At 38.9% G+C, this 125,926-nt stretch overlaps 3 protein-coding genes across 8 annotated transcripts; 2 read left to right on the forward strand and 1 right to left on the reverse strand.

Annotated features, from left to right (window-relative positions):
• Positions 1-15,629: 15,629 nt before the first annotated feature.
• On the forward strand, positions 15,630-73,553 carry MAP3K1 (mitogen-activated protein kinase kinase kinase 1). 2 transcript variants are annotated; one of them, XM_084225597.1, is made up of 20 exons: positions 15,630-16,126; positions 50,122-50,272; positions 52,313-52,519; positions 54,273-54,473; positions 55,200-55,316; positions 55,868-56,016; positions 58,269-58,390; positions 59,098-59,179; positions 59,304-59,481; positions 59,909-60,199; positions 60,635-60,756; positions 61,727-61,818; positions 62,030-62,219; positions 62,530-63,796; positions 64,687-64,839; positions 66,076-66,238; positions 67,606-67,737; positions 68,753-68,895; positions 69,377-69,508; positions 70,917-73,553. In XM_084225597.1, exons 1-20 carry the CDS (start codon positions 15,651-15,653, stop codon positions 71,064-71,066), a joined length of 4,518 nt encoding a protein of 1,505 aa, XP_084081723.1. In that variant the 5' UTR covers positions 15,630-15,650; the 3' UTR covers positions 71,067-73,553. The 2 variants fall into 2 exon arrangements, with proteins under 2 accessions (XP_084081723.1, XP_084081722.1); XM_084225596.1 differs by lacking the exon at positions 15,630-16,126 and adding an exon at positions 16,326-16,363.
• Positions 73,554-76,619: 3,066 nt separating this feature from the next.
• SETD9 (SET domain containing 9) lies at positions 76,620-84,266 on the forward strand. Of its 3 annotated transcripts, none has more exons than XM_084224833.1 (6): positions 76,620-76,733; positions 77,486-77,850; positions 79,506-79,629; positions 80,584-80,699; positions 81,826-81,931; positions 84,128-84,266. In XM_084224833.1, the coding sequence occupies exons 1-6, from the start codon at positions 76,648-76,650 to the stop codon at positions 84,213-84,215; spliced, it is 885 nt and encodes a 294-aa protein (XP_084080959.1). In that variant the 5' UTR covers positions 76,620-76,647; the 3' UTR covers positions 84,216-84,266. The 3 variants fall into 3 exon arrangements, with proteins under 3 accessions (XP_084080959.1, XP_084080961.1, XP_084080960.1); XM_084224835.1 differs by having other exon boundaries at positions 77,486-77,671; positions 79,570-79,629; XM_084224834.1 differs by lacking the exon at positions 84,128-84,266 and adding an exon at positions 83,669-83,987.
• Positions 84,267-90,344: 6,078 nt separating this feature from the next.
• On the reverse strand, positions 90,345-113,283 carry MIER3 (MIER family member 3). Of its 3 annotated transcripts, none has more exons than XM_084224654.1 (13): positions 113,087-113,283; positions 112,405-112,429; positions 110,152-110,297; positions 108,143-108,277; positions 106,608-106,728; positions 104,320-104,405; positions 104,056-104,128; positions 101,775-101,926; positions 101,251-101,332; positions 96,526-96,617; positions 94,596-94,723; positions 94,263-94,408; positions 90,345-94,181 (listed from the first exon to the last, which is right to left on the reverse strand). In XM_084224654.1, exons 1-13 carry the CDS (start codon positions 113,093-113,095, stop codon positions 93,727-93,729), a joined length of 1,650 nt encoding a protein of 549 aa, XP_084080780.1. In that variant the 5' UTR covers positions 113,096-113,283; the 3' UTR covers positions 90,345-93,726. The 3 variants fall into 3 exon arrangements, with proteins under 3 accessions (XP_084080780.1, XP_084080779.1, XP_084080781.1); XM_084224653.1 differs by having other exon boundaries at positions 96,526-96,620; XM_084224655.1 differs by lacking the exons at positions 112,405-112,429; positions 113,087-113,283 and adding an exon at positions 109,897-109,998 and having other exon boundaries at positions 96,526-96,620; positions 110,152-110,178.
• Positions 113,284-125,926: the final 12,643 nt, after the last annotated feature.

The following is a 125,926-nucleotide window of genomic DNA, read 5'->3' on the forward strand; positions in this document are numbered from 1 at the left end:
CAGCGCTGTATCCGTGTGATCATGATTCATCTCCTCTGTCTTTCTCAGCTGCTCATTCCTTGCCAAATTTCACTGCTGGGTGCTTTGTAGTGTATAAAGATTTGAAATCAGTATGAAGTTGGCAACAATTTGAGAAATAAGTTAAAAGAGCCCAATGCATTATTTATTTTTAAAGTCCTGGACAGTTTTCTTTCTCAAGTTAGTAGCATAAATCACATCTCTTGGGTCTTGGGCTAGGCCTCTTTCAGTAGATGTTTCACAACATCTGTTTCACAATGCTGAGGGAACAGACAAACCAGTCTGCTTTGGCAACAGGCACTGCTATCCATTATATTTCTTTTAAAATATCGCTGTAAAATTAGGCAGGAGGGGTTGCTGCAAAAAGAAATTTTAATATCATTGCCTTAAGTTAGAGATGAGATAAATGCTTATCTCTGGTTATAATTGCAAGAACTTTATATGGGGTGTAATTGATACATCTTGATGAAACTTCAAGCGTCTCAAGCTTCTTCTCCGCAAGTACATGGGATTGCTTGTGGGAGGCAGATGGGATAGCTGAGGTGATGAACCTGGGTTCAGGTCCCTGGGACAGGTCATTAAGTCAAAGTCCCAGGGAAGGGGAGGTGCTGCTGGAAAGCAGATATTCCCTGGCTGCTGTTACTGGCTAGCCAAGGTGCTGCCTTTGTCTCTTGGCTTCCCAGTGCAAATGAAAGCATGTCATGCTTTGCTGCTGCGTGGGTGTCATAGGGCTGCAGTGGGACATGCTTGTAACTAATCTTTACATTTACAACAATGCAATATGACAAGGACCTGTCCATCCTCTGCAGTGAGCTTTTCTGGCCCTTAGAATCCTCCTGCTGCTACAGACAGACAATTTGCTGTTACTCCAAAGCACACAGATATGGTGATTCCTTGGTCTGAAGACAATAAACTGGATCATTTCCTCATTCTTCTTATTTACAGAAGGAAATATTGGAAGTCACAAATATGAATGGGCTGACAGTCATCTGTATTGCCTTCTTCAGGGTCTTTGATGTTGCAGTGTCAGAAAACTTTGTTGTTTTGTGCATTGTGTCTTGAAATCAGGAACACTTTGATCTGCATTTAAGTGCATGCGCTCATGGCCTTTATTTACATGGTTCAGGTATTGGGGAACGACACCTCTAATCATAAGAGCAGTACTGCTGGTGTTTTAAAATTCTGCACATATGGTTGCGAAACTGCCTTATAAAGTGCAAGCAGACTCTCTGTTTCTTACCTTCATTAACTGGTTTTGTGGCTGGGTAGAAGGAGGCTAAGCAGTAGTTGGACAGAAATGATGGTCATGTCTCAGGGTCCCACAGCTGTGTTGTAGGGCAGACGGGGCTGTGTCCAGCCCTCTTGTCAGTCTGTGTTCAGAGGGAAGGGACCTCTTTTATTAACATGCTCCATGCCAGCAAATCCCACTCTCAGTTGTTTTCAAAACCTGCCCATCAGAATTTCCCTACTGTGGCAGCTACAACCAGCCATGGAAGACAGTCCCTCCCTAGAACACATATCACAGTGGGGTGAGTAAAAGTATGCAGAGCTGTAGGAAAATCTCAGGTCCTCCAAGGCTCATCCCACCAGCTTTTCTCCTGAGATCTGATGGGACTTGGCTGTGCCAGGATCTCCCACAGCTGCCATCCTTCCTGTGGATGTGCCATGGGCACCAGTGAGGTTTGCACTGGGAAGAGTGACTGCAGAGGGTGAAGGTGGCTGTGGGCACTGACAGCGTGCTGGCAGGAGGGGACATCACCAGGGCAGGGACCACAGGGCACTCTGAGACCAAGCTACCGGGCTCAGAGGTTTGGTGATGCCTTGAACAGATCTGCTTCCAATGGAGAGTCATGTTTAATGGTAATCCAGCAGGGACAAGGAGACAGCCCAGATCAGAGTGCAGGGCTTGAGTGCGGCACCACCTGTGATCCAGAAGGCTAGAAACAGAGAATATACACATTCTCCAACTCCAGTGTTTGGAGGTTTATCTCCCAAAATGTTCTAATTTTCAGGTGGTGAAAAAAAATTGCTGTTTATAAAAACCCACAAACTGAAGTTAAAGAAATTAATTAGGAACTTGTTAATTTAATTTAAATAATTTAATTTAATGAGGCAAGGAAAGGGTTTTCTTCATACAGCGACTGTAAGAAATGTAAAAAGTGAACAGGTAGAAATCCATGGCCTATTACTACGCATTTTTATTTGCAGCAAGTTTATCCATACGTGTATCTTAATTTCCTGTACTGTATAATATATACAGTACATTACATTTAAATATACATTGGCACAAAGCCTGCATATAGTTTTACCCTTCTGTAAGTATTTTAATATATATTTCAGAATTTTCAACAAAAATGAGACTGTTGAATTGAAACTTCATTTAATTTATTACATATAATTTTCCTTCTTTATCAAGTCGTGTCAGATGCATGAGCTGACAGTTTGACAGCTGTTCTTCATTTGATGGTCCTTTCAGCAGTTACATAAAAGGATAACATATGATTTGTGTGATAACAGAATTCAGCAGGAGTCCTGACTTAGAATATGCCTAATATGTATCTGTTGCTCTGTAAATAATTTTATTTTTCAGCACAAGTAAAAAAACTAGTGAAAAATCCCCCTAGAACTTTAAATATGACTTCTTATAGTTTTGTTACTTTTCTATATCTGAAGTGATGATTTCTAGAGTTGTAAAATGACCACAGTAAATTTGTGTTCAAGAACTCTAATGTACTCATGTTTATATAGTCTGCTTCTAATTTTGTCTTGATGTACACATATTTCTCATAGCAAGATACTGTTCTGTGAATGAGCTTAGCAGGAGGCACTGAATAAATACCACTCACTTCCACTCCAAGCAAAATAACTTTGATGGCTTCAATAAATGCCCACCCTAATTCTGCTTTAGTGTTACTTCAACAACTAGTCATCATCAACTGTTCTGGGAAAACACAGCAGTATAAAAGATTATTCATAGTTATACAGCAATGCATAGAGATGTGAAACCAAATATATTTTAGATATCCCCAAAGAAAGGTCTTAAACATAAGCACTTCATTGTTTTAGAAATGTAATACTTCTACCCAAAGTTTACCACTGTGGTAAGAACAAAAACTATATGCCAAATGCTGTTTGAGATGTAATCACATTTTTACGTACAACTTGTTCCCTTCACTTCTTCTGCCTTGTTCTAATTAGTAGTAATGCTAATTAAACTGTTTAATATATGAAAATTATAGTTTCATGTTGGCTATATACACAGCATATAGCATGGATGTTTGTGCTTCTCTTGGTTTGCCTCTTTCCCTGAACAAAATATGTATCTGTCTCCGCAGTTCTAATTAGGAATTGATTATAAAATGAAACTGTGGTACCTTTCCCATGATCACATCCTTCTTGCAAGTTAGTAGCCTTTAGAAGTCCAGGCTAAAAAGTTTGAGAAAGGAAAGGATTACAGATTTCAATGACCATGCTGATCTGGAATTTGAAGGAAAAATACCAAATCTGAAAAAGGGCTAAGTATCATTTGTAACAGGAACTCAGTAGTTTCTTGTTCATCTGGGTCAACGACAATAAAATGCTTCTGTACACAAGACATAACTAATATAAAAACCCAATTAATCCCTCATCTACCATAACAGAGAGACTGTACCATAGAAAATCAAGTGTTTCCATTTTTCTGAAATGAAGACCTTTCCCAACTCAGTAATCCTGCAAGACCTTATCCATTCTCATGATGGCAGGTTGGGGATTTTTTTTAGGTACTACAGGCCTATTTAAATGCAAGATCTCTTGCATTCACATCAGGACTGTTGAGGAGTTGTTTGGAAGGACTCCCCTGAAAATATGCAGTTCAACCTTCTGCTCTACGCAAGCCTTTTGCCAGCACTAAATCAGGTCAGCTGTGGGGCTGCTTAACTCAGCCTTGGAAACCTCCAAAGATGAAGGCATGACTACCTCTAAAGGTCCAGTGGTAGAAGAAGAACATTTAATGTAAAAATATCCACCAGCAGACCAGCACCTGATAGGCCAGAGTTAGGACAGCCTTACTGATACTATAAGCTCCACTTATCTCCGCATTCTGAAGATAGATGGAAAGTGAGGTGGTGTTTCAGTACAAACATGTTTATTCCTTCTTGCCCCTTGTTAAAGCAGTTGTATCTTCACATGTTTGCTGATTTATATCCTAATATAGCACTGTATTTTGACCCTTAGATGGTTTACTTGTATCTGAATATAGCTTTGGAATGAATTATCTGTGGACTGACTGATGGAGGAAGAGATGCTCCAGATATTTTAGAGGTGCTTCCAATATTTTTCACATGGCAAACCCTAAAAGATGAGCTGATATTGTATTTTAAATATAAAACAATACCCCATCACTTTACAGTACACCCAATAAGACCTATTATTTCAGGGTTTTTTTAAAGTTTAATGTGACTACCATGAAATCACTGGTATATCATTAAAATGTTAGCAGAAATTGGATCCTCGAAGCACATTCATGTCAGAAAAACTTGGAAACCCCATGTGGTTTTGTGGCTGAAACACTGAACTGGGCAGACAGAGGTTTTTATTCCCAGCTTTCTACTTGCACAGAGTAAGCAAATAATTTCATATGTTCTTGATCTGCAAAACAGAACAAATGGCAGTAACCTACTTTACAAAGTGCTTTGAGATCTATTAATGAAAAAAACTAATTGAAAGATTCGCTGATACTAAATAAAAGGTCTTATCTCTGGAAATTACTCAAGACGGCTTCAAATCTTCGTACAAGCAGATTACTCTGATTGAAATATGTTCCTTAAGAAACTGATTCAGTTAAATCATTGCAACTTCTGTGGTACAAACAAGACCAAAGAAAAAGCCCAAAGCAATAAGTACAGGGGAGCGGGAATGCCTTTGTAGGTCAAGCAGTAAAATTTTCTGAAGCAAGGGTGAAATTTTCTGAAGCAAGCACTTCAGTCTCAATCAGTTCTCATTAGCTTTCACCTCTTCCTGTTTTAGCTTCCGATCACACTGTACAAACGAATGTGCAAATAACAGCAAACAAAGTCCAGCCTTTTTACCTGAAGCTAAACCACACATTACTGTGTGTGCAAAATAAAATATATTTTAAACTTTCAGTAGATTGCACAGGCATGGAAGAAAATTAAAAAGAACTAAGGAACAACCTCTGCCAGATATGAACTACTTGGTGTATTTTAAAGTAAAGATGATTCATTTTGGCAGCAGTTCAAAACCTGGCAGTGGGTACAGGGGGAGACTTAGCCTGAAGGATAGATCATGTTGTCACTGTCATCCTTCCTCATAGTTTTGTCTGGAACAGCTTAAGAGCCTTTTCAGCAAAGCATGCTGAATCAACTTATTCTTGGCCAGCTCAGTTTGCTTTTTGCTGACCCCAGTGCAGGCAAAGAGGAGGGTGTGACCAGTGCAGCCTCTTTATTCTGCAGACTTCCTAGCCCCTTGTCATAGTTTCTGCTACCCAGAACTAGTTAAAATTGAACAGGATTCATTGCCCAAGATGTCTTGTGATAGGAGTTGTAGCTTTTGTGCATGTTCTTTAAGTGCAGAGGAGCTGTGTTATTCGCTATAATGCCACCAACAACCCCCCATGTCTGACTCATATTGTGTAAAAAATTATTAGAGCTTAAAAATATTCGTGTGGGTTTTTTTTCTGTAAATGGAAGACAGAATAAGTACCTTGGAATGTAATGATCTAGATGAATTAATTCAATCCCAGATTACTTTCTATTAATTTGTGGGGTAAGTACATGTGTTTGCAGTGAAGAGAATTAAATATTCTGCTTTACATGAGATGATAGGCATTCCTGAAAGAGCACTTTGATGCTTGAATCTAAGAGAAACAGCATCTTAAATGTAGTCAATGACATTTACACTAACAAAGACTGAACACAAGATCTCTCTCTCCAAAACATTACTTGTTTGGGCAAATAGAAAGGCTAAGATATGACACGGAAGTTCTTTTATAATTTCATAAGGAAATGGGCCTATGCCTAGTGTCCAGAACAGATGGTCTCATCTGATACCATTTCCAGCTTAGGCCATGATTTTTCTGAGTGATAGCATTTTTCTGAGTGACTTCATTTGTTCATCCTTTAGGTTACACAAATACAGCATGGATATTCAATTACACTGTGAAAAGTGTAGAACCACCTAAACAGTTCACCTAACAACAAATACTGCATTTAAGGAGATCTTCATATCACTATTAACATACCACACACCTTTCAGAGACATGCAGAATTTTGATTTAGTAGAAGTACTTTTTAAGAGGTTCTTATGAAACTGAATTTCTCATAGGGATAACATAATTATCAGAATCATTAAAGCTTGGCTTTGGGAAAGAGAGGATACAGATGTTGCCATCACTGGGCCTAGGGACTAGGAGTGCAGGGAGCAGGAATGGCAGCAGAATCCTTCCCCCATCCCTGGAGTTTAACCATCAGGGCCATGACTGGTGCTCTGCAAAAGGTTAGCTAAGATTGCGAAGAGGAGGTAGACAGATTTTGCCTCTCTAATTCTTGAGCCTCGGTATATCCTCTTCTGGACCAATGAATGCCAAAATACTCACAAAATCGTATGGTAAGCTTAGGCTTACTCGAAACATTTTCATTCATACTTTCCCATCTTCTGCAACAAGACTAGAATGCGAGACATCAGTGGAATTCAGACCTCTGACCTTCTGAATATTCACAACGAACATGCTTTGAAAGCATCATACACTTCAATCTCAGGACAGCTTTTGTTGTCTTTGGTGTGGTACAATTACTAAAATAAGATGGTTGGAATGCCTTTCCATGTACCAAAACAAACACCTTCACATGGTTCTGTAACATGCATCTGCACCAAATATACTATGGTTGTGGTTTTAAACAAATTGTTTGACATGTTTACAAAGCTAGTCTAAGTTTCAGATATGAATCATTGTTATTCCAAAAAGTAACAGTTTATCTCATGCTTTGTTGAGAGCAGGAGACATAGAAATATTTTCTCTTTATAGATATGACTTTGCCTTTCTTGACATCATCAGAATGCATTTGAATTTAACTTATCTACTTTCAATAGTTAAAAAGAGGGAAGGATGGAGAAGTCAGGAATTTATCATACCTACCTCTTTAACATGTTGTCATTAGTGATAGTTTTAGAATTAAAAGTAAGAAACAAAGACAACACCAAGAAAAAAAGATTACATATAAAGAATTTTGTATTTATCGACTGATTAACATACATGTTCACATGAGTTAGAGAAGTACTACTGTTTCATCTTATATGTAAAGAAGTTGTTTTACACCATTTCTATTAGGGGAAAATCTGCATCTGAAAAATAGGATTTTTTAAACTTTCTGCAGGCTTTTCCCGTTGGCCATATTCTTCTTTCACAACTTTCTCTGGTGATACTTTTCAGATGCTCTTCAGCTTTCTGCAAACACTGGACTACTTAATATGGTAAAAAGATGAGCTGAGTTGTTCTTCGATACCTAAACACTCATGGTGTAGTGTATATACTACCCCAAATCCTTCAAAATCAGAAAGAGCAGCTTCTGGTGGACATGTATAGTGTTCCACAGAACCATATATCATATCAGACCATCGTGTTGAAACTGAAGATTCCCACAATGCAAATCTGAGTTTTAAGAATCTGGGGTGATTTTTAGAAATTTGGAAAAGAAAGGGACTCTAGCCAGGGAAAAAAAAAAAAGCTATGTACTGCTTAAAGATGCAGCAAATGGCAATCTCCTTTACTAAAACTTAGTTGGCAGGATAAGAGAATAAAGGATTGACCTGGAACTAGAAGGGTGCTTTCATATACAGAGAGAAAAGTACCTTTTCTTAAAGTTTAATGAATTTACATCTGCAGATTAATGGGTATCAAAAGCTAGGCTTTCCTCATATTTAAAATGCTATTTTGTTGCTGAAATAATGTACAAGTGTTTCTACTGAAGTAAATCCAAGTAAATCTGAGTTCTTTATGGAAAAGAAGGAATATATGTTGTCACAATTCATAGTAAACATAGGGAGTTAGAATATACAAAGAAAGAAATTTGAGAAAAACTCAGATAGATCTGGGTTTAGGAAGTCAAAAATACTTTATTTAGTATCGACAGTCTACATTTTATTTTCTCACTCCATATTTCATATATACATGAGCATTTTCACTAGAGGCTGAAAGAAGTTATTAGAAAGTGGCTGCAGTAGTTCTTACTATAGACTGAAAGGTATGTTGCCACCCTGTGAAGGATCCTTTGTTCTGGTTAAACAGAGCAAACAAATAGTTATAATCTCAAGACTTCCATGACTAATATGGAAATGTGTTAATACACATTCTTATCTTGGATAGAATTTAAAGGGGAGACTGTTCATGCAGCTTATAATTAAGGTGTTAGAAACCACCTAAAGAAATGAATATAATGAAATTGGTGAATATTGTAAGCAAAATCCCCTTCCAAGTCTTGTGGGTAGAGGAATGAAACTAAATGCAGCATCTCAGTACTGTTCCTTTGTTAATGAAATTCAAGAGAAAATTGTGACTTTTTTTTTTAAACTGATCTGACTTGCACTGCTAGTGTTGTGCACAGAAAACTTGATTAAGGCACCGTCCTTGAAAAGCAGTTACACAACTAACTGGAAGTGGCTTGCATGGATAATACCTTCAACTGTAAGTCGTCAGTTATGCTCTGGAGACTTGCAAACCTTTATTCAAAACCTGAAAACTTTTGGCTTGAACCACAAAGAACAAGGAAGATAGGCAATCAGTCAAAATAAATTGTGTATCCTACCTTGGCAAGCATTAGAGTAATGACCCCTCCCAAATCCACACAAAATATTCTGTCAAGGTCATTCCTTGCTTCTCAAAACCTTTCCTAGTACAAACACATAGAGCATTTGAAGTCAGCTCAGCTTTGTACGCTGATAATATTTTTAGGTTACATCAGTGAGATGAAATGATCAAAATGAAAATTGCAAAGCCACAAAATCTAATCCAAATCCACTAAAGCAGCAGCATATACATGTAATGCATATATTTATATGTATTTGCATGTATTTATATTACATGAAAAATAACTTTACAAACGTCAAACACCACCAACTGCAACAGCAATTTTCTGTGATTTCAGTACCTAACAAAAGGATGATAAACATGCAGAAAATAAAGGATTTTTCTATTCATGATTTATTGATAGGATTAGTATCCAGACAACATAAAAATTACAAATTAATTTGGTGTAGCAAAGGAAGCTATGATGTAGAACAGCTAGAGCTCTATAAATGACAAACCTCAGGAACAGCAATCTAATTCAACAGGTATGCCTACATTGTGGAATAGATAGAATATTTTTTAAAAATATCATATCAGTAAAGTAGAACTCAAGAAGGGTCAGAAATTTGTTTTGCAAAACTATATTTTATTTCTTTATATTTCTTTTGGAGCCAGCTTTTCATTAATTACAAAGATAAGATGATTGATTTTAATACCAATCAGATACCAGAAGTGAAATGTTACTTCCCTCAGAAATCTCCAGTGCAATTTTCTCTTTTGAGAAATCACATGGGAGACTTTTTTATGACTCCTGGACTCCTACTTATTTATGCACAGAAGACGTTGAAGGAACACCGTGTTCAAAACTCTTTGTCACTAGGAAGGCAAATGCCTACTTCTGATGTCCAGATCATATGGTTTCTAAAGATGTTTAGTTTAGATGATAGCTTTGGACACCAGGATTAAATGGCTTTGCAAACATTGTTCTCAGGGACTGTGACTGGCACACAAGCAATAAAGTAGTATTGTGCCAACTACATTGCTGGAGGGAATAACAGAGATTTAAAAGCCTTATTAAAAAGCCATGCAGCCTTTTCTAAAGAGGTGGTGATGGTAAAGATCTGACTGTTCGGACATAAAGGATCCCAGAACTATTTTTAAGATCTGTGGATTCCCTGCCACTGTTACAGCTAATAGCTGTTTGATTCACTTCTACCATGGTGCCAGAAAACTGGCAGGCTTGGCATAAAGGGATCATATGATGAGCTAGGCACGGATGTTGCTGCTGAGTTTTATTTCCTCCAACAGCTGTAAGGTCCTTGGCAGATCCACCTGCTGGATTTAGGAAGAGGAACAGCACTGCCATCAGTGCTAGCCATCAGGAATGGAAGCATACAGACATTATGACTGGTGGGCCAGGGTGGAATGAACAGAAATGAAAAGGAGGGAGAGAATGTGTCAGGCTGGATGCCATTACTGCACCCAGAAATGATTATTCAGATATGCACCGGCTCTGGAGAAAGCAAGCAGGGTTCTCTGTGGAGAGTGTTCCTGCCAGTTCCTTGTCCATCCAGCAATAACTCAGGGAGGCAGTTGTCCAGAGGTCTCTGTAAAATTGTGTCACTCTTGTCTGCTCTTCTTTTACAGGATGCTCAAAAGGATTGTGTGGTATGTGCTGGATATACCAATCACACAAGACTGTCGTTTTACAGCCCGCAGCCATGCTGAGATATACCAACAAGGCTTTTAATGTTTGCTGGTGGTCGAATGTTTATGCTGTTTTCAAGTTACTGTCCTCTAATAACTGCAGCTGGCACTGTGTGATTCTGCTTCTGGCAGAGCAAGGGTGATGAGCAGCAGGCAGAGGAAAAGAATAACTGTAGGGTCTTCTTCAGTGGGAGTGGGAAAGTGGTCCTTCTTCCAACCTGTTGGGACAAAAATAAAAGTGAAGTTCTTGCATCTGTTTCTTGGTAATTTGAAAATCTGTAGCTTCCAGGAACAAAGCTGCCACAATTTATCAAAACCTGTGCTTCTATTTGTGTCTCTGACTCATAGAACAGAAGGAATAACACACACCTAGGCTAAAAGAGATTTAACAGTGTTAGCAGCAGGGTGAAGAAAAATTGAGCGGTCACTGTTTTTCTGAGCCTGAAATGGTAGAGTTGCTTTTCCCCCAGAAAGAGAACAGATAGTGGTGTTTACAAAAGATGGAATTGTTGATCCAGGTGAGAACTATGCTGTCAATTTACTAGTCTGGAAGAATATAAGAAAAAGAGCTTATGGCTGCAATAATTTTGGTAGATATTCATAAGTCATGTATGAGAAGAGGTTTAACAGGTTTTGCTCAGTTCATTAATACATTTCTTTTGAGCAAGAATTCATCTTGAAACTCATAATATATCCCTCAGCCTTGTGTCATGCCTCAGGTAGGTATATTTGTTACACATTTGTAGCTGGGAAAAATTAACCATGAAAGGATCATGACTTATTCAAGGCCAGAAAAATCCTCTGAAGTACAGCCAAGAAGAATATCCAAGTTAGACATCAAGCTATCAATATTCCAAAGACTATCTGAGGTCAAAAACTGAACTGATTTCAGTAGTTAGTGCAAGATGTACAAACTAGTGATTAAAAAAAAATCAAGGCAGCAGATACACTGTACAAGGGCTACCCTCTAGCTTGCTGATTGCTCTGTTGCCTGTTTGTCTTTCATACTTAAACTGCAAACCCTGTGGAAAGAGATCACCTTTTTGCTTTGGATCATATGGTACGTAGACCAAAAGGTCCACCAGCTCATGAGTAGATGCTACACAAAAAAAAAAAAAAAAAAAAAAAAAAAAAAAAAAAAAAAAAAAAGGAAGTGTAAGGAATGTGACTAGACAATGCAGGAGTGTTGTAAGTGGCATCATCACCACTATTTCTTAAAAAGATTCGGGGAACTGTTATTACATGCTTTGGCAGAACAAGGGGATTTAAGTACAGCCCTTTCCTTATAATGTGTGTCTGAAACCTAGGTCAAAACATCACCCTCAGTTTCATGGATCCAAAAAACATTTTCAACAAAAGTTCAGTACCATGTGGACTGAAATGTGAGGGGGAAAAAAAAATCTTTAAATGTGTTTTCCATTAAAATAATAATGAAAAGCATAAGCAAAACATTAAGGAAAAAAATTAATAAATACCAGTAGACTAGGCATTCCCAGAGCGTGAGCAAAACCTCTATAATTTTCTGTAACAGATTCCAGTTTTACCTGAAATTCTCTCTCACTCTCTGAAGTGGTAAAGAATCCTGATTTTCTAAGGGAAAATTCTTCTGAAAGGTACACCTGTTACGCTATAAAGTAAGAATGGTGCATCAGCAAGATGGCAAAGCATTTCTACAGAAAACAGTAATGTCATTAGATTTTCAGTAGGACCTAGGAAAGCAACATGAAGAGGTCCTCAGATGGGTACTCATTTAGTTGCTTGACTTTTCCATTACATTTCAGAGGAGTAAACAGGAAAGGATTTTGGCTTAGGAGCAGGTTTGTTTTCCCTTTCTCACAATGGAAAGAATGAATAGAAGATTGAGGTGGGGATAAGTCTTTCCACACAGACTAACAAGACATGGAGAATCCAGTTTGTATACAGTATTAAAGCACTTTTTGCATGTTTAGTCAAGACCAGAAACTATGGACCGTGTTATCTCTCATATTTATTCTGTTTGTGCATGATGATGCCTAGGTTATGTATTCAGGGGCACAGCAGATTCCTATCTCTAGCATGTTGAAAATTGTTGATTATTCATTACACTGTTACAAGTTTTGTGCAACAAGGAAACTCCTTGGCTTGCAAAATCTTAGTGTGTTCCCAAACAGAAGTTTCTTTGTGTACAACGGTAGATGTTCCAAATATTGCACGATGCTAATTTGAGGCCAAAGGCCTCTGTTTCATAACAAACCCTGGGTGCCGTTACTTGTGACTAAAAACTGCTAAAAGTCTCAGGTTACCTTCTAGAGCTGTGTTTTAGACAGACTGAGAAATAATCTGTGCAAGAGGTAACTGAGAACTTTCAGAGCCCTTCAGTAAGTTTTGTACTTTTTTAAAATCAGGTCAACTCGTTTATTTAAGGGCAAAAAAATTTTTAAGAGCAAATGAGAAAACACAGATGTCAATCAGCATGTTCAATTCCTGATTTCAAAGTGGTAGAGCCTTTATACTGTGCATAAATCTGTGTTGCATGCCAGCAGTGCACTATGTAATGCTCCAGAGTGAGGAATGGAGGGTGGGTTTTATTATCCACTGTGCTTCCTTCTCTGGTCAAGGCACTGTGGAGAAACACACATTTGAAAAAAAGTAAGATGAATATAAGGAGTATAGGCAGAATGTAATTTATTAGAATTGAAATTCAGCCAGTAATGAAAGGATAAACAACCATTATAAGGCATGCCATGCATTTTTAAATGACAGAGTAGTAAGGGTTTTCCACTTTGCCTCTTATCCAAAAGTAATGCAAAACCTTGACAGCACTAGCCTTACTCAAAAGGCAAAGTAATGCCTTAACAGAACCTGTCTCCTTTTAGCTATTTCTAACAGTGGTGCCTCCCACTGTCCCTGTATTTTATATTCTGCCCTGTTCTTAGCTGCTTTCCAGAAAACATTTCACTTCAGTGTACATGCACATTCCTCAGTACTCCACTGCCACACTGACATTTTCCTTGAATTTCCTGTTCCTTCTCCTTTGTTGGACTCTTTACACCCTGAGCTGTCCCCTAGAACTGTCATACACATTGTATACAGCCTTACCTCCTAGATTTACTTTTATTGAAGATATGCTTCTTCTTTTCTGCATTCTATTCCAACCAATCGCTATTCAAAGGGATATTCCTCTTCCATTTGATGAGCATTTATAAAATATCTAAAGTCATCTTCTTGTTCTGTTTAGATGTCTTTAAAAGCATAGGGGTTTGTGTGGTTATTTTCTTTCTTTTTTCTGTAAATGTGATTTTATGGCAGAGAGGAATATTTGAAAAGACATAATAGCACACTGATTTGCATGGAACTAATTTCATGCTGTGTCTACAAAGTGGATACTTTGTTATCTTATTCCCATTAGTAACAGTCTCCCTTTCTCAATGTGTTTTGGTCTAGGAATCTTCCAGAAAACTCTCTAATTTACAGCAGAGGCTTTAAGTGTCAAATGCTACCTTTATGAAATTCAGAATCAATTTATATCTCTGAGCTGTACATTAGCAGAGAACATTAGATGAACTGCTTATCCCAAAGAAACCACACTTGCAAGATGACAATGAATGGAACTGACCTTGCATTCATTGTCACCTCTCACTGCACCACCCTTCACTGAAAAACTTGCACAAGGACAGTTGTAGTGTGGCATCTTGGCAGATCACCTAAATCATTCACTCAATGTGACCTCAAGGCCTTACCTACTGATATTATTCTATATGCAAGTATATAGAGTACAAAGAGTGTCTTCAGACTTTTGTCTAGAGGGAAAAACCTCTTCCTATCTCATCATATCCTCCAGTAATGATCCTACATTCAGGTCAGCCTCTGATCATATACGTAGGGCAAGAAAGAATCTGCTTCTTCTCACTCAACTAGAGCTTCAGATCAAATCACTGATCCCAGCAAAATGACCATACTAATAACCATTACTTAGTTAATGTTACACTTGGATGTTACACCAAACTCTGAGAAATAAGCCTGAAATATTCAGCTTAAGTGCTTTGAACTGTGTGACTTCTACTTTATCTAAGAATCACACCATCCTGAAAACAACCTTGCATTGCATAGCCATGTTCAGTTTTCCTTTTCTCATCTCAGATCAAAAAGCAAAACCACCCCAATGTGGTGGAGCGAAAATCCCGACAAGTAGAAAATTTACTTGAACCTCCCCAGGTTCGGTCATGTGATGTCTCCTGCCTTTCTTCTCTCTCAGGAAACAGCCGCAGCGGTAGGTGTGCGTGGCAGGGTATAACTTCATCTACACGTGCATTCCTGCGCACACATGGAGACGGGTGCGCTCCGGGACATTAATGCTTCTCCGTCGTTTGCAGACACGGAGAAGTACCTGAGGATGGGGGGAGCGGCGCCGGCCAACTGAGGGCAGCGCGGAGAAGGACGCGCGGAGGCTACGAGCGAGGATGTGCATTTAATTGCCTACTGACCCCAGAGAGGGATGACCAGGTGAGCTGGGGCACGTTGGAGAGGCGATTCCTCGGCTGCACGCACCGAGGCACCGCGGGCGCTCCGCTCCTCCCGGCCCCTCGCCGGCTGCCAGGGAAATGCTGGGGAGAGGAGAGGCTCAGATTACGGGGGTGCGACCGGGAGCGCTCCGAGATCCGGGAAAGGCTTCTCCGCGCCTCGCACGGGGGAGCTCAGCCCGGCCGGCCGGCCGTACCCCGCCCCGGGCCACCGGAGCCTCCGCCGCTCTCCCGCACGTGGGGAGGGCCGCGTGGGGGCGGGGCCGCCCTCCCCGCTTGGCGCCTCCACCGCCTCCCGGGCTCGGCTCGGCCGCTCGGACGGACCCCGTCGGGCTCCGGCTCGGGCCGCAGCCCCCGCCCCAGCCCCGCGGAGCAGGAGTAGCAGCAGGAACAGGAGCAGGAGCAGGAGCGGCAGCGGCGGCACTCTCGGCTCCCGCCCCGCCCCGACACCTGCGCGGGGGCGGGCGGGGCGCGGCCCCGCGGCACCTACGGGCGCGGCCCCGCCCCCGGCGCCCGCCACCGCCAATCCGCGCCCGCCGTCCGCCCCCGCCCTACGCCGTTTGCGCAGGCGGCGCCGTTTGCGCAGCGCGCTGTCCGCCGGCGGCCCCCGGTGCTCGGGAGCCCGATGTGACCCGACAGAGAAAATGGCGGCGGCGGCGGGGGATCGCGCCTCGTCATCGGGATTATCCTCGGGCGGCGGCGCGGAGGCGGCCGCCGCCGCCGCCTGCGGGAGTCTGAAAGGCAGCGCGGTGGCGGGGAGCGTCGCCGGGAGCGGCGGGGGGCTCTTGCGGGAGGCGGGCGGCGGCAGCCGCGAACAGCGCTCTGACTGGAGACGGAAGCAGCTGCGCAAAGTGCGGAGCGTGGAGCTGGACCGGCTGCCGGAGGCGCCCCTCTTCCTCGCCGCCGCCCCGGCCGCCTCCTCCTCTTCCTCCTCCTCCTCGCCGGAGCCCCCCGAGACGCTGCTGCTCCACTACCTGCCCGGGCCGCCGCGCTCCAGCCCCGCCAGCCCGGCTGCCTCCCCCAGCCGCTGCGCCGAGCTCCTGGAGCCGCTGCCGGCGGGGAGCCCGGCGGGGACGGACCCCGCCGCGGAGCGGAGGATGGAGCCGTCCCCCGCCGCGAGGTGAGGGGCGCCTGCGGCTGGAGGGGCGGGCAAGGGTCGGTCCCGGCGGGCGCTGCGTGACAGCGGCGGCGTCGGGGCTGTTCCCGCGGACGGGGCTTGGGGCGGGCTCCGCCGCCCCGTTCCCCCCTGGCCGCGGGCCGGTAGCGGATGCGGGGGCGGCGGGAGCAGCCGTGGAGCGCAGCGCTGGGGCGCGGCGGGCAGAGCTCGCCCGCCGCCCGCCTTCCCCCGGGGCACCTGGTACGGGGCTGAGGGAGGGGCACGGCCGGGCCGGGCCGGGCTGCCCCGCCGGCCGCAGCTGTCAGCGGTGCGGGGCTGCGCGGGAGCCGAGCCGCGGAGCGGAGCCGCGGGAGGCGGCCCGCCTGGCTGCGGGGTGCGTTTGTGCTTGACTTCTGCTGGAGTCCCGAAAGGCTTTGAAGTGTGAGCTCGGGGCGGTGGCGGGGCCGGGGCCGGATGTGTCAGCAGCCATTGGGGCTCGGGGCGAGCGAGCGCGGTGCTGCCCGCGGGGCCGGGGTCGGGGCCGGGGCCGGGCGGCGGCTGAGCGCCTGCCTTGCGGGCTGCCCGCGCTGCCCGAGTACTTTGCTGCAAAACTGAGTAATCGACTTCATTATATTTTTATTTTCCCCTTCCCCCCTCCCCCCGACTTCTCCGAAGTCAGATTCTAGTCTGCAGCTTCGCGATAATGCAGAACTGATTTCTTTTAGTAAGAAGAGGAAAGACTTTGAAGTATAAATATCCTTACTGTTTTTTTAGGAGAAAGTAATTTTGTCGTGGCTTAGTCTAGGTGATAAGTTTCAGTGGTTGTATTCAGCTCCTGGTGTTTACAGCCTGTGTTTGCCTTCTGTACGTATTAATTGATAAGTCCATTTTTTTGTGATCTTCCACTATTTTGCCTGTTTCACATGTGTGCAAGTATTCAGGTTGAAGGTGAACTTGCAGCCGCGGTGAAGCAGTTTAATACTTTAGAACACGTTTCACTTTACCATGTACTCGCTGGGTCTTACTAGTGTGCTTGTGTGTAGGCACTGCAGTATGACCAGGTAACTTTGATGTAAAGACGACAATTTCACCTGGATCTCTTGTAAGGTTTTATCTGGTGTGGACTGTGTAGTTTAAGAACTTAGTATTAACACCCAGGGAGCTATTTTAATGATGCCTTATAGTTTGGCTAGTCATTTAAACCTCATAAAAATATAATTCCTGTTTGGACATACGGCTTGTGTGTTCTTTTTAGTTGTGTCTTATGTCAGTCAAACCTCAGGAGTATTTTCCAAAGGTTGAATTACCACAGGAGTACTGTAATAAGAACTGTTTTCTAGACCAATGTCCTGTTTATATGTATTCTCAGCAATTCAGATGGATTTTGGCCTGTTCCTAGGGCAGTGTAAAAATACTTGTTATGGAGTGCAGATAAGAAATGGCTCTGTACTTATAGAAGGATTAGTGAGAAACTGTAAATGTTTTCGGGAAGGGTAATGATGTACAAATTTTAGTGAGTGCCTTGTCTTTTTATAAACTCTTAGCACCATCTTTGTTTGTATAAAATCATGATATTATAATGTGCTGTATCAAGTTTCATGGCTTTCAAGAAAAAAAATAATATCAGAATATGTTTGAAGAGGTTGAGTCTCATGGTGAGAGCAAGTGTGAGTCAGGCTCGACTTTAGAGGTGCAGGAAGGTCAGTGTATGTCGCATCAGTGAAATGCTGCGTCCATCCATACTAGTTGGTCTCAGAGCAGCAATGACAAAGCAGCTGTGAATTTTTTTTCCTTTTCACACGGACAATTTTGCTTACTTTTAGGTACCTGCATTTGGCCAAATCAGTGTGGTGTGTATATAAGTTGAAATACTTGTAAGCGCTTTGTGCTATTTGACTAGGAATGTTAACAAGTCTTAGGAAATACTGAATACCAAAAGCTTTTCTCTTCAGTGTTTCAGTGAGTCTGCTTTGAGTTTATAGTTTATTATAAGGGCAGTTGAAAATACACGACAACTTTCACAATTATTGTCCTTCAGAAATACTCATAAATGCTCATTTATGGATAGAGTATCTCAGTAATTCTGTGCGCTGTATTACTAATAAACCGATTATTAGACCAAGTAATACTTTATCAAGCTGTTTAAAAAATTAAACATCTATCTGCCCTCATTTTAATATTGACTTGTTTCAGCTGGAGGAGAGAGGTTAATTTATATGTGAATAATAGTAATACACATTAAATTTGCCTGGGCAGCTGTTGCCCAGATAGTTATTAAGAGACAAACTTAAAGGCATAATTTAAAGAATGCTTTCTAGAGAGGCTTTGAATGCAGTTAGTTGTACTTTCCTATAAGGATCTAGTATTCGTTAGAAGATATTATGCTTGCTCCAAAGTCCCCCTATCAGGCTCTTTGGTATTACAGTTACTTCCTTTTAAATAGATTCTCTGTTTCTGTTTATGCTGGAAGACCTTCTTGAGCCTCAAAATGAACCTGAGAAGGGAAACTGCTCTTGAATTATAGATGTAAATATTACCTTTTTCCTTCAAGCTCTCAAGCATTTTGCATGTCAGGCAGTAGAGTGAATATTTTCACTAAAAGCAGTAAAGGGTGTAAGCTATCTTATATCGCTGTAAGAGAAGAAGGGAGCTGTTTTCTTAGGAATTGCAACTTCAACATCATAAAGCACTTCATATCTCTTATCCCATAAATATTTTTTACTGTCAGTATATTGTTTTTGTTTATAACAAGATCCAAATAGTGAATTCATGGATAACTGTAGTGTGATTTCTTGTTGCATGAGGGAAATCTGTGGAGGTAAAGTGCATGCACTTCCTTCTCTGTAAGCTTAACAATATGCTTTTAAAACATACAGACCTTAAGGTGATGTTTGTGTCAGAAATTGGTGTAGATGCGCTATTACTTCCTCAAGAACAGCATTAGTTTATATAGCTGTAATCATGTTTTTATAAAAATGATAGGAAATAAATGGTGCAGTTCATCTGTGTGCTGTAACCACATACTTTGTGACTTCCATGAAAATTAGGTGCTTGAGAAGGCATGTGCTAGATCATTCAGCTGCAAGGCAACTCTTGTAGATGTTTTTACTGTATTTTTCTGCAGTTGCCGTCTGACACATGCTAGAGACACCAAAGTCACACAGTAAAACTGAAGTTTTGTCTATGTGTACAAGTCTACTAGTAAAAGCTCATCAGTTTCAGCCCTTTTTATCAATGTGCAGCACCTTTGATGACTTTCAAAGGAGGACATGAATGCTTTTAAAAGAGCACTAGGAGTTGTAGTGAGAACAGGAGAGCATCTACAGTGACCGCACAGCATGGCCAAGGATTTTTTGTCACTGAAATGTGAACTTTCTCTGTTCCTGTCAGAATGTAGCTAAGGTAAAAAAAAATATAGCTTATTATTGATCTTGGCTATTCCCAGATAAGGTGAAATACAATTCTGTATTTTATCCAAGTCTCTAATGCTTGATGTTTATAACTATCTGTGTATATAAGCTACCAGATTTTCTGCTTCCAGTTTGAGTGGATACTGTGGTGAGAGAAGATTGCCTTTCTACCTCTTCTGTGTTCTGCGGCTTGGGAGTACTTTTGGAAGAGGGTCACCCTCTACCATGTCTGATTTTTATCACTCTTAGTTATTGCAAGTGGTAGGGTTCTGCTTAAATGGTCTGATCTGGTATGGCAGTTTCTTTGTTCCTGTGCAAAGTAAATAGATTGTAACTAACTAATCTGGAGCTTTCTGTCTCATTGGATTTAGTGATACTAAAGGTTCAGTCTCTACTGTCACTCAGTGGAGTCTAAGTACTGCTCAGTGCAATACCTGTGTGTAGATGTGTGCAGTCGTATCTTACCCAAAGGCTGAACATGCAGAGCACAAGATTTGAAGGCCCGTTTTTCCTTCTGTATGATGGATTTGAACTTCACAAGACCTTTTAGTGTACTAATGCTTTCAGAAGTAATGGTGCAGCTGTGCAGAGATTTATGCTGCTGCAGGGAGGCAGCATAAATGAGGCAGGAGTAGAAACAAGCATCTGTGGGTGGAATGACTATGGGAATGCCTCTGTTGGTTTTCACTGGCTTCCACTATTGGTGAAACTTGGCTTAAGCTTGTTTAAAATACAAATTATATGTTGCCATGTAGCTGTTTTTTAAACAAACTTGTAAAGCTAGTTTTCAGCAGAAGTGGTGATAAGAGGACAGATCTGGTTTGAGTTCTGAGTTTCTAAGGCTAATCTGAGTGTTCTTAGAGTATTCTCTGCAGAGACCCGAGGGTCATGTTAATTTACTTTTTATCTGCTGTGTGCTCACTTAAAGCTCTAGAATTACAGTTCATTCTTTTTCTTAAGGTAGAGTGGACAGAAAGCCTTTTAAAGGGCTTCATTACTTGTCTCTGTATGACTGGGAGAACATGGTTAAGTGGGGAGTTGCTTTCTGTTGCTACCCTCCCTTTTTATCTTTACCCGGAGGCTGAGTGTATTGCCTGCAGGGTTGCTTCCGCTTTCTAGTCTCACACTGCACAAATAGAACTGGAGTGTTCTGGTTGGTGCTGAAGTGTCTTGACTATTTTTTCCTGTATGTTTGGAGTTTTGAGGGGATTTTGGTTTGGTTTGTTTTTGGTGGGGGGAGGGGTTGTGGGTTTTTTTGATTGGGTTTTTTTGGTCTGTTTCTTGGATCGTTGGTTTTGGGTTTTTTGTTTTTGTTGAGTTTTGGGGGTTTGTTTGCTTTATTTTATTGCAGTTGTTTGTTTGTTGGTGTGCTTTTAGAAGATCAGTTGTGTTGAATCTTGGCTGTAAAATGTCCTGAAAACACAGCAGCTCTATTTACTTGCTACCTAAGAGCAATTTGAAATTGGAAATTTTTTTACCTTCTGTCTGGAAATGGATGAAATAGTTTTCAAATTTTTGGTATAAAAGGTGATAGATACATCACTCCCTCTCTTTTTTGGCTTATTAATGTCCAGTTGTTTTGATAGTGTTCAGCATGTGATGATTAAAGATTTTAAGATGTTTGTAGAAAGTTGTTTTTTTTTTTCTTTAAACTTAAAGTGTCATGGAGTATTCCTATTTGTGAGGTTAAACTGTAATTCAAGACAGTCTACCTCCATATATTTCATTTGTGTCCCTGAAGTGTAAACTATTCAAATCATTCACGGAAATATAGCATAATATTGTCTGTTCTCACCTTTCTTGTCCTAGTGTTCTAACTGGTAGTTAAATGACTGCTAATGTGATTATTATGCTGTCCAACTTCAGTTCTTTCCTAATATTTCTCATCCTGCTTTTGGTACTGCAGCTCCTTGTAACTTACCCAAGGTCACTGTGGAAGGTAGAAATAAAGTGCTGGGAAGTGAGTTGCATCTGCTTGACCTCACTGACATCTGGCCACATCTGACATCTTGTTTTCTGAGCTCTTCCTCATCCTCTTCCTGAGCCTCCAGTCATCTTGCTTTTGAGCAAACTGAAATGAGTTCTTACTCAGCTGTGAGCAGTGATGATCAGGTATTTTTGGGAGCTGGCAGTTCACCCTCAAAGGTGTGCATATATGTGTTTCACTTCAGTAGCTATTTCTCTGAAACACCATCTTAGAGCCTGATTATTTTTGAGTATATAACCATCATGTTTCTATCTCCAGGACTGTTCCTTTTGGTTGCTGAAAGAGCTTGGTCTAAATATTTAATATGCTGAAGGAAAAAAAAAAACCCTAATCCTAATTTGTCATAACAAATTGAAAACACAAATTAACACTTTTGGGGGGGGGGGGGTTTAATACAAATTGTTTGTATTACTTCCCATTCGACTGCAAATAAAATGTCTGCACAATATCATTTTAGTAATTCTTAGTATTCTTTTAAATGGAAGCTTCTAAGCTCAGTGGATGGTATTTTGCCTTCAGATAATATGTAAGTGCTCTGTATTTGGAGATGTAAACAAAAATGTAAGTATCTGTCAAAGGTGTGGTGAAGCTTGCAGTGACATCCACTTTGCAGTTCATGTACAGTTTTTTGAGCTTGTCAGATTAAGACACTCTAGCAGGCTAGTGTTTGTTTACTACCGTGGCTAAGACAATATTGTCATTGCTTTGAATTATGACTGCACTTTTAATTTCTGGTTGCTGCATATACAGTTTGAAAATTCTTGTGTAGTCAGTGACAGTATCTCTGTTTATCTTTTTCTTTTTGTTTATTTTTTGGTTTCTTCTCTGTGGGTTTAGATAGCAGAGTTGCAAGGTCTGATATTAATAGTCTTTTCAATCTTTTTTTCTCTGATTGCGGGTTTTAACTTTAGCATTAGATCTATAATTAGGGTCTTAAATCTTTCCATAAGTAAAGATCTGAGATGTTTGTTATTTCACTAGAGGAAATGCTTCTACAGAACTCTAGGCCGCAGGTTTACAGATGTCTTTGCTTAATGTAAGAAATTATTGCAGTTTTGATTAGCATGGAAGCTTGCTGAGACAGTGTTAATGCATTCTTAAAAACTTGGGAAGGATCTTTCATATTAAGGACCTGTTTTGCATATGGTTTTGTTAGGTTCTTCATATAAATAAAACATAAGGAGTGGCTTCTGTATTTGGGTAAAGTTCTTTCACAGTTCATACTTGAAATGGAAAAGTGAAGAGTTGGTTTTTAATTATGTGGAGCTGGATGGAGTTATTCTTAAAACTGTACTAATATACATAAGTTTATTTTTAAAAAGATAATTCAGTAACCCCTCCATATAGATCCACAAAATGGCTTCTCCTGTAAGGATAGAATTAACATTGATTTTTGGGGTTTTTAACTGTAAATTCTGCATTGATTTGTAATAACAGCTTATTACAGTAGGTCTCCTGATCTCTGCAGGCAAATCAAATGTCCCAGCCAGTAGAAAGTGCGAGGGCTTTGGGGTTTCTATTAGGTTTTCCATGGTGTGGAAACCATTTCTATAATGCCCACTTAATGCAGCCAAGCTTTTCAGTATCTGCCTGCTGGGGATGGTTCCTGGTTTCTGGCAGGGTCGCAGTAACCAGGATCATTTGCTTTCTCTTTGAACCTCCAAGGTTAGGGCTAGGACTGGTGGCCTCATACATTCTGCTCCACACAGCCTTGTTTACACACTTCCTTAAAAACCTTCCTAAAATTAACTAAAAATTAGAGTTTGTTCCCTGGAGAAGAATATACTCTGAGTTGCAACTGCTTATTTCTTGCCCTTCCCAGAGACTCTTGGGAGGAAGAGCAGAGGTATCTGGAAAAGAGATCTTAAGGACATGCAGATTGTTGTGCATTTGCTTTAAGCCAGTAGCACAAGAGGAGGGAGAAGAAGCTTCCCACTTCACCTCCCCTCCAGCCTTGTGCACAAGAAAGTATAAAATGAGACACCTGAAGCCATGCAGAGCTCTGGCAGAGAGCAATGTAGGTAGCCTTCAGTGTTGTCATTTTAGAAATGCCTTATGCCAAACCAATATGGAGAAGTTGGATCTGCTTGGCTTTTCTCACTGTGAAGATTACCGTGCAGACTGAGTGCCCTTTTTTGTGGTGAGAGGGCACATAATAAAATAACAAATATTTGCAATTAAACTAAGATGTCTTTTGTCTTTTCAAAGTTATAAGGTGTTTTCATGTAAGGATGTGTTCAGCATTGTAAACCAGCATATCTGATACACTCGGCAAGCTGAGTAAGGAAAGGTGTGGATTGGCAAAGTGCTCAACCTGGGAGATTTCTGCCTGCTCATTGCATTTGGATTATGCTGCAGGCCAGCATCCTCTGTTCAATGTGGTTACTGTTGTCACTCATTTCTGCTATATTTCTGGCAACAAAGGATTCAATTCTGAAAAAGAACACTTTTTTTCTTGTATAGGTACTTCAAAGTCCACTGGGTCCAAGTTGACTCTCTTAGGAATGGAAAATATAGGAAAAGGGCTTAGAAAGTACCAGAGTATAATATAAAAAAATGTCAAGTGTTCCCTGTACCTGAGAAATGCTCATTATTTTTGCCAAAAAGAATTTCTTAGTCTAAGGGGGTTTTTATTTCCACAAAAGGAGAGAAGTCAGGATTTGCAGATTCCTAGACTGTCCTGCAAATTCTGTCTCTTTTCTACAGTGGAAGAAGGACTTCCCTTTCTGAAGAAAAAAAAAAATTGTTGGAAAGGTTTGATCTGAACATTGCCCATTGACATGTCCTTGAAAAAGGTCTTGATGACATATCATTCAAATGTTTACTGTCTGTTCCAAATAAAACAGTGACAGTATGTTGCTCTTTGGGACACAGTTTACTAATAACATTACGGACCTTTGTGAAAAGTGCCATTTCTCAGAAAAAACAGTGTCTTTAACCAAGCTGAGTATGGTGGTAAACTAATGAAACTATGAACTACGGTAAACTATGGTAGCAAACTAAAGAAACTGCTTACTGTTCATCTTTCTAAACTCACTTGAAGTACAGTAACACTTGATCTTGAAATTCTTATTTATATTGAAAACTCTGAAGTATAGATTAGCTCTTTTATGAAAAGTTAAGTGTATGTATGGTAAGCAGAACAGTGCTACTGTAGTGTAAGATTTGTCTTTTAAGCATATGGTTAAGTTCCAGCACGTTCAGGTACAGCAGTAAACCGTCTTGTCCCGGTAAATGTGCTGAAGTATTTAATTCTCCCTGGTGTTTCAGCAGTAAATTAGTATGCTCTACTGTTAGCTTGTTCTGACCTGCTCTGAGTTGCATGTTTGTGGCAGTGTTTTACAGTTCTGCTGCTGCTAGCGATGATGCCCAGCAAAGCCAAGTGGAGAAGGAGAGTTGCTTTGACACTTTGAAATCAGCTACATATGAACTGCATTCCTTTATTTTAAAATTGACTGCAAATGAGAATAGAGGTCCAGTGCCAGGGCAAGCCACTTGTAGACCCTGGGAATCAAGACTGCAGGGGAGAGAGAGCACAGCCAGAACTTTTAGATTTTTGGCTTCCTTTCAGCCTACCGGGTAGACTGTTGAGGAACTAGCAAGGGGAACTAGTAGGAAATCTGCCAGTTTCTATCATGTAGACAGTGTTCCATAGGAGCTTCATTAAAATAGGTCTTTCACTTTTTCTTATTTGACAAATAATTTTTTGAAAGTATTTCTTCCCAGGAAGCAGCTTAGCTGTATGCATTAGTACTTCAGCTGTATTTAACGTACTTGCATGTGCATAAGTAGTTGAGACCTAAATAGCTAGGACTTAGACAAAAACTCAGATTTTAATCTTATGAATGAGCCTCTAGGAAAAACCTTAAACAGTGGTGGAGCCTTATAAGGCTTTATTGTTATTCTTTGTGTGCAACTGTTCACTTCATGTGAGTCTACCATATTTATAATATTGGTACCTTAGCCTGAAATAAAGCAGTTTATCACTAAGTATGTGACTAACTAGTGTGGGTTTTGTTCAAAACATAAATTCCTCTTCAGAGGAAAATCAGCGTCTGAATTTACCATTATGCCCACCTTGGAGTTACATGTGACTCTGTCAGGGTTCTGAGTGAGCTTTCTCTGCTTATCAGCTTTGTGTAGCAGCTGGCAGCAGGATGAAACGACCATATCTGTTGTATTCTAAGTTCTCTACACCTTGTGGCACACAGCTACATAAAACTTTTTCTAGGACATGTAAAGTTAGCAAGCTGGGGTTTTTTTCTAGGACTTGTAAAGTTGGCAAGTTAGTGCCTCTGATGCTTCAGGCATTATATGCCTCTGTAGAACTTTGGGGGAGAAAAGAAGGATGCAGCATCTGGTTATGTAGTATGTGCTACAAACTGCAAGACTTCCTGGCTGTAACAGAACGTCTACATAGAAGTGTGTGTTTTAATTAATTACCACACTTAAGTTGCTTTTGCCTAGGCTATGCTGATAGTTTTTGATGCATACTGATTTGTTTAATATCTGAAACTCATGGGTTTGTCGTGATTAAAACCTGGACTGAAAGGATACAATGGTTCAAGTGGTCAAAAGTAAGACAGTGATTGTTTCTTTAATGTACCTAGGACCTGTAGCTATGAATAGTTATATTTACAGAGCTGTAAGATTTTGAAAAAATACTCAATTTGTTTCATCCAGCTTATTGGGAAATAGTTCAGGTCTCTTCCGTTAATGTTTGTGAGGGGAAAGACTACTGAACAAATTTATCTTCTCTGGTTAACATTGGTACAAAAGCTGTATTAAGTTTTTCTGATCATAGAGCCAAAAGTGCTAAAGCTCTCATTTGCACAACTAGTAAGCAGGCAAACTGGATTAGAACAAGGCCAAAACCAGATGCAGGACTGATTTATACTACAGCAGCATTTTCAGAAATGTGACATGTCATCTGTGCAGAAGAGCTCAACTGGTTATACTACTTAAGACCAACTGTGTTCTGTCTCCCCTCTGTGGGGAGAATACAGCTTGTGTTACGAGAGCAGATGCCTTAGGAAGGACAGGCTCTCTTTTTCATTAAGTATTGTCGGTTAATCTCTGGTTGAGAAGACACCATTGCCTCCAAATCTCAAAATATTTGTGGGTCAGAGATGGTGACAAATAAATTTCTGATTTGGTAGAGGTACAGAACAGGTATATATGGATTTTGTGCTGTTAACATTTTTTAAACTACTGGATTTTGCTTGAAACCATGAATAATTATGCAGTCAAAGTTTTTTGGTGTAGTTATTATCGGGCAAGGTTTTGGCATGTTTTTTACTGTCAGTCTGTCCTATCTTTCCCCATGTTTCTTTATAACCATTTTGGGGGAGGAGTTCTTGTTCTTTTTCTCCCATTAAGTTCATTTTAGAGAACCAACATTTCTCTTTATCTTCTGGAGGGCCAATGTATGCTTCATTGCATTTCTGAATCTCATTGTGAAAAGATCTGCATTTTGATACTTAAAAGGAAATAGGAAATGAGACAATATGGGTCTAGCACTGTTACTCCCTTTCCATGTTCAAATAAATGGCATGTTTTTATAACTGGGAGGGGATGAAGCTGGCTTTCACAAGGGAAATGGTTAGTTCTTACCATGGTGACTTTTGATAAAGATTTCTTGGGCTACTGTATACTTATTTGCACTTGCTAAAATAATTTATGACAGGATTTAAAATTCTTAACCCTTTCTGTGTAATTCCATTGGTCTTTCAGTCGTTGTGAGTGCACAGCCAAGGAGTAAGAATTGAGAAATCTGCTCTTCCATATTCATACAGCAGCTTGTTTATAATTTTGTGTAGGTGCATGACTAGCTAGCTAATGCTTAACTCAGACATACTAAGCAAGTATGGGAAGTCTGTCTTCTGAAAATGGTGACCTTCCCTGCAGAGAGTGTTCAGAGTGATAGTTTGTGTTACATATCTGAGTGTTCCTGAGGCTGACTGTGCAAATGCCTTTTGGCTTTCCAGGACAGGATTCCGTGACAGTGTGTTCTCTGCTGGTTCTGGGCTGTAGTCAGCCTTGTTCAAAACATTTCAAAGGCATGTTTTCTTTCTGATGTCTGCATGGGCTTGGGGCTCTGTCACCCTTTGCTTGTCCCAGGTTGCCTGACATTTTAATGTAGCAATTAATTCAATGGGTGACATGAGTCTTCAGCTTCTAGTTCACAGTCAGGTCACTCCAGTACCTAGTAAAAGATTAACTTGTTGAGAAAAGTATTTCCATAAACAGTCCATTAGTAAGTCACAAGGTCACGACTCGTTTCACATGCAGACTTTCCCCCAGCTATAGTTACACCAGTGTGTCCTGGAAACTAGTTTTTATTTCTGGACTTTTATATATTGTTGTGGCTTCATAATGATTTGAAAAGCACTTGCACACCTCCTTAAAGAAGTGAGACTGGGAAGGCCAGTGACTGTCCCATATTTGAGACGCTGCTGCTCACATACAAGTTTTCATGGTAAGAAACAAAATTACTGTGACATCTTTAGTGATCACAAATGTTTGCCTAATCTTTGAATATTTTAAATTAAAATTTAATAAGATATCTGCGTGTTATAGTAAATGCTGTTTTGTTCCCTTTTGCTTAGGCATTTGTCTTGTAAAGGTTTTTCAGAATAGTATTCTTTTGGCTGTAAAATAAGCATATTGCAAATGTGTTTCAGTGGTGGTGGTTAAACTTTTAAGATGTCTGATCATGCGTTGATTATGCGCGAGTCCTTTTAAACTCTGAATATGTGAATATGCCATCACACTTGGGCACCTTCTAGTTGCAAGAGGTATAGACATCTTTCCCCCACTTTTTTTTTCCTTTAAAGGAAAAAAAACTTACATGGTGTAGAAAAGTAAATAAAATTAAATGGGATTATGAAGTTGGAATAATCAGACAAATTCTGAGATAGAATTATTACTGTGTCATGTTGTTTCAACTGAAGCTGAAAGTCCTTTTAGAGAAGTCATAGCGCAGTGGGGAAATTGCAAGGGGAACTCAACTCATAAAGCTGCCATGATGCTCAGACTTCTTGGTAATCTCTTTTAGTTTGTTACTGCTTTACCATTTCATGTGCTGAATCAATGCTGATGAGTTTCTTGGTAGCACCTCAGGAAATTCAGGTTTAGTTGCTGTTACTGATTTCCTTTGAGTGAAAGGTACTTCTTCTACAACAAGTGCCATAGTTTACCCTTTCTTAAGTTGGTTCAGTGAAATCTTGGACTTTTATTTCCCATATTTTTATGACTTTCATTACTATCACTTCAAGTCCTAGTTTGTGTTTCCTATGTTTAAAAATGTTGCTTTAAAAAACAACACTATGGCTTAGGCTATACTGATTTTTTTGTATGGACTCTGATATTAAATTCTCCAACATATTATGGAAATATGGACAACACAAAACTGAGATTTCACGTATGATTGAGCAAAAAACACCCATGAAACTTGAAGGAAAACTTTATTAAGGCAGATGGGACAATCTCATCTTTCCAAATAAGAATTAATGTTCTTGAATATAATTAGCTCTCCATTTCTCTTTCACTTAATTTAGAATAAAGTCAGTTATGGCTGCTAGCAAATGCATGAAGTCACTTTAAAATCTGTAGATTGGTCAAATGAGTCTAATATGAAGAGTGAGGAATTTGCTTCAGAAGGAATTAAATAATAAAGCACTAGGATAAATACTCTTTTGAACTGTGCAATTTAGATTTTTACTTTCTGAAGATCCTTTAACATAATTGTGGTTATAAAGAATTACAGAAATCAGTTCTGGATGAGTTTGGCTTCATCAAATCAAAAACGGATTAAATGAGCTGCGCCTCACCTGTGTCTTAAGTACTTGCTGGTACTTGAAAAAAGGCTCAGAAACCATACCAAAACTTCAAACTAGCAAATTCCTCTTGTTTTGTGGGTTTTTTTCTTGTGTTTTTTTTTTTTTTTTTTATATCCAGTTGGATTCTTGTTCATTGTAGTCTGATTTTTACTGTGAACTTGTTTCCAAAGTAACTGTCATATCCCTTATTCAGTGATTTGGTTTTGGTTTGTTTTGTTGTTTTTTTTTTGGTTTTGGTTTTTTTTTTAAATACTGTCGTTTTAAACACTTTGTCTTGTATTGCTGTTTTCTAGGTTGATACACTTTTGTCTAAATGTTCATACAGAGGATAAACCTAATTTTAGTCGCTCAAATTTTTTAAAAATAATTTTTATTTTTTAGTTACATTTTTAATAGTTCTGAATTTCTCATGTTGGTAGTTGATTTATCTGTTCTCTGGAAAGAAATGCCTCTTCTATTCTTTTTTGTTTACTCTGCCATCTTTAACTAGAATTGCTTATGCTAAAAGTAAAGGTTGGTTTTGAATACAGCTGAAATACAGATTTAGTTACTTAAATGTGAAGCCTAAATTTGGAAATGGCCTTGGGACCTTGACATTTTTTATAAAATGAAACTGCTCCTTGGATGCTTTGATATGAATTGGAAAGCTATTTTAATGTGGAGGCAAGGAAGGGAAGGGAACAATACAGGAAAATAGTCGCTAGTAGTCTTACCCCTTTTTCAGAAATGTAGTGCCCTTTTTTTTCAAAGCTGACAGTGGGAACAAAGCACCAGAAGAGTGCATTTATCAGCCAGTTATTTCTCCAAGTGATGTGGGTTATTCTGACTTGTTAAGGAATGAGTACACATTATTAAATGTTATTTACATAATTACTTTGAAGTTGGAAGTAGTTAAGAATCTTCCAAGAATAATGCAAAAAATTTCCTTTTCTCAAAATACATATCTTGCTTGAGGTGCTTTTGTTTAAAGTCTGTGATGAGAACTGGCTTTCATCCACCAATTTGAGCCAATAAGTTTCGGTGGTTTACTTTTTTCTTTTTTTTAATGGACCAGGATTTGTTGTTGCGTGAAGAATTTATGACATGGTTTTTAAACAGAAATAGAAAATTCAGTCAATGTTAGTTTAACCTTCCCTTAGAACCCTGAAATAAAATGAAGTGGAAAAGCTCTGGAAACCAGATTAAAACACCCTTGAAAGCACAGAATTCACTTACTGCCTTTCTAATTTTAGAGCATTGTGCTAGTCAAATCTATACGAGATTTCATGAGAAATGGGTAATAAATTGAAGTAAAAACTCTATGATATCCATTAGTTTCAGAAATTCCTGTTAAAACTACAATGCAGAAAGAGTATCTCAGTGAATTAAGTGCTGTGAAGTTGTTAGGCTTGGAACTTTTACGTTAGTTCTGAAGTGAAATGACAACACTTGCAAACCATCAATCTGCTGGACTTTTTGTAAGACAAGATGGTTTCTTAGATGGCCTAGAAGCTTGTAGTCTGTGTGGTAAAGATTTGTCTGCCAGCAGGATGTGAAAAGGAAAAGAGTCAGGGCTTGGCTTTACTGAAATTCTGTACCTCTTCAGCATTATCATTTTTGGCCTCTTCTTCTGTGTTTGCCTTTGTTGGTGTTTCAGGTGTTTTCCATTTGTTTTTCTTCACTGCACTAAACAGTAGAGAGAAAAGGAGGGACAAAATATTTCTGTAGTTAGGTTCTGTACTAGATTTTGGGAGGTGGGCTTGTGATTCTGGCTTGTTACCCGAAAGCTCAGACACTTTTACTATGCTAGTTTAATTAAAGTTGTTCTTGTAGGTGCAAAATTGTATAGATAACATTTGAGCATAAGATTTAAATTAAGTGCATATTCTTTCCTAATTACACCTGTGTTTCAGTTTAAAACTTAATTAAATTTTCTGAGTGCTCTTTAATAATGTCTATTAGCAAGGAGGGTCTGGGAAGTACACTTAAATCCCAACATTAATACCAGAATAGCTCCAATATATTTTGATCTTATGACAACTTAACAATGTTTCAAACTAGAAGTTGTGCTTTTAATGATCAAATGAAGCAGTGAGAAGGTATATATTATAATATCACAATTTACTTAAAAATGTAGTAAATAATTGGTGAATATGTGGACTGAGAAAAAAATTCAGACAAAGATAATATTTTCTTCTCCACCCCCCCCCCCCCCTCACCTCCCAGACATTAGTGGCACTTGTGCATTTGTATTTTAAATTAGATATAGACATTTTTGCTTATTTTTCTCATACATGTGTATTTTGCTGCCCTTCATAAGGGAAAAAAAATATGGGTATGTTGATTGAATAAAATTACATTAAAAAGTTCAGATAATTTGTTTCCCACATTGATCATAATTTTTTTGACAGCACTTCCATTCATGGGCTAGATTTCATAATCTTTTTTCTTCTTAGTAAGAACATTGCTTTTAAATTAATGCTGTTACATAAATGCAAACCCCTCTCTTTGCTTATTGGGTCCTGGACTGAGAAGAGAGCATGATATGCTGTGCAGTGGATGAAAGATATCCATCGGATGTGGATAAGTAGCTTACTTTCTAATGTATCAAGAAACAAGAAAGAAGTAACATCTCTTAAATTAGATCTTGTTTTCTTTTCTATACCACTTTTAACTAAATGTATTACATGTTAATGACACAAGTTTTCCTTTGCTGTGAAGATAATAACTGTATAGGATCAATATTTGCATTTTGTGAACTGGAAAACGACTTTCCCAAAAAAAAAAAGGCAGATCTAAGGGGTGTTTTTTCTCCTAGATGAATCCTTAAAATTACTGGTATAAAGGTTTTCTGAGATGAATTGCAGGTAACAAGTACCTTTCACTATTTTTAGCTTACCTCATGCAGCAGAATCTTTAGCAGATGGTGTAGTTTGCTTTTGACTTTATGCAAAGTCAAGAGGTAACACAGAGAACAGTCCCAGTGAGTGTTGTTCTGCAGTGCAAGAAAACAAAGTACTCATCTCCAGTGGAACACTTCCTGTTGCATTCTTAACAGCTCTGTTGTAGTAAATTGTTTGTTACTTAAACGAGCCATCTAAGGAGAAGCTGAACTGTGACATCGGATAGTAAAATTCAGTTCTGTGCTGATCATACCTTTCACGTTTATTTAATTATGATGTACTTCAATTGGCATACTGTGCTTTTTTGGAACAATTCAGCACAAAAGTCATGTAAGACGAAGTCACACACACATTTCCCTCTTCTAGTTTTTGAAACAAACTGCTCTGGTTTTACTTAGTCTGGCCATTTTAGTTTTTTCAATGTAGTAATCAAATTGCTTCGTAAAACATGCTCAGATATTCTAACAGTGCTTGAAATTAACTTCTGTTTTTCAGATATCTGCCTGTCAATAACTGTTTTTCATAGAATTTTTTGCAAGCTGTAATGCAAGAAGAGACAAGGGCCTTTTTTAGTCAGATAAGAGAAACCGAAAGCATGCAGCTGACTTCGGCAAAATACTTTTTTGTTCCCTTGCTTTGCAAGAGAAGGAGTCCTTATGAAGCTTTCTTGAACTTTAATTAGTAATTTTCTTTGTCTTAATGCTGTCTCTGTTATGATAAATACCACTCCAATGTGTGTATTGAATTTTCTGTTTGAGAGATTATGAGAGTGCATCTTTCTTGATCAGTGTCTGGTCATGGTCTCACTAGGCTTTGGGAAGAGACTGCCTTTTCATTAGATTCCCTCAGAAATCTGAGGTAGTTTTTTTGGTTTTGTTTATCTTAAATTCTGCTGCCAGCTTCCCTTCATAGCTGAGGTTACATTTCCAGTATGATAATAAAACACTAGCACCATCTGAGTACAGTAATCTGTTCCTGTCTGCTTGTTAAAATGCTGAAAAAGTGACAGTTGTTTTGATAGTTTTGTGAAGCAGGAAATTACAGACTTCTTACTCTTTGTCAGAGACTTCAATGCCTACAGCAGGAAGAGCTACTGAGATTCCAAGGAACATGTTCCAGGACACAAAATGTTTCTGTTTTAACTTTACTGTTTGGGAGGAAACTAACTGGAAACTTGTTTTGTTTTTTTGGTGGGGGTTTTCATTTGGGTTTTGTTTTGGTTTTTTTTGTTGGTGGTGGTGGCTTTGTTGGTTTTGTCTTGTTTTGGGTTTTTGTTGTTGTTTTTAGTTATTTTAATCATCTTCTGATTTTTTCTTGTGTAATTTAGAAATCATTTTTTAACATGCCATAGTGCATATGGACCTTATTTTTAAGATTTTTTTGCTAGTATAGTTGCCTAAGGGAAAACCTTCATAAAGTGGAACTTGCCTTTCTTCTCCTCTTCTGAGTTGTATATACGTGATAACACTGACAGGTGTGTGTGTTGAATGTCTGATGGCACAGACAGCTTTCTTTGGAATTTTAACATAAACTGTAGTTCTACAGTTTCTCCTTTTTCCGTCCCCAAAAGGTCAAGTAGGTCACTTGGGTTTTTCTCTCTGCCAGTTTAATTTGAGTGGGACTTACTCATTGAATAATTCATTGGATAATTCTTAGTGTAGTTTAAATTCAGTAGCATATAATAGCATTTCTGGTTTAACATTTTCTGAACATTGAAACAGTGGAATTTCTTGTATGTTTCTTGTCTAATAATGCTGATAGTATGGCATGAAGTCCAAGACATGGAATATCTTCTGCCTAGAGAAGTCAAAGACCTTTTCAAGATAAACTTAGTGAAAAATAAGGAAAGCAAAGCCTGTTCCCGTGGATGACTGAGTTTTCTCAATACCTCAGAAGGATACCTGAGCTGTTTCCTCTCTTCTGACTTGCTGGCAGGAGCAGTTTTGATGGTTATAACTCTTTTAATACTTGCATGAGGGTTTTAGAAGAAGCAGGAAGCTCAAGGCATGTGTGTGTCTTTATTGTAATTTTCTTAAGTTACTGTATTCCCCAGCCTACAGTCTTTCTGGTTTATAACAGTGGGGGTTTGTTCCCTGACCTACATTTGTACACAGAGGTGGCATATATAGTCAAATAAACAATGGGCATTTACCTCTAGTGTGTATCTTAATGATTTTCTGTACTGCAGTTATTTTCAACATGAGGAGTTTTTTTTAGTTTTGTGGTGTGGTGAGTGAACCCAATTTTTATTTTTTCTCGGAGGTCAGCTCAGTGTCTTTTAAACCACTTGGGTCATTTCACATGGCATGCCTTCAGTTTCTAGAGTGCAGTCTACATATAAACCAACAGATGAAAGAAAGAGCAGATAAAAAATACAATCAGACAAATTCATGTGGAGCTATCCACCTCTCATTCATTGCTGAAGCCACGTATTGGCTGGTGAAAGTGGGGAAGAACCTAGTGGGAGGAGTTGCTCAGAGTTTGTAGTGTGGTTTTATCACAGCACGCACAGATAGCTGCAGTTTGACAGAGGATGCTGGGCTGGATGGACTTGCAGCTTGGCCTTACAAAGATGCTTCTGTGGGGAGATCCCGTGGAGTGACAGACGGTGCAGCTGGGAGCCTTGTGAATGCACAAGGTCTGCAGTTCTCTGTAAGCTCTATTCTGATGCTTAGTCATACTGACATGTTTCCTTTCTGTCCTGGAAATGTACTATTTTCTTCCTACAATAAATAAGAAACAAAGGAAGTTGTTACTTTTGGGGGTAACTTCTTGAATAGAAAAAGGAAAAAATGGTGGTATGACTTGCTTTCAATGTTAAGCTTTGTAATACATTTAGTCTCATGGCTGAAGGTCATAACTCATGCTATCTTGCTGGGTTGAGGAGAACGAATTTCAGCTTTTGAGGCCTGTTGTTTCTGCTCTGGCAGCTTTATTTTAGTAATAAGACTTTCTTCATGCTACAGAACTGTAGTCTTTAATATGGTAATTCTTATTTCTGCATGTGACGGATTTTCTCCACTGGAATAAATTTGTCTTACAATGCATGTGTACTGTAAAAGAAGTTTGTTTGTCACAAGTGTCATCCTGTTTTGTTTTCCTGGGAAATTATTGGAACACCACATGAATTAGGTTGGGGATCAAATCCAGACCAACAGTTTTCCATTTTCTCATCTCCATCTTAAAGTTTCAAAATGTGTGGTGGTATTTTGGGGTTTGGTTCTGAAGTCATATCAAAATCAGTAGAGATAAATAGAAATTAATAAATTAGGTAGGGAGTAGCAACTCCTTAAACTGGCCTTATGTCTGCAGAGATGGTACATGGAACTGTTTCAACAGGTTACTTGCCCAAGTTAGGATAGCTTCTGGCCCCTTCTTCTTTGGATTGGCATAAATGGCTGTTTTTCAGAGCCTGGGTATTACCTAAAGTGTTTCTAGGCTCGTTACCACTCTAGTTCTAATGTTAGTACTTGATCTAAGAGTACTCTAGCGGCAAATTCAAGATTCTACTTGCATATAAATGTTTTAGGTACTCCATTTGATTATTATTTTTTTAAAACTTGGTATGTTTTTTAATGTTTTAAATCATGTTATTCTATAAATCTTAGATGTTTGTGTCTGAGGTTGAGGTCCATGACCAAATTCACAAAGTACACTATACCCAGCACCTTAGTTTTTCTTTAATAGATACAGAGAGGCAGAGAGGGACATAAGAAGAAATGAAATTTGGGTATGCTCCTTAAGTAGGTTTCCTTTAAGATGAATTCTCTGAAAAACCATTTTAACTTTTTTGCTTTTCATTCCTCAAATTTTTGAAAGCTGCTTGGTAAAGAAATAAAAAAGTTGCAATTTTTACTTTTTCTGTGTTGTCGGCTGGAATAAACTCTCAGTAGCCTCTTAGAACCTTCAATTTACACATGTTCTATGTGACATTCAGTTTGATAAAATCCCCTGAGACTCATTTCAGTTTTTTTAAAAGACTTAATTATAATGCTAAAAATACCTTAATAGCTCTGTCACATTCTGCTTGTAAATAGGAAAGTCTTAGAACTTTGTTGCAGCTTGCTGGAAGCTACTTTATCTGGCAGAAAAATGTAGTACTTCTGATTTTTTTTTTTTTTTTTTTGTGATCTAGTTAAATTCTGGCCTGTAGGGTAGATTTTGTGTTGAATTTTGCCTTTATTGTATGAGCACATTATTAAGTTGAAATATTCAGAAGAAAACTGTCAGCTGTACTAGTTTTTGAGACAACATTGGCATTCCTACTTAGTTGATTTTGTGTTTTCAAATGAGCTAACTAGGGAAAATGTTGCATTTTTCTAATGCATGACAGATTTTAGAGGATTAATTATACAGGGTTTTTTCTTAATAGCCTTTCAATATTTCATATTATATTTAATTTTAGGAAAATTAATTTTAAAAATTGACCTCATGAAGTAGTTATTTTGAGGTGAACTGCATAGAAAACAAAGCTTTCAATTGCAGCTTCAGTTTGAAATCTTACTTTAGCTTTATATGTCAAGTCTAAGTGTGCCCTGCCCTGAGAAGGGAGCACAGCATTCTTCATGAGTCTAGATTCTCATCGCACAGCTGTAATGACATTTTCTCACAAGCACCTGCACTGCGTTTCAGTGTGGCACTCGGCAGTGGCATGGCCTCAAGTCTGTGGTTTGTGTGTTCCATCCAATGCTGAATTTTGTGTCACACTGGTTGCAGTGGCAGTGCTAGGTGGTAAATTAAAAACCAGGAGGTGCTCTAGGAGATGAGGGCTGCAATTGTGCTATATCCCTCTAGAGCAGGTAGATGTGTCCATAAACAAGACCACATTTTCTGACCTTTTGTTGTTAAAGTGTTAATTGTGAATTAATTATAAGGAAACTATCTGAAATCCAACTTTGCTGGGGGGTAGCATTAAAGCTTGGTACATAGGAAGATCCAGGTAATGGGTAAAACATATTTGTGCATTAAAGAAGTACTCATGTTAAAGCTTGTAGGCAGGAATATATATTATATTCTTGGAGCAGCATACAAAGTTCTTTCATCTTGCTTTACAACTTAAAAGAACGATGAAAACACTGTCCTGTATGTAGATCTTTGTGTAGCAGACTTTCTGCTTAACATGTTGATTTTTAAAATGCTTTATATGTTGGTGGCAAAAAAACAGAATATGAAATACTTTTGTTCGTGATCCTTTCATAAAAGAGGGATATTTATACCAGGGATTGACAAAGCACACATGCTTTTCCCATACAGCTTTAACTTGTCCTTAACAACCACCACCACCGCCCCCCCCCCCGAAAAAACAAACTACAAAATCCCCAAAATATTCCAAGTACAGTACATGTGAAACTGAAAATCAAAGGTCTGATACTTTTTTACAAAAACAAAAGCATCCTGGGACAATTTGAATAAAGCATGTGCTATTCACAACTGAAGTTTTTTTTCAACTATTTTAAGTAAATTACAGAAATGTTTTCATTTCCATTGCTGCCTGAATCATACTTATTAATTCCTAATAAAGTCTGTTGTTAATAAGTTGGTGGAATAAAACCAAAGACTTGTAATTTGACTTTTTCTTATTTTAGATTGCTTATTTCAAATTGGTGGTAGACTGGGCATATTGATTTTTTTTTTTTTAGGGAGACATGCTGAGAACTGTGGAAAAATCGTAGTTGGGATAATGAAGTACTTTCAGTTGAGGGTGTTTTTGGGAGTTGACTTCTGAGCTAAAGGTGTGAAGGGCCAAATATAAAGGAATAAAATGCAGCCACATCAATTATACTAGTAGTCTCCAAATCTGCACAGTCAGGGAAGACATCTTAAAAAAAAAAAAAGGAAAAAAGGTGGAAGTTGACATATGACTTGATTAGTTTCTATTGTAGAACAGGTACTTCTGTATCATGAACCTGCATATTTCTCCAGGATTAATAGCTTAGTTAACAAAGCTGAAATAAGAAAGGCAGGCCTTTTCTGTACAAAGGTACAGTTTTGAAATAGTCTGCAAATTAAGACATTTGAAAACTGTGCTGTAAAATTACTTTAGAAGGCTTTCTTAACAAGCCCAAATTTACTCACTTGAAATTTTAATTTCAGTATGACCTTACATCTTATGTGTAATAGTGAAATGTCATCTTCCAGACAGATGTTTGTTCATACAAGTTTCTCAAATATGTTTCATGAGAAGTTTGAGAAAACTCTGGAACTTTTTTGTTTGTATGTGTGGTAAGTGATGTTTCAAGCAATCAAAAAATTTGTAATTATTTTAATTTTGGCATATTGGAGAAAGCTTGCTTTTATGAATACCTTAATTCTTATTAGTAGAGTTATTGTTATAAAAGCTTTAGTACATTTAGCTTTTCTGGTTACACAGAAGCACAACTTCCATGTCACTGTAAAGTTCAGGTAAGCCTTAGTGTGTCATGAGAGCCTAAACACATGTTTATATCAAAATTTTAAGTTAATTCCTTTGGGTGTGGAGACAGTAGTGAAGCAAAGGAATTTTGTCATTACATTGCATGAATATTTAGACATTGTGAACCTCATGTGGGAGCATCCCAGAATTCTTCATATATTCAGAATATTTATGAAAGGATTTTGGGTTTATAATTTTCAAAAAGGATTCAAAAAGGAAGCTTAATATTAATGTACAAATTTCAGACAACTGCTCCATCAGTTCAATTCATTTAGATGGGGTAGAGGTCAAACACAACTGTGGACAGGAGATTGATGTTTGAGGGTTGCATTGATGAGCTTACATGAGTAGTCCACAAAAGCCTGTGTATTGCAGAACAAGCACAATGTTTGTCTTTTGGGCTATGAGGGAGAGCAGTCTAAAAATCTGAAAATACACTTGTGTGTTAATGGTTTTTTTTTTTCCTTTAAAGCCATGGACTTCACAGTGCTGCTATCTCAGCTGAAGCAGTGCTTGAGGGTACTGCACAAATGGTTACTAACTGCTTCTTGTCTATAAACTTCCAGAGTACTTTACTATGGATGAATTTCATGGCAATTGTTAATCAAATTTTTCTTGGTTGCTGGCTCATGGCTTGAAGTCTTTTCTTGCAGCTCTTCTTTGACTTTATTGTTGAAAAGTTTGGATGGGCACAGACTTGCTGCCAGCTACCTGAAAGATGATCTGAGTAGTTGTTGGTTTTAAGTGACTAAAGAAAAATAAGTCTTAAATGGTAACTGATATCTTAACTGGTCAATAATGTAAAGAAAATCATAACTTTTGTGTTGAATTCTTGCAGTCAATTTCTGATGAAGCAAGAAGTTTAATGGGCAGATAGTTATAAAGAAAGATCGGCCATCATGCACTTTTTGAAGTACTAATTACTGCATTTATGATGACTGCCAGTATTAAATATTTAGATTAAATCCCAGGTAAAGCTAAACTTAAAATTAAAATGCATAATTTTAATTCTGCTTCTTAAGTTCTTTTTTTAAGCATAAATAGGTGAGGGAAAGATATTTATAATTGGAAACATGTTTCCTCTGCCTGAAGTATACATATATCTGTATATTCCTGTGCTCCAAGTAATTATATATTATTTCCACTGAAAATACCTTTGGTGCTTGTCTTATAAACCAGTGCAGTAGTTTTCTCAATGCAAAAGTAAATGAGCTCTTTTGTAATCATACTTTTTTGTAGCTTCAGCAATGTGAGGCTTCTCCATCAAAGGCAAAGATTATTTCTTCTTATGTGCCTGTGGGTTAGGATAAATGAAGAAGCTTTTTTAAAGTTACTTCTATGTAATACCAATCCATGGTAATCAAGCAAGCAGTGAGTGCTGCTAGGACTTTTTAGTATTTTTGAAGTAAGTATTTTAGAGATTTTTTCAGTTCAATCATTTAACTTTTTATAGTTGTTTGAACTCCTTTGTATGCCCATGAGACTTGTGTTCCATGATTGCCTGTGTTTATTCCTGTTTACATGTTTCACATTTTTTGCAACTTTTTTCCCTCCTTCTCTGATTCTTCTGGATGAATAAAAAGAAAAGGTAAATTTAGCTGCTCTTGATTCATCAATAATGTATGAAAGTTTAAGTTATTATTGTAACTCCTTCCCAGCCAAACCCCATGATCCCAAGTTACCTTTGGGAGGAGATCTCAGAATGCAGTAATGAGCAGTACTCACTCTTACTCAGTTGTGGTGCTGATAGAGGACGTTAAAATATTAACTATTCAGTTCTGGAAGGCCTTCCTTCATTCCTCTTCAAAAGTGTTTTTAACAGCAGTGAGAGATTGTTCAGCATTCTGCCAACTGTACGTACAGGTGACATGATCATTACTCATGTTACTTAGTGTTTGTTACTCATTTTAAAATGTTACTATTTATGTTCAATATATTTTGCAGTCTCAAAGTCCTGTATGAGGTTAGAGACAGGTTTGTTCCAACTACCTTGTAACTACATTGTAGTTCCAGCTACACCTACACTGTAGTTCAAACTGCACTGTAAGTACAAACCAGAATGTTTGGATAAAGCAGTAGTGGGAGATGAGTAAAAATATCAGTGTAGATTTGGGGTTGTTCTGCAGTATGATTTATTTTTTCTAGTAGGTCATATATTGTAATCTTTTTGTACCTTGTGCATAGAGTGGCTTTCAGTGTGCAAACTTGTGGTGTAATCAGTAAAGTGATGGTATTTTAAGAATTTCTGCTAAAAAATCACTCCACACAGTCCTGGAAGAAAGATAATATTTCTTAAAGCTTGCAAGCATGGGAATACTAAAAAGCACTTGAGTCAAAAATTGCCAAAATAAATGCAAGAAATTATGAGTAGCCAAAGCATTTTTTGGTGGACAGCTGAAAGGCAAAAGTGAAGATGCCATCCGCAGCTTCCTCCACAACATTTTGAATTCACATTTAGTGAAGGCCATCTGATGACATTCTGCATGAAGTGCAATTTGCCTCCCCTCCCCCCTGCATCTCCGCTTATTACTTTTTCTGTAATTAATGAAGCCATAGGTTTAGAGAACTCAGGATGGTGGTCAGAGTGGGATGCAGAAAGTCAGTGTGTAGAGCTGTATGTTCTGAGCACTGGTTTTTGTAAGCAGAGGGATGACAGTTCTTGGTAGCCCACAAAACCTTCAGGATGGGAATAGTCTGCTGGCAGTCAGTGTGCTAACTGATATCTGAACATAATTAAGGTATCTTTATTCACCACTAGGGTCTCTTTAAGACTTAGTACTTCATGTTAAATACTTCATGAACCTGGTCTTAGAAGGATCACATATATGTCACTAGAAAAAAATTAGTTTTGCTGGTTTCATTTTTTAAGAATGTTTCACACATAGGAAAACTGTTACCAGCTGACCTAATAGCTCTTACTCTTACATCATCCCTCAGATACTGTATAAAGCTTCATACTGCTTCTAATTCCTCTTGTAGGGTTTTCTTGATGAAATCAGACTATTCCTTTTCATATGCTAGCATGTTTTGCATAAGTGCAGTGTCTGTCTATATAATCAGATTCTGATGCATCTTTCTAGATCAATGTAATGTTATTTTTCTCTTTTTATGGAGGGGTGCCCATGTTTTATGATACTGTTATTAGCAGTCGCTTGTGCACACTAGAAGGTATTGTGCCTAGGAGCCTGGGATTAAATGGTTAATCTGAAAACTTGAATGCAAAGGCTTTCTGATCAAATGTGATTTGTATGGAACAGTGTTTTTCCTCAAGTCACTGCTGACAAGCTGGAATTCTCATAAAGTAATGTTTCTCTTGTGTTATGCTTTCGCACTGCTACATGAATGAGTCTGCAGTTTGTAAGTCAGTTTTTAACCAAATACTGAAGATACCCATTTCCTTTACCCAGACCTATATCATACAGAAATGAGCTCATTACATTTTTACTCTGACAGTATGTAATTTCTAGTTAGTATCAAGATTTAGATTTCTTAAAGTATTCCTTAGGAATTGTTATAAATTAAAACTTAAATACATTGTTATAAGTAAGATGGAAAGCAGCAAAGTTCTAAAATAAAATCTCAGGAACTCACTGAAGATGATAAAAAAACAATGATATATTTTTAAGGCGTGTACTTGCTGTCCTGTATTGACTTTCTTGTTTTGTTATAGAGCCCTGATTTGTCATTATGAAAAAATATTTTTATTGCTTGCTAACTGCATTGATTTTTTAAAAAATTTTAAAAATTGTCTCGCTAAACATTCTCTTCCTTATCTGTTAAGATTCCTGTACTTATTTTCTTTTTATTCCACAGATTTTAAAGAAGACAAAACAGGAATTTCTGAGGTTGTATCATTTTTAGCCATGTGCTCACAGAAGTTTTGAATACCTTTTCGTCTTTTTTTTTGTCATGGTAGCTTGTTGTTTTAAAAAGATAAACATTTGCAATAGTAGCTGCTGTTGTTAAAGTGGGTGTAGTTACTGTATGGTTGGCCTGTGGTTAGGTTAGCTGACAGATACAACCAAAAGGTCTCCTTGTTCCAAAGGAGACAGCCCTGTTCAGCACAGAGCACTCTGTGCCTTCAAAGCCATGGCGTGTGTGAGCATTAAGGATCTGCAGAACCTAAATCTGGATCTTCATGGTTCCCCTGTGGCTCACTGCTGATAGACAATAACGCTCTTAAATATGCATCTACCATAAGTGGTTCAGGGTTTTATATCTTTTTCACTCAGCAGTTACTCAGAATAGGCTTGCAAGGAATTTTCATGGTATTTCTGCATCATAGGAAAGCTTCTTGTGACAGTCAAAAATCTCTGTGGAAACATTTAGCCCACTTTGGCCTTTGAGCAAAATTCAGTGTATATATGAATCTTGAGAGCACTAGGCCTTTTTGAATGGGTCTGACTGTCAGTGAGCAAGACATCTCTCTTTAGCAAGTTCAGTGCCTGTTTAGTATTGCTTGCTCTTTTTATATCATGATATCATACTAATGATATAAATTCCCAGTGCCACTTGGATTGATAAATATATAGACAAGAAATATGAAAAGAGGAAAAAAAATAAAGCTTGAACTTTAAAAAATGAACACCAAATAACAGAATGTAAATTAAAAAAAAACTAATTGGGATGCTTAGAATACTAGGGGCCTGCTTCATGACTTCTGATTGCCACTTCAGTATAACTTATTGATAACAATGATAATTGGTTGTCATTGTCAGCAGTGTATGCTAAGAAACAAATGTGACACTAGTGAGAAATAATGATTATCACGAAAGCATGTCAGTCCGATCATTCTTCAGAAAAGAGCAGGAGGAGTCCTGTTAAATTTCTTTCTGCATCCCTGGTCCCCTTCTGTGAAGCCAGACTAACCAGTCATTAAGACCTAAAATTTGTAGAGGATGTTATGTTTGTTTTCTATAAATTTTATATATATTTTTTTTCATTTGCTTCTTTCATTGTTTATTTTTATGATCATATTTTGCTGAGAGAAGTTTCCAGCAGTAATCTGTGAACATTTGGTATCTGCTGAAAATTCTGCCATTTTGAACAGTGCCAAGACATTCTAAATTTTTTCTTATTCATAACTATTACAAAAATAATTTAATAGTTTGTAGCTTTTAAATTCTATGTAGCTTATCCTGTCCAAGTTACTTCTCTGTATCTTATTTCCACCATTCTCATTGAAGGTGGAGAATGTAGTGTGCAGCTTTATCTGCTTAGCCCTAGTATCTTAAGCTGATTCAAAGCATAATTTTTTTGTATGAAATATCTGATGTTCTCTACTGGTGACAGGGGAGTAAAATTGGCTAAGAAACTCTTAATCCCATGCATAATGTGTGGAGATGCTTTACTCTTCTCTGACAGTCACCTAATACAATAAGAAATTTTGTCTTTAAAAAATAGGACAGACACTTGAAGCAGTAGGATATGTACCTGACATATTGACATATAAACATAATTTCCAGTGAGAACTTTAAGGACTTGTATTTTGGGTTTTACCCTACCTTTGATTGTATTTCCAGTCAGAACTTTAAGGACTTGTATTTTGGGTTTTACCCTACCTTTGATTGTCATCTTACCCTTAATGGCTTCTGACTTCCGCATCAGTGAGAGCTGTATGTACTCTGATCTGATCCTTTCTATGTGTTGACCAATCACATTTCAACTAGTACTCCTAATTTGAGCTAGGACAGCCTTGATGAATCTGGGGCGAAAGATCAGTTCGGTGCCTAAGAGAACAAACTTCATTCTAGAAGTGAAGAATTTGATTCTATTGAAAAGTGAGTTGACTTACATGATATGTAACAAGTAAAAACTTGTTCTTACACATATGTAAGAGCTAGAGGACAGCTCTGGTGGGCTAGCCTGGGGGAAAGAATCTCTAACACATATGCCTGAGATCCTACAACCTGGTGCCGATGAACTAGTCATATAGCTGTCAGTGAGCACTCCTATTCAGTCTTTGTAATGACTTCACTGCTGGTTTTAAAGTAAGAACTAGTGCTAAGTTGCACCACAGTGGGGACAGGGCTTGTATATTCTCTTCAGCTGGCATAACATGAACTGGGCATACTGGGTTCTACTCTCTGCTGGGATGCTGAAGTTTGTCATACAGTACTAAGTATATGAACCTTTATAGTCTCATTTTGGTATATTAAGGAAAATTAATAATTCATCATTAATTCATAATTAATTAAAATAATTAAACTACACTATTATTACCACCTTTGGGTCTCTTGTATCAATATAAATTATCTACCTCCTGGAAGTCCTAGAAATTCTGTTTGATAATGGCATAAACTTAAGGGTTTTAGAGATAAAGCGCCAACTTCTCTCTCTAAAGCATTTGGTATGGAAGTGTAGAGTCCGAGAGATCATGTAATGTTACTGCTGTTTTGAAAACACCTGTGTAAACACCCTCATCAATCTGGACTGTGACTGGCTGACTAAATAATGACAGAAAGAATTAGAGAGCCCTAGGACACTGGTGTGAGATGCCTGATAGCTTTTTTAAGAAATACACAGGAGGGGAGCCCATTTCATTAGCTTCATAGCAAATATTTGTTGCAGAGGCTGTTGTTTCTTGTTTTGTAGGAGGACTCATTTTCTGTGGCTACTGAGTAATGTATCTCAAAGGATTAGCTAGGTGATTTCAGAGCAAGTAATAAAACAAATGTTTTGCCTGGGTGAATTTTACTTCATAGGAGCTAGAAAACCTGTGCAGAAAGTCTACTTCTGTATGTTTTGACATCCATCTTTGTAGTTTTGAGCCTTCATCACTGAGGCTCAGAGGAAGGATGATCCTTCCTGACCAGGGCCTGTGAGGTTCCTCTGAAGGGGATGGCTCAGTCCTTCAGTTAGAGCTTTGATTGTGAATATTGTCCTGTTAGCAGTGAAATACTCTTTGACAATTGCACCTTTTGACATACTAGCCTTCGAGGGAGTACTCTGAAGAGAATAATGCAACTAAATTTCACACTTCTATAACATCCAGTAAAGTCTCTGTAACTATTTTAGGAAGCCAAGTACCTTTGTCTCTGGAAGTAGTACATTCAGTTCTATTGTTAAGTGGCAGTTGCTGCCATTTATTACCAGGTTGAGAAGGTTCCCTGTGAAGTTTTGAAGTTTTTCATAGTATGTGCCATACCTTTTGTATTGTTAGAATGGACACATATGGTTAGGTGTTGTCAGCAGTAGCAAATCATCAGGAGAAGGAACAGGAGACTTTTCAGGAGGTCAGACCATGGCTTGTCCATCTTGCTCTGTTTTTTATTTACTAATCTTGATTTCATTAGAAGTACTTAATGGCAAAAGAGAAACTGTGAGCAGTGCCGGAACTGTGGCAAGTTACCTAACATACCAGTAGCTGACCTCCTCAGTTCAGGGAATAGCTAACTCTTTTGTCGCTGTTCTTCACATTGAGCACTGCTCCTATGTGCCATGCTTCCTGGCAGCCTGGCCAACTAGCCTGGTCTTCTAGGGACCTGTTGAGGCTTGGATTGCATTTAGCTGGTTCTTGCTTAAGATCATCAAAGTGAGATCTTTATCTCCCATCTAAGGTTGCTTCCAGTCTTGATTGTTATAATAGGTAGCATTTTATTGGACAGATTATAAAAAGTCTGCTGTATTTGTTCTTCCTCAGCTGGTGCTCTTCCATCAAACCTGTTACTAACTCCTTTGATTGTTCTGACATAGCTGTTTTCTGACCACTTCTTTTCATAATGTTTCTTCTGGTTCCCCATGGTTTGACCACTGTTCATATCAAAGTTACTTTTGTTAAATTGCTTCAGACATATGTTTAAAAGAAAAAAAACAAGTCAGCAGCTAATAATTTATCTCCTTGTTATGACTGGATACTTGCGGATGTAGCAAATAGAACTTCCTTTCCCTTTCTTGGTGAATTGACTCCTATTTCAGAGCTTGCGTTTTTCCTGTCTTCCTGCTGCTAATAAAATGTGGTCCAGTCTGGCCATTGGATAAAGCTTTTTTACCCATATAAGACAGCAGAGAAGCCAAGACATCTAGTTGTTGAGAAGTAGAATGAAATGTACAATTGGCAAATGAACTGGAGCTACAGTTGAGCTTTCATATGCCATTATATACTTTTGTAAGAAAAATACTTGCAGAGAATTAGTATTGAATTCACTAAGCTCTTAGAAGTTTGCTTATGTGCTTTACTATAGTTCACTAAAATAGCATGTGTAATCCATGCCTCAGTATAAAATACTGAGTCATTGATCCATAGAAAATAAGTTGTTAATGATCTAGCTACTCGATTGCTGTTTGCAGGTCTTCAAAATTAAGACACAGAAAGTGAAATGAAGGACATTTTACTTTCTCAGGTGCATAAGATGTTGCAATGATTATTTCCATGCAGTGTGTTAATTTTACTGTATTGAGTTTTGTAGTTCATAAAACAAGTAATCCAAAGTTAATAATTGAATTATTCAAGTGTAGATCAGTGATTTTATGCTTTAAACTGTTCATCACACTGTTGCTTAGTACTCTAGAACTCAGTTTAGACCCATTTCTTTGAGACTTCTTAACTTTTAATACAGGAGCTGGTGTCTGTTAGTTTGAACATAACAATGCAAAGAATTCAGAAGATACTTGGAGTTGGGGGAGGGAGGCAAAGTTAAAAGGTTAAAATTTATCAGAAAAAAAGTGCCGTTTTTTCCCTCTGACTCATGAGAAGCTGAAACATTTAAGAGCAAAATCCTTGCTTCCTAATGAAGCACAGGGGTAGGCTGTTGAGAGATGTAAGGCTCTCCTGGTTGAAGCATGTTCTCTGAGGTTTGTTTTTAGTTTGCTCATTAGCTTTGCAGTGTGATTCAAATAAAACACCACCTGAGAATCACTTAAGTATGTGGCTATCACAAAAGGTGCTGCTCTGTGAAGATCAGAATACTCTGTACACTGCAGGATGAAGTCCTTGGTGGAATATGCTCTGGATTTCTTGTTTTTATTTTGTGCTGAGGTACAGTGATCTGATACTGGCAATCTAGACATTGCTGTGTAGAAAAACATCAGCTTGCCTGGAATAGATGAGGGAGTTTGCTTAAGATGGAAAAAACAAAACGAACAAAAAAACCAAATCCTAAACCGTGCAAATTCATGGTCACAAGTGAGGGTATCTTGCAGTGTGTAGGAGTTTGGTGCAGTCACAGGAAAAATATTTTTTCCACAGACCCAGCAGGTATGAATATTCTAATGAATATCTTAGCCAAGGCTTGATTTAAAATATAAAATATGAAGTTGTTTCCATCACTTAAGAAGTTGTGCTCTATAAGTAAAAAGAAATATATATGGATATACATACAACTTAAATTCTGCATGAGATAACTGATCTACTAAGCAAAAGCTTTCAGACACAGTTGGTCTTGCCCACCTGCGTGTAGAGAAAGCACAAGAGTTCTTTGTGCAGAAAAGAGTAGATCGGTTTAGCTGTCACATGAGAGGAAGATAGCTGCTTCTGCTTTTTAGAGAACAAGCAGAGATTGTAAAGCCTCTACTGTTGTATTACATTGTTCATGAATTCAAGTCCAAGGGCCTCTAAAAGACTTTTTTTGTATCAATTGGGAGAAGTTAATCATGGTTATATGAACAAATGAAATACTGTGTCGTTCTTTCACTGCTGGTGTGGTGTTTTCTGTCTAGTATATTAAGTATTCATGCAACTGAGATGGTTCATGCCATGAAGTAACTAATAGAAAAAATAATGATTTTTTAAATTTGTGCCTTTATTACTTCAGAGCTGTGTTCTTATCAAATACTTTTTGTCCTTGAACAGATTTTTTTGATTGAGAAAAAAATGCAAAATTGACTCTTTTTACACAGTGGTTTCTTCTGCATTTGAAATTTTCAGGAACGTTTTTCACTTGGACTCTATCTACTGCTATAATAACTTTGTTTTTCATTAGTTATCACTACTTTCGTCTCTGTATCTAGAAGGCAGTGTTATGGAATTCACTTGCATTACTTTTAAAATTAAGCATGAATGCTTAACGTCTGAAAAAATATTCATTCTTAGGTGGATTGTGTTTCTACTTACAAATATTTTTAAGTCCTTAATCACTAGAATCGCACGGTTCCGCATATCTAAAATCATTTATTAACAGTATATTTAGAAGTTAGCTCGAAAGAGAATATATTTTCTTTGCAGTGTCCATCTGCTTATTACGTTTCAGCACTGAACAGGAAGTATTATTTCCTGCCTCAGAATCCTTTATTTCCTTTGTCTCTACAATGAGAGAAGAAAAAAAATAACAGTACTCTCCTTCTGACCTGCAAAAAATTCTCATTTTCTTTAAAGCACATTAATTGTGATAAATGACCCCAGTAATACAATGCTGCTGAAGATAGGAATTGTAGTTTTAACATCATTTTATTGCAATGAATATTGCAGGGAATATATTTTTAGGTCATCATACAATACATAAATGCAGTTGTGACTGCATAGTTAAATGTTTTAGAAGCTGAGATTGTATGGAAGAAAGCAGTCCTTGTAGCTAAATTATTATATACTCTCCCTTTAAAGTTTTGATTTTATTTTTTGGAATAAAATCTCATTCTGACAGTTGGCTTAATCAAGCTTGCTTATTTTGAAAGAGCACTGGCTTCAAGAAGATGGGTGGGGATCATGTGCTGCTGCTGAAGAATGTGGTTTGCTTGGTGATTTAGCTGATAGCTCAACAGAATCAGGAAATCTTCCAGACTGTTCATATTTGTTTTTCAGTGTCTGACAGTATTTCTTTCCTTTTTGTTGTTGCCAGCAATCACAAGGAACTACTTTGCTGTAGGTGAAAAAGTACAAGCCCAGATGGATTAAATTTTCATTTTACAGATATGAACTTGCTGTGAATTTTTGCTCTTACTGTAGCTGATTTAAGAGATCTTGAGTCACCTGGAAAGAACTCACAAGGCCACTAGCCTTAATTTTGTGACTTCTGTGTCTAGTTGAAATACAGTTTAGGCCAAGTTGGATGGGGCAGCCTGCTCTAGTGGGAGGTATCCCTGCCCACAATGAGAGTTCTTCCAACCCAGGCCATATTATTATGCTCTGATACTTACTGTGTATTAATCTTGTAAATGATTTTTAAATGGAGAAAGGAATGTCTGAACCATTGCAACATTTGTGAAACCTTTGATGAATGGCATGACATAGAGGGTAATTTTTGTATTGATTTTGTATTTGCCAAGATCTTAGTTTTTACTGGGTGTTCAGTGCTGCAACAGTGCATATATTTTAAAGAAATATCACTCTAAAGTATTCTGCTCTAGTATCACTCTAAGGTATTCTGCTTCAAATGGCAGAATAAGAGATTAGGTGTAACTCTTAAAAGGCTTCTTGTAGTCTGGTGGAAATAATGTTTTAGCATCTGCATTATAAGGAGAGGGAGAATAGGATGGCACAAAGTTTAAGAATGCTGTGACATTATACTTCAGCTGAAATTAATTGTGTTTATGACTTTTTTTTCTTTGCTGTAGTCGTGACATGGAGAATAAAGAAACCCTTAGGGGGTTGCAGAAGATGGATGACCGCCCAGAAGAGCGCATGATCAGGGAGAAACTCAAGGCAACATGTATGCCAGCCTGGAAGCATGAATGGCTGGAAAGAAGAAGCAGAAGAGGCCCTGTGGTAGGTGGCACTGATGGAAGGACAGTATCTGTAACAGCTATTACAAATAAAAATCACTTAATTTTCTTTCTATTAGAAACCTCTTTTTCTTAACAACTTCTCTACTCTTATTTATGGTGCCCCTGTCGGTTTCCTACGCGGTGTTTAACAGGACAGCGTGGCTGGCTGAGTGCAATGTCCCGCGGTTGTTGCTGTTTGTTTTTAAGCCAAGGCGCTATCGCAGTGCAGCACTGTGAGCGTCCCACACGGCTGCGGCATTGCTGCCCTCCAGCGACCGAGGGAGCACCGCTCGCCGGCTGAAAACCTGCTAAAACCAGGAGCAAACCCAAACTCGACCGCTCCTTCAGCCAGCTCTCAGCTCTAATGAAGTTTGCATGACAGTGTTCTGTTAGCCTTTTGGATACTGCTTTGGCATAAATGGTTTGGAAGTGCTTTTAAGAAACATAGGTAGATCAAACCTGAAATACTTTTAAAGTAGTTCCAATTCTATTCAATATAATGCTGGTTAATTAATAGCCATTACTTACCTATGAACATAATTGCAATTGATTGATATGACTCCCATGTACCACTAATGTAAAGTTAAGATCATCTTAAGATGCAGTAGGCAAGTTTTTGGGGACAGCTTTTCTGGAACAGAGATAAGAAGGTTCTGTTGTGAGAAATAATGTTGAAAATACTTTAAAGTATTTTAAGTATTTTCAACATTAGTGCACCAAACCCCATTACCTCAAAGGGTCCAATAACAGAATTTTAACTTTAAAAATTGAAATGTTTTTAGGTTACTGAGTAGCTTGAAATTATTTCCATGCTCAGCCCACTTCCCTTGAGGTTTGTGGGTGTGTTAATACAACATTTGGTGGTTTAGATTCTCAGTTACTATAATTTGACACTTTCGATGTTTTCAAGCACAGGAAGTTTGTCCATAGGTACGTGAATTTGCATTTTGATCTTCCAGGCAAGGAGAGGCACTACTGCTTCAATATTACTGCATTAGTTGATAGGAGGGGGAAAAGGGTTTTCACTGCTCTTTATGTTTCTTTTTTATCCTGTTCACTTTCTTAACTGGGCACTGAGTGTAGATATCTCTTACTACCCTGACAAGGGAAAGCCCCTTTCAGTTCTTGTCTTAAAAAGATCTCTGGAACTTTCTAGGAGACATCTGCTCTGTTTATCTGAGTTGTTGCTTGGAACTTCCTTCCAGTATTGAGTCAAGCCTCTGAGACATTGAGAAATGAAGAACTAAAACTGAATCTTCCCAATGTGACTGTTTTTAATTCAATTCCCAGGGACGTTACTCTTATGCATTGTGTGGGTCTGACTGGCAGAAACCTGAAAGTTGTCTTGAAATATTACAATTCTCAGTGTCAAAATTTAGTATTGATGCAACAAAGCACTATTGCGTATGTGCTCCCTTTGCTTGAGCCCCCCCTCTATGCACATTGCGCAGCACCATGCATAGTGGGTAGCTCAAATACCAGATGTGGTGTAGCTGTTTTGCTCATATGGCAGACAAAAAACCTGGGTGTGGTTTTTTACAAAGAACAGGACACCTAATTTTGCTGGATTACCTCTATGTTTGAAGTCTTTGTTTTGCAAAAGCATTGTGTTAAAGAAATAGTAGCCCTAGTATTTTTCAGCTGGTAGCATGTGAAATGCATGGATCCAGTATTTTAGCTCTTAATAAGCACAATACCTGTAGAGAAGAAAATTATTTTGGCTTCTACTATCCAGATGGGGAAACAGCTGTTTTTTGAGGTATCATGAGTGATAGTTACAGGAATACTTTGAGAACCAAATCAGTTGCTGCCACAACTAACATAAGCTGCACAAACAGACCGGAAGAAAGGTTCTTGCTTTTGTGTTGCATATAGATCATTAAGCTAATTCCTCTCAAATGTTAGTAGTAGTATAGCCTAAGAAGTATTTGGATATCTGTATAACAGCTTAATTACAACAAAAGAATTACTGATTAATTTGCTTTGCTTTAATATGAAATTACCAATTAATAATTTTAACATGTGGTTTAATTCCTTCAAGGTGGTGAAACCTATCCCTGGAAAAGTAGATGGATCAGAAATGAACAAACTCTGTCTAGATCCTCAAGCTGAAGGACATAACACTGCTTCTTCACCTACGCAAAAAGGAAGACGTAGTCCTTCTCCTAGCAGTTCCTCTTCATCATCTGCTAGGACAGTTAAATCTGAGTCACCAGGTGTTAGAAGAAAAAGGGTATCTCCAGTGCCTGTAAGTTGCAAGCTGTGATGTAATTTTCAATTTGGCTATTTTCTACAATCTTTTGCTTATAGGGGTTGTTGGTCCTCATTCTGTAGAGCAAGATGCTGATATAAAGAGGTTATTACAGGATATCACTTGAGTGACATATATATCTCATATAGTATTTCTCATGTGTTTTCTTTTTCCTTCAGTCCTGCTTTCATTTGTTATTGCTAGGAAATAAATATAGGTAGTCAATCATGAATACATGATTGAGCATGTTTTCTTAGCTTGATTAGCATGAAGAAGTGCTGGTAGTTTTTTTGTTGGTGGGGTTGTGGGGTTTTTTTTGTTGTTGTTGTCATTTTGTTTGGTTTGGGTTTTTTGGTTTGTTGGTGGGTTTTTTTTTCCTTGTCTTTTTTTTTTCTTTTATAATAACTGTAGTCAGTTTCTCCTGCCTGTCAGTTCTCTGGGCAAGTATATTCCATTAAGGATGGGACTGTGGATGAGATGAAAATTCCTATAGAAAAGTCTTGCTGGTATGTTCTAGTAATCCTCTATTTCAGAACTTACCTTTATGTACAGATTAGGAAAGACTTATTTATGTACTTTTTTAGAAGTCTACAGTTGCTATCACTGCATTCTAGAGAACACCTAGAATAGAATGTTTTAAGCAAGAGTAACTGGCTTAATTAAAGAAAATCAAGAGTATATTTTGAGCAATAATATCTAACCTCTAGCTTGTTGTAAAAAGGCTCAACAGTTAAATTCACGGTAAAATTCACAGTGCAGTTAGAGGATAAATAAGATCTAATCGTTGTTCTAAACAAGTGTTTCCAGTATCAATTGAAATATGTACTGCCATTCTTCTGAACTAGAGATAAGTATCAGAAGTTACAGGGCAGCAGCACTGGTCCTTTCCTCTTGACAAGAGAAATTGAACGGTTAAAAAAAAGAAAACAACCATTTTTACTTGGTTGGGGTTTCTGTTTTATATTAACTTTTCACATTCAAAACATTTAAAATCCAGTTTATATTTTACTTATATGATGGACAGTGAATTCATTTTTACTTTCATCCTAACATGAAATTCAATGCATCCAAATAAAAGAAGATGATCTGAAACAGGATGGAACCATTACTGCATCTCATAATGTTAGAAATGTGAAGAACTTAAATAAAGACAATCTACCCAAAATGTTTGGGCCATTGACTATTTGCTTATGGGGAAACAATATTAAAAAAAAACCCGAAGCATCCTCATCCAAAAGTTGCTTACATGGTGGAAAAGGGAGCAATCTGTATCTTTTTTTTTTCTTTTCTTTGGAAATTTCTTAAACTTTTGATCTTTTTTGAACTTATATTCCCTTTTTTAAAATGTAGTTATAGCATTTTTTCATTTATGAAATATATTAGTGTTACAGCTATATAGAATAATCTCCTTTATTGAGTAATAAGTCCCTGATTATCTTCAGATTGAATTACAATTGATAATTCAGTAGTAATATGGTAAGGCAACCTATGACAACATGAAAATAAGAAGCAATTTGAAAGATTCCTTTTGTGTCCCAATGTCAGACAAGTTTCAGCTGCAGAATTTCAGTTTTCTTCTGCCCTTGGCTACCAGACATGGGAGAAAATTAATCCTTTAAAATCATATAGTTGAAGAGATTGTAGTACTTCCAGGTTTTGGAGACTCTTATTCTGTAAATAAGTAAATAAACCATACCTATTTAAACATCTTTCTGTCCTTTGAATGCTCATGACGGAGGCACTTGTGTAGTTTCAGAGCGGACGGATAACACCGCCTCGACGAGCCCCATCTCCAGATGGCTTCTCTCCATACAGCCCTGAGGAGACAAATCGCCGTGTCAACAAAGTGATGCGAGCCAGGCTGTACTTGCTGCAGCAGATAGGACCCAACTCTTTCTTAATTGGAGGCGACAGCCCTGATAATAAATACAGAGTGTTTATTGGGCCTCAGGTAGGGAACATTTTTGTCTTGTCTATAGCTTTTATCAATTCATAGTTAACCTCAGAAAACTCCACAGTTCAAAGCCAGATGAGTTCAATTGATAATCACTGTTCTATAAAGTAATGTTTAAAAGTTGTAATCTGTACTCATGTAATATCAAAATCAGTTTGTAATTTGTAAATTACATTTGTCTACAGTTTCTGTTTTTTAAAAGAAAAAAATGACTCATTCCTAGAAGTGACTCTGAATTATATGTCTTACATATTCTTGGCTAAACTTTGATCAGTTAATTCCTCTGTTCATGGAATGTGTATAAATGACAAACACATAATTCCCTTAATAGTGTGATAATTTCATTCGTACCCATAATGAGATCCTTTTCTTAGGCTTTCTTGGTACAGGTTGGTTGAACAGAAGCATGTCATTTTAGTTTGATTGATGTCATCTTGTGACATCATACTTCCAGTATGAAGCATAAAAATAGCTTCAGTTGATAAAAAAAGGGGACGAAGAGAGAAAAGAAACTGAAAACCGGTGTCTTAATTTTATGCATTAATGTATACATTTTTTAATAATATTTTAAGAATTCTCTGTTTTTATAAGGCAATGCAAGAGAACATTTATGCCTATATATGAAATACTTATTTTTGTTGAGGGGTGGATATGTCCTATGATACACTTAAATATGGAAAATTATCAAGTCAGTAGAACCTTAGGATGCACTTTTCTTTGCAGACTTGTAGCTGTGGCCGTGGGACGTTTTGTATTCATCTGCTGTTTGTTATGCTGAGGGTCTTTCAGCTTGAACCCTCAGACCCAATGCTCTGGAGAAAGACGCTGAAGAACTTTGAGGTAATCAATTTCTGATAGATGCAATGATGATCTAGAATACACTCCATTATGTCTTTAGGACACTATCTGAAACATGCTGACAACTGTTAGATTTCAAAGCAACAAGAATATATGCTTATAATTACATCTTTAATTCAGTCCCAGGAGTTCTCTAAGTGGAAAAAATTACCTGCAAATATAAGACATAACTGCATAAATAGTAGAGAGCTGTTTGATGAGTAGTTCAACTCATGGGATTTTCTATTAAGATTTATATATCTGTCTCACTGACTTGCTAAAAGGAAGAAAAATAAGGGTATTCTGACGTAATTGTGTGTATACTTTAAGCTGTTATTTATTTTCAATAAGCAGATAAGTTTTTGGCGTAAAATGTTTCTTGTGATCTTTTTAGTAATAAGACTTCTGAAATTGCTGCTGCGACTGCTAATGCATTATTGTGAAGGTGAATAGATTTTTCCTGTTAGCAGTAGTTTACACTTCGGTAATATGACTTTTAATTACAAGATATTCATAGCATAAATAAGACTGTTGCTATCTTTTTCTGATGTTAGGTTGAGAGTTTGTTCCAGAAATATCACAGTAGGCGTAGCTCGAGGATCAAAGCTCCATCTCGTAACACCATCCAGAAGTTTGTCTCACGCATGTCAAATTCTCATACATTGTCATCATCTAGTACTTCTACATCTAGTTCAGAAAACAGGTTAGTATTTTTTAAAGGAATTACAAGCTATATTCTGTAGTTTCAGAATCACCTACATTCTTTTTGTTCAAAGCTGCTTTCATTTCAAGCCACGTTAAGTCTCTGCATTTGCAAGCAATCAAGTCAAGCATACATTAGTCACTGTGGTACCAAGTGGGCATATTTGTTTTGTAACTTCTATTTGGAAAATGATAAGTAGAGTTGTGAAAAGAATTTTTTTTACCGTGCCTGAATTTTGTGAAACAAACTTTGGAAATCTTGAGTGCAGACTAAAACATGTATCAACTTTGGAAGCCTATGGTTTGCATCTTTCTTTTAATACAGCACTTGTGCAAATGTTAACAAAAGAATAATTGTGATTTTTTTTTTTTATCTCCTGTCCTGCTTTGGAGAAAAGCTTGTGCCTCTCACAATACACTGTAAAATGTTTAGGTAAATGCACTCTCTAGAAACACATACATAAATATAAAAACAAAAGCAAGCATATGTGTTTAAAACTACATAATTAAAAATTATTGATTAAATTATTTTAAGAGAGCTATTAACATATTAGTTATGCCTTGTCTGTGAATTGATGCCTTGTCTATGAATTTCCAGTGATGTGTTATTCTTTCATATTTTTTTTCCCTGACTACTTCTACTCGAGTTCTTTTGTACATACTTCTCCATAGTTTTGAAAATATATTGATTAATTTTTTTAAACAAATAATTTGGGCTCTACTTCATTTAGAGAGGTATGACCAAAGACAGCAAGCCTAATTGAGGCTTTGTTTTGTGTGAAGTGGAATCTAGCTTAAGGAGTACCTTTATACGTTACTTTGTGATAATGAGCATATAGTAAGATGAATATATTCAGACAGGTTTATAATTCTAATATACAGACTGTGACCCTAACCTCTTTTCATCTTTTACTTATTTTTTCAAACTGTGTCTCTGTAAATAAGTTGCATAAACAAAGTTGTTAAATACATGATTACTCTGAAACTACTTATCTGGCAAGCCAGTTCCTTTTATGTTGATACTTTGTGTAGGATTTTTTTTTTCCACAGAATTGTGAACTTTGCTGCATTAGTTACCACTTCTTAAAAGATGAAAGATTTTCAGTTGTTTGCCAGTAAACTGGTGGTACTGATTCACCCTGCAATACTGATTCAATGAGAGAAGCTGCTGTTCTGTTCAAGTCTAAATTTGTATGGTATAGGTATTAAAGAACACTGAATATAGGATTAATTTGAGATAGAAGTTTGCTCAGTTTTGATAGTTCCTGTGACTTGCAATTATGTTTTGCTTACTGCTTATTTGTCAAAAATAAGCTTTGCAAGCATTTGCAGAGAAATAGAAAGGAATACATGTGTACAGAAATAATGCATGTACAAGTTAATTTTATTTTCAAAATATATTGTTGGTGAACAAATGCAGGATGCCTGTAAAGTTTTAGATGCAGACCAACTATAATTTCATTTTTTTACCATGAGTAATTGGAGTTTTGCACATTTAAACAGTATTGCAGTAGATTAAAAATTTGTGCTTTTCATTGCATGTTGTTTAAGTTTAGAAGAATTTTTTTTTTGCAAATGTCTGGTTATCCATTTAAAAATTTAAGTGGATAAAAATAAAATAGAAACAGCAAAAAAGGGAAAATAGGAGTTTTTAAAAATATGTGTGTGTGACATGTAAGTTAGTGTTTATGCGAATCTATTCTGTCATTTTCTGTTAGTGGCAGAAAATTCTTAAGAAATTGTTCATTTTTTGAGTTTTACTATGTTCATCAAAGAATATTTACAGTTTCTTGTAAAGTGCTAAAGACTGCCTTGTGACTCCATGCTTTGAAAGGAATGGGATGAAAAAGAATGTGGGTAGTTTTCAAAGTATAAGAATTCATTAGTTTTTCAAACCCAAATGATAAATTAAAAAGTGAAGGTTGGTTTGTTTAAAGAAGTCTTAGGGAAAAAAATGTTAAGTGCCCAAAGCTGAGCCTTTCAATCTCTAATTGGTATCTGACCTAGTTTGAAAAGATGTCATGTGTTTTGTGACTTTCCCTTTCATTTTAACAAAGTGTTGTCTGTACTCAGTGCTCCTAAAAATCTGGTTGCTTACTTATTCAGACTAAGGTTTAGGAGAATGATTCATGAATAGCCTAAAGTTATCCAGAAGTGACTGTTCCAAACTGGAAGTTAATCTTTTTTCACTGTTAAAGCCTGTTCTGAATTCTGATATGCCTCTTCTACAATCACAAATGTCTCTTTTTATAGTATGAAGGATGAAGAAGAACAGATGTGCCCCATTTGTTTGTTAGGCATGCTGGATGAAGAGAGTCTCACTGTGTGTGAAGATGGCTGCAGAAACAAGTTACACCACCACTGCATGTCAATATGTATGTTATCTTTGTTTTGTCAAGTTCTGGTGACTCTAAAAGTATTACAGCTTAGTATGGTTTTGAGTTGTTTATGTTCAATAACAAAAACCAGAAATCTGCTTGTAAATGATGGTAACTCTGAAGATTTGGTATCATTCATTTGGTACTATTGATACACCTTATTTCATCTGTTATTCAGAAATTGAGTTTGCAATTTGGTGCTCTGATAGAGAACTTACCTGCAGGTTTAGAGGTTTAAGCCTATCTTACCTGAGTGAAAACACTATGTAAAATGAGAACAAGGTTAGGAATGGACTTTGAGCTCCCTGTGAGTTGTCACTAGAATGTGTAAAAGCCATGTAAAGTAGCTAGGGTTATATAATTAATTATAAAATATGTTTCTATAACATATCAAATAAAATATATAAATATTTGCATTTTACATTAACAAATAAAATTTTCATATATTTGAGGTACAAAAGGACCTGAATTTCAGTTCAAAAATTAAAATATTAATTGTAGTACTAAAGTGAAGCATTTCTTCCTGCAGAAAAAAAACATCTAAGCACCCATATTTTAATGCTCAGGCTGTTGAAAGTGGGTCAGTTCAAAAGTATTAATTATGAAACTAATGTTCTTCAGTAAAACTTAGAAGTAGTTATTCTATCTTTCATTTTTGTACACTATAACACTTCAGTGCATATGATCCTGATGCTGTATTCCAGGGGCAGAAGAATGCAGAAGAAACAGAGAGCCACTCATCTGTCCACTCTGTAGATCTAAATGGAGATCTCATGATTTCTACAGGTGAGGATTCAGTTGGTGTACAATAAATTATCTGTTTCTGAATCTTTAATTGATATTTCTGAATATGCTGCATTATTTACCTCAGATATTTAATTTGTTAATCTGTGTTGTCCCTGATCTCTAGTCATGAATTGCCAAGCCCTGTGGATTCTTCTGTTCTCCGTATGGTTCAGCAACAATCTCAGCAGCAGTCTGCAGTTGGATCACAGAGAAGAACTCAAGACAGCAATTTTAACCTTACTCATTATGGAGTCCAGCAGATCCCTTCTGCATATAAAGATTCAGCTGAGCCATGGATTCAGGTAATTCTCTTCTGTGAAAGACCTAAATAGCCTTTAGAGTGTAGAGGTGGGTTCAGCTGAACATGGGGTCACACACTTAAGAATGAGATTATTTGTATTTCCTTTATTTCTGCCATTATTTTTGTCTGATATAACTAGACCTTGATTTCAGGACTGTTAATATCAATGTCTAGAAATCAGCTTCATACTTAATAGTTAAAATTCTCTTAATAGAGTTTTTACAGAATCAAATAGCATATAATTGATGATGTTTTATTTCTATCACAGAATCTTTTGTAAGACACTGTACCTTTCGACATATTTTTTCTGTCAGCCTTGATGATTTTTAACTAGAAATATCTTTCCTCTTTTTGATTGCTCTTGTCAGGTACTTAAGTTGTAGCATTATTCATTTTTTCTCCTGTAATGTTGCTTTCTTCCTTGGCAGGTATTTGGGATGGAGCTAGTTGGCTGCTTGTTTTCTCGAAACTGGAATATACGAGAGATGGCACTTAGACGTCTTTCCCATGATGTTAGTGGTGCTCTATTACTGGCTAACGGTGAAAGCACTGGAAACACTGGAAGCAGCAATGGAAACAACACAAGTGCTGGAGCTCTGGGAGCAGCTAGTGGGTCATCTCAGACCAGTATCTCAGGAGATGTGGTGGTAGAATCCTGCTGCAGTGTGCTGTCCATGGTCTGTGCTGACCCTGTCTACAAAGTGTATGTTGCTGCTTTAGTAAGTAGTTGTTTACTTGTTGTATTCTACTAATTTCAGAGTTACTTCATTTGGGAAGGAGGAGGAAATGGAACAAGATAGGTGAAATCAGGAATCCTAGTACTTGTTGAGTATCACTGGTGACTTTTAAGTATGCTTTGAAAGTGGGGTAATCAAGATACTCATCCTAACTGAAAGAACATGATTTCACTGTCACTTGCCACAGTGCTAAGCATTGACAGTATTTGCATGTCTTTTTGCTCTCAAAGAGGAGTTGACCATGTAGCAGTGAATATGTAGTAAGCTATTTATCCTTTGAACATTTCACTGACATTTTGAGCACAATTTATGTAGAACTGAATTTACAACTTTTTAATGTTCATTTACATATCTTTAAAAAAATTAAAATATGTAGCTAGTTGGATTTCATATGGTTTTTTTTTTCCTTTCTCTTAGAAAACTTTAAGAGCCATGCTAGTGTACACTCCCTGTCATACTTTGGCAGAGAGGACTAAACTACAGCGACTTCTCAAGCCAGTTGTAGAGACGATATTAGTTAAATGTGCAGATGCTAACAGGTATGATGTCTCATGAACTTCATTTTGGATTATTACTGAAATATCCTAAAGCTTCATTTGTTGCTATTTATGTGCAACCGGTGTTAAAATAAAATGTGTGGATTGTAAATATGTATCGTTGTTTTGCTAGCCTAACTGCTGCTGGCAAGCTTATGGTTTGAAATATGTAGGATTTGAAGGCAAGTGATTGTATAGTTTGTTTTCATAAGGGCTTTTTTCTCCTTCTTAAAGTAAAGGAAGATCTTAGGTATAGTCATGAACCCATCCCTTCCATCTCCGTTTATATTGTTTTGGCCTATTTCTCATGACTCTCCTTAGAGCTATTAGCAAGTACTCCTCAGTATTCTTCCTACTTCAGCAGAAGCTGTAACATCTTTGCCATGAAGCAGTAACAGTAACATAACAGTTCTGATTTGTAGTTCGGAGCATAAATGGTAGGAGATAGCTATTTAGGGTGAACTGCCCTTGGCTTGAGTCTTCCTGTCTTAGGCTACCAAGTTTCTTATTCCAGGTCAACCATTTCTTTTCCTTTACAGTAGACTAGATGCAGAACTCCACCAGCTTGAGTTTTGTCTCTCAAGGTTTAGTTTTTAAGCAGCATTTTTTTCTGAAACTGCAGCTAGAGATCCCCCAGCAACAGTCTAGCAAGAGAATATCTGAAGTTAAAGTAGTAAGTGAAATAGAACTGGTTTTATGCATTTGGCTACATTTTGGAAGAGAACAAGGTAATTTGTGGTTTTCTTTGTATATTAGTGATAGACATTACATTTCTGGAAGTATCTTTGTAAAAATGTCACAGCCACAGGTAAGCTTACAAAGAGTGGGTTATAGAAATTTACTGGAATAAGGTGGTGTGAAATCATTTTACACATAATTCCTAGGTGATGATTTTTCAAGTATAATGAATAGGATGTTTTTCCTTGAAAGCATTTGCTAAAGGAGTTCTTTTTTTGGTTTTACTTTCTTACAGTCGAACAAGTCAACTTTCCGTCTCAACGCTGTTGGAGATGTGTAAAGGTCAAGCGGGCGAGCTGGCAGTTGGGAGAGAAATACTTAAATCTGGTAATAACTCTTCATATACAACTAAATTATACAAGCAAATAATACTGGAATTTATCAAGTACAAGCATAGCAAAGAGACCAGTATTCCTGTCAGCAGTTTGGAAGGGAGCTAATTTGGGCAAACAATGAGTAATTCTGTATGGTACAGTTCTGATCTTTGTGTAGACTCTGAACATAATACCTAATGCTCATTTTATCAACTCTTTTGTAGGATCCATTGGTATTGGAGGTGTTGATTATGTCTTAAACTGTATTCTTGGAAATGAAATTGAATCTACCAACTGGCAAGCACTGCTGGGGCGACTTTGTCTAATAGACAGACTTCTTTTGGAATTTCCTAGTGAATTTTATCCCCACATTGTCTGTGGAGATGTCTTGCAGGCTGATACCGTAGTTGACAGGTACTTTCTTGTACTCTATACGAATGTTACTCTTTGTAGTTGAATTTGTTGTTGGTGATATCATAAAAGAAGTAGTTGCTCTAATTCCTGTAAACAAATAATATATATGCAAAGTGTGCTTGCTTTACAGAGTAAGTAGTTGTCTTTTTAAAAACTTCTGACCTGTGAAGCATTTTTGAAGCACCAGTGCAACAATAAATCTCCTTCCTACTTCAGAACTGACAACTAAATACTTTGTTTTGAAACAGCTTTTTTGATACTAGTTAACTAGAGTATGTCAGTTTATAAAAGACCGCTTTTCTTTTTTTAGGTATAAGAAGCTTCTCTCCCTCTTAACTTTCGCCTTGCAGTCAATTGACAATTCCCACTCGATGGTTGGCAAACTGTCAAGGAGAATATTTTTGAGTGCAGCAAGAATGGTAGCAAGAGTGCCCCATATTTTTGTAAAGCTGTTAGATATGTTGAGTGTGACAAGCTCAACTCATTATGCAAGGATGCGTCGACGTCTGATGGCAATAGCAGATGAAATGGAAATTGCAGAAGCCATTCAGCTAGGCATGGAAGAAATGCATTCTGGGGAATGCCGACATGAAGACTTTTTACACCTACCTGTGCCAGATAACTCTCCAGAAACTACAGAAAATAATACGCCTAATAATACTGTCCAGTTATCAGGGAAAAGTAGGAAAGGTTTAAGTGACAGAAAACTGAGTGCCAGTCCAGATGACATTTCTGAGATGCTAGCTGGCCTTGCTATGGGACTTCCTGTTTCATCAGTAACCACTGAGCAACCAAAACCAGCCATTCAAACAAAAGGAAAACCCCACAGTCAGTGTGTGAACTCTTCTCCCTCATCCAGTCATTCCCACTCACTATTCCCAACACTTCTGTCTCCATCAAACCCATCTGTACCAGCTGGCACTGTAACAGATGTCTCTAAACTCAGACCTCAGGGATTTGTTCCCTGCAAAATCCCCTCACCTTCTCCTCAAACACAGCGGAAACTTTCTCTCCAGTTTCAGCGAAACTGTTCTGAAAATAAAGAATCTGAGAAACTCTCTCCAGTTTTTACCCAAGCCAGGCCATTGCCATCCAGTCATGTACATAGGCCAAAGCCATCACGACCCACCCCAAGTGATGTGAACAAGCAAGGAGAAACCTTAAAAAGCAGTATGACACTTGACCTGAATGATATTTCACAGTGTGATGGCAATAGCAGTGCAGTTATACCAAGTGAAGAGACAGTGTTCACACCAGTAGATGAGAAATGCCGGCTGGATGTTAATGCAGAGCTCAATTCCAGTATTGAGGACCTGCTTGAGGCCTCCATGCCAACAAGTGATGGCACAGTTACATTCAAGTCTGAAGTTGCAGTTCTTTCTCCTGAACGGGCAGAAAATGATGATACTTACAAAGATGATGTAAATCATAATCAAAAATGTAAGGAAAAGATGGAAGCTGAAGAGGAGGAAGCTTTAGCTATTGCAATGGCAATGTCAGCATCCCAAGATGCCTTGCCAGTAATTCCCCAACTACAAGTTGAAAATGGTGAAGATATCATAATCATTCAGCAGGATGTAAGTATATGTATGAGATTTTAGGTTAAGTCTCAACTGAGGATCACTGAAATTATAAAGCAGTGCTATTATATTTCAAAAGTGATAGAAAACAGGAAGGTGCTCAGTACTCCTTTTCATAGGAAATCAAATATAAATTTGAGGATACTAATGGAGTCCTTCCATGTTATTAACAAGGTGTCTGAAGAGAAACCCCATAACATGTGTCAACATTTAAAGTGACAAAAAAGAAAGTGTAAAATCGGGGAAACCAGGAAATAAAACAACAATTTTAAGCAGGAGTAGAACTGTACTGAGTCCTAATGCTGATTTACTTTGAAGGCAATTGTACATAACCAAACTAATTTTTGAAAGAAAGACTGGGAAAAGATCTTTTCATCCTGTCTTGAGAGAAGATGAGAGATACTTTATTAGTCAGAAAAAAAATACATATACATTTGCAAATAGACAAAAAGCATAAAATAATAATAGAGAAAAGGGGTATTACATTTGTGATCCTTTGAGGTAACAACATGTAAAGCATAAAATTTGAGGGATAAATTAAATAGAAAACAACCTGATTCTAGTTCTGTTTACCGTAGGGGCAAGCTAATGCCTTAATTAAATGTGAGACAAGGAATATAGTAAAAAAGGTTGTGCTCCTACTTGTGTCCTCTAATCTTGCCTTTCACCTCCATATAGTAACACAGAGGAAGCTCTGTTTCATGTAGTAGAGTATGTGGGTTACAGAATACTCTGGTACTCTCATCTCAGCTGGGACCTATATAACAAGCAGTTCAAGGAAGTGTAAGGGAGAGCATGTAAGGGTGGATATTTTCTAACACTTTAGAATGTCTGTATTTTAGATGCATGTTAGTAAATTTGGAACTGATTTTGAATTTGATTTGCAGACACCAGAAACCCTGCCTGGACATACCAAAGCAAAACACCATTACAGAGAAGATGCAGAATGGCTTAAAGGTCAGCAAATTGGTCTTGGAGCTTTCTCTTCCTGTTACCAAGCTCAAGATGTGGGAACAGGAACATTAATGGCTGTAAAACAGGTAAATACTTCAGAAAAGTACCTCACTTTATTATGTTTTCTCTTTCAGACCTCTTGTGTTCCTACTTCTTCTACTCCCTGTCATGTATTCTGACATAATACATAATTTAAAAAACCTTTATGTGCATGTATTAACATAATATATACAAGCTTTTTCAATTCTTCTTAGAGAGAAAAAAAAGTCCTTTGTTCTGTGCCCATTTTCTTCATTAGTTCTTCAAGCACATTTTTGCTTCTGTCAGGTTCAGAAAATGGTGGCTGAGTTAAGAATGGAGCCCAGATAACTTGCTTCCAAATTAATGCCCGATTTGCAATATAGCTATTTAAAATATTTTCTCCTCACTTGTCAAGAATATTTTTCCTATAACTTTAAATGGAGGAAATATAGTTTAGTTTTTGTTTCTTCTGATTCAACTTTGCTAACTAAATGCAGCTTGGAGGCAAGTATTCTTACTATTTAAATTAATAGATACAGAAGTTGTGGCTGAGAAGAGGCACATGCTTCAGTCAAGATTTTTGAAGGTTTTAGGTGGGAGTAAATTGTTCACACTAGAGCTGCCCTAGGGCTGAATCAGCAGTAACAAAAAAAGGGAATTTTAGTGCCAGCTCTCTTATCAGTTTTTCAATGAATTTACATCTCTGAAATAGATAAAATGCTTTGACATTGCTCAAGGAAAGAGTATGTGCCACCATTTATTCCTCCTTTGAAACTCTTCTGCTTGTGAAAAACTGGAACTGTCCATGTGGTCCTGGAGAGATGATGATGGTGATGCCTGGGGAAATTCCCTGCAGCATACCATAATGTCATATTTAGTATGGATCACAGTGAGATTGGCTCCAACTCCATTACTTCTGATCTGTCAAGTTGCTTTTCTGTAAGAGCTTTAGTTATGAAACATTTATCATTTAACGGGCAAAATGTTATAAGTGACACTCAGGGTCCCATTTCAGGCCTTTTCTTTCTTCGTTTTCCTCAATATCTGGAAACCAAGGGTTTTTCCTCATTTAAACAGAGATGAAAAGAGGGATGTTTCTCCACTCTGTACTTGGAGAAGATTTTGTTTGTAAACAAAGAAGATTGCTCTTAATTTTCTCTGACTGTCTCACGTGGAGATATGTTCTCTGCTGATGGGGTTGGAGGTAAAAAATAGTTTCAGATGGTGAAAACCATCCATTCTTGCTGCTGTACAGGACTTGTACTTAAATTAGTAAATCTGAATACCATATTTCAAAACAGGTGACATATGTCAGGAACACATCATCTGAGCAAGAAGAGGTGGTTGAAGCACTGAGGGAAGAAATAAGGATGATGAGTCATCTGAACCATCCTAACATTATTCGAATGTTGGGTGCTACATGTGAGAAGAGCAACTATAACCTCTTTATTGAATGGATGGCAGGTAAACAACTGGTGAAAATATTATTTGAGTCTTGAAATATGTAGTGTTGTATCGCTTGAGGTTGTGAATTTATATTTTCATTGCTGTGTTCGCAATCAGTATAAAGGTCTACTTACAGAACAGCTGAAGTCGTCATAGCAATATTCTTAATGGTGCATCCTTTTATGATTTGGAATTTTCCATACCTAATCTGTTAAAGCAGATGGAAACCTTGACTTTTCTTTCCATTTCTGACACCAAGTGAGAAGTTTTAAATTTTTATTTATTTCCAGCTGAAGTGACTGTCTCTCAAACTGTTGCATTTTCAGTGTATCTGTGTAGCTATAGGTTATTATTAAAAATAACTTAGCTAGAAAGTTTGGAATACCTGTCATTTATTTTTGTCCCTAGATTTTTCATAAAATTGTGTCAGGCATTGTGCAGAGGCATTTAAGAACATTTAAAGTAAGTTTCAAATAATAATTTGTAAGTAGTGCTTTTGGAAAAAATAATTAAAACCTTAAAACTCTTAACTGGTAATCTAATAAAAAAATTTAAAATATTTTCATAATTGTGTAGAGCAGGGACAAGAAAATCTGTCTTTATTTTGAGAAGTAGTTTTATTAATTTTATTAATGTTTTCTGCTGTCCAGTTACTAAGTGGTGTTTCATACATCCTTATTTTCTGTAAGTGAAAGCATTGCACCCTAAATTACGGTCAGACTGCTAACAGGCAAAGCCCACAAGTATGTATCATTACAAGAAGTAGTGCAAGAAATATTTTCTCAAAATTTAGAGTGCTAAACCTTTTAAGTATAATTTTTTTCTGAAATATTATTATTTAGATAGTTAAATGTCAGGAATTGTCTTTACCTCATTCAAGCCCAGGCTATATTACAATACTTGGAGAAAAAAATTTGAAATCCAAAGTCTTGAGAATCTGTTACCAGTTTTGAAAAACAGAAGAAGATACTGCTTTTTCTTGCTTGTCTGCATACTTCTGTGTATTGGATGATAACAAATGTAAATTAAAATATTAAGAGGGCATACTTGTTGGAGCTTGCACTTACCTATTGTCTCAAAAAATAGTTAATGTTCTGCTGTTTACATGTTAATATGAAGTGTGGATAAAGTGTTGTTTTTAAGGAAGTATAAAATCATTAGGAAGCATGAAGACTTTTGTGTTTAATGTGTACAATTCAATTTAGAAAGTAATTGAGGAATGAACTACATCACTTTTTGCCTATGAAGTTATTTTAATTTTTGGGGGTAGGGGTGGGAGAAATATAAATTGGAAATACTGATATCAAGTTCCAGTTTCAGGATGCAGTGTTGCACTCTATTAATAGAATGTGTAAGTTGATAGAACATACTGTTTTGTCTTTTAGGGGGTTCAGTTGCTCATTTGTTAAGTAAATATGGAGCCTTCAAAGAATCGGTTATTATTAATTACACAGAACAACTTTTACGTGGCCTTTCTTACCTCCATGAGAATCAGATAATCCATAGAGATGTTAAAGGTGAGAATAACTGATAAATTCTTTTAGAAGGAGTATTCAGAAAGCAGCTTATGTTTTGGCCTGAGACCTGTTTGTTCTCTCAGAACCATATCAGGAGTGGTATTTCTACTGGGATTGTCTGATCATTTATAAGAAACTCTATTGCTGAAATTAATCAAAATACTACTGAAATTAAACAAAATGTTTGTGGCAAGCTTGTGGGTATTTACTACCTGTATTAATAGTTTAGAAAAATTGTCTTTCTGAGTTGGTTAAAATAAGATAGAAAGTTGCCATACAGTTTTAAAACTACTGCTACTTAAATTAATGTTTACACTGAAATTATAGTAAAATCTGTGAACAAACCAAGATAAAGAGGCCAGATTTCTCATGTGTGGAGATACTGTGATGAGCTTTCTTCCTTCATCCTAATTGAACACGAATACAGTTGTACCCTGAGTAACATGTGAACTTAACTGGAAATACCAGTCTTACTGAACTTTTCCCTTTAATGTCAGTATAGCTGTCCATGAACTGGAAGTATATTTATATAAGTAGAACATATTGATGGCAAATGTGTCTTTAATAATTCTTTTTGAAACAGTAAAACTTAAAATTGCTTGTAATTCTCTTTAAAGCAACTGAGGGTTGCTTGATAATGAAAGAACTTCAAATTTCATGAGGAGCTGCAGGGAATGAAAGCCTCCAGTACTTTGGGTCACCATTTTCTTCCATTATACCATCTCCAGGCATTGTTCCAGAATCCTGTGTGTTTACCCTACTTAGAAAATTTGATTGCCTCTCAAAATCTCGCAAACGGCCTCAAGCTGTGTGCAGTATCATTCAGGCATAACAGAAAAGTGAGGTTATTAGATAGACCATATCCTTGATATTTAGATTTCCTTGATACTGAGGTGGGGAATGTCAAACTGTTTTATAATTTTGAGGTGCAGGGAGCAAAAATGTCAAGTGTCTGTTCATCCTTTTCCCTTTAATAGAAAGCCAACTAGTAGTATTTTTATTGTACTGTTGACAGGTGCCAATTTGCTAATTGACAGCACAGGTCATAGATTAAGAATTGCTGATTTTGGAGCTGCAGCCAGGTTGGCATCAAAAGGAACTGGTGCTGGAGAGTTTCAGGGACAGTTGTTGGGAACTATTGCATTTATGGCACCAGAGGTAAGAAACCAATTTTTAAAGTTATTTCAAAAAGTTTGTGTGAACTCTTTAAGCTAATTCATGTAGCCAAATAACAGAAAATTGCTGTATATGCTTCAAATGTGTTTTAAATGCCTTTGTTCTAAAGATTAAGAATGATTCCAACATAGCAATGATAATGTTTCTTTCTGTCATTGTTTCAAGTTGTTTGCTACAAGATACAGTTATCACAAGTGTTGTTAGTAATGCCCTAATGACCATTTGCTCAAAAACTAGCCATTGCAAGTTACTTTGCTTGCCACTTGGTCAAGTATTTTTATTTACTAGATCTCTAGACCTGTGTAAATCTTGTGGCATTTACATCACTGGTCACTCTCTTAGCCTCTCAGAAATGTTAGTCAGAATACACTTGTTTGATGATGTGTTGATGTTTACTTCTGAATTACTTAGAGCTAAGAGACTTTGAATTATATAATCTGATTTCTGGTGTCTGTCTGTTCAGGTCCTGAGAGGTCAGCAGTATGGAAGGAGCTGTGATGTGTGGAGCGTTGGCTGTGTTGTCATAGAAATGGCTTGTGCTAAACCTCCTTGGAACGCAGAGAAACACTCCAATCATCTTGCTCTGATATTTAAGGTAAGGTATTTTGTTATTACCAATATACTACAAAAGATGACAAGTGATCTTGAATACAGCAATGTGAATTTTAAAAAAGTGTATAGCAGGGCTTGTTGCAATAGGGTTATTTTTTTTTATGTTGGAGCTGTTAGTACAGAAGCAATACTGGTACCAATATAATCATACTTGCTTCTTTAAAAAAAAAACAAAGAAACTGATTTAAAAAAAAATACTAATACATGATATTCAAAATCATTATAGAACGGTTTGTGTTGGAAAGGACCTTAAAGATAATCTAGTTCTATCTTCCCCACCATGTGCTGGGGCGCTTTCTACTAGACCAGGTTGCTCAGAAATGTCTGAGCTAAGATATAAAAATATAGTGTAACAGGCTAAAAAAAAAAAAATAGGAATAGAGTTGATCTTAAATTAGGCAGAAGATTGGGATGTTAACTTTTTCTTACAATCCTGTAAAATACAGAAGCTCTTTTTTCCATAAACCATTTGTATAAGTATTCATATTTCACAGTGGGGGAAGTCCTTTTATAAAAGCCTAATGTTCCAAAATCAAATTTTGCTGAAAGATATTTTCCATTATGCCATGCTTTATATTATTTCTGCCCCTTGCTTTGCTTGCTAGATCATTCATCTTTACTTGCTAGATCATTCATGTTTCATACTAAAGTCAGTTATATTTAATTCTAAAGGTCCAGTTGAACTGTAGGCATGAATGAAGAAAATACTGCTGCAAGTAAAGGAAGTGTTTGCAGAAAACATACATTGCACAGCAGTATTCAGATATGTTCTAAGGAAAATCACTTTTTCTAAGTAAAATCACTTGTGCTAAGAGATGTAATTGTCTTCTGCATCACTGTGAATCTGGTGGTGCCACTCTAGTATTCCCAGTCATCCTTCTTTAATCCAGATAGATAAAATTAAAATTAATTTGCTTGGGAGAGATCTGTGTCTTTCTGAGAAATATTTGCCTTTGGAGTAGTAGCAGAAATACAGTAAAGGCAGTGCAAGAAAGCACACCCAGTCTGACTTCTTGTGTAACATCGCTCAGCTTAATCTCTCTCCATGGTGACTCATGCCAGTTAACAGTGAAGGCAGCTAGTAGACTAAAAGATGTGTGCTGTAGGAGCTTTTCCTGTGGCCTACTCTGAGAGGATCACTGCAAGGTCTTGCTGTGAGGAGAACTTTTAGAGAAAAGTATCAGGAGGGAGTCAAACTGAAAAACAATAGGCATAAGGACAATGACCTGAAAATAGTAATGTAATCTTCAAACTGCAGTAGGAAACATGCTGAATGGAGAAAAGTTCATCAATTTAACTCATCAGCTGAAATTATCCATTTGTAGTATGTTTTTGGGCTAGGAGAGGGGGCATAATCACTGACTTCTAAAAAGTTATTTCTCCTTGTTCAGATTGCTAGTGCAACTACTGCTCCATCAATCCCTACACATCTGTCTCCAGGCTTGAAAGATGTGACTCTCCGGTGTTTAGAACTTCAACCTCAGGACAGACCACCTTCAAGGGAGCTGCTGAAACACCCAGTCTTCCGTACTGCATGGTAGCTACTTATTTGTAAGGCTGAAATACTGAAGAAAATGCTACTGAATATACAGTAACTGTCTTGCAGTGCAGTTACGTACAGCAAATTATATTATTCTGCTGGCCTTAATGATAGATACATCAAGAACCTAAAGCCAGTGGAGGACCCTACCTAAGTATGTGATTGACAAATCAAGATCTTTACCTAAGCTCAGTATGCAACATTTGACAATTCATGCAGAGATATGTAAACTGTGCCTTTTCAAACATCTGGCTCTATGTTAACATAAAAACATTTTTCCTTAAATCTGCATGATTATTTAGCAGGTAAGTGATTTTTATTTTATTCAGAGCACTTTTTCAGCACTATTAGAAGCTGAGAGGCTCAAGATCTATTTTAATATTGCAATCACTGTTCAATTTCACTTGTAGATGCTCTGTAATTAGTAAGTTTTCAATACTGGTTAAAAGGACATTCTGTATCTGTCCCTTTTAATTACCTGATGCTCTCTGAGTAACAAATCCAAATATTGATGGAAACTTTAAAAAAAGCATTTGCCTTCCTATAAAGTAAGAGCAGGCACTCATGGTTCACTGTGCATTTACTGCTGGCCATGTAATTTCTTTTGAAATCAAAGTTTGTTTTCTTTGTATTTTTAACTTTCATGAAAAGGGGATATTTTAAAATAGTCTTTAGAAAAAAAGATGCAAGCTGTGTCATGGAATACTTTCCTGTCACAAGAGTTTTAAAACCAGATTTGCTGGAAATCTGGGATAAAATGCCACCTTCAACAAGGTTATGTTGAAGGCTCTGATAGTATAGGTTATTTAATAAACAAGATTGTTCTGTATAAAGCAACTTAGTCTGAACCATGCTAGAAGTTGTTGAGCCTTTTTTTTCATATAGCAGTTTCTTCTGGCAAATCATGTAGAGAAGTTTCATGTCAAGGGCCCCGCAAACCCAGCTTCCATTAAAGTTTTTATGGGAGACTTTGGCATGTACTTCAGTGTGAGCAGGTGCCAAATGAGCAAATCTCATTCTTTGTGTAAAGAAACTGAGGTTACATTCTCTACTGATAACAAGTTTTACCTGCTGTTTTCCTTCTGCCATACATCATCTATTTACTGTAGCCATTAGTGGTAATTTAATTTGAAAATGTTAAAAATATTACCATAAGAAAGGTATTTATTTTAACAAGAAACAAACTTGGACTTGAAGATCAAGATAAAGTAAAATGTGAAGTAAAGCTTCACCTTTAGTGCAAAACTTGTTGGTTTTTAGGAGATGTGGGGTTTTTTTTTAAACAGGTTTTTAAAATTATTTTAAAGGCAGGTTTTTAGATTCTGATGCATGTAATTCTGAAGGAAAATGGCAGCTTTTTCTTTGCTTTTTTAAAAATGGGGATCTTTTTTAATCTAATAATGATTGTGTTTAATCCATTTTGAAAAAATACTGTTAATGTTATAACTCTTCAGAAGCCAGTTGGATTGTTGGACTCAGATAGAATTGGTTATTTTCAAAGACTCAGGACAAACTAAATAAGCTATAGTACCTTAAAAGTGTATAATACAAATTGGAAGCAAGACATCTTAAAGATAAGTTTACATGAATGATAGTGCTCATACTAATAAAAAAAAAAACAAACCATGTCATTAGTTGTGAATGTGTTTCTTTTGGAAATTTTACATTCCTTTGTTTTTGAAGATTGGCAGACTTTGAAGAGTTAAAAAGATAATACCGAAATGTGAAGTTTGGTAGCTCTGTTTTGTACTTGACTTTTTTTTGACCACTTTAGAATTTCTCATTCTAATAAGATTGTTTCCAAGTCTTTCCTATGTGCAAGCTTTAAAGGATGCACTCTTGCCAATTCATGTACTGGAAGATCAGATTAATACTGTTTCTGGCAGAAATGTAAACTGTATAAACTGATGAACCTCAGCTAATCAGTATTACTATGTAGATCACCATGCCTACCACATTTCAAACTCAAACTGCCTCTTAGGTGTCCAAATGCATTTGTTTGAGTTTGCATTTCCCTTGGCTTGCTGGTAATTGTGGTGTTTTTAAAATGGAGATGTGATGTAATATTCTTATTTTCTTTGGATCAAAGCTGGACTGAAAATTGTATTGTGTAATTATTTTTTGTGTTCTTAATGTTATTTGGTACTTAAGTTGTAAATAACGTCTACTGCTGTTTATTCCAGTTTCTACTACCTCAGGTGTCCTATAGAGTTTCTTCTACCAAAGTTCACTTTCACAATGAAATTATATTTGCTATATGACTGATTCCTAAGACTTCCAGGGCTTAAGGGCTAACTTCTATTAGCACCTTACTGTGCAAGCAAATTTTACAGAAATCTCTGGGTTAAGAAATTTGGCTTCATTGTATCCTTTGTTATTTTAAATATATCAAGATATTTTAATTAAAAGTTTTTACCCCATTGAACCAATTTTATATAGTATAATTTGTACGTATTTTGGTGTTTTTTGTCTTTATAGTAAATAAAAGTTTTTGAACAAACTTTGTCCTTTGCTTACTGTAAGACAAGCACATTCCTTTTACTGATGGAAATAAAATATTTCTGGTACACTTTACTGTTTATACACAATTTCATACACTTGATATATCAAGACTTATTTTCTAATAAAGGGCAGCAACAAAGACTAATTTTTTTTAAATTCATGATAAAGAAAGGAACTTCTCTTTGACAGCACTGTTATCTACAAATCTCACTTGATTATGCCTGGTGAAATGATTCTGTTGCTTGAGATTTTAGTAGCAAACATAAGCCTTTTATTATTCAAGCAATCCATATATTGCAAAGCTAAGGCTTGTTTCAGTTCTTGTCTTTTTCCAGATATTTTTGAAATGTTAAAAATAATTTTTTTATGGAAACAGATTTCAACTATAGGCTTTCTTGTGACTATAAATTCTGTACTTTGAAGGACTGCACTTTTTATTATTTTTCTTATGGTATGATCAGTATGATACTTTCTGCAGATAGATACAAGTACATCAATTCAGAAAAAACTGGCAGCAGAAATCTTCAAATAAATTCTAATACGTGATTTCTCAAATCAGAAAAACGTACTACTTGAAATGTCAGAAAGGAAAATACATGGCAAGGATTAAGTAGGAGATAAACTTACTATAATGTATCTTTATCTGATTTCCTATAGAAGTTCTGAATCCTGCAGTACTGTGTCCTACTTGTGATGTAGCAGCCTCCTTTTCAGGAACGAGGGATGGCAGAGGTCACTGGTGCCCAGCAGATGGCAGTGAATTTCAAAGACACCTACTTAGGGAACTCAGTATGAGCCCAGGCGCGTTCAGTTCTTCCACAGGCAAAGGGTAAGCTCTGTGCCTGGTGTGACTTCTCTGATGGGTACAAAATCACGTTTCTGTATGTTGGTCATAGGTTGAAGGTCTGACGATGTTTCATCTTTGCAAGTTCTCACTCGAGGCTAAGGACTGCTTCCAGAACATATTGGAATGTCATGTATGTCTCTTTCATCACATGAAAGCAGGCAACTTGTGTACATGGCTGTTGTGACCTGACAGCACACCTCCCAAAGCTGTCTATTTCCCTTACTAACTTTTCACTCATTGCGTAGACTTCCTTAGTGACCTGAATCACTCTGTGACTGCCTTACTTTTAAGACCACAATATGCATGTGATGTGGTGAACATGTGTCTTGTTTTATGGTTATAGTACACAGCTGCTGAAATCAGAGTTGCAAGTCTTGGAGACCTTTCTTCCCTGTAATTACCGAGGAAGGCCAGGAGATGGCAGGGAAGCACTTTTTGGCTGCCACCGTGCCTTTTCCTGCATTTTCCCTCTATTTCTTCAGTTCTCAATAACTCCTCACTCAGCTCCTGTTCTTGGAAAAGATGAGGCAGGCCAACATCAGAATTGAAGTGATTGTGAATAAATCAAGGCACAACTTTAAATATTTGTAAAGCTTTGTGAGGGTAAATTAATTCTGATAGTTACATTGCTTTGATGGGCCTGTCTCTAATTTCCCAAACCCTTGCCAAAATTTCAGGTCGAGAGGAAGGAGTGTAACCCCTTAGAATTTTGAGGTCTGATTTCTGTTTACTCCAAAACCAATTCTCAAAGCTCCATATTTTTTAAACTGCTTTCTGAATAAAGTAAAATACCTGCATACGTGTTCTTTTTTTCCCCAGCTCATTGGCAGTGTTAAACTAAAGCTGAAGATAAGGAGCAGCATCCAAAGATAGAAGTTTTATAAAACTCGGTATCCAAGCAGCCAGAGTACAACAGTGGCCAAAAATTATAACAGTAACCCTTATCTTTACACCTGTGGTGGTTTGTAGAGAATGATTTGGGGGCTATTGCTAATTTCTGAAGACCAATTGCTGAGTGATTGTTTTCCTCACTATATTTTTTTTCATTACCTTAGAGAAAGTGATGGTAGAATGTGGCACCAAAAGGGCTTATGCCCCTGTTAGTAAAGGCTTGTGATTTGTAGTATATCCCTTCAATCAGTGTACTTTGATTGCTGCCGCTTGCTGTACATCAGTCAGTGGGTAGCACCTTTCAATCTACAGTAGCTTATGATGCTACAAAGTACAACTCATGTCTCCTTGTCACCACAGCCACACACTAGCTAAAAGTGTGGACAGAAGTGTAACAAAACTCATGCCTATAACTCTTTTTATGACATGGATCACAACTCTGGAGGACAAGTCTTAGGAGGAGCAGCTGGGGGAGCTCGGGTGGGGATGGAGATGGGGTCAGCCTGAAGAAAAAGAAGTTCAGATGTGACTTGCTGAGAGGGGGTTGGAGCCAGGTGCGGGTGGGCCTATTCTCCCAGGAAACAGGATCTGGCCTAAAGCTGCTTTGAGGGAGGGTCAGGTTGGATATGAGGTGGAATTTCATCACAGGGAAGATGATTAGACATAGGAATGGGCTGTCCGGGGAGGTGGTGGAGTCACTGTCCCTGGAGATGTTTTAGGGAAGATAGAACAATGATACTCACAGTGGTGTTTGGTCATAGGCCGGACTCGATCTGAGAGGTCTTTTCCAACCTCGATCTGAGAGGTCTTTTCCAACCTCATTCGTTCTGTGACTATCGGAGGCACTAACAGCCCTTAGCATCGCTAGAAGCAGGCACTGGATGATTTTGGAGAGGTGATCTGACAGCGTAAGGAGCTGTCTTTAACGGGCTCTTCTAGATAATTTTTAAACCACCTTTTCGTCTGATCTTTTTGGATTGTTCAGTACAACACAGAAGGTGCAACGTAACATTGTTCGGAGAGAACTGCGTGTATTTTCGTCTGTAAGTGTGCACCCAGGAGCTATGCGTTTTCATTCCCGGTGCCTGCAGCTCTCCCCCTTCTGGGTATTGCGCCTCGTTACCCGCAGCGGGGGAGCGAGAGCCGGGCCCGCACCCTCGGCCCCGGGGGCTCCCCCCTCACCGCCCGGCCGCCGCTCGGCGCTCCGCCGGCCGCTCGCAGCCAATGGCAGCTCAGGACACAAACGCGCCGGCGTGTGTCCGGAGCGCGGATTGGTTGTTCCAGTTTGCGCGGGCGCGGCGCGGCAGGGGGGCGGGGCCGGGGGCGTGAGGGAGAGGTCGCCATGCTGCGGGAGCTGCGGCGGCGCTGGCGCTCCTACAAATACCGCTTCGTGCCCTGGCTCGCCCTCAACCTCCGCCGCCAGCGCAGGTGAGGCGCGGGGAAAGGCCCCGGGCGCCAGCCCAGACCCCGCTGCAACCTCTTCGGGTTGGTCTGGGGCGCCGCGGGTGCTTGCTCGAGTTTGTCACTCAGAAGTGCTTCAGCGTTGGTCGCCCCGCGGCAGTCATGACATTTTTAGTCAGACGCTTTAAAATGGTGTTTGGCGTTGAAGATGATAGATAGATAGATAGATAGATAGATAGATAGATAGATAGATAGATAGATAGATAGATAGATAGATAGACAGACAAGATAAATAATTTCTTGTTAAGATATGCATGCTCTACTTTAATTGTAAAAGTAGTGTTTAAATTTAAGTTATTATGACATGGTTATAAGTAACAAAATTAAAATAAGTAACTAAATTAAAACCTTTCTTGCCCATGCAATATTTGTCTTGCTTCATTTAAAGTGTAATGAACTCTTTGCATTTTTTTTAAATAAACATGATGATAATTTTATTTACAGTGCTTTTTTCACTGAGAGCTCAGTAGGGTTTAACTTACTTGTGGTAAATACTCGGAGGTGATGATTTATAGTAGAACAGGTACTAGTTTTTACTAAACAGTCTTTTTTAGTGTTTTAAGAACAGGGGCTTTAGCTTGAACAAGCATAAACAAAGCTTGGGGTTTTCTAAAACAGCAGTCTATCAAAGTTACTGGTGCTGCAAAATGGCTCTTCTCTATTTAGAAAAAAAAAGTAATATATGTTTCTAATTTTAAAATATTTTATTTTCTTTACAGGACCCTTCGATATGTTCCTGAAAGCTCTCAAGACAAAATTATTGCTGATGAAGATGTCTTTGAAACACTACTGAAAACATTTAAAGCTCTGTTCATAAATGACTTCAGTAGACAAGCAGATATTCTGGCCTTACTTCCAGAAGTCAAGTGTCAATATCTGGAATTACTTACTGAGGAGCAGAAGTGGTCAGAAGTAAATTCTTGTAACCGTCGGGGTCAGCACGTGTTTAGTCCTGAGGAGGTTTTGTTTAACACACTTGGGTTCACTGTTAGCAGAGACCGGAGTTCGCTGGTGTCTGCTGGAACTGGAGTCTTTGTTACCAGAGGTTTTGTTCCCAAAGGGACGGTTGTGTCTATGTATCCTGGTAATGGAATGTTCTTATTTTTGATCAAGTTAGATGGGACTTCTAACCACATGATCATGGAATGCCAAAGATCTACACTAATTTTTATTTTATGGGAGTTTTTTTTGTCATTCCTTAACAAAATCACCAGCTAGGCTGCATGAGAATATTTATAAACCATCTAGAGTTATTTTTGAAATACAAAAAACAATATTGGGAAGGAAAATTTTGTTTATGAAAAAAAATCTAGTACTTAAAGCCTGATTTTCCTTCAGCTGCAAAACTTGTTCCAGATTCTTTAAATGTAAATATACAGGAGAAATTTAAAGTAGATGAACAGAACAGTTTAATTCCTTGAGGTTTCCATTTTGGTTCAGGATTTGAAAAATGAGGTTTGAGATCTCCACACTGACTTTCTACTTCTCTACTTCTTTAAAGTACTGAAGTACAAAATGGAGAACAAAAATAAAACCTTCATTTAGCAGAACTTTATTCCATGGACTGTGTTTGGAAAAAACAGTACTTCTCTCTTCCTCATTTCTTGGAACTGTATTTGCTCCATTGCTTTGTAATTCTGTCAGTATGGCCAAGCTAGCAGCTCTGCTGAGTTGCTTTGGGTTTGTTAATGTTTCATCTGCCAGCAGAATCATCCCCTGTGGTCTCTGGCTTGTGCCAGCAATGCAACATCGGGAGCAGCCCCAGCATTCCCTGGGCAGTAGAGAGCATTTTTTGAAGTGCCTGGCCAGTGCCGTTGATTACTTGTGAACTGACGAGTTGTTGGGTGACAGTGAGAGAGCCTGCCACTTTTGCAGCTCACTTCAAATTTCAGGCACATACTAGATGTGAGCGTAGGCTCATTCAGAGCCTCCTGTGACAGCTCTTGTACAAAACCAGAGGATGGGCTGTTGAAATGCCTTTTCAGGATATTGACCTGCCTGGCTGGACATGGGACCTGTGTACAGGCACTGCAGCCTTCCTATGGCCTTTGCCTGGCTCCTTGTGGGATTGAAGTGTAGGATTTCTGCAGAGAGGTGCTGAAGCTGTAGTGGGTGTGAGGGATGCTGGACAACTATTTAATGAAAATTGGCAAGCCAGTCAGCTTGCCAGTTGCTTTTCTCTGCTTGGAAGTCGTAGCAGGTTAAATCCTCTCCTCAGATTTGGGAAACAGTCTGTGGAAATATTTTATTCTTGGTTTGTCATTTTTCATCTCCTGGACCAAACAAAATCCCTGTGGTAATGGAGGGAGGTGTTTCAGATTCTTTGCTGAATCTATGTGTGTTTTTCAGAGTCCTGATTCAGTAGTAATGAAACAGCTTAGTATCTTAAGCTGTGTTTTACTGAACAAGTATCACCTGATCTTTTAATCTCTGAAGCACGCTAGTTGGCTGTAAGGCATTATCTACCTCTCCCAAAGACAGTCAGTTCAGGCCATCTGTGATTTCCTGTGAGGCTTCTCTCTTTATAATATATCAGCTCAATTAGTTGAGAAGGGAATTTTTGCATCCCAAAAAGTTGTGTCTGAAAGCTTGTAGGTTTTCAGATGTCACTGTCACTAAGTGAGAGAGGACTTCTGTCCTACCCACTGTCTCTCCTTTGAGTTTCTATGTGGAGGGGACTGAAAGCCCATTCTGACAGTTAACTTATTTTCTTCTGAAATCATATCTGTCTTGCAACAGGTACAGTATACAGAAAGCATGAGCCCATCTTTTTCCAGTCCCTTGGCAATCCCTTTATTTTTAGGTGCATTGATGGTGTCCTTATTGATGGGAATGATAAGGGACTGTCAAGATCTGTGTACAGGTAAGCAGAAGAAATAGAGGATTGTCACTCATCTGATTTAAAACAGGGGTACTCCTCATCTTAATTCCCTGTTTCTTATCCTGAGTTGTACATGATAGTCATCCACCTGTGCATTGCTTATAATGCAAACAGCACAAGAGTGAGAGATGTTGGATGTGATCCATTATGTACTTGTGTCTTCATCGGTAACACCAGTGAGATGCAGTTTGATGTAGAGATCTTCCTGTACAGAAAATAGTTGTACTAGAGCAGGATGTAGTGTAAAAGAATTGAAATGTTTCTGAGCTGCGACTCAAACCTGCTTACTTCATTAAGTCCAAGTCCTTGCTCCTTGTGGGACTACCTAAAACTGAACTGTGTGACTAAGAGTGTCCCACACATGTTCCTTGAACTGTGACAGACTTGGTGCTGTGACCACTCCCCAGAGGAGCACTGTGCCCAGCCACCCTCTCAGTGAAGAATCTTTTCACAATGTTCAGTCTGAACTTTCCCTGACACAGCTAACTAGTTGATTTACCTTAAGATATAATCTGTTGCAATTTGTGTTTAAATATGATGTGTAGATAACTGGGAGGTTGATAGAAATTAGTACCTAGTTTGAATAGTACTGCCCCTGAATACCAGATTTCAAGTTCTGGAATGAGTTGAAAGCTAATATTGTAACGAGTCTTTGCATTTTAAGAGATGAATGAAAGGTGTTGACACTTCTGTAATGGTAACTTTAGATGTTGATTTGTGGAAGAGTGTGTAGTAGTTTTGTGCAGGTTCTTCCACCAGAGTCTGAAGGACACCACAGAGTAGTGGGATCTGTTGGTCTATGCACATGCCCTCCACCCCAGGTAGGTTGGGCAGCTGTAAGTTTATTCAGTGACTGTGGCCATTCCTACAGAGGAAGTAAGATAACCTTTTAGATGAAGGAGCCATGATCCATGCTAATGGTGTTGAGCATTTCAGGTCTTGCAGCAGAAGAGATCAGCTTGGCCCTTTTCAAATGAGTGATGAGAGCTGGCTCACAGCCACCCTTCAAAACCCACTGGCAGTGGGACAGTACGTCAACAACTGCTCACATGGTAAGTTGTCAGGTAAATTTTCCAAGTATTAGTTTGGTTTTATGGATATAAATTATTTTGAAGGTGACACAGAGAATAGGAAAATTGATCTTTGGGGGGCAGTAGTACTGTTTAAAACAAGCACTTAGGGAGTAAAACTTTTCTGAGGTTTTTTTTGTCACAGCTGAGTGTTAGAATCCTTCCGTGCAGCAACACTTCAAATATACTTTTTCTTTTCTCACTGATGCCCCAGTTTCCCTCCTGATATGTAGAATGAAAGGCACACATCCCAAAAGTGAGATGGTGGGAAAGGATATCTGGCAAAGTACCACTGAACTAAGACAGTTTAGAGTTGCAGATCAAGCTTCCCATTATTGTTCCAGGAGGCTTAATGAGATAACTACACACAGTAGCATGTACAGTAAGATTCTATCACTGCTCACTTTGAACTGTAAGACCTTTTTTAGATTTCCTTATATTTATGCACAAAATCTGGGAAATTGTTGTTTGTAATCACACTTGTTGGACCTGAAGAAGGGTCACTGTTTGTGTCACTGTTGGTCTTAAGTAACTGAGGGTAACAGTTGTATTGTACAGAGAGTTGAATTGATACCATACTCAGCTTCTAAGTGGCTTTCATAGCCTGTATTACACTAACCATTTACTGTCTCCAAGTAGTATGCAGAAAGGGTGCTGGAGAAGCAAAACTTGCTGGGCATTGGCACAGAGATACAGGGGTGTCCCATGAAACTGTTTCTTCCAGGTCATGGCTATGTGATTTTTCTCCATGCCTGTATTTCTTGCATGTTTTGCCACGAGGCAGAAATATTTTCCAGTATTTTTTTTTTAAATTTTTTTTTTGTAAAAGCAAACACTATGTATTTGGAACTGTTAGCAGTGCTGTAAGCTACCCCTGGCACTAAACAAGATGTGCCTCTTCATTGACATGTCGATAACTGGGCAAAGCTCCTGCAGTTGATTGCTTGCCTCTTGTGTAATTCAGAATAGGCCTTCAGAGGAGTGCAGTACCTCCCAACAGAGGAGTGGTTTTCAGGCTTGGTGAAGCGTCTGGTTCTTCTGTAGCAGCACATTTGATGTTTTTACACATCTCTAAGCCCTATCTAATAACTTTTTTTTTAATTCCTAGAAAAAGCAGCAAACGTGTGTTATCAAGAGTTTGATGTGCCCGGACATTTTCCAGTAGAACTGAAACAATATCTTCCAAACATCGTCTACAGCCATGACATAGAGAGGTTGGCAGCAAATGAAAGAGCTCATAGATTTGTATGATACAAAGCATACTGCCTGTGTAAAGAAAAGACTGACATGGTTGAAAAATAACAAACCATATGATGAGTTACACAAAAGTGTGCAACTGTATGGGAGAATACCTCTCTGAATAGATTAATTTTAATTACAAGACTCCTCATTCTTTTTTCCACATTTTCATACATGAAATCAGCATATCTCTGAAGTCGCAGTTTTACAAGCAGTGTTGCACTATAGTGCAATTCTTCTGAATCCCATAAAGCAGTAGTTGTACTTTGTATTACAGTACTGAGGCTTTTCAGTACATATCTCAAATCTGTTTCAGCCTTGACCAAAGCTTTTCTGGGATAATTCAGATTTAGGCTTCTTACTCTCTGCTCTCCATGCCTTCCACTTATGTAAAAAATAAGCAGATGAATTTGCAAGAAGAAGCCTAAAATTGTATTGAGACAAGTGAAATAGTGTGCAATATAAGGGCATATAGTTACAGTACAATTAGTAAAATTACAACATCCTGTTCATGACTTGAAAGTCCACCTTTTTAAAGAAATTAGAGCACTTGGAAATATTTCGTAGATAATCCTCTGAATTTCAAGGACGTATATGAATTTTAGATCAGATCATCTTTTACTGTAATTCTGGAGTTATTTAAGTACTCTGAAATTTCATTGGAGAAAGCTGTGGTGCATATTGGAAAAATGGCTTTTCTGATTAAACTTAGAGTTTGAAGTGTTCAACCTCACTTGAGTGAAGGTTAAAGATGCACTTGGAATCTGCAGATAATTAAATAAGTGCTAATAAAATATGCGGTAGGACTAAATTCTCAGGAAGCCTGGATACTGTTACTTGAAGTGTGAAAACACATAAACTATAGGACAGCTTCAGGAAGGGGGAATTTTGCTCTTGCTTGGAATCTGTCTAATAAAATACAGTCTTCTGGTCATCATGTCTACCAGTGTGCTGCCACCAGACAAAAGATCCCATCTGCTTCTAGGTGCTTGTTTTGATACTGATGTATACCATGCTGACAGCATAGATTATCTGGTTTCTAGATCTTTTTATGTCTTATGAAACAGTTCTCAGTACTTATTTACCTTGTTGTTTCATATATTTCAAAATGGCCTCACACTAAATTTTGAATAGTGGAAACTTGAATTTATGCTGTTTTCCACTTCCTGGTTCATCAGTATGCAAAGCATGTGCTCTCCTTCCTGGAACACATACTTAAGTTTTAAGGCATGGTCATTCACTAAAAGGAAGTTTAGAGGGGTGAGTTTCTACATTTCTCAGTGAGAAACTGCCTGCCAGCCCCTGATTTCAGCTGTCTGAGTGAGCTGGGGTTGTTTAGCCTGGAGAAAGGAGACTCAGGGGTCACCTTATCACTCTCTACAAGTTCCTGAAAGGTGGTTGTAGTCAGGTGGGAGTTGGTCTCTTTCTCCAGGCAGCATCTGACAGAACCAGAGGACACAGTCTTAAGCTGCACCAAGGGAAATATAGATTGGATGTTAGGAAAAAGTTTTTACTGAAAGTGTGATAAAGTACTGGAATGGTCTGCCTGGGGAGCTGGTGGAGTCACCATCCCTGGATGTGTTTAAAAAAAGTCTGGATGTGGCACTTGGTGCCATGGTTCAGTTGAGGTGTTAGGGCAATGGGTTGGACTCAGTGGTCTTAAAGGTCTTTTCCAACCTAATGATTCTGTGATAATTGACCCATCTCTGCAGGTGGCAGCAGATCTCTGGTGCAGTTAGGAGCTGTCTTCTGGGTGGTGGTGGGCCTTAGGAGCGATACTTTAGCCAGCTGGCACCTGTGGACAGGTGTGTCCACAGGAGTAGCTTCAGCTGCATGAATTTTGCTGTAGCTTCTCTTCCTGTTTGAGTAAGTGTGTCTCTTGCAGTCTTGACTAATTCTTTTCATCTCTCAATGATTGTGTGGAACAATTGAGTGGAAACACTTTTTTGCATACCCACATAGGCTGTTGGTTTTTAAATTATATTGGTTTTGCTTATGTTGCTGTCTGTATTCCAATGTTGTTTTCCCATGTTCTCTGCCCTGCATTATGCATGTTACTCAAAACTAATCTGGATGAGGCCACTGGTTTAGCTTCTTGAAATGAAGAATTGAAAACAATTCAGAGGAAAATATAACTGTTCACTTTCACATGTTTGCTTCTTCTTTTACAGCCACTTGAGGTGTGTAGTTCTTGTCACTCTCAGGGACATCAAGCAAGGAGAAGAACTTTTTTCAAATTACTACACTGTTGTCAGCTGAAGTAATAGATTCAAAACTGAAGAAATCTGTGTGAATAAAATATGAATAGTGCCTGTACTTCAAGCTTCATCATCATTTTTGTGTAAGGGAGAGCTGTAGTTTTACCATCCATATAGCAAAACTGTAGAAATTCAGCAAAACTGATTTCTCTGAAAATAGTCCACATTTAATGCACAGGTGAAGATTTAACCATTTACATCATTAGGTTCTCAGATGTCTGCTGTTGTTGATATTTCTATGTATTGGTGTTCAGCTGTCCATAAGGTAGTCCATAAAATTAAAACCTAAATTCTGGGCATGTAATTTAATCTACCAGATTGCACAGTTGTCTTAACTAGGACTCTAGTAGTATTTTTCCATTTAATTTCCTGTGCTTAAAATGGGCACAGCTCATAAAAATTACTATCCTCTTGAATTGTATAATATATAATGCTAATCCTCATAGTTCACAGTAGTTACTAGGTCTTTTTTTGGTTTTCTTGAAGTTGACTCCTTTGGTATCAGCTTGCTTTTAAACAGCACAACAGTACAAGGAGTTGTCCTAATCTTGTATGAAGCTCATTTTGGAACCTCAGCTGTACCTGCATGGTGGGCTGTCATCTTGAGGCCATCTTGAGCCACTGGCTTTAGCTGTGCCCGTCCTGTGTGCCTTTAAGCCTCTCCCAGTCCTGATTCCAGTGATTCATGGCAAGCTTCCTGGCATGTGGCAACTTCCATTGCTTTTATTCTGCAAGAGGACTTCATTAAGCAGTTGCTGGTATAAACAGGGCCAGCTATTCCCATGTTAATTTTTGCTGCTGTCTGCAAACTGCTTTCAGAAAGGTGAAACCAGTATTTAACTGCAGAAGTCCAAGCAAACCTCCCAATGAATTTGTGGTTGGCAAAAGCTTATGAGAGGAGGAGCTGGGAAATGCTATGCTGTTACAAATTGGGTAGTGGTTGGGGCAGCCAGGGTGCCCTGCTTAACTGCTGAGGCATCATCTTTTCAGAATGCAAAGCTTTGTGGTGTTTGCATTACGTGGTCTGCTTCCAAGCCTGAACCTTGCCTATCACATTCATTTGGAAGTCCTTCACTGCCAGAGGAGGCTGGCCATTTCAGCCGTTAACCAGCTGAAGTTTCATGATGGTGCTCAGTCTGACTTCTAGTGACTTTCGTTGTGTCTGCACTGCTTGGTAAGGCATCAGAGCAGCGATCACTGCTGCTGAAGAGGGAATTCATCCTCCATGACTCTGAGGATCCCTTCTCTCCTGAGCTGGCTCTTCTCCTCAGCACTCTCAGAGGTTATGGGGACCTTTATCTGTGGAGGAAGCTGGATGTCAAGGGCACTTGCAGTATTCCTAGTGTAGGGGGTGTGGTTCCCCAGGCAGTTCCCATGGCGTACTAGAGGGAGGAGAGCAGGAAAGGTGTGTGTATGCTGCTGCTTATTTGTCCCTTTTCCCTTGCTATTAAAGCTGCTGTTCTTTCCTGCCACTATTCATCAGACCCTCCCATGAGCTGATCTGACTTGCTAAGCACCACCAGCAGCAGCCCATGCTTTCTCTGCTCCTTTGTTCTCTTTTGCAGTGAGCTGAAGCAACTCATAGAAAACAGCTTATAGAAGGCCCAGAGTGAGCCAGAGAGCAGGAAGCCCATAGGTGGTGTCAGAGTTGCTGATTTGACTACCTGGGTCTTAAAAAGACAATTCTCTTTTGCACGTAAAGATGATGCTGTACTTGCTTGATGTCTCATTGCCTGCCAAGCTGCTTTGCTCCCCACTGCCATTTGCTCTTCCCCCTGCTGGTTCTGGAGCTCACCTGGCCACAGGAAACCATGTCAGGAACTGCAGCAAGAGGGAGCGGTGATGTTCTGCCACCTTAAGAACAGTGCATTGTCAGGCCTGTTGGCCCAGCAGGCAGGTGTGTGCCAGCCGCAGCAAAGGAGCGGGTGGTGGTAAGAAGTCATGCTGCAGGGCAGGAGTGGGCCCATGGCTCAGCATGGTGAAGGGACCAGGAAAGCACATTTCTGCTGGGGCATCCTGGCCTTCTCCCCTATCAGAGGGACAAGACTCACTGCGAGCTTAAAATTACTTTCCCCTCCACAGAGGGAAGAGAAATCCAAGAACTAGTAGAGGAAGTGTTTTATCAAACTGATAGCCAGGATTTATGCTTGTAGTGTTTGCTGCCTTGCAACTTGTGGACAAAACTAGTCAGTCAGTGAGGCAGCAGCACTGACTGGTTGGGTAGATTTGGAGGTGATGCTGTTATGGGATCCCCGAGCTCAGCAGCACTTGAATATCAGCCCCAAGCCGTGTCCGGACCCAGAAGCCCTTGGCAGCCAGTCAGCCACTTTGCCAGGAACAGTGCAGCAGATTTAAATAGGCTCTAAGGAGCTTCAGCAACCCAGAGTGCAGTGAACAGGAACATGGTACAGCAGGATGACCAGGAAGGATCCTTTGACCCTCTGGAAGAAACCGATAGAGACAGATAGACTTAGTATCTGGTGGGGAAGAGCCATGAAAAGATCCTTTCAGCTTCACTCTTAACAATGTAAGCTAATATTAGCATAAGCTTCAGTTGTGATGTTGCTGCACACAGAGCTCATTCCCCTGCAGCTGCTGGAGTCACTGACCCAGCCATGCCAAGGCCTCCAGCCAGACAGCAGACATGCTGATGACAGATGTGTCTCTCCAGAAGTGTCTGATGCCTCTCAGGCTGGGCCAGCAAACTTCTTTTGCAGAAAGTGTTCTGTGGTTGAAGAGATGTGTAACTGGGTGAAGGAGCAGAGGAAGAAGTGAACTAGTTAAGTAGTATTTGTTGGAATGAGTAAGAGATTGACCAGTTATTTACAGAGATGTTACACTCTCAAGACTCTCAGGAGTCTCAAAACTCCATGGTAGTGGAGAAGCTGATGGACTCAGAATCCTGCAAAGTGATTAGCCAAGGGTTTGTTGAAGATGAAGGCTGAAAGCAGCTCACTGCGTGTACCAACAGGAAGGTTCCTCCTCCTGAAAACAATCAGGACTAGCATCTATTACAGCAGCTATGAGGCCCTGGAACTAGAAGTCTAGACAACAGATGAGGTAGGTGAAGATCCTTCTGGAATAGTGAGGCCTTGTAAAACAACACAACCTGTACTCCACATCACAATCATGTCTTTTAAGAGAAAAAGGGGTGGTTTTAATAGGAGACTCCCTTCTAAGGAGAACAGAGGGCCAATATGCAATTGGACCCAATGCAGAAGGAAGTCTGCTGGCTCCCAGGTCCTCAGATAAGGATGTTACTGGCAAGCTCTTCTCTTGTAAGGCTATTTGATCACTATCTGCTATTGGTTGTTCAAACTGGCAGAGACAAAAAACCTGAGAGAAGTCTGAGGACCATCAAAAGACCCTTCAGGTCCTTGGGGCAATTGGGAGTCTGAAGGATCAGGAGTACGGGTAGTGATTTCCTTGATTCTTACAGTAACAAAGAATAATATTGATAGGATGATGGGCCAAGGGAGTCTCAATGCCCTGAGCTGGAAGACCATGACTATGAGAATGATCAGCTCCTAGCTGACTCTGAGCTTGTGTGAGACCTGCTGTTCCAGCTGGATCACTACAAATTTATGGGGTCTGATAGGACTCATCCTACCAGGATGGATAGGATTCATTCATCATAGAAGCCTAAAAGAGCTGAGTGATGTTGTTGCAAAACTTTTCTTAATGATTTTTGAGCAGTCTTAGGAATCTGGAGAGCTCCCATCTGACTGGAAGCTGGAAAATGTCCTGATTTTCAAGAAGGGAAAGAAGAGGACCCCGGGAAACACAGGCCTGTCAGTCTCATTTCAGTGCCCAGTAAAATTATAGAAAAGATTATTCGGGGAAGTATTGAAAAACAGCTGGAGGACAGTTCAGTCACTGGTCACAGCCAGCACAGCTTCATGAGAGGGAAAGTCCTGCTTGAGCCTGATTTCCTTTATGACAAGGAAAGGCTTCCCTTTATGGCACATAGGGCAGCCAATTGGTGTGATTTTTTTGGATTTCACTAAAGCTTCCATTGTTCTCTCTCACTGTATCCTTCTGGACAAAATGTACAGCTCACAAACACATCATGGGGTGGGTGAGAACTGGCTCATGGGTTGGGCACAAAGGGTTACAGTGAATGGGGTGGTATCCAACTGGGGACCTGTCACTAGGGGGGCTCCACAGGCTCTTTGACATTTTCATACATGACTTGGACAAAGGATGAAAAGGCATACTTAAGTTTGCTGATTACCCTAAACTTAGAGGAGCTGTTGACTGCCTTGAAGGCAAAGAGACCTTAAAAAATTAGAGACGGGCAATCACCAACCATATGAAGTTTAACAAAGGGAAGTGCCAAATTCTGCACCTGGGATGGGGCAGCCCTGCATGTACAGACAGACTGGGGAATGAGAGGCTGGACAGCAGTGCCATGGAAAGGGCCCTGGGCTCTGGTCCATGGCACGTTGAACATGAGCCAGCAGTGCCCTGGCAGCCAGGAGGGCCAAGCGTGTCCTGGGGGCATCAGGGACAGCATCAGCAGCCAGGCAAGGGAGGGGATTGTCCTGCTCTGCTGTGCACTGGGGCAGCCTCACCTCGAGTGCTGGGGGCACTTTTGGGGGCCACAGTATCAGACATTAAACTACCAGAGAACAACCAGAGGAAGGCCATGAGGATGTTGAAGGTTCTGGAGGGGAGGCCTGATGAGCAACAGCTGAGGTCACTTGGTCTGTTCAGCCAGGAGAAGACTGAGGGGAGACCTCACTGTCTCCAGCATCCCCAGGAGAGGAAGCAAAGGGGCAGGCACTGATCTCTTCATTCTCATGGCCAGTGGCAGGACCCAAGGGAATGGCCTGGAGTTGTGTCCAGGTTGGACACCAGGAAAGAGTTCTTCACTCAGTGGGTGTTTGGGCACTGGAACAGGCTCCCCGGGGAAGTGGTCACAGCACCAGGCCGCCAGAGTTCAAGAACTCCAGGGGTATTGTGTGCAGGGCCAGAACTGCACTTGGATGATCCTAATGGGTCCCTTCCAACTTAGCATATTCTATGATTTATGACTTGGCTGTTTGTTGCCTAAGCACTGTAAGGACTTAATCTTATCTTCTTAGTGACAGAAACTAATGTTTCCTACCTAAATGGAAGTGTAAGTTAAGTAACTGAGTTGAGGGGAGTTTTGATTAAATATACATATACTAAAATACAACAATTTTTAAGACTCCAGTACTGCAAGGCTAACAATTAGTTTCATCAAAACAAGAACTAGATGGGGTGAGTCATTATAATTTATTCTAACATTAATCCTTATGCTAAACAACTAAAAAAAGGGAGGTGCAGCTTGTAACTGAAGCATTCTGGATAGGTATTTTGTTTTGCAGATTGTACTGACCATCATTAGAAAGATATCCTTGTATCTCTCCATCAGGAGAAGCAAAGCGCATTACTTGGCAAATTACAACTTTTGCTGTTTAGAATTATACCAGCTTGTACTCCTAATTAAAAAAATAATAATTTCTTTACTTGAAGGTTTACTGTGTCAGCCACTGGAAAAACAAGCATGCTGCGTCTAGGAAAGAACTCCAGTAACTCCATCTGGCATTTGACAGAAATGGTACATAACATCTTACAGCTTTTCAGGGTCCAAGATTAGTGCTTGTTGTCTTGAGGGACTGGAGAATCAAGGTAAAAAGCATTTTAAATTGTTTAAGTTCAACATTAAGGCCTAAGCCAAGTAAAACTTTTGTATTCACAGCTGTAATCTAGCTTTACATGGATTTACGAATTTGGGTGAGTTTTCTTTCCCCAGAAAACAGGTATGTGTTCCAAACAGCTGAGGTGTAGTCGGAGCTCTGGGTAACACTACTGCAATGTGTTACCTTGCAGCTACAATTAAGTCCCGACTGAGATTTACTATACTTCAGCCATAATGTTTCATATGTCTGAGGGAAACCATTACTGCTTAGCTACCTGCATCACTGCATGCTGCATTTTTCACTCCTCGGTGTACCTCTACGTAAATGGTATCATGTACAGAGTTCTTCAAAGGGCATTCAGAGTTACTGCTAAATATCTCTGGAAATGAAGTAGCAAACACAGTGCAGATGCATGAAGAGCTTCACAAATACAGAAAGGTTTCCAGACATTTATTTCTGGAACTGTACACCAGGTATTAAAGTACAACAAATACAAAATAATGCTCAAAAAAATCAGTGTTTATGTACAAATATTAAAACCAATGCAACAACAGCGACTTCCTCTTGAACATCTGATACTAAAACATGTTCCGATTGTCACTTGATTTGTTGTTATGCACAGGGTAGATATTTTGAACTGAGAATAACTGGAATCTCTGTTTTATTAGGAAGACTATACCCATTTCTACTTTATTGTACAACTGATAGCATCTTCCTCCTTCTTTCAATGAAAAATAGGAATAATAAAAATAGTAACCTTGTCATTATCTTACAAATTACTGTATTTAATTTCCCTGTCTGCAGACGATGTGCTTGTAATGCTGGGCAAATAGCGTCCCTGTTGGTCAGTTTATCCATTAGTTTACATTCAAAGTTGAAATACTCATTAGACTTTGGTTAAATTAAGTAGTATCACTGTGTCCTACTTGAAGTTTTCCTATATTTTGACTCTCAGTTTCAATTGCACAATTCACTGACCTAATTGTACACAATTTCATATTCTTCAAACAGTATTGTACATCCTTCAAGTAAATTCAGCAGTTTGACCATTACAAGAGGAAGACTAAACACTTAAGAACCTAGCATGGGAAGATGACGTGTGACCAACTGTGGTATTGCTATAATCACAGCACCAGTTACACTTCTACATGAATCTGCTACCCTCTTCATATTCCCTGTACATAAAAAGGATACATTTACCAACACTGCAATTGCCCATTATGGATTTTTTGGTTTGTTTGTATGAAGAAAACACGTGGCAAAGGACAAAGAATTCATCACAGTTTGTTACAAGAATTGTGCTTCACTGTGTAATAGCCAAGGCATTGTAATTTCTTCACATGGTTGCAATTCAGTTATCTCCATGCTGACTTTCAAAACACAATTCTTTTAATAAACAGTAACAAGTTCTCCATTTAAATGTTTAAACTGAGAGAAAAAAAGTAAGTCCAGCTTTTAAAAGTAAAGTTCAATAAATAGCTATTTTACATGGATAAAGTCATAGTGGTACAAATTTATGGATGTCACATCAAGCATGCACAAAAATGTTACTATACACAGAAGTAGTCAGAAAATATTGAAAGAGATATCTAAAAAGATATGAAGAATTTACATATTTACGAAATCTTGCAAATTATTGCCTCATTTTAACAAGGAATTAAAAGTAAACGATACCAGCTAGCTAGCCAACAGGCTAAATAAGATCAGCATTTATTAGACTACCCGGAAATCATTTTTCTCTCATATCATTTTCTGAATTTTGGTCAAAGTCTTTATTAAATAACTAAAGTGTCCATTCAACTTGCTGACAACCCAAACCTTAGACAAGTCTCTGCCTACTTTAAGAGCCCAGCAATGCATAGATAAACTGAGTATATTACTGCATCAACTAATGAAAATGGGCGTGTTCATTTAAGTGCAACTGGTATAAGCATTCAGTCATCTTTGTATGATTTTTATACAGACCAGCCACTCACTGTAAACCCATAGATAAACTTGAATGTATAACAATGGAAGATTATGGCCAGAATTCTACAAAATTACTTAAAATGGGCTGATTCATAAACAAAAGAAACAAGGTACAAAGTTCAGCACAAAACACAGCAGTAAGAAGCTGAGAACTTGGCTAAAAATGTCAAGAGTACAACACAGGGCCAAGGCTACCCGTTATTTACTGTGTACTTACTAACGTTAAGTATTTCAGATGTTTAAGTTAAGAACTGATTACAAAATCATATCTACTTCTGTCCACTGTGCTAAACTAATTTGTTTTTAATATGATATATGTGCTATTGCATAAACACTTCAAAGCAATCTTCATTACAATGCTGTAAAGAAAACTCCATATGCTGCATCTGAAACTTGGGATACCAATGCAGTTCACAGTATGCGAAATAAATACCCTCTTCCCTTTCCAATATTAAAGTCACTACCTTCTAATTCCTCAGCACAACCTTGAAGCAACTATTGAAAATATCAACAATGCAAACTTAATTGCTTGAATAATGAAAACAAATTAGTGGCAATTAAACTTGTAATACAAACAGTGCAAAGAAAAAGTATGGAGGGACAGGAGTAATCCTACTGAATGGAGGTTCAGGCTTTCATTAGAACACCCTGCAAGTTGTATGCTACAACATGTTACAAGCCAATACTCTACTTGGTTCCTGCAGCAATTGGAACAAACATTTGCAAGACAAATATCCTGGATGGCTAAATTGCACTCAAGGTTCAAAATAAAAAAATGTAATGAAGTTAAATAGTTGCTTTTATGGGATGCATTTTTACTCATCCTTTCCTATTTGACCAAAGAAGTGAAGTGCCATTTTGAAGCCAATGACTTGCCAAAACAAATAAATGCAATCCACACTAAATAAAAACTTTCAAGCATGTACTTCAAGGTTCTACTATTACTATATAAACTAGATAGTCCCTCAAAACTGTAACACTTAGAACTGCAGTGCTCCAAACAACTTAAGATGTCTTCCAAATGTAGACTGTTTAGTGGTAAATCCTAAGCTGTGCAGACTGTAGCTTTATACATCAGCTGCCTTAGGAAAGTTAAGGTACACGATTGCATTACTCTTCAAAGCTGTGGACAAACCCCTTCCAAATACAATATAGCCTAAAACTCATCTGTCTGAGCCCTAAGTTTAAAGTACACAGACATCTATGGCAGCATGATTACTTCTCTGTAAGGTAGCCATGACCTTTAATTTTGCAACAGCATTCAAGTGTAGATCTTCACTTTACTCATCTTAAGTCCCTTGTGCTAGCTTCCACCAACATGAATTTGCTGCTTTGTAAACTGAAGTGCTCTAGTTTAGTATCACATGAGAGAAGGTTCCATTTAAAAAACATCCTTGTATGTTTGTGCAGTTTAAAATAAACAAACCCATCCCTGCCTTTATAAGGGGGGGGAAAAATGCTACATTGAGCAGGGATCAGGATCAGTACCTGTAAACATTGTTATTCCACTGCATCCATTACGGCAAAAGTAACTTACTAAAAAAGCCACTCCAATCCGTTCAGAACTTCTGTGCTGGTTTTGAAATGGTGGCCTCCGTCTACAGGCTTTAGGAAAAAAAACTGAAGCAGAGCTTAAAGCTGCATCACAGAGTTCTCTTAGTCCCAAACTCTGCCACACATCCTATGACATTTCCACATTTATGGACTGAAAAAAGAAATTACTCTTGATAAATCAAGATATAGTTCTATACATACAAAGACATCACTGATGTCATAAAGTTCAAACTTCCAGTGAAAGACTAAGCAAACCTGATAGCTCCCATCAAGTTTACTACTACTGCATAAAGTACCCACTGTTTGTTTAGTTTTCCACAGTCATTCTGAATGAAGGGCAGCATGGTGGAGAGTGTGGGTATTGATAAAACCATTTGTCTCATTTGCAGATAGACTGCTGAAGTCAGCCACTGAAACAGCCATTTTGGCACTGGTAATGTGGTGTGTGTGGTTCTCGAAGTCCACACCAAGGTTATTTACAGAGACATCATTCATGAAAGATTCTGGGACAGCAATCCCCATTTTCAATCTCTTCGCAGGTCTTTCTGCCTCCTCACTGCACATGTTCATTTGGTTTAGCTCTGAATGATAAAAGCCAGTCTCAAATAAATTAAAACAATCACTTTCACCATTGCTAGGCAAGTTAAGCAATTCTTCTGTTCCAACAGGCACATGATTAACTGGTGCTCGGGGTAAACTGTCCATGGGAGGAAAAGCATCATCCAGGCAGTTCACATCTGAAGTGTGGCAGACTGTAGCTACACTGTTTGTCAGTGCTGGAAAACAGATGAATACAAATGCAAATGAAATAGTTGTTTGCGTAGTTCCAACAAAGATTTTTTTTTTTCTTGATTTACCTGTCAACTCATTGGCAGTGATAGAGTTCAGAATGCTTAGCTGTTGGTCAGGAATGGTTTCTGTTCGACTGTTAGATGTTAAGGCTGAAGAATGCACAGCTCCTCCAAGGGATTCTGCTTCATCTACCAAACGATCCATGTAGTCCCTAAAACAATATTGCATCCATAAAATATTATGTAACAAGAAAACAAGACCTATAAATGGTGATAGAATTAATTTCAGTTGCCATAGCCACTGAAAGTTTACACTGCAATGACAGAAGTGGGGTGGGGGGGAAGTCTTCCACATTTACAATTTGCAACAGAAACACATTCCAAGAACATTTTACTTACGTAACTCCTGGATGATGGTTATATTTCTTCTTTCCAAATCGTGTTTGCTGAGCAAAGTAATCATAACGTTCCGACTTTTTCCACATGTAGTAGAAAGCCACACACTCAGCAACTGTTCTGGTTCTTACCTAAAGGGCAGTAAGAAGAATTGACAAGATTAATGCAAAGGTTTGGGTTTTGTCATCTTTCCAATTCCCACTCCTGCAATATTGTTAGTTTTTATTGCTCTGGAACAAATCTTAGCAAACTTCAAACAGACCTATAGGTTCAAATATTACATTTGTTCTACTCAATGCATTATTGGATTTTTTTTAAACTAGGTTGAAGCTCTATCTACATCTGAAGTATTTAGACATATATATAAAAACATTTTTTAAACTGTAAGATATACCCTTTCTTATGATGGAAAAAACTGAGCAAATGAACGATCTAAGAGAACTGAAGTACCAAAAACTCTGGATATGTGTTTCTTTGGGGAAGTCCAGAACTGTGAAGGCTTTGGCAACAGAGTCGTCAAACCAGAGCAGTAAATGCTTAAACAAAATAAAACTGAAGTCTTGTTAAGAAGGTAGTAAGGACTGAAAAGATTCATTTTGATCTACGTTGTTTGTTTCTTTCCACAAAATGGAGGTGCTATGTGAAGTCAGATTCTTGGAGAAAAACTCATTACTTCCACTTTTATGTACTTTTTTATGCAGAAACATTTCACATCATTATCATATCATCCACAGTTCCAGTTTTACAACTCTATCCAATATACAACACTAACCAATACAGTCTGGCAGTAAGATATATTTGAGTGCTTTCAAACATACAGAAAATTCAGTGGGAACCCAAAATACCTTGGGGGCAGTAATAAACCTTGCTAGTTTAGGCCCAGATGTACCAGGAAAGGGAGGAAATTAACAGATGACAACACATGAAGTCCAGTTGACAAAGCTTTGCACTGCAGTGATAAGGAAACACATGTTGTTAAGCTCCTCCACACACTAAATCTTGTCTAGCTGATACCTGCTGTATACAAGTGACATCACCTTATGCTGGATCCCAGAACTTTCCCACCTTTTGCCTGGGAAAAATACCTGGCAGATTTCTTAGACAAATTCTGGTCCATAGCAACAGACACATCAACACATGTGTTCTGCTCTGTGTTGGAAAATATATTTTTAATCTCTGATGCATTAATGCTTATTGTTAAAGTCCATTTAAAATCTGAACTATCCAAATTGTTTAGGATGGGTCAAACCAAGTACTGGGCAAGACCAGCAGACAGTTGTTGAACAGCAACCACAACCCTACCAAGTTCACCTGAAATATAATAAATGCTCCTTTAATATAGTATCAAATGCATAAAATAGAGATACAAGACATTTGGAAACATCGATATTGTCAACTATTGCTTTTTGATAAAAATAACAAAAAGGCCTATTCTTCAGGCACAGAGAAGTCAATGAGAAGCAATCCAGACCAAGCTTAGAACTCATTTTTGGCGCAGAAAAGAGAGTATTATGGATGACTACACCTTATGAAAACACAGAACTCAGCCTAATTCTGTAAACTCGCACTTTCCTGGTGATAGAGTAAATTAGGCAAAGATGTATTCTCCCCTCCTACAGCAATGGTATAGAAATACTGCTCACTTCTAGGAAAGGCATGAATTTAAACTGAATTGTAATGCACATGCATGCATATAAGTAACGTCAAGTTAAGTTGATTTCAGAAACAATATATTAACTCATCTTACAATGCCTAGCATTTCCAATGACATTTGGAAACATTAGTGCAAAGAAAAGAAAAATTAGTTCAAAAATGCCAATTTATTTTAATATTGTTCTTATTTCCCTCTTCTGTATGGCCTCTGACAAACAGATTGCCTTCACATAATATCATACAATTTACCAACTCTTTCATTTAACTGTAAAATACTAACCTTGTTTTTCTGTATGAGATGGAAGTCTTTTCCATACATCAGAAGTGCATTTTCAAAGCTTCTGCATTCTTCTTCTGTCCATGCTGTCATCTCTTCTAGATAATTATAAAAGTAGCATGAGAAACTTGATTTCACTCATTAACCTTTTACGAAGAATAAAAATTTTGTTCCTAATGGATGAATAACCAAATGCATTCTAAAAAAAAAGCAATTCAGTTATTTAGATCCATTTTATTTCCCCTACTGAGAAACTATCCTACCTGAAATTTAATGTTCTTCTTTACAAAAAATGATCTAGAAGAGTTTGATTTCAGAAATCTTTCATACTTGAAGACAAAGGATATTTCAAAGGTTTATTGTTCTTAATATGTTTGTCATCAAAAAACAGTGTTTGATAAACATCACTGAGGTGGTAAGTGTGGTAATTTTTCTCAATATTTCTTGTTACACAGGACACAAGTAACAGTGGTTCTTGGAAAAAAAGAGCAAAGGAAAATACTGTTTTGATGGATGGCCCTGTGAGTCTGAGTGAGCACCACAGACAAGAAGGCCTGAGAGAGCTCAGCCCTACTGTGCAAACCACAGGAACAGTGCTAGGCCCACAGCCTCCCAGGCACTCAGCAGTCTAGGTCATGTCTTACCCAGGAGCCAACTACCAGCCTTGGTGCATGGCACTGTAAATCACACCTGAGACACAGGGATGAACTGTCATCAGGAGGGCAATTCCAACCTGACACTAACAGCCAAATGGATCCAGCTCAAAACAGACTGCCCAGAACCCCCTGGTGAGGTAGTTTTTCCACTCCTGGAAAAGGCATAATGCACCATGGAGGAGTGCTTCAGCACGAAGCCTAGGTCAGGAAGCCATACGGGACAAACTGGCTGGGAATATAGTTAACATGATACAGGGCTTTTGAAAAATAAGGGATATCAGGGAATCCAGAAAAAACCCCAAATAACCATATCCACCTGGTCCTATAGAGCCACATATCTCTTCTAACCCCTTCAGATTTTTTAAGGAGAAACTGCAAATTTCTTTTCTCCTCCTTTTTTTTTTTTGTTAATAATTAAGCCTACATTTTCTAAAATGGATTTTGGTTTGACAAATAACAACAATCATCATTCAAGAAAACTCTTGTTAATTTCCTATCTTTATTGTAGCTTTGGGTGTATATATATATATATATATATATATATATATATATATATATATATATAAGGAGGAATTTTTCAGATATCTTACATTCATAATGGTGATTCAAAAAGTTTCCACTCAACTAGAATTTAAAGCCAGAGGGGGAAAATGCATTCACACATTTCAAAGTATCTCTGAAAACAGACACTGAGAACTAGACCTTTCTGCTCCCAGATGAAAAGTGATAATGAGTCCACAACTGTTTTCTTCTTTATCAACCCCATAAATTTTGCATTCCTTACTACAGAGTTCTCAGAATTTGAAGAGGAGAAAATACCCCCATGGAAAGTCTCACTGCTAAGAAAGTCGCCTTGGAGAGGTGTACTTTTAATTTCCATAATGAGAACAGTAGTGAGCTTCAGTGGGTAGAGTAGATCATGGTATAATGGATACTTGAAGAGACAGACACTGACAGCATTACAGAATCATAAAATCATTAAGGTTGGAAAAGACCTCCAAGATCATGAAGCCCAATCTTTGATAAAACATCACCGTATCAACCAGACCACAGCACTAAATGCCTTATATCCAGTTGTTTCTTGAACACCTCCAGGGATGGTGATTCTACCCCTTTCCCAGAAAATCCATTTCAATGTTTAACAACCCTTGAAGTTCTTTGCAATATCTAATATAAACTTCCCCTGATGCAGCTTGAGGCCACTTCCTCTCATCCTGTCACTGGTTTCCTGGGAGAAGAAGCCAACCCCCTTCTTGCCACAATTGCCTTTCAGGCAGTTGTAGAGTGAAAATGTCTCTCCTGAGCCTCCTTTTCTGCAGGACAAACACCCCCAGCTCCCTCAGCTGCTGCTCACAGGACTTGTGCTCCAGACCCTGCCCCAGCTCCATTGCCCTTCTCTGGACTCTCTCCAGCCCCTCAGGGCCTTTCCTGCAGGGAGGGCCCAGAGCTGGACACAGCACTCGAGGTGTGGCCTCAGCAGTGCCCAGCACAGGGGGACAATCCCTACCCTGCTCCTGCTGCCCACACCATTGCTGATCCAGGCCAGGATGCCATTGCCCTTCTTGCCCACCTGGGCACAGCCTGGCTCGTGCTCAGCTGCTGTCACCAGGTCCTTTCCAGCCCCTCTGTCCCAGCCCTGGCACTGCCTGGGGCTGTTGTGACCCAAGGGCAGGACCCAGCACTGGGCCTTGTTGAACCTCACTCCACTGGCCTCAGCCCATGGATCCAGCCTGTCCAGATCCCTCTGCAGAGCCTTCCTGTCCTCCAGTAGATCAGCACTCCCACCCAAATTGATATTGCCTGCAAATGGAGTGAGAGTGAATTTGATCCAGATCACCGATAAAGATATTAAACAGAACTCCCCCCAGTACTGAGCTATGGGGAACACACCAGGTGGGTTTAATTCCATTTACCATCACTCTCTGGGCTCAGCCATGCAGACAGCTTTACCCCAGCGAAGAGAGCCCTTGTCCAAGCCATGGGCTGTCAGCTTCTGCAGGAGAATGCTGAGGAAAATGGTGTCAAAGGCTTAATTCAAGTCTAGGTAGGCAACGTCCAACACCTCTCCCTCATCTACTAGATCTTACTCCTCTTTCTATCCCTTACTATTTTAATGAGGGTATAACAATTCCATTTGCACTGGGGATGGGGTATGGGTAAGGACTACTGGTCCTTAGGATGGAATCTTGGCCTCTGAGCTGATGCCTCAGGTTTTAGCATTTATGTTTTTCAGATTCTGTGCTGCTTTAGTGTGTGGTTCTGAGCTTTCTATTAAGGGATGGTAGGCTCTCTTCACAGAGTAGCTAAACAAAACAATTCCTTTCCTAGATGGGGACAAAAGACAACCGATCCAGATCTCAGGCCCAAGAGCATACACAATGGCAGAATGAAGAGAGAAAAACAAGAAGGATGGGACTTCATAACCTAAAGCTATAACTGGACAATTAACTCCAATATGCAAATGGACCAGAACTTGTAAAAGTGAGAGACCTTGTGATTGGTCCTGCATTTTGTGACCATTTTGGGTTCATCTTGGGTGTAGCCCTGGCTGGGCTCTTGTGCTGCCCAAGGTGCATCCATTGAGGGCTTTTAATAAATCCCTACTTTATTCTTTAACTCTGTCTAGGCTCTGTTCTAGGTCAGCCTTCACAAGGCATCAAAGCCACAAAAGAACAGAGGTATTTTTCAATCCTGAAACAGGAACGTAAATTCCAGAGAGGTACTGGACTTAGGATACAGCCCTGCAGCTGATATTTTAAGGTCCACACAATCTTTTCTTGTACAAGAGGCTTTTAAAGTATTATTCTTACAGTCCTTATTGTCCCCTTGACCTTAGTGTCCTGATTTTGGCTGAGATAATTTTCTTTCTAGTAGTGATCCCATATGAAAATAATATTGGTAATTCATATATTAGTTGGTGCAATAAAGGACATTTCAGTGTCCTGTGCTCTGCATTGCTCAGGTGCCCCAGAGGCTGGGGGAGCGTGGCCAGGAGAGCTGACCTGACCTGGCCAAAGGGATGTTCCATACACAGCCCAACATGGCCAGGATGTGAACTGGGGGGAGCTGGCTGGGAGGGGCCAGGAGCTGCTGGGGATCAGGCAGCAGGTGCTGAGCACCCGCCCCACTGTGCATCACTCGCCTCCCTGGGGTTGTATTCCTCTCTCTTTCCCCTTCATTACAATTATTATTGTCATCAGTATCACTAGTATTCTTCCTATATTTTTTTTGTGTTTCAATTACTAAACTATTCTTAGGTCAGCCCCAAAGTTTTACTTTTTTTCCTCTAATTCTCATGTCCACAAGGAAAGGAAGTGGTGGGGCAGAAGTGAGCAAGCAGCTGTGTGGTACTTCAGTTGCCAGCCAGCATTCAACCACTTAGACACCTGTCTCTCACAGCACCTAAATTGCATACACTTAACTTCCCTCTGGATCTGAGCAGAGGGTATCTGCCAGAATATCAACTCATAGCAAACCTCATAACCCATTCTGCTTCACACAATACATATACAAAAATAAAGGACAAAAACCCATCTTTGTTAAATGACAGACTCTGGTTTTCATTTAAGGGATTAATAAATAATAAGGACAAACAAGATGGAAGCCCATTTTCCAATGCAGACTCAGGGAAAGCTCTCCATGCCCTATGGAACTACACAATAGAGCCCATGCAGGGCTCGCATAGCACAAATGTTAGCACAGGGTGGGGGCTTATTTATGTACCAACCTACATTCATCAGACTGTAATCAATCAGGATCTCGAAGAGATACTAAATAAACAGTGGGTGAGCAGAATCGCATCTCCCCCCACCCTTCTCCTCAATCTGTTTCATTGTTACAACAGCTGTGGAGGAAAGAAGGCAAGATCAAACGCAAATCCTCAGCCTTTCTACAACTGCAAACTTCTGTATCAGAACTTACAATTGGCTAACTGTCTGATTACATCTAATTTGTGCTAAAATCATCATGACAGGGATGTGCTTGATAATGTGATTCCTACTCAAGGATTTTCCACACAGCTTTTTTTTTTTTTTAAACCACACTTTTCTGAAAAAACAGGTACCTCCCTTACCCTGAGATGCCTTTCCATTTGAGCAGTATCTCTCAATTGCTTCTTTAACATTATGGCTGCTTTTAAGAAGTTCATACAGTGCCTATAAAATAAAAAAAGTCTTTAGAAAAAGTCAAAGTTTTCTAATAACCAGGCTAGACCTCCACAACTACTCTTCCAGTGAACATATCTAGTGTAAAAAAAATAGAGGATTTATTAATGTATGATGAAAATTTAAAAATAAGAGCCAAAACCACCCAAAAGCTGAGGCAAGATTTAACTAAAAAAATATAAAATACTATGTTCAATTATTAAAAAGGCTCAATTTGTCAACAGTATGACAATCAGAAACATCACAGATCACAAGGCTGCCAGCATTCAAATACTCTAGATTTTTAAGCATGTGCTTAAAAATTTTAAGTACGATCTTGACCTCATAATATCCAACATTGAGTATTAGTGCCTTTATAATACAGAGCAGAGAAGGAGACCACATGTTAATTACAGAGTTCTGCCTCACAAATGGAAGAGGATATAAAACCTACTTGTTCATTGTCCCGTGTATGTAGTCCTTCAGGAATTCTGCCAATCATTTTTTCATTTCCTGTTCTTAAGGAGGTTTCAAAAAGGTATTCTTTAACTTTACTTTCTGAGATCACATCAGGTTTCCAAAGTAAATGGTCTTCATTTTCATAAGCTGATAAAACAGAAATCCATTCATGCCATGTATAACACTTTTAAGGCTGTAACATTAAAAGTTATTTCACAAAGAAGAGGAACACAGAAGCAATCAAATCAAGCATGACCATTCCACTTTTAAACTGCAGATCACTTTAGCTATTTAGTAATTTTCAACTAAAATTTGCCAAAAATTACGTAACAAAATAGCAATCTATATGGCAATGTAGTGATTCGTTTTTTCATTCAGTAGCAACTGAATGCTGTAAAGAACTTGGTTGCTTTAATGTTGGATGCTTTAAGTGATTAGGATGTACAGTCTTCCACAGTACATTGAAATGACATCTGCAATTCTCAGATAGTTTATTTCAAGGATGATACAACACACAAGAGCTGACCTGAACCTTTGTTAGTCTGTGCCTATGTTTCAATACTAAATTAAACTATAAATCCTTTAGTCTGATCAATAGATGTTACTACCACTGCACATCATGTTTTGTGTACTCTTGTGGCAATGTAGAATTTTAGTTATTTAATTCAAACTTAGATTCCTAATGGCTGTTACGTCAGAACAGATGGAGATGCTCAAAGCTCTCCTAAAACTGCAGGAAACAACATTAGGCTAAGGTGAAGAATAAAAACGACACCTTTCAAAGTTCTTTTATGGCTTAACAACACAGAAAGCTTACAGTCAGACATGTTCCAAGTGAAAAGTTTATAGGAGTGCAGAACTGCTTTCTAGCTTAATTCTGGTAGCTCTGGACTACATAGCACAAATGTAATCTCTTATCTGCCATCCCTAGTTCTTCCAGGCATACAGAAAAGGTTTTCATTTAACCCTCCAGCCCTACTACCAAGCCCAACCTTCCAGAGTGCTGGTGATACTCCTCTTCAGTTTCCTCTATCAATCAAGACAATGCAGTGCTTTTTGCAGGAGTCCATTACCAAAAACCTCAAAAGATGCTCCCTGAGCTCTTTGATCTGGCAGCTACCCCTTTGCTCTTGGCCATGCTATCAGACAACACTTTCACTAGTTCTCTCTAGTACAGGCCCATTACAGAGTAAATCGTCAGATTAACCCCTCCTTGGTCATCCTCTGGTTTTAAGAACTTCCTTAGTTCTTGGCTAAGGATAAATCAAGATGTGGAAATAGTAAAAGAACTACCCACATAAATCCAGTCCTTACTCCTCCATTTCTTGCAACCTACTAGCACCATGCTTGAATTTTAAAATATTGGAGGCTTTCCTAGATCTTAATCAACACAAAGATATTCACTTCCTAACACTTCTAGCTCCAACCCTACCAAACATTCTTCTTCTCTATTGCAAAGGATTATTCCTCAAAAGAGCAGGTGGGACTGTTGAAAAGATTCAATACAATTCACTCAAATAACATCCCCCTTAAATGTTAAAGAACCTTACAGAATATCAAAAATTTATAGAAAAAAACCACAGAATATTCATTTATTATTACATCACCCTACCTGTTTCTTAATTTCACAGCTGTTCCACCCATGAGCAAATTTTTTTGCATTATTTGCCTTTTTAATTTCACAGCTATATGTGCTATGTTTCTAACTCCATTAAATAAAGCTCCTTTTTTTCCACTCTAGCACAACTGCAGTTTTTAACCTAAATTTGTACTGGAGTAACATCATATTTAGAACACCTAATTTTTAAGATACAGCATAACAGGACCTATACAAGGAAATTTAAAATAGCTTATTGCTTTGTTTTCCATACCAATTTTTGTAACTCACATGGTTTTACCTGCCAAAAAAAACCAAGCAAGTTAAGAGACTGTTTTGAACAACTTCAGTGTAAACAAAGTTACATGCTCATAGACCAGCTATGATTCTCCAACAAACAAAACTCCTAACTCCTACAGTTAGCTGACACCTGATATTACCAGACACTTCAGAATTGAGCCTCTAATTTTGTCATAAGAATGTCCTCTCTAAGTTGGAGAGTCACACTTCTGACGTGTAGGTATACAGTTGTGCTACTTCAATTTTCTAGTACCTTTTTTTAATGGTCTCTGAGACTTTACCTAAGTAATTGAATTGACCTTGCAAATTTAAATAACATTTTTCCATCAAGAGCTATGTATAAACAGAAAATAAGAAGTAAAACAATTAGAGAACATACCCTTTTCATCATCACTGCATCTGCCAAGATAAGCTGGAATTTCAGCCTGGTACTGTGAACCAACCATTATTTCCTGAAAATGTAATAAAAATAAAGAGAAAAAGTGATCAATAATATTTTGAATATACAAGTATAAAAAACATCATTAACCTGGCATGTGACATAGAATTCCTGAATGAAGGTACAACTTCAGATACATACTAAAAATCTTACTGGATTTTTTTTAACAGCGAAGTTCTAACTTTAAAACAATATAATTATTACCTTTCTCAAATCTTCAGATGAATTACCATTGTCTGCCTCTACATCTTCACCATCAGATTCCTTATCTCCATCACATGTGGTGTTTGCTTCAGAAACAAAGAAGTTTGCTTTTAGCTATGAAGAATTTTCTGTTCAACCATAGAACTACAAGATATCATTTACTTTTGAAATGACCACCTGCTTTTATTCAGGGAGACACTTATTGTGTGTCTGTTGATCCAGATTTCTACCAAAACCAAACTAGAATGAAGTCAGAACACACTGCTATTTGTATACTGCAGAACTGAAACATTTATCATCATTGCAAATGACACTATATCTACTATACAGTGAACACTATATAATGACACTGAATCTACTATATTTCCTACTGTCAAAAGGAAACAAGATTTTTTCAATAAAAGCTTATACATAGAGAAAAAGCAGAAAACGTCCAGGGCTTTGACATAACCTCAAGTTAATCACAAAGAGAGTAAAGCTGAAGGCAGACCTTTATTACCTACTAAAACCTTACAACAGAAGTTTTAATTGGCATACACAACATTCCTTTAAACCAGGCTGCCTTAGCACAGAATGAAGATACAGGAGAGACATACAAAATGGAGTAGGTAAAAGAGAGCAAAAGACTCCTTATTCCTCTTACACTCTGTTTTTTTCCCCTTCCCTTAGGAAGAAATGCAGAAGAGCCCTTCAAACAATTGAAATGCTTTACTCCATAGAATAACTCATATTTTAAAATCTGGAATGCTGTGGCACTGGGTTCTGAAGCAGTTCTATTTTTATAGTTGTATAATCCCCAGCACAAGGTAATCTACAGTTGTGACACAATTAGACCTATTCCAACTTCAGAAAAAACATACACATAAATTGGACTGAAATTTTAACTTCATCACAACTAAAACATCATGAACATCAGAGACAATATCCAACACTGTATGGACTGATGGTCTTCTTCCATAGTAATTACTAAAATCACCAGTCTATCACTTTTTGGTTTTACAAGCAGCAAGCAAGGGGCTAACCTGAATGAATGGAACAATATGCTCGGGCAATCAGGCAATTATTTTGCCCAATTAATTTAAACTTAAGGAAACAGTCTGTGTTATGTCTTAGATAATGTGTATCTCAAAACTTCATGTTATCTTAGAATCTGGGAAATGGACAGAGACCAGAAAAAATATGGAACTGCCAACAGCACAGAGAACTGAAATCTCCTTCCCTGAAATGGTGGATATTTGATCTTAAAATGTCCAGCTTAATGTTCTAATAAAGTAACATTTTGAAAGAAAACTGTGACAGCAGAGAACAAAGATGACAATTTCTTAATCCTCAGTACAGATGAGGGGCTAAACACATGTCCCAATGAAGCAGCCGCACTTAAAATGTCATATTCATTAACAGTTCCCAAGTGCCAGCATGTTTTGGAGTTTGTTTAACTGAAAAAGGGGCAATATTACAATTTTAAAGGTTTTTGTATCTCTCTTTCAATACAAATGTCCTGCATTTATCAGACAGCAGCATGCAAAGGGCTATGATTGCTGGTGACTGAGGCAGCACAATCCCTTTATTCCCCCCTCCTCTACAAAAATGAAATCCCCCATTGAATACCTTAACATATTTGCCAAATTAAAACTGTGATACAAGTCCTTCACACTGCTCTAACTCTAGGACACCAGTGAACAAATGAGATGCAACAGGCAATGAGGAAAATCTCATCCGGGTTGGATAACTGAACCACTGGTTCTTTCCCATCACAGCTCCATGGATAGTGAAATTTTGGTGGTCATGGGTTTACAGGCCCCATCCCATATAAAACTATTTTGGCTCACCCCATGAAGTCCTATGGAAAAGTGCTGAATGTGTGAAGGGAAATAATCACAAAGACACTGCGTCCCAGTTCACATCCACAGGCTGCACGGAGGAGTCACTGGCTTAAAAGCAGCAGCAAAAATTTTAGTACAGAAACACTAATTTAAAAGAATGGGTTACATATAATTCACTAACATATTGAAAACCATGAAGGGTGTTCCTCAATACTGTATTAACTATTGACTATTAAGTAATTGTATTTATGGAGAAATGAATTTTACTTGTGCTTTAAGAAGAGAACCAAATTTGTTTTAGGTACTCAGTAATGCTAACCAAAGGCAATGTTCATGTACAGCATCCTGCAAAGCACTGGTTTTCAACTCCTGGTACAGTGAGTAGTACTCCTCAATTTTGGTATTTTAAGGTACAAAGCTATATATAATGCTTTTTGAGTACTGTTATAAAATTAGGTTTCCTACATCTTAGTGGCCGAGGAAAGAAGTCAGTAGCCTCATGTGAAGTAACTGATGGTGTCAAGTCATCAGCAGAGGACTGTGTTTCTTCATCATCACCTGACAAGAGGTCTTTAGCGATTTCCTCCTGTATCATTAAAATAAAAAAAAAAATGAAACCTCAGAGTGACTATATGACTATAAAACACAGACTGGTAAGCACTTAGATTCAGCCAATTGTAAGCCTCATTAACTGAAATGCGTTACCTTCCCATAAGAAAATGTAGCAGACCATACTCCTTTAAAGAAAAAGCTGGTTTGCTCCTACTAAGTCTTAGAATATAACCTTTCATTTTCAGAGTCAAACATAGTGGTTCCCCTCAGTCTTCTATTAAAACAAATGCACAAGAATTAATTTCTGCAAGTATCATTCTCAGATGTTCCTCCAACTGCTTCCAGTAAGAAACACCAATGTAAACTGCCTCACGTACTTAACATTCTGCCATTCATTGCATCATAGATATAATGAAGCTTTAGAAGCCTACTACTGCCTCCTAAACTCTGGGAAAAAGCCAACCAACCAAAAAAAAAACCCCAGCCCAATTTTTTTAGACTTTTGCCAAGAGGATAGTTCTAGGTAACAAAACACCAAAAGAATCTGATGTTTTTCGTATGTTAAAAAAACAATATTAAGAAAGAAAAGGCACACTTCCTCCGCTTGCAGACATATTTGAACTCCTCTAACAGAGATTTGGAAGGGAAAGAACTGTATTAGACAACTAGCCGACTACATTTTTGTAGCCTCAACAAGATCGTGAATCGTAATGAGAATCAGATGTGCAGAGCCATCATTATATCCTTCTTTCTGTGGAGTTTACCATTACATCATGCTCACAGGAAAAAAAAAGACATATACTTACTACTTGCATACTTTTTAAGTTCAACTACAAGCTGCTCGTGCTTTATGGCCAAAAATCAGAATAAAATCTCAGAATTAAAAGTTAACTTGCAAAGCACAAAAGCTGAAGTGTCAGCGTTTTGTATCAGCAATGCAACACATATAGTCACTACACATAAAACAATCTTTCATCCACCATGGCTGAGACCTTTCTAAAAGATATGCATTTGAAAATAAAATTCCAAAGCATTCAAGAGGACATTTTCAAGTTATTTTCATACCGTTTTTTGGTACTTGATGTGTGGTGGAAGTCAAGAGCTATTTCTGGACATTGCATATATTATCCAAAAATCCCACTTCTTAACTAAAAAAGCACAAAAAAACTAACAAACCTCCTACTTAAAAGTTCTTTGCACGTGTTTTAGAAGAACTGTTGACATATTCAGTTTTCTTTTGTACTAACATAGTGACACTAAAGTCGCTGTGCACCATTATCAGAACTACGTGCCCAATATCCTTGAAAAGGTAAGATCCCAGTGACAATATATATCGAAATTAACAAAGACATGTATTTTGTAATATCAAGAGACTATGACATGTAACTTAAAACCACACGGATTTCTGCTTTTAAACAACAATTCAAGTGAAAATGATTCTGACTTACTTTATCTAGAGTCATATCTGGAAGTTCATCTGCAAGTTCACTTGGAGAGCTATTTGCACTGGAACCTGGCATAACTGGAATTGTGGGCTCATAGCCATAGAATGCTAGTAAATCTTCCAATGGCATGTTTCCTTCCTAATACAAGAGGATTTAAAACACTTAAATATATTGCCAATTACTTGTAAACAGTTCAGGCCTAAGAGAATAAGACATATTTTGAAGAACAGAAATAAAAAACAAAGAAAAACTAAGCTAAAAGCACCAATTATTAAAGGTTTAAAATACTGTGATTCTCTGATAACAGTAATTCATAAACATGTCTCTTGGCATATAGTGAAGTTCTGTAAAGCTGTTGGGGAAGACATTTAACTGGATGCAACTAAAATAAGTATTAAAAATTTGCTCCTTATCTGATTGATACTGTAAAACATGATTCATCAGTATTTCTTCAAGAGAAATATAGAAAACCTTGAAGACTTCATTCCTACATAGCTACCGCTGCACATGTGAAAACCCCCAAAGAAATAAACCAATACAGCAACTTCTAAGCCCTTCCTTTCATCTCCGGCACAATGTACTTTATACTAACCATTGAGAATGTAACAAGAGAAAGACAGCCAAGAAAAGGCAAAAATCAAGAGAAAGGCTTGATTTTTAACTTGTCTTTTCCAATAGCTTTTGATCAAGTGATTCTAATAACTATCATCATACTTGCATCCTAATACAATTAATAAAACAATAAACAGTGAAGATTATTTTTTCATTACCTGGTTCAAGACATCAGAGTATGGAAAATATTTTCAAATATTCACACCTTTAGAAATGATACCTCTAAAAATGTATTGCTGAACTCATACACTGATCAAATTCCTATTTTTCTTTAGCCAGGCAAGGTTTTAGTCCTGCAAAGACTTTTCACAATGGGTAAATAAAAACTCATGTCCAAGTCTTTCCAGGATAAAGACTTAAAGTAATAAAGTGTTTAAGATGAGTGTCTCTCAGTTCTTCTTTCTTCTCTTACAGAAACAGTAAGAGAATTTTGTGGAGAAAAAACTCCATTTTAACCATCAGACCTGGCAAACTGCTTCACTACTATAACAGCAAGCTCATAATCAGCAAAAATATAATTTTAAAGGCAGTAAGGCAAGAAAAAAACATCAGGAGTACAAACACTGTGAACTCCACATGTAGAAAATTTCTTTTTACATGTACTACCCAAACACAGCCTTGTATTTGATGCTAAAAAATACACTTTTTCAGAAGTATGTTGACCAAGACCTGCAGTTATGCTGAGTGGTGTAAGTGGGTTACCTAACAGTAATGCAAATAGCATCAATTTCTGGGTGTTCAGCGTTCAGCAGGCATTCAGAATGCATGCTACACTGCCATGGATGAACAAGAGGTGTAAATATGAAAAGCTTCTTATTAAGAAGTGTAAAACAGAAGAGAAAAAGCCAAAGAGCACACTGATCATTTTGTACATCCACTGAATGCTAAACTGATGAAAGTAAGACAGAGAAATACCATTTATATAGCAAATTAATGTGACCCATTAGGCATAAACCAGGGCATATTGTGAAAGTAAAACCTGACCGACATAATGAAACATAGCTAGATGTCATTTTAATAGTATGCAAAATGTACAGTTTCAACATACAAGTGATCTTAGATAACAGGCCTCTAAAACCTATGTCAGTGATTTCTCTACCAAAGCAAACGCGCTACTAAATCAAAGAAAATATGAGCACCAATACCTTTAAGAAGCTAAGTTCAGTCTTTTCTGTGATGATGCACTGCTACATCCCAACCTGACTTCTTTTATAGAAGCTGCAAATGCATTTTTGCAGAAAACTGCACTATACAATAGAAATTGAAGGGCAGGTTGAATGTTCTTTTCACTAGAAAAGTTACAATACGTATGAAAAATAAAATATGTATAGAAAAGTACACATGAAATATGTACAGAAAACTACAATATGTGCATTCTCAAGGGAGAAAGTCTTTCTTACCTTTTCTAAATCTTCAATTTCAGAGCTGAAATTTTTGCTTTCTTCCATCATTTCCTCTTCTTCGAGAGTTCGTTCATCATCATAATCGTGTACCAGCATTTCAGCAGACGGGTCAAAGTCATGATCCTCAGATGATAAAGAGCCAACTATCAAAAAAAAACTTAATTTGAGAAATTTTTCCCCTATACCATCATAAAAAATTAAATCCCAGCAAAAAAATTTGCATAAATTCTCTTACAAACAGGATCAGAACCCTCAGTGGAGTAACAAATTTCTAACTACTTGACAAATTCAGCTGCTTTAGTTGACCTTTCCTGTTTGTATTTTTAAGACAAAAGGACAGCTTTCTCTCTTGCTACACACAGAATAGCAGGGAGAAGTACCTAAATGAGCAAAAGTAAGTTTCAGGAAATACAATCCCAATTTAATATTTTACTGAAAAAGGATTGTTCAAAACACTCTTGAAATCAGTATTAAGATACAAAGCACACACATCAAAAGATATCAGAAGCTGCAAGACTGTCATCTATAGACTCTGATGTATATGGTAACAAGCAAATTTTTTCACTGGAAAACAGGTAATTTAGATTATGAATTCACATCCTAGTAATAGCAAAATAAGTGAGACTCTCTTCCAATTGCTTTAGCCTCACAAATGGATCTTTTAATAAAATTAATTTGTAGCACTAGATCTAGAAAAATAAACACAGCAGAATTTCAAGAAATGCTACAGAAAATACACCATAAATAACAAAATGCTTCTAATCGATCACATTAATTAACAACCCTGTGTGATACCTCTGTGGTCCAACAGACACTTTTTAATTACTGAAGACAACACTCAGAAGTCATCAAAAAAGTACTATTATTTTAAATGCACTTTGTCATTTCAAAGATTATCATCAGAGTAAACCAATTTTCAAGACGAAAATATTCTGCGTCAGTAGTCAGTATTATACAGTCAAGAATCACTAAATTACAGGGTTGCTTTGCTCTTTAATGTTCACTTCTTTATGGCTTTCAGGTTGGAGGAAAAAGACAGATTAGGATATTTCCACTGGTTTCCCCTTATATACTAGTGGTCTGTTGCAATCCTTAACTTTCAAGCATCAAAGAAAAGATTTATCAAGAATTATTTCTATCAAGGGACTTCTGAAAAACTTTTAAAAGAAATAACTACACATTTTCAACCTTCTTCAAAAAATAATACAATATTCCTCTTTGCACTGCTTTCAGCCTTGAGACAGCTGTATATACCAATACTTCTGAACCTTAAAGAATGCAACTTTTCATCATTTATGCTAAGTATTCACTCTGTACATGCAGGTAATTGAACTTTGTTCCACTTGAATAAGACAAAACTGTCAAAGTTTGCAATATCACACTGTAGAGAAACATTCAGGACAAAAATGCTTTTTATTCACATGCTATTCATATTATGGTCTCACAGAACTTTCAGCACAGCTGATGCTACTACAGCTCCAATAACGACATTATGTGTTTAATCTTCCTGCTGTTGGTCATCACATTGTGCTCAAGTTTTAACAAAGTATCAACTGCCCAAATCTAACATGCACTTACAAGGGTGTGATCAAGATTATCGCTTCTAATTGTTTTCTAACTCACTTTCCACTTTACATTAAGAAGTCCCACTTCTACTGTAGTTCTGAATGTTCAATACCCCATCTAAAATATTCAAAACTAATTTGAAAAATACAAACTCAACAAATTTCATAATAGTTAAAGATGATGACAAACACTACAGAATGCTTTTACATAGAAGCAAGTATGTTCCCCAAATATTTGAGAACAGCCCTGCTGATCTTAATGATGCTTGGTTGTATAATGTAGTCCAAAGAACCTTATCAGCCTTAAAAATTACTTGTTGTTATGATTTTAAACATTTTCTGTTAATACCAAGTAGTAAAAAATTTAGACAAGCCTGTAGTTATCAGCAACAAGAGAAGCTGCCTCTCTCCAGGCTATCTGGCTTTACTGATATGCGGATTCAAAAGTGCTACACAACCCTAACTTCCTTTTTGATTCTGAGGACCCAATTTCTAGCTGCAACTGGACTTAAGTGAAGGATTACGTAGCGCACATCTCCTCTGAAAAACCTGGCAGGTGGTTAACAGCGTGCACACGAAGCCATAGGAAAACTACGAGGGGATAAATTTGGGAAGGAGCAGCAAGGAGAGAACGGCGTGTGGGCGACAGGCCGGGTGCCGATGCAGAAGGTGGGCGAGGACGAACCTGGGCTCGAACTCCCAAAGGAAGCCTGCAGGGAAAAGAGAGAGCGAGATAAGAGCGGGCTCCCTGCGGCCCGGCACCAGGCAGGGCCCTTCACTCCACGCAGCCGTCGGAGCTGCCCCGTTTCCCCGCCACCCCGCTTTTCCCCGCTCCCCTCCAGCCTCAGCCCCAGCGTCCCGCCCTGCTGACCGCTCCATCCCGCTCACCCTCGTCCATCCCTCCTTCCCTCGCTCCCGCCTGCCGCTCTCCGTCCCTCCTCCTCCTCTGGCACAAGGCCCCCCCCCGGGGCCGCGCCAGGCCCGGCCGGCGATCCCGCTCCCTCCGGCCCCGGCCGGGCGGGACGTGTCACGGACCGGACCGGCCGCCGCCTCGTCCCCGCTCCCAGCCCGGGGCTCGCTCCTCCTCCCTCCCTCCGAGCGGTTCTCCACGGCCCGCTCCGCAGCGGCGACACCGCCGGCCCGTCCCGCAGCCCCTCCGCCGCCCGCGGGCCGCGCACCGGCACCGCGCCCGTCCCGCGGCCTGGTCGCGCAGGCTCCGCCGCCCCGGTCCCGCCGCCCCCGTCGGTCCCGCCGAGCAGCCGCGGGGGCGCCTCCCGGGGGTGCCGGGACGGCGCGGGGGCGCTGCGGGCGCGGAACCCCGCGGGGCGCCGGGCGAGCCCCGCGCCCGGCCCGCTCTGCCCGCTCACCTCCGCCATATTGGGACGATGGGGCCGAGCGGCGGCGCCGCGCCGAGTGCCCGGATGGCGCCGTGAGCCAATGGCGGCCGCGGGCCCGCCGGACCGTCCGTGCGGGCGCGGGGGGACCGGGACGGGCCGGGCCGGGCCGGGCCGGGCGGGGCGGCGGAGGCGGGGCAGCGAGCGCCGGGGACCCGCCGGGACCCTCCTCTGGCGACGCCGCCCCGGCCGGCGACGGCGCTCGGCCCGCCCCAGCCCGGCCCCGCCCGGAGAGGGCGCCCGCCCCGCCGGCGGGGCGGCTGCTGGGGCGGCCAGCGGAGCGCTTGGGGCCGGCCAGAGCCGAGGGACCCCGAGACCCCGGGCCGGGAGCGCCGAGCGGGAGCAGAGCCGGTCGTGTCACCTCGGTACCGGGTGCTGATGTGCAGGAGAGCTGGCGTCACGCTGACCCCCACGCCATAAGTGTCAGGAACATGAACCAGAACTCCAAAGCCTTCAGCCTTTCTCGTGTGCGTTGCTTGCTCTGACAGACAGAGAAAGTAAAATTTACTTTGCAGTGTTTTTTATCTAAAACGTGCCATGTCTGTTACGTGCAAGTTATAGCTACTCCTTTTTACACAATTACGGCATTGTCAGACCGGGAAGGGACGTCAGGAGATTCCCTGGTCCAAACCCCTGCCACAGGGTGGGCGTTCAGTGTCGCAAGAGGGGGAGACATGTCCAGGACTTCCCTGGGCAGCCTGTTCCAGCGCGCTGCCACCCTCAATGTAAAGTTCTTCCTCATGTTTAGGAGGAACTTTTTTATTTTAATATATGGTCATTACGTCTTGTCCTGTTGCTGGGCACCACTGGAAAGAGTCTGGCACCATGCTGTTGGTACCTGCCTTTGAGATATTTATACACATCAATGAGACCTCCTCTCAGTCTTCTCTAGACCAAACATGCCCAGGTCCTGTAGTCTCTCCTCATTAGAGGTGTTATGAATTAGGTCCCTATATGTCTAGAATTTAGCAGCAATTTTAATAGAGCAGCAATTTTATATAAAATAATGGAATAAAATATAATCAAGCAGGTACAAAATGATTTCACAGTGGTTCAGATAAAGCCTAAGCAAAACTGATCGATCCCACCCTGCCTCATGTACAAAAGGCAAAAGGATCCAAACACAACTTATATACTGAATGCTAATACATATTCATCAATATTTTCCTGTAAATCTCCTCCTGTTTTTGATTCTTGAAATCTAGGTCACTATACTGCATAGCGCATGCTCTGCTTGTTTCTAAGGCGTCTTCTCTGGCTTTTAGTGGTCACTTCCGATGAAGGCTGCTCATCATCATCACTGTCCTTTGAACATCCCCACAGGCTGCACAAGCGCCCCAAGTCTTGTGTTATAGAAGCCAGCATTATATTCCAAAAATAAGCCTTACTGTTTCAAAGTTACCTGGAATACTTTCAATTTTGTCCATCTTAAGGCCGACTCTCTAATTATCCCAAGACCTATTCTGTTTTGGGATGTTACTTGTTTCAAACTACAGCTTGCATTCTGTTTTCTCATGAACACCTGAAAACATCTGTTTTGTGACACTAATTACATATCCTTTTCTTCTATTACTTTTAAACAAATATTTTCTAAAATATCGATATAGTTACAATTGGTAGCACGAATCACATTCATTTATCACAGAGAGATGCTCCAGTCCCATCATCTTTGTTGCCCTGCACTGGACACTCTCTACTACTCCTTGTCTTTTTTGTACTGAGGAGCCCAGAACTGGACACTATGCTCCAGATGTGGCCTCCCAAGGGTCAAGCAGAGGGGGAGGATCAACCTCCCTTGGCCTGCTGGCCATACTCTTCCTGTTCTCTTAGAAGCATTTTTTGCCCCTCTACACATAAAGTTGGGCTGTCTTTACTTTGATTCTTTCATCTCAGGTTTTAAAGACTGATGCTTTTAATTTTGGATTCACTAGTTCCTGCTTCTGGCCAAATTTCAATGGCCATACTTGCTATATTGAATATTGCTGTGCTGGAGGGGTGGTGTGTGTCACAGCAACACTCACAGGCAGTAGTGCCCTGGTTGTGTCCCACATGGAGCATTGGGGAGGCTCAAGGCTGTACACTAAGTGAATGGCTGCTTTGGATGCATCCTAAGTTTGGTTTGGAGACAGTGTAGAGATCTCCAGCTCATTTAGGTACCTGAATAGGAGAATTCTACAATGCTCAACTCATTCTGCTGGGACCTGCTGCTCTGAGAAACAGAGTAAATGAAATTGTGTCATGCTGCTCTGCTGAGTCTAATGTAATTCCAGGACTCAAGCTGTTTGTATGCCTTCAAACTACACAGCAGCTACAATGTAGTCATACTGCTCTCAATGTACCTGGGGTAGAATGCTGACAACATTAAAATCAAGCAAGTCTTTGCAGAAACATGTATTTTATGAAAGTTATCACAGTCACTGGCTGCTTCATCAGTATCTCAACCTCTATTGCCTGATCAGCCTTCGTGTTTTTTGAAGTTACCTGGTGAAAATGGTCAGCAACAGACAGATGAGCTATGTCAGGGCCCACTGCACATACTCAAACATTAAGAAGAAAGAGTAAGTCCTTTCCACTCAAAAATTAAGAAAGCAGATTTAATCTTTTCCACCTCTGACTGATCCAGACTGCCATTAAAACTCACTAATGCCACTTAGCCTTTCTAAGTTTCATTCCCTCTAAATACAACAAATCCAGTTCCCTATTCTCTTGAGTCTCAGGTTGGGTAATGCAAATAGCTTCTCATGAACTCAGAATGTGTAACATAACTTATACACAGGCCTGTTCATCTTATCAATAAAATTGCAGAGAAAATGCAACAGGAAAAAAAAATCTCAATTCAGGAAAGTACATATTTGCTACTATATACATTTCATTAATAGGAATGCTCTCCAATTTGGATGCAAGTACCTATTTCCTACCTCCTGAGGTAGATTACTTCAGTCATGTGACTGTTTAACATGATTAAGCTTTTAAATTGTGTGCAATTTTACAGAAAAATCTATTATTAATTTGCTACTCAAAATATTTTATCAGATTTAGAACTGAGCTTTTACTGTCAGTACTCTGATAAAATAGTATGAGCTCATGCCTCTATCACAGCAGGTCATGATGTGTATTCCAGAGCTGACATATAAGGTGCAGCAAGTATTCTGGAGAAACTAGTGCTCAGAGCTGTGGACAGGGGGCTTCAAGGAAAATAAAAATTACTGGATTCTAAAGAAAAACAGGGAAAATAATTTTCACTGAGATTTAGTTTTGCACTTGGAAATTGTAGCTGTACAGAAAAACATGCAAATATGTGCACATTCCAACACTTAGAATAAAGAAAAGGAAAAAATCTGGATCTTGAAAGTTTGAAAAGAACTGTGATCCTATGTCACAGTAATATCTACAATGCACTTGTGTTCTGTGCTGCTACAAGATGCTTTACCTCCCAGTGGTTTTTACTGAGTGCAGATCAAGATAAAGAGTGAGGATGGTGAATTATTGGGCTAGAATTGTTTTTAATGGAAATGGAAAGGAACAGGGATGTGATTGAACCACTGCTTTCTCAGTTTTTTCTCCAGGAACAGGGGTGAGAACCTGAAATGCTTATAAAATGTAGCTTGGAAACAAAATCTTGTACTTTGGTAGAGTCTGGTATGGCGTTGGTGGGGAGCTTCTTCTGCAGCCCCGTACTTTCACAAATGTTTTTCCACCCTCTGTCCTGCCTCCCTGAATAGAAAGGCAAGGTGAGATTGCTCTTTCCATTTTACAAGGACTCAGAATTAGACACAGCAGAAGAAAATATACCTATGCCTATACAGAGCAAATCAAATAATTACATCAATGCAGACAGTTTTCCATGGCTACCATGCATTTTAAAACCCATGGAGTTCTGTATTGTCTTTTCTCTTGAACTGGAATCAAGAAGATGGGACAAAAATCTGCCTAAACTGTACTTTATAAAGTAATGGAGGATGATACATTACATATATGTTTTGGCTATATTTTATCCTGTGATTTAAATTGTTAAAATTAATTGAAACAGTAAACAAAGCAGAAAAAACAAAAATTAATTATTAAAAAAATGAAAAAAAAACCCCAAACCCCGAAACAATAAAAAAACAACAATGCAATAAAACAGAGCAGTTATAGATGGAGAATTTTAAGACAGAGGGCAGAAGTTCTAGAAAAAAAATCTCTTGATCTGTAGCAATTTTTTTTTCCTTCACTCCTAAATAAGGGTAAAATTTTGCTTCCTGCACTCTTAGTGTGTGCTGTCATGAACATATCCAAGACACACATGATGAACACAGATTACCATAAGCATGTTTGAAGTCTTAGTTTGTGTCTGGGTGGTGTGAATATGGTGCTACTTTTTTACTTCAGTCCACATTCTTCCAGCAAACCATTGCCCAAAGCCCTAGAGTAATGGCCTCGAACAGCTCTTTCTGTAGGCTTAAGGGAAAAAAAAAGCAAAGCCTGCTTGTTCAGGAAATGGAGCTGGTCTTAGACTTTTTCTGGCTGTATCTGTGCTAGTAAATTAAATATGCTCAGGGATGTTTGCTTGACATTAAAACCACCAAGAAGCACAGAACTTCTGTCCAGAACACAGAAGTTATGTCCAGACCTGCACGTATCTCTGCAGCCAAAACCTTTACTCCTGTCAGAGACCACCTGTTGTAAGTGGACAGTTGAACTCAGTAATCTGAAGGGTTGTGAAAAGGAAGGCTGCTGGTCATGAAACACATGGGAACTGTCCTAATAGTTTGATGTCAGGGATAGCCATGTCACAACAGTGTTCAACTTACTGGAAAAGAAATATTATAAAAATACAAGGCACTATCTCCCACCAGTCTATATTCTTTGAACTTTCAGAGGGGAGGATAAAAGGAACCCCCTCTGTGTATTAGGCATGTTGCTTACTACTCCTAATCACATTTCTTGCTGTGCAGATGCCATTGATTTGAGGACTTTGCTTCAACAGAGAATGGATGTTCAGAGAAAGTTTAAAATCTCCTAGTTGTTTGTCATGGTTTAATTCAGTTGGGATCTAAATGCTGTGCAACTGCCTGCTCATTTTCCCCCCGCAGGGAGAACAGTGAAGGAAAAAAAGTAAACTTGTAGCTGGAGATAAGCACAGTTTAATAATTGAAACAAAATAAAATATAATAATACAAATTATAATGATAGCAATAATATCTTCATCATCAACAACAATATAATAATGAAACAGAGAGAGGAGTAAAACCCCAGAAAGGCAAGAGATGCTCAAATGGAATTGCTCACCACCCAGTGACAGATGTCCAGCCTGTCATCCTGCAACAATCAGTACCTCCCAGCCAGCTCCCCCCAGTTCACATCCTGGCCATGTTGGGCTGTGTATGGAACATCCCTTTGGCCAGGTCAGGTCATCTCTCCTGGCCATGCTCCCCCAGCCTCTGGGGCACCTGAGCAATGCAGAGCACAGGACACTGAAATGTCCTTGGCTACGGAAAATATTTAATAATAATAAAAAATAATACAAATAGCAAAAAACAACAATAAACAACAATTTAATTTGAGTAGTGAGCAAAGCACCTTACTTTTGGTGAAGCTTACAAAAACTGAAAATTTACAGCAATATGTTTTTTCTATACTTACAGATATATGACTTACATGCCTAAATAATTACAGCACATAATTCATTGTTAATTGCACATGAGATGTGCACAAGAGGTGGTATAATGTGAATACTTTAATTTAGGAGATTTTTACAGAGGTCATTTAAGGAAGGCTTCCTAACAGGCATCTACCTTAGGCTGTAATCTTCAGGCTAATACCTCTGGGATGGAAAACCCTGGTGTGAAGGAAACGAGCCCTATGCTCTGTTAAAGGCATGGCTTTCCCAGGCAGGTCTTCTTGCTTAGAGAAAGCATCTTTCTGATCGCCTTCATGCTGAAATGGGACCGCCCTGCAATGTAACTGAAAACAACTGTTACTCAGCTATGCAAAGAAAAACAAACAATCAAGTACCTCCTCCTTGTGCCCTACCGTTGGTCAAGGAGGAAGTTTTTAATAAAAAGGTAGGTATGTCATTCAATTATCAACAATTGACAGCCTAACAAGAAACAGTTTCTCCTGAGTATTGCACATTGCTAGTTTTAATTTTATAACATTGGCAGATGTGTCACACATTATGAAGGAAAAACCTCATTGTGTATTTTGGTGTCTCTCAAAGTATTTTAAATGGATACACAGTAGCCATCATAATTAAAACAAATATTTTCAAGAAACTTGTCTTTACTTATTAAAGATACACTATTAGCCTTTCTGGCAACATTGCTATAGTGTAGTAAGATATCTTTGTTTTGGGAGAAGTGGGGAGGAGTATTTCCTAAACAGGAAGCCTGGCACTTGTGTTTTGAGGGTGTTTTGTCTAATTCTTTTGAGCCAATTTGTAATCATTACAGAATCACAGAATCCTTTGTGCTGGGAAAAAACTCTGAGATCATAGGATACAACCTTTGATCACCACCTTGACAATTAGAGCAAAGTTCCATGTCCAGTAATTTCTTGAACACCCCACAAATTGTTGTCGCTCGGGCAGGACCTGCCTTTCCTAGACCCATGCTGGCTGGGCCTGATCCATTGGTTGTCCTGTGTGTGCTGTATGATGACACTTTAGGTGATCTCCTCTATGACCCTGCTGGGCACCAAGGTCAGGCTGAGGCCTTTAGCTCCCTGGATCCTCCTTCTGGCTCTTCTCATGGATGAGCGTTACATTTGGCAACCGACAGTCAACTGGAACCTCCCCAGTCAGCCAGGACTGATGATAAGTGATGGAGAATGGCTTAGCAACCTCTTCTGCCAGCTCCCTCAGTACCCTAAATGACCAAGTTTGCAGCAAGTATCATCACTGTCTTTCAAAGAGTTCACAAACATAGACATACTTTCAAAAACTTTGTACTATACACATTGATGGGCAAAACTTGCAGAAAATACTTACAAAACCAGTTTTCTTCACTTCCCTTGGATATGCAAAGTTTCTAAATTAATCTAGTACTTAAAAAATGGGGGAAACAAAAAAAAAAAAACTGGCACAAGTTGGTGCCAATATAGATTTTGTAAAGAAAAAAGGGCTAAAGCAAACAAAATTGGTGATGAAACAAAACAGCATTAAACTGAGATCAGCTTATATTTAGGAATGTCCAGGACCCTGATAGATCTTGCACATTCCGAAATAACTGGCACTCCACTGCCAGTTATCTAGTCTCTGTTTCAAATTTAATATGCTCTATGTTCAAAAGTTAGCAAGGCTAATTTTAGGAAAAACACAGAAATTTCACTTTATAGAGAAAAGAGTAGGGTAGAAAGAAGCATCCAATTAGTTACTTGATATTGAATAGTTAATTCATAATTCCTTCAACGTAATTCCTTTTTTTTATGTAAACAGTTTCTTGTCATTAACAGTTACTATTTTATGGGTTTTTAAAAAATTTAGAACAGTGAATATTCACTTGATGTTACTTCACGGGTGGCAGAAGTTGAGTACATTTAGGTTTCAGATGTGTAATATTTTGGAGAAGATGTATACCTTGACTTTGTCCTTCAACAGAAGAAATGTAATGTAGGCATGTAATGTAATGTAATGTGTTCATCTGGGACATATTTGAAGAACAGTTTCACCCTGTTAACCTCTATTTACTACCTCTCATAATGAGGAAGGAATACTACTTAATGGAGAGAAACCATTCCATTGGCTTCAAATAGCCCTTAGCTTCATACTGCACAGTGTTTATGGAATGTGTTATTGGAGATGGGTGCTTTTATTGTTGAAAGGGAAAAAACTACCAGTCAAGCTATTTTCAATTACAATATGTGTGAAAAACTTGAAACTGCTAACAGAGAAGCTGCTCTTTTAAAAGTTTGATTCTGAAAGAGTTTCTATCTCCAATTAGCATCAAGAACAGCATGGCCTCCTCGTTTTTGTCCTGGCTTTTCACTAGTGTCACCAAGGTACTGATTATTTGAGATAGGAACAGACATTATCTTGAGAGAGGTAAAATTATCAATTTATTTCAATAATATAGGTCATATTTATATTATTCAAAATTCATACTGAGGTATTACTTCAAAATATGGAGTGTTAACTACAGCTTTATTTAAGTCTTTGCCCAAAATTCTGCTCCTGTCAAAGCTAGTGGTATTTTTAATATAAATGTTCTTCAGAAATTAAGGACTCAATAAGCACTTATGTTTTAATTTCCAGGCCTGTCTGGTACTTGTTTATCATATTAAATTCATTGCATGCAGAGATGCGCAGAACTCTTGCAAAATTAAATAACTAGAGGTTATACATAATATAATGCAAATAATAACAGCCAATTATTTAATACAGTCAAATCCCATTGTCTTATTTATGTAGACAGACCTACTGAAATCTGGAATAAATTGGTAGTCACCTTACCTTTCTTACCTGGAAGGTATAATACATAGAAATAGAGAAGCCCAGATACTTTACACTAGTGTTTATCATGCTATTGCAAATGATAATGACTAGATGTTGTTGTGCACTTTTTTATACTGCTTCCATTTAAAAAATTTTTCTACTTAAAATATAAATGAACATGCAACTGAAAGATATTTAAAACTTTGCAGTAAGGATGGTTCATTAGAACTGTGTTTGTATTGAGGAACTCTCACTCTGTTTAGGAGCTAATTATACAAATAATCATTTGCTGAGAAGAACATGCATTAGAATTGGGGTTTTTATTATTAGCATTAGGTGTCCATTTGCTTTCTAATTTTTAAATATTGGACTCCCTGCATCAGAAGCTTTCTGGATAAAATCTGTATTAATCAGATTTAAGCCTCTTACATGGAAAATTTTATTTCGGCTTTCTGCCTGATCCTTTGGTTCAGCTTGGGTGTATATTTGGCACAGTGTATGTTTAAGAAAAGGTGAAGTGTTTTGTACATCTTCTGGAGTGACACAAGAATGTGTAATACTAGGAAATAAATGATGTTTCTATATTTTTCTATAGTATTTCCTTAATTAACAATCTAAATATATACTCTACTCATATATGTATCTTGTATTCCGCTACTAGAAATGAAAGCACATTTCAAGTGCCTGCCAAAATACATTTTTGGTCTCGTACTTCATCTCATTAGGTGAGGAAGGAGAGGTGGTGGAGTGTCTTTGTACAGTTGGGAGTGTTTCAACTATATAGAGCTCAAGGATAGTGATGTCATAAATTTGAATCCCGATGAATAGGAATCAAGGGGTTGGCCAACAAGGCAGTATCCTGGTGGTAGCCTGTTCAAGACCACCTAACCAGGATGAAGAGGTAGACAAAGCATTCTACAGGCAACTGGAGGATATCTCATGATCACTGGCTCTTGTTATTGTGGGAGACTTTGCTTTAACTTGCTGGATCTCTGCTGGAAACTCAGCAGAGAAGAGGCATTCTAGGAGGTTCCTGGACCATGTGGAACACAATTTCCTCACACAGATGGTGTGTGAGAGCCAGTGAGGGAAGAATTCACTTGACCTGCTGCTTGTGAATAGAGAAGGACTGGGGTGATGTGGTGGTCAGAGGCTGTCAGAGGCATAGTGACTATAAAATGATAGCTTTCAATTCTTGGTGAAGGAAGAGAGGGCATCACCTAAACTTCTGCCTTGGCCTACCAGAGGGCAGACTTTGGCCACTTCAGGACTGTAGTTCAGAGAGTCCCTTGGGAAACAATCCTCAACAACAAAGGGATCCAATAAGGCTGAACATACTTTAAGAAGGAAATCTTAAAGGCACAAGGGCAGCTCATCCCTATTTGACAAAAAACGAGCTGGAGGGGGCAGGGAGAAAGAAGACTGGCCTGGCCGTATAGGGGGCTTTTCCTGGAACTCAAGCTAAAAAGGAGATTTTATGACCTTTGGAAGAAGGCAACTTGGGAAGTGTACAAGGATGTTATTAGGTCATGTCATTAGGTCTCTCATTAGACTGAGAGAAAGGCAAAAGCTGAGCTAGAACTCAATCTGGCCACTCCTGTGAAAGATCAAAAGGGTTCTTATTAAAAAAAAATTCTCATAAAAAGGTTTCTTATAAGAAATTTCTTGTAAAAAGGTTTCTTATAAAAATTAAAAGGGTTCTTGTAAAAAAAATTAACAACAAAAGGAGGACCAATGCATACCTTATTGGATGCAGAGGGAAACATTGTACCTAAAGATGAGAAAAATGCTGAGGTAGTTAATGCCTTTAACAAGAAGACAGTTATTATCAAGGCAGCCAGCCCTCTGAACGGGTAGACAAGGACAAGGAGTAGAATTGAGCCCCTCTCTGGGAGAAGTCAGTTAGTGACCTACTGAGCTGCTTAGACATCAAACGTGTAGAGGGCCAGATGGACTCCACACAAGGATACTGAGGGAACTTGTGGAACAGCTCACCGAGCCACGCTCCCTCATTCACCAATGGACCTGGCTAACCTGGGAGGTCCCAGGTGACTTGAGTGGAGATTGGCCAACGTGACACCCACCTACAAGAAGGGTTGGAGGGAGGTTCTGGGGAGCTACAGGCCTGATGTTAGTGGCTGGCAAGGTTATGGAACAGATCATCTTGAGTGCTGTAGTGCAATCACATGGCATGCGCAGGACAGCCAAGGGATCGGGCCCATCCAGCATGGGGTCAGAAAAAGTAGATCCTGCTTGGCCAACCTGATCTCCTTCTATGACCAGGTGATTTGCTTAGTGGATGAAGGAAAGGCTGTGGATGTTGTCTACCTAGACTTTAGTAAAGTCTTTGATACTGTCTCCAACACCATTCTCCTGGAAAAGCTGGCAGCCCATGGCTTGGACAAGTGCTCAGTTCACTGGGTAAAATCTGTCTGGATGGCTGAGTGGTGGTGAGTGGAGTTACATCCAGCTGGTGGCCAGTCATGAGTGGGGGTCCCCAGGGCTCAGTTCTGGGGGCATTTCTGTTTAATATCTTTATCAATGACCTGGTTGAGGGGATTGAGTGTGTATCCTCAGTGTTGCAGACAACACCAGGAAGGGAGGGATCTGGACAAGCTGCACTGATGGACTGAGGCCAGTGGCGTGAGGTTCAACAAGACCCGGGTTGTTGGTTCATAGCTGGGGCAGATGGCAGAGCACTGCCCTGCCTCTCCTGCTCACGGCTTCAGGTTCGGCATTAGGCTGCGCAAATAACTAAGGGACACAGGGAATGCTCCCACACCCTTCCTGGGAATCCTTGCTTTTGCAGCACAGGGAAATAGAAGGACAAACAATTTCAAGGATGAGGAGAAAGGTTTCACTGCAGTCAAGACTGCAATGAATCTTGAATTCTTGAACCTAGAAATCGGAACTGGGGTTTAACTACTCAGAGTTGAGTTGAAGATTCATGTTTCAGAGCTTCTGTCAGTTTAAAGATTAAATTATCATGTGCTTTTTCTACTTTATTTTCTCAGTTGTTGCTTTTTAGCCAAGTTTCTGTTAATTGTTTCTTTCTAGTGATTTCTCTCAAGTTATGAAAAATAATTTACTTTGGCCATGCATACATGCTTGTAGAGTACATTTTAAAAGAGAATCCTACAGTTTGAGACAATTTTTATCAAAAGTCAGTGCATAATCTCAGTTTCTACAATAATTTAAAACTTGTGAAGGAAACTTCCGAAGAAAATACAGAATCAAATGCAGGTGCTACGAACACTTGACAGCATTCTTCCTAACTTTATCTAAATATACTTTTATAAATTTACTTATTTACCTAAATAATCAAAAGAACAATTTTGATTGTGTTGGTAAAAAGATTTCAAAATTGCAGAACGCTGATTTAGGCATTTAGATCCCAGGCAGTAAGAATCTACCCATCACCTTTCTCTCAAAACTGCACACGCAGAATAACTGTGCGGACCTCCGCTCGTGCACTTGTACACAGAAGTAGCCGTCGTTTAGCGAAGATCCTGATATTTTGTTTTATTAATCGGTGTTTATTTGTTTTTATTGGCTCGGGCCCCGCCGACGCCGCGATTAACCCGCGCTGCGGGTGCAAGGGGCGCTCGGCGCTGCGGAGCGCTCGCTCCGTCGGCGGCGGCGGGCACGGCGAAGGAACCTGCGTTTCCCGGTGCCGCTGCGCCCCGCTTCCTCAGGCGGGGATCTCACCGGTACACACCAGGCTGATCTAGGCCCGCGCGGGGAGGGCGCTCTCGCACACACAGGCCGCGTCCGGGCCTTCCAGCCGAGGTCCCGCGGCGCCCGCCCGGGCCGGTCCCACGTCCGGCGGCCCGAGCCCGGCTCTCGGTCCGAGCGCCCCATGCCGGGGCCGCCCCGGCGCTCGTTGCGCGTGCGCCGGCGGGGCCGCGCGGCGGCACGGTTAATGACGGCGGCGCCGGGGACTCCCGCCGCGGGGGCGGGGCGCGCTCTGGGGATTCCCCGTCCCGCGCGGAACGTTCGGGATGGTTCCCGTGACGTCACTGCGGGGGTGGTACCGGGGAGCCCCGCCCGCTCCTCCCCGGGCTCCCGCGCGAGGGCTCTCGCGGGGGTTGCGCGTGCGCGCCCGCGCGCGGGGAGCACTGCGGCGCGGAGCGGCGCCATTTTGAGGGAGCGAGGCGATGGCGCGCGTGCGCGGCGGGGGTGACGGGGGCACGCGGAACAGCCCGGGACAGCCCCGGGAACGGGCGCGGAGCGGACACAGAGCAGCCACGGAGCACCGGGCCGCCGCTCTCCTTGCACCGCCGTGCTGCCCGGACCGCCCTCGGGGACGGCAGGGGGAGCCGCCCCCGGCGGCGGAGGCGGGGTGGCCGCCAGGAGGGCCAAGGACGGGCGCTCGGTGGAGCCGCAGGGGGAGGTCGTGG

This window comes from Fringilla coelebs (assembly GCF_963513975.1).
Source record: "Fringilla coelebs genome assembly, chromosome: Z".
Taxonomy (NCBI): domain Eukaryota; kingdom Metazoa; phylum Chordata; class Aves; order Passeriformes; family Fringillidae; genus Fringilla; species Fringilla coelebs.

Excerpts from the sequence above, each read along its gene's own strand:
- MAP3K1 (XM_084225597.1), top strand. The coding sequence starts at position 15,651 with ATGGCGGCGGCGGCGGGGGATCGCGCCTCGTCATCGGGATTATCCTCG. Across the intron at positions 54,474-55,199 it reads GAGTGTTTATTGGGCCTCAG|ACTTGTAGCTGTGGCCGTGG; the intron begins GTAGGGAACATT and ends TTTTCTTTGCAG. Across the intron at positions 63,797-64,686 it reads TCATAATCATTCAGCAGGAT|ACACCAGAAACCCTGCCTGG; the intron begins GTAAGTATATGT and ends TTTGATTTGCAG.
- SETD9 (XM_084224833.1), top strand. The coding sequence starts at position 76,648 with ATGCTGCGGGAGCTGCGGCGGCGCTGGCGCTCCTACAAATACCGCTTC. Across the intron at positions 77,851-79,505 it reads GGTTGTGTCTATGTATCCTG|GTACAGTATACAGAAAGCAT; the intron begins GTAATGGAATGT and ends GTCTTGCAACAG. Across the intron at positions 79,630-80,583 it reads CTGTCAAGATCTGTGTACAG|GTCTTGCAGCAGAAGAGATC; the intron begins GTAAGCAGAAGA and ends TGAGCATTTCAG.
- MIER3 (XM_084224653.1), bottom strand. Across the intron at positions 108,278-110,151 it reads AAATTGAAGATTTAGAAAAG|GAAGGAAACATGCCATTGGA; the intron begins GTAAGAAAGACT and ends CTCTTGTATTAG. Across the intron at positions 94,182-94,262 it reads CACTGCCAATGAGTTGACAG|CACTGACAAACAGTGTAGCT; the intron begins GTAAATCAAGAA and ends TCTGTTTTCCAG.